The sequence below is a fragment of the Bufo bufo genome, chromosome 1, assembly GCF_905171765.1.
Source record: "Bufo bufo chromosome 1, aBufBuf1.1, whole genome shotgun sequence".
NCBI lineage: Eukaryota > Metazoa > Chordata > Amphibia > Anura > Bufonidae > Bufo > Bufo bufo.
The window spans coordinates 603,919,989-604,064,167 of record NC_053389.1 but is presented as its reverse complement, the minus strand read 5'-3'; the positions used below and the strand labels follow the sequence as shown (position 1 = coordinate 604,064,167).

General features: G+C 42.4%; 1 protein-coding gene across 1 annotated transcript; it reads left to right on the top strand.

Annotated features, from left to right (window-relative positions):
* The first annotated feature begins 27,425 nt into the window (after window positions 1-27,425).
* Window positions 27,426-115,216, top strand: MAPK8IP2 (mitogen-activated protein kinase 8 interacting protein 2). The gene is made up of 13 exons (XM_040415756.1): window positions 27,426-27,680; window positions 60,781-60,886; window positions 76,210-76,458; window positions 77,664-77,673; window positions 78,484-78,567; window positions 78,874-80,721; window positions 80,932-81,007; window positions 91,890-92,059; window positions 94,447-94,556; window positions 101,920-102,030; window positions 106,571-106,641; window positions 112,442-112,540; window positions 115,091-115,216. Exons 1-13 carry the CDS (start codon window positions 27,616-27,618, stop codon window positions 115,161-115,163), a joined length of 3,072 nt encoding a protein of 1,023 aa, XP_040271690.1. The 5' UTR covers window positions 27,426-27,615; the 3' UTR covers window positions 115,164-115,216.
* Window positions 115,217-144,179: the final 28,963 nt, after the last annotated feature.

Genomic DNA, 144,179 nt, shown 5'->3' with positions numbered 1-144,179 from the left:
CGCAGCTTGCTGCGGTATTTGTTCCGGCCAAAATCCTGCAACACTACCGCACTTGCCAGATGCAACATTAATTTCCATAGAGATGTATTAATGCCGGATCCGGTACCAAGTGTTCCGGAAATTGCCGCGTTGCCAGATCTGGTTTTACGGTCTGCGCATGCGCTGGGACATAGGAGGAGCTATTTTTACTTTTGATCTTTGAAAAAAATTAAATACCGGATCCGGTATATCACTGGATCGGTCTAACGGATCCCGACAAAACATATTTCCGTTTGCATACGGTTTGCCGGGACATGCCTGATGGATCCGAAAAAGGCTAGTGTGAAAGTACCGTAACTTGTATATTTACTTTACATAGGATGCTAATGGGAGGTTACCTAACACAGTACTTTCACACCTGCGTTAGGTGCGGATCCGTCTTGTTTCTGCACAGACGGATCCGCACCGATAATGCAAACGCTTGTATCTGTTCAGAACGGATCCGTTTGCATTACCATGAACAAAAAATTTTTTGTTCATGATAATGCAAATGGATCCGTTTTGACTTACACTGAAAGTCAATGGGAGGCAGATCCTTTTTCAATTGCACCATATTGTGTCAGTGAAAACGGATCCGTCCCCATTGACTTACATTGTAAGTCAGGACGGATCCGTTTGGCTCCACATCGTCAGGCGGACACCAAAACACTTTCTGCAGTTTTCCAGCCTCTACCATGCATTTCTGCATCTGGGAAAGCTAGGGAAATCTGTGTTATTTGACAGTTTCAATTTTTTCCTTCTTCCACTACGTTTCTTCTCTGGCCCAGAAGTTTAAAGCCAGGTCAGGACGGAGAGAGGCAACCAGAGGAAAACCCTGACTACAGCTTTTAGGTTGTTGTGGCCTGCACAGCTGTGGAAGGTGAGCATCCATTGCGCCTACCATTGTCTCTTTGTTCATGTGGTCCTGTGTATAATACACTCTCCCCTCTTTTCTGTTCATGTCTGATGCCATACAATGCCAGCTATTGGCTACCCTCCCTCAGCAGCTGGCTCCTGGCTTATAGCAGCGGGTTATTGTTAATCTATGCCCAGCAAAAAATCCCAGAGTAGGCGATTAAGTGTTTTCCGAGGATTTCAGCTACAAAGTGACGTCAATAAGTCTCAGCCCATGTGCCAGCTATTCCCTGTGCCAGGTTATGTGGCACACACAGTCATTGCTGCTTCTCAGTGCAGAAGATGAGCCCTGTCCTGCCCTGGATGTAGGCACTGTGCAGGTTCAGCACTTCAGGGTGGACAGCTCCTCTCTATCACTGGACCACTGATGGTACCTACTGTCCTCCTCCATCCCTGCATCCTGTGCTTCCATACAAACCCCCGCCCTCCTCCCCTCCCCCAGTCTGTGCATTGGTTACCAGCTTGTGCAGTCTCTCCTGGATGTGACTGCATCAAACCGCAGCAAAGCCATCACAATCTGTGAGAAGCAAGGAGACATCCTCAGGCGGGGAAGAGACTGTGAGGAGAGAGCGCAGGAGAGGAGCTCTGCTCCCCCATGTAGAATGTGGGTGTCTGTGCTGTGACTGTGCTGCAGAGCTGTCACTGGGTGCTGCCCCTCCTCGCCTCCTGCCGTCTTTGTATAGGAGCTGCTGTCATCATCAGGCCTCGGCTGTCCTCTGGACTGTTCTGCTCTTCTTGTCCCCAGGGTGTGTCTGTGTATGATCTCCTTCCAGTCCATCTCCTCTCTGGCTGAAGATGGCGGATCGAGCTGAGATGTTTTCCCTCTCCACCTTCCACTCCCTCTCCCCCCCAGGCTGCAGGTGAGGGCCACGTTCTGTTATATGAAGGTGCATGCCATTACCAATGACCAGATAGTGGAGAGATCTATGCCAGCCATGTGCTGGGGGGCTCAGTATATATGGGGGTGCACTCACATCATATGTCATATGTCCTCTATGTTATTGAATGAATGTACTGGGACCAGTGCCAGACATCTTAAGACACTGGAAACTAAACAACCACATAAACCTTCTATAGATAGCAGAGCTGAAGGCATTATCAGCACTTGTGGGTGATCTGTACTCTGTATGTACTGCTGTCCAGTAGTAATAATCACTATAGTGTGCCATCCATCTATAATACATATAATATAACATTATGTGGGTGATCTGTACTCTGTATGTACTGCTGTCCAGTAGTAATAATCACTATAGTGTGCCATCCATCTATAATACATATAATATAACAATATGTGGGTGATCTGTACTCTGTATGTACTGCTGTCCAGTAGTAATAATCACTATAGTGTGCCATCCATCTATAATACATATAATATAACATTATGTGGGTGATCTGTACTCTGTATGTACTGCTGTCCAGTAGTAATAATCACTATAGTGTGCCATTCATCTATAATACATATAATATAACATTATGTGGGTGATCTGTACTCTGTATGTACTGCTGTCCAGTAGTAATAATCACTATAGTGTGCCATTCATCTATAATACATATAATATAACAATATGTGGGTGATCTGTACTCTGTATGTACTGCTGTCCAGTAGTAATAATTACTATAGTGTGCCATCCATCTATAATACATATAATATAACATTATGTGGGTGATCTGTACTCTGTATGTACTGCTGTCCAGTAGTAATAATCACTATAGTGTGCCATTCATCTATAATACATATAATATAACAATATGTGGGTGATCTGTACTCTGTATGTACTGCTGTCCAGTAGTAATAATTACTATAGTATGCCATCCATCTATAATATATATAATATAACATTATGTGGGGGATCTGTACTCTGTATGTACTGCTGTCCAGTAGTAATAATCACTATAGTGTGCCATCCATCTATAATACATATAATATAACAATATGTGGGTGATCTGTACTCTGTATGTACTGCTGTCCAGTAGTAATAATCACTATAGTGTGCCATCCATCTATAATACATATAATATAACAATATGTGGGTGATCTGTACTCTGTATGTACTGCTGTCCAGTAGTAATAATCACTATAGTGTGCCATCCAACTATAATACATATAATATAACAATATGTGGGTGATCTGTACTCTGTATGTACTGCTGTCCAGTAGTAATAATTACTATAGTGTGCCATTCATCTATAATACATATAATATAACATTATGTGGGTGATCTGTACTATGTATGTACTGCTGTCCAGTAGTAATAATTACTATAGTGTGCCATTCATCTATAATACATATAATATAACATTATGTGGGTGATCTGTACTCTGTATGTACTGCTGTCCAGTAGTAATAATCACTATAGTGTGCCATTCATCTATAATACATATAATATAACAATATGTGGGTGATCTGTACTCTGTATGTACTGCTGTCCAGTAGTAATAATCACTATAGTGTGCCATTCATCTATAATACATATAATATAACATTATGTGGGTGATCTGTACTCTGTATGTACTGCTGTCCAGTAGTAATAATCACTATAGTGTGCCATCCATCTATAATACATATAATATAACAATATGTGGGTGATCTGTACTCTGTATGTACTGCTGTCCAGTAGTAATAATCACTATAGTGTGCCATTCATCTATAATACATATAATATAACATTATGTGGGTGATCTGTACTATGTATGTACTGCTGTCCAGTAGTAATAATTACTATAGTGTGCCATCCATCTATAATACATATAATATAACAATATGTGGGTGATCTGTACTCTGTATGTACTGCTGTCCAGTAGTAATAATCACTATAGTGTGCCATCCATCTATAATACATATAATATAACAATATGTGGGTGATCTGTACTCTGTATGTACTGCTGTCCAGTAGTAATAATCACTATAGTGTGCCATTTATCTATAATACATATAATATAACATTATGTGGGTGATCTGTACTATGTATGTACTGCTGTCCAGTAGTAATAATTACTATAGTGTGCCATTCATCTATAATACATATAATATAACATTATGTGGGTGATCTGTACTCTGTATGTACTGCTGTCCAGTAGTAATAATCACTATAGTGTGCCATCCATCTATAATACATATAATATAACAATATGTGGGTGATCTGTACTCTGTATGTACTGCTGTCCACTAATAATAATCACTATAGTGTGCCATTCATCTATAATACATATAATATAACATTATGTGGGTGATCTGTACTCTGTATGTACTGCTGTCCAGTAGTAATAATCACTATAGTGTGCCATCCATCTATAATACATATAATATAACAATATGTGGGTGATCTGTACTCTGTATGTACTGCTGTCCAGTAGTAATAATCACTATAGTGTGCCATTCATCTATAATACATATAATATAACATTATGTGGGTGATCTGTACTATGTATGTACTGCTGTCCAGTAGTAATAATTACTATAGTGTGCCATTCATCTATAATACATATAATATAACATTATGTGGGTGATCTGTACTCTGTATGTACTGCTGTCCAGTAGTAATAATCACTATAGTGTGCCATTCATCTATAATACATATAATATAACAATATGTGGGTGATCTGTACTCTGTATGTACTGCTGTCCAGTAGTAATAATCACTATAGTGTGCCATTCATCTATAATACATATAATATAACATTATGTGGGTGATCTGTACTCTGTATGTACTGCTGTCCAGTAGTAATAATCACTATAGTGTGCCATCCATCTATAATACATATAATATAACAATATGTGGGTGATCTGTACTCTGTATGTACTGCTGTCCAGTAGTAATAATCACTATAGTGTGCCATTCATCTATAATACATATAATATAACATTATGTGGGTGATCTGTACTATGTATGTACTGCTGTCCAGTAGTAATAATTACTATAGTGTGCCATTCATCTATAATACATATAATATAACATTATGTGGGTGATCTGTACTCTGTATGTACTGCTGTCCAGTAGTAATAATCACTATAGTGTGCCATCCATCTATAATACATATAATATAACAATATGTGGGTGATCTGTACTGTGTATGTACTGCTGTCCAGTAGTAATAATCACTATAGTGTGCCATCCATCTATAATACATATAATATAACAATATGTGGGTGATCTGTACTCTGTATGTACTGCTGTCCAGTAATAATAATCACTATAGTGTGCCATCCATCTATAATACATATAATATAACAATATGTGGGTGATCTGTACTCTGTATGTACTGCTGTCCAGTAGTAATAATCACTATAGTGTGCCATTCATCTATAATACATATAATATAACAATATGTGGGTGATCTGTACTCTGTATGTACTGCTGTCCAGTAGTAATAATCACTATAGTGTGCCATCCATCTATAATACATATAATATAACAATATGTGGGTGATCTGTACTCTGTATGTACTGCTGTCCAGTAGTAATAATCACTATAGTGTGCCATTCATCTATAATACATATAATATAACATTATGTGGGTGATCTGTACTATGTATGTACTGCTGTCCAGTAGTAATAATTACTATAGTGTGCCATTCATCTATAATACATATAATATAACATTATGTGGGTGATCTGTACTCTGTATGTACTGCTGTCCAGTAGTAATAATCACTATAGTGTGCCATCCATCTATAATACATATAATATAACAATATGTGGGTGATCTGTACTCTGTATGTACTGCTGTCCAGTAATAATAATCACTATAGTGTGCCATTCATCTATAATACATATAATATAACATTATGTGGGTGATCTGTACTCTGTATGTACTGCTGTCCAGTAGTAATAATCACTATAGTGTGCCATCCATCTATAATACATATAATATAACAATATGTGGGTGATCTGTACTCTGTATGTACTGCTGTCCAGTAGTAATAATCACTATAGTGTGCCATTCATCTATAATACATATAATATAACATTATGTGGGTGATCTGTACTCTGTATGTACTGCTGTCCAGTAGTAATAATCACTATAGTGTGCCATCCATCTATAATACATATAATATAACAATATGTGGGTGATCTGTACTCTGTATGTACTGCTGTCCAGTAATAATAATCACTATAGTGTGCCATCCATCTATAATACATATAATATAACAATATGTGGGTGATCTGTACTCTGTATGTACTGCTGTCCAGTAGTAATAATCACTATAGTGTGCCATTCATCTATAATACATATAATATAACAATATGTGGGTGATCTGTACTCTGTATGTACTGCTGTCCAGTAGTAATAATCACTATAGTGTGCCATCCATCTATAATACATATAATATAACAATATGTGGGTGATCTGTACTCTGTATGTACTGCTGTCCAGTAGTAATAATCACTATAGTGTGCCATTCATCTATAATACATATAATATAACATTATGTGGGTGATCTGTACTATGTATGTACTGCTGTCCAGTAGTAATAATTACTATAGTGTGCCATTCATCTATAATACATATAATATAACATTATGTGGGTGATCTGTACTCTGTATGTACTGCTGTCCAGTAGTAATAATCACTATAGTGTGCCATCCATCTATAATACATATAATATAACAATATGTGGGTGATCTGTACTCTGTATGTACTGCTGTCCAGTAATAATAATCACTATAGTGTGCCATTCATCTATAATACATATAATATAACATTATGTGGGTGATCTGGACTCTGTATTTACTGCTGTTCAGTAGTAATAATCACTATAGTGTGCCATTCATCTATAATACATATAATATAACAATATGTGGGTGATCTGTACTCTGTATGTACTGCTGTCCAGTAGTAATAATCACTATAGTGTGCCATCCATCTATAATACATATAATATAACATTATGTGGGTGATCTGTACTCTGTATGTACTGCTGTCCAGTAGTAATAATCACTATAGTGTGCCATCCATCTATAATACATATAATATAACATTATGTAGGTGATCTGTACTCTGTATGTACTGCTGTCCAGTAGTAATAATCACTATAGTGTGCCATCCATCTATAATACATATAATATAACATTATGTGGGTGATCTGTACTGTGTATGTACTGCTGTCCAGTAGTAATTACTATAGTGTGCCATCCATCTATAATACATATAATATAACATTATGTGGGTGATCTGTACTCTGTATATACTGCTGTCCAGTAGTAATAATTAGTGATGATCGAGCATGCTCGGCCGAACACCAGTTCGGCTCGAGCATCTCGATGCTCCGCACATGGCGGTATTCGCCCCAATACCGCATGTGCACGAGCGCAATGCTTGAGTCTACGCCCCACACACTATATAGCACCCGATGACGCATGTTCAGCTCATTCTTAGGCCTCATTCATACGTCCGCAATTTCGTTCCGCATTTTCCGGAACGGAATTGCGGACCCATTCATTTCTATTTCTTGTCCACAATAGAGGAAAAGAATAGGCATATTCTATTAGTGCCGGCGATGTGCGGTCCGCAAAATGCAGAACGCACATTGCCGGTTTTCGTGTTTTGCGGATCCACGGATCCGCAAAACACACATGGATGTGTGAATGGACCCTTAGTCAGGAAAAGCTGTGCTGAGGAAGGGACAGACAGTGTAGGGAGTGATTTAAGAATATTTTTACCACCAAAACTTTTCAGAGACCCAAAAGTCCTTTTAAGGACTATTGTGTGTGGCAGCAGCAATATCTTTTTTTAGCGCAAACTGCACTAAATAACTAAAACTTTACAGCCCCAAAAGTCTAAGGACTATTGTGTGTGGCAGCAATATCTATTTTTAGTGTATCCTGCACTAAATAGCGTACAATAGTTAGGCCGCTGCAGACAGTGACATTAGCTGCACCAGATCTCCAGTGTGAAGTGTGCGCATCCAAAAATGTATCTGTGACATCCAGTGTACTTTTTAAATAGACAGTGTCCGCTGCGGACAGTGACATTAGCTGCGCCACATCTCAAGTGTAAAGTGTGCGCATCCAAAAGATATCTGACATCCATTGTACTTTTTCAATAGACGGTGTCCGGTGCGGACAGTGACATTAGCTGCGCCACATCTCCAGTGTAAAGTGTGCGCATCCAAAAAATATCTGTGACATCCAGTGTACTTTGCCAATAGACGGTGTCCGCTTATGACAGTGACATTACCAGTGCTACATCTCCAGTGTAACGTGTGCGCTTAAAATTTTTATCTGTGACATACAGTGTACTTTTTACGTAGACGCTTTGGACAGTGACATTACTGGTACCTGTATAACGTTTCCTCATCCCAAATACCTGTGACATTCCCTGTAATTTTTTATTAGGTGAAAGCATTGACATTATCTGCAGGATATCTCCTGTGTGACATTTCCACATCCCAAATACCTTTTTAAATTTTTTTGCGCATACACTTCCAAATCCTACGCTACTGTACGTGTAACATACCTTCAAGCATTTATAACATTTAATATGAAGAAGGCGAGCAGTAAGGGACAGGGAAGTGGCTGTGATGCTGATGGTGCACGCATAGGCCGTGGCCCTGGGCGCGTTAAAACTGTGCCTGCTGCCAGAGCACAAGAAAAACAATCATCCACGATACCTAGCTTCATGTCCCAGTTTCAAGGGTGGCGCAGGACACCACTCTTGAAGAGTCTGGGGAAAACAAGTGATCCTACACTCGGATATTCCGAGGAGCTATTTTCTGCTCCATTCCTTGATTTGGCCCTCTCGCCAAGCACACTTGAAGAGGGACAGATCTTGTGCCCTGATTCCCAAACTCTTGAGCATCCCCAGTCACAAGAAGATGATGTTGGGGAGCGGCAATTACTGTTTAATGAGGTGGATGATGATGAGACACAGTTGCCGATAAGTCAACGGCAATTACTGTCTCAAGAGGTTGATGAAGAGGATGAGACACAGTTGTCAATCACTGAGGTTATGGTTAGGTCAACAAGTCAGGAGGATGAGCGGAGAGTGAGGAAGTGGAAGAGGAGGTGGTGGACGATGAAGTCACTGACCTAACCTGGGAAGGTGGAAAGTCGAGCGAGGACAGCAGTGCAGAGGGGGAGGGATCTGCTGCAGCGCAACAGGCTGGAAGAGGCAGTGGGGTGGCAAAAGGGAGAAGGCAGGCCACACCAAACAGGCCCGCAACTGTTTCACGGAGCACCCTCTTGCGGAAATCTCCCTTGCCAAGGGGTAAGTGCTCCGCAGTATGGCACTTTTTTGAGAAAAGTGCGGACAACAAAAGAATAGAAGCTTGCAACCTGTGCCGTACCAAAATGAGCCGGGGCGTAAACACTAGCAACCTCACCACCACCAGCATGATCCACCACATGACATCCAAGCACTGTAATAAGTGGGCCGAACGCCTGGGTCCACAGTCTGTGTCTGCGGATCACACCAGTGCCACCTCTTCCCCTGTGTTACGGGCTGGCCAATCCTCTGTCGAAGGCGCAGGCCCGGATGCCTCCCACTCTACCCCTGGGCCTTCGCAAGCACCATCAGCGACCACATCCACTTCCATGTCCCAGCACAGCGTACAAATGTCCTTACCCCAGGTATTTGAACGCAAGCGCAAATACCCAGCCACCCACCCACAGGCCATAGCACTAAATGCACAACTTTCCAAATTACTGGCCCTGGATATTTTGTCATTTAGGCTTGTGGACACTGAGGCCTTCCGCAGCGTGATGTCGGCGGCTGTCCCGCGTTACGCAGTCCCCAGCTGCCACTATTTTTCAAGGTGTGCCATGCCTGCCTTACACCAACATGTCTCCCGTAACATCACACGTGCTCTGACCAATGCAGTTACTGGGAAGGTCCACTTAACCATGGACACATGGACAAGTGCATTTAGCCAGGGACGCTACATTTCCCTGACCGCACACTGGATGAATGTTGTGGAGGCTGGGAGCGAGTCGTACCCTGGGATGGCACAGGTACTACCTACGCCAAGTATTGTGGGCCCTACGTCGATCAGGGTTTCTGCCAGCACCTACGTTAGTGACTCCATCCCCCACTTCTCCTCCTTCACTTCCTCCTCCACTTCCACCTCCAAATTATCCGCGTGCAGCACCAGTCAGTCATCAGTCAGTAGCTGGAAGCAGTGTAACACTGCAGTGGGGAAGCGGCAGCAGGCCGTGCTGAAGCTAATATGCTTAGGAGTAAACAGCACACAGCAAAAGAGCTGTGGCAGGGGATAAGAGACCAGACTGAGCTGTGGCTCTCGCCACTCAACCTAGAACCAGGCATGGTTGTGTCTGATAATGGCCGTAACTTGGTGGCGGCTTTGGAGCTCGGCAAGCTCGCACACATGCCTAGCTCACGTCTTAAACTTAGTGGTTCAGCGGTTTCTCAAAACCTACCCAAATTTGCCTGAGCTACTGTGAAGGTGTGCCGCATATGTGCACATTTCCGCAAGTCATCAACAGCTTCAGTCTGTCAATGCTGCAGCAGCACTGGAAATTGCCAGCTCACCGGCTGTTGTACTATGTGAGCACGCGCTGTAACTCGACGTTCCACATGTTGGTCAGGCTTTGTGAGCAGCAGAGGGCAGTAGTGGAATACCAGTTGCAACATGGTCGTCGCCTTTCCAGTCAGCTTCCGCTCTTCACAAGCGAGGAGTGAGCATGGATGTCTGACCTCTGTGAGGTTTTAAGAAACTTTGAGGAATCAACACAGATGGTGAGCAGCGATAATGCTATTATCAGTGTAACCATCCCACTTCTGTGTCTGCTAAAACGCTTGCTGCTCACAATTAAGGATAATGCTTTGCATGTGGAAGAGGTGGAAACCGGGGAAGACATTACACAGGGTTATAGCCACCCTCAGTTCGTCTTCTCAGTGCGAGTTGGACGATGAAGAGGAGGAGGAGCAGAAGACGGTTGCCTCCACTACAGAGGGTAGTACCCATGCAAATTTAATTCCATCTGTTCTGTGTGGGTGGGCAGAAGAGGAGGAAGAGGATGAGGAGATTGAGAGCCAGCCTCCTGATAACGACAGAGAAGTCTTGCCTGTTGGTACTCTGGCACACATGGCTGACTTCATGTTAGGCTGCCTTTCCAGCAACCTGCGCATTATACGCATTTTAGACAACACGGATTACTGGTTGTTCACCCTTCTCGACCCCCGCTACAAAGAGAACTTCTCATCTCTCATTCCTCTGGTGGAGAAGATGAGCAAAATGGTGCAATACCAGAAGGTCCTTGTTGAAAAATTGCTCCAAAAATTTCCATCTGACAACGCTGGTGGCAGAGTCCGTAGTTCCTTGGGCAACCGAGGACGGGAGACAAGGGGAACACACGGCAGTTCCAACAGAGGCAGGGCAACATTCTCCAAAGCCTGGGACAGTTTCATGACACCCCACTAGCACCCTCACCCTGATGCGCGGCCTACTGTGACAAGGAGGGAAAAATTTTGGAAGATGGTGAAGGAGTACATAGCAGACCGTGTCAGCATCCTCAATTATCCCTCAGTGCCTTACAACTACTGGGTGTCCAAGCTGGACACGTGGCACGAACTGGAGCTCTACGCCTTGGAGGTATTGGCCTGCCCTGCCGCCAGTGTTTTGTCTGAGTGGGTATTTAGTGCTGGTGGCATTATAACAGATAAACGTACCCGCCTGTCAACTGAAAATGCTGACAGGTTGACCCCTTTAAAAATGAACAAGGCCTGGATTGATCATGACTTCTCGACTCCACCAGAGGTAAGCGGCTTACAATAAAGGCACTTTAAATGTGTTGTTTATAATGTACTGAATACACTGTATTCCCATGCACCCCTTCCACCACAAACATGGGTATATGTTGAATCTTCCTTTTCTCATCCTCCTCCTCCTCTTCCATCATATCAACATGCTTCTTCGTTGCATATAATGCCCTCGCATATATGCCCTTCGCACATAATGTTTTACAGGGTCAGCTCACCTGCAGGCCCTCGCATATAATTTTTTTAGAGGGTCAGCTCACCAGCAGGCTCTCACCTACAATCTTTTACAGGGTCAGCTCACCTGCAGGCCCTCGGATATAATGTTTTACAGGGTCAGCTCACCAGCAGGCCCGCACCTAAAATCTTTTACAGGGTCAGCTCACCTGCAGGCCCTCACCTAAAATCTTTTACAGGGTCAGCTCACCTGCAAGCCCTCACATATAATTTTTTTGAGGGTCAGCTCAGCTACAGGGCCTCGCATATAATTTTTTAGAGGGTCAGCTCACCAGCAGGTCTTCACCTACAATCTTTTACAGGGTCAGCTCAGCTGCAGGCCCTCACATATAATTTTTTAGAGGGTTATCTCACCAGCAGGCCCTCACCTACAATCTTTTACAGGGTCAGCTCACCTGCAGGCCCTCGCATATAATGTTTTACAGGGTCAGCTCACCAACAGGCCGGCACCTAAAATCTTTTACAGGGTCAGCTCACCTGCAGGCCCTTGCATATAATTTTTTAGAGGGTCAGCTCACCAGCAGTCCTTCACCTACAATCTTTTACAGGGTCAGCTCACCTGCAGGCCCGCCTCTTTCTTGTAATTTTTGGCAGCACTTGCACTTTATATACAAGTAAATATATCAGTCCGGATGCTATACATTCACTACACGCATCACATCTGGACGGAAAACTTAAGAGCCCTTAATAATAATCTTATAGATCTGTGAAAGTGAAGATTTCCCACTACCTACTCAATAATCTATACTTTCGTGATCATAATTATAAAATACTGATTTATGCTTAGTCTGCGTATATGCGTGGTATACTTGATAATAACAAAAAACTCACTAGGATCAATATCATATTTGTCCCGCAACAAAGTAAAAGACAAAATGATACCCTCAGTAAATATCTGTGAAATACAGTACAGACCAAAAGTTTGGACACACCTTCTCATTCAAAGAGTTTTCTTTATTTCCATGACTATGAAAATTGTAGATTCACACTGAAGGCATCAAAACTATGAATTAACACATGTGGAATTATATACATAACAAACAAGTGTGAAACAACTGAAAATATGTCATATTCTAGGTTCTTCAAAGTAGCCACCTTTTGCTTTGATTACTGCTTTGCACGCTTTTGGCATTCTCTTGATGAGCTTCAAGAGGTAGTCCCCTGAAATGGTTTTCACTTCACAGGTGTGCCCTGTCAGGTTTAATAAGTGGGATTTCTTGCCTTATAAATGGGGTTGGGACCATCAGTGGCGTTGAGGAGAAGTCAGGTGGATACACAGCTGATAGTCCTACTGAATAGACTGTTAGAATTTGTATTATGGCAAGAAAAAAGCAGCTAAGTAAAGAAAAAAAACGAGTGGCCATCATTACTTTAAGAAATGAAGGTCAGTCAGTCAGCTGAAAAATTGGGAAAACTTTGAAAGTAAGGGCTATTTGACCATGAAGGAGAGTGATGGGGTGCTGCGCCAGATGATCTGGCCTCCACAGTCACCGGACCTGAACCCAATCGAGATGGTTTGGGGTGAGCTGGACCACAGAGTGAAGGCAAAAGGGCCAACAAGTGCTAAGCATCTCTGGAAACTCCTTCAAGACTGTTGGAAGACCATTTCAGGGGACTACCTCTTGAAGCTCATCAAGAGAATGCCAAGAGTGTGCAAAGCAGTAATCAAAGCAAAAGGTGGCTACTTTGAAGAACCTAGAATATGACATATTTTCAGTTGTTTCACACTTGTTTGTTATGTATATAATTCCACATGTGTTAATTCATAGTTTTGATGCCTTCATAGTCATGAAAATAAAGAAAACTCTTTGAATGAGAAGGTGTGTCCAAACTTTTGGTCTGTACTGTATATTTAATACCCTTCTTCAACCAATACAATGAGTCATGGGCCACATTTATCATTTGAAAGTATTTGCAACTTTTTCAATGGCTCAAGTGCAAAAATGTTTGGGCAAGTGCCCATTACTCCCCCTGAAAGAGGACATGGTAATTGCGAACTTGCGGCCCTTACACATTTAACATCTTCTACACCATTTTTGTCTTGTAGAAGAACACTGAAATCTATGCCAGCCAGACGCACAGACTTCCGAATGCTGTGCCTAATTTATGATGAGGCGCAATAGTATAGCAGTGGCACGGCAGATGCAGTTGTAGGACACAACAATGGTAGAAACCCTTTGACCCCAGTGCTACATTTAAATTAATAATACATTACAATTTACCCTTTGGCAGTTGCCCTATTCTGGTAAGTTCCCCATAACTTTTATGATCATCTTTATCTATAGGAAGTAGGCCAGATTATCCCCAAATTATCTCCAGGCCAGTGATTGGTCCAAAATAATTGATGACCTCAATCGCCCTAGATAGTGAATTATCCCTGTCATTGAAGCACAATAAAATGTCATCTAAATACAGACAGATTTTGTTCCTCTCCCCACTGCTACCAAATCCGCTTATGTTCCTGTCACTCCAAATCTCAGTGGCCAAGGACTCCAAGAAAATGGCAAGTAACAGTGGGGAGAGAGGACATACCTGCTGTGTTCCCCTGAAAAGCCAGAAAATTTCACTTTAATTTACATTAACATTAACCCTTATTTTTGGAGAAAAATAGAACGGTCTCACTCATTTTATACAGTTGTCACCCAGACCTATTTTCCATATAACCCTCCATAGTTAAGTCCCACTCCACCCTGTCAAATGCCTTACCTACATCAAGTGACAAGATGGAGCAGATTTTTCTTTTCACCCCAACTGTATTTTAGAAATAACTCTTCCTATATTTGCCTCAACATTCCATTTGGCTATAAAACTATTCTGGTCTGGGTGAATCAAAACATCAATAACCTTCCTAATTCTTATTGCTAGAACTTTTGAACTTTTGCGAGTATCTTAATATCTCTATTTAATAATGAGATAGGTCTACAGTGCCTTAAAAAAGTATTCCTACCCCTTGAACTTTTCCAAATTTTTTCACTTTACATCCACAACTTAAATGTATTTCATTGGGATTTCATGTGATAGACCAACACAAAGTAGCAATGATGTGTGAAGTGAAAAGAGACATGGTTTTTAAAGTTTTGCATTAACTAAAAATCTAAAAAGTGTGGCGTGGATTTGTATTCAGTCCCCTGTACTCTGATACTCCATAAACAAAATCCAGTGTGACCAATCGCCTTCAGAAGTTACCTAATTAGTAAATAGAGTCCACCTATGTGTAATTTATTCTGAGTATAACTACAGTTTTTCTGTGAAGGAATCAGAGGACATTAGAGATCAAACAGAATCATGAAAACCAAGGAACACACCGGACAGTTCAGGGGTAAATGTGAGGAGAAGTGTAAAGTAGAATTAGGTTATAAAAATATCCCAAGCTCTGAACATTTCACGGAGCACTTTTCAATCCATCATCCGAAAATGGAAGGAGTATGGCACAACTGAAAACTTACCAAGACATGTCCGTCCACCTAAACTGACAGCCGAGGCAAGGAGAGCACTAATTAGAGAAGCAGTGATGAGGCCCATGGTCACTCTGGAGGAGCTGCAGAGATCCACAGCTCAGGTGGGAGAATCTGTCTACAGGACTATTAGTCATGTACTCCACAAATCTGGCCTTTATGGAAGATTTACAAGAAGAAAGCCATTTTTGAAAGCAAGCCATAAGCATCCTGTTTACAGTTTGCCACAAGCCATGTAGGGGACACAGCAAAAATGTGGAAAAAGATGCTCTGGTCAGATGAGACCAAGTTTTTGGCCTAAATGCAAAACGCTATGTGTGGCAGAAAATTAACACTGCACATCATCCTAAGCATACCATCCCCACCGTGAAACGTGGTGGCGGCATCATGCTGTAGGAATGCTTTTCTTCAGTAAGCACAAGGAAGCTGGTCAGAATTGATAGGAAGATGGATAGAGCTAAATACAGTGCAATCCTAGAGGAAAACCTGTTAGAGGCTGCAAAAGACTTCAGACTGGTTCAACTTCCAGCAGGACAATGACCCTAAACATACAGCTAGAGCTACAAGGGCATGGTTTAGCTCAAAGCATATTCATGTGTTAGAATGGCCTAGTCAAAGTCCAGATCTTAATCCTATTGATTGCTGTTCACAGACGCTCTCCATCCAATCTGACTGAGCTTGAGCTATTGTGCAAAGAAGAATAGGCAAAAATTTCAGCCTCTAGATGTGTAAAGCTGGTAGAGATATACCCCAAAAGAATTGCAGCTGTAATTGCAAGAAAAGGTGGTCCTACAAAGTATTGACTCAGGGGGGCTGAATACAAATACATGCCACAATGTTCAAAAACATATATGACATCCTTTTCGCTTCACAAATACTTGTTACTTTGTGTTTGTCTATCATATAAAATCCCAATAAAGTACATTTATATTTGTGGTTGTAATGTGAAAACGGTCAAGGTTATGAATACTTTTTCAAATCACCGTATATGATTCCATTACCAGTGGGTCCTTTCCCTTCTTAAGGATTAAAAAAATTAGTAGCCTGTTCATGATTGTGGTAAGAATCCTGTTTCCCTGGACTCCTGATGTGTCATTTTAAATTATGGGTAGAGATGAGCGAATCGAGGTTGACAAAGTGAAATTCGATCCGAATTTCAGGAAAAATTCGATTCGCGCCGAATCCGAATTTCCTCACGCTTCGTGGTAACGAATTGTATTTTTTCCTAAAATGGCTGCAGCACTTGTGAGGACATGGAGCAAGGAACTCTGGGAATGCGGGATCACCCATAATGCCAGCCCTGTGATGTCACATCTCTATAAATAACCTCAGCCATCTTGGATTCTGCAATTTTCCAGTGTACTTAGTGCAGGTGCTAGGGACAGTGCTATAAAAAACTTAATTGTGCTAGAAAAAAATATTTACAAGTTCAGGGAAAGATTATTCAAGGTGTAGGGAAAGGATAGGGAGGAATCATTCCACAGCATGTCTGTTGAACAGGGTTCAATAGGGGAGATTACAGCCTGGGTAATGGGAACAATCCTATTATACCTTGCAGAACTGACTGGGGAACCAAATTGCCATTATACAGCTCTGTAATTCCAGCAAACCGTTATTGTTATTGGGGTGCAAGTGCTGTTTCATACAGCCATTAACAGGGTTTATTACAAGGAAATATTTCTATGTCTTATTTGCCCTTGTGTGGTGCAGTTATATGTTCTAAATAATTTTTTGGCTTGTATTAGTGGGGCAAAAAGGGCTTATTAGCCATTGCGTGGTGAAGTGCGGAAATGACAGCCCTTTTTGCCGTGTATTAGTGGCAAAATAAAAATATATTTGCCATTCAGTGGTGCAGTTATATGTTCTAAAGCCCTTTTTGTCGTGTATTAGTGGCAAAAGTAAAATATATTTGCCGTTCAGTGGTGCAGTTATATGTTCTAAAGCCATTTGTGGCATGTGTAAGTGGAAAAAAATAAGGGCCTATTTGCCATTCAGCGGTGCAGTTATATGTTCTAAAGCCCTTTTTGTCATGTAATAGTGGCAAAATAAAAATATATTTGCCATTCAGCTGTGCAGTTATATGTTCTAAAACCCTTTTTGTCGTGTATTAGTGGCAAAAGTAAAATATATTTGCCGTTCAGCAGTGCAGTTATATGTTCTGAACCCCTTTTTGTCGTGTATTAGTGGCAAAAGTAAAATATATTTGCCGTTCAGCAGTGCAGTTATATGTTCTAAAGCCCTTTTTGTCGTGTAATAGTGGCAAAATAAAAATATATTTGCCGTTCAGCGGTGCAGTTATATGTTCTAAAGCCCTTTTTGGTGTGTATTAGTGGCAAAAAAACATATATATTTGCCGTTCAGCAGATATGTTCTAAAGGGCAAAATAATCAGTGACGTCAACACAAGCTTACTGCTGACAACCTCTCCACTCTGTCGGGGGGCTCTACTTGTATAAGCGTTTAATAGAACAGGTTCTGTAGACATCTATGTGGAATCAGCTGACGACGGTGTAAAAGGTGTGCGCTTCTTGGCGCTAACATCGACCTGTAAGGCTGAGTTCATACTTGAGTTATTTGGTCAGATTTGGCCCTGTGACTGCCCAAATAAGTGAAGTGTGCAGTGATTTTTAAGAGTGACGCCTGTCATCTGCATGTCATATGGACTCACAGTATTATTTCACTACCACAGCAGACTCCCTATGCGTGTTACTGTAAGTCACAGTGTTCTACACCACTATAAAGGCTCTCTGCAGCTAGGAAATAGCAATTTTTTTAACGCAATTCTGATAATTTCTGATCGTACCGAATTTTTTTAAAAATTTCGGCGAACCGGCCGAATCAAATTGTTTAAAAATTCGCTCATCTCTAATTATGGGAATAATATACAGTGCATTCAGAAAGTCTTCAGACCCTTTCATTTTTGTCTTGTGCTAAAAATTTATTTTTCCCTTCATTCTGCACTCAATAACCTGTAATGAGAGAGTGACAAGATGCTCAAAATCTTTGACAATTTATTGAAAAGCAAAAAACTAATATATTGTATTGACATAAGTATTCAAACCATATACTCAGTACTTAGTTGAAGCAACTTTGGTAGTGACTACAGCCTCCAATCTTCTTGGGTATGATTCCACAAGGTTTGCACACCTGAATTATGGGTTTTCTGCCATTCTTCTTCCTTCTTCATTCTTCTCTGTCGGGTTGGATGGGGACTGTCAGTGGATAGCCATTTTCAGATTTCTCCAGAGATATTTGATTGGTTTCAAGTCAGGGCTTTGGCTGAGCCACTCAAGGACATTCACAGGGTTGTCCTTAAGCCGCTTGTCATGCCCTGCTCTGACTATGTGCGGAGGTCGGCCAGAATAGCAGCACGTGTTTAGTTTTTTGTTTTGTTTTGGAGTCGTGCTGGATCCGCCTCCCTTCAGGTGCACTGGGTGGGGTCATTGGTTTAAATCTCACTCAATCCCAGTGTTCTGTGTGGGTTATAGATATCAGTCTGGCCTTGGAAGCAAGCAAGGAAGGAAGGATTGTCTGTTCCAGCTCAGATCAGATAAGTTTGGTTTCTGTTTTTGTTGTTTGATGTCTAGGTTGTTTGTGTGTCTTCTGTCCCCTCCAGGTTCTGAGGGAGCAGGCTGCTCCTATTCCCCTTTTCACCATCTCAGGGATCCTAGGGTATTTTAGCCCAGGCACGAGGACACATTATTCCTACCATCAAGGTCTGAATGTGGGCTTAGCAGGGTAGGGAGAGAAGTCAGGGATTTGCTAGGAGGTGACCCTTCACCTGCTTCTCGCCTAGAATCTGGTTTGTTGGTTTATCTGTGTATCTGAGATCCCATCCGCCGTGACACCGCTCCTGTGGCTGTGTGATTAGGGTCATTTTCTTGTTGGAAGGTGAACATTTGGCTCAGTCAGGTCTAGAGCACTCTGGATCAGGTTTTGATTAAGAATATCTCTGTGCTTTGCTCCATGCAGCTTTCCCTCAACTCTGACCAATCTCCCTGTCCCAGATGCTGTAAAACACCCCAAATCATGATGTAGCCACCAACATACTTTACTGTAGGGATGGTATTGAGCAGTGACAGGTTTCTCCAAACATGATGCTCAGAATTGAGGCCAAAAAGTTCAATCTTGGTTTCATAAGGACCAGAGAATCTTGTTTCTCACAGTTTGAAGGTCCTTTAGGTCCTTTTTTTTGCAAACATTCATGTGTCTTTTACTTATGAGAGGCTTCTTTCAGGCCGCTCTGCCATAAAGCCCAGATTAGTGGAATGCTGCAGTGATGGTTGACCTTCTGGAAGTTTCTCGTATGTGCACACAGCATCTTTGGAGCTCAGCCAGAGTCATCATTGGGTTCTTGGTCAGCTCTCTTACCAAGGCCCTTTTACCCTGATTACTTAGTTTGAAGGGGCGGCTAGCTCTAGAAAGAGTTTGTTCTAAACTTCTTCCATTTAAGAATTATGGAGGTCACTGTGCTCTTGGGAACCTTTAGTGCATAAATTTTTTTATACCCTTCTCCAAATCTGTACCTCTACAAAATCCTGTCTCTGAGCTCTACAAACAGTTCTTTCCTCCTCTTGGTTTGATTTTTATTCTAATATGCATTGTCAGTTGTGAGACCTTATATAGACAGCAGTGTGTCTTTCCAAATCATGCCCAATCAACCGAGTTTACCACCGTTTGACTCTAGTAAAGGTGTAGAAAGATCTCAAAGATGATCAAGAGAGATAGGAGGCTCCCAGAGCTAAATTTTAAGTGTCATAGCAAGGAGTCTGAATACTTATGTCCATTCGAAACGTTTAGTTTTTCCTTTTTAATATTTTTACAAATATTTTTAAAATTCTCTTTTTATTTTCTCATTATGGAGTAATTAGTGCAGATTGATTTTAGCACATGACATAACAAAATGTTAAAAAAAAAGTTTCTGGATGCTACACTATAATCCATTTCCCTCTCTGATTTTTGAGTCACAAATCCGGCCTCAATATGTCATTGCCCATCAAAGATGAACCTTTACCAATCCTAATGGACAGAATATTATGTCTCTCCTGCTGATTCCTAATCATTTTTGCCAGTAACTTCCCCCATTGTCCTGACTATTTATTGTTGTGCTTTTATGACCAAAAAGTCAATATATTCTCCCTGTGCCTTTCTTAACTTCTGTCTATTGTCCTTCACAGGACTGATGGCCAGTTCTTTCTCACAATGGTGTATGTTGGCACTTTAAAGATAGCGTCTGCTCTTGAGCGGAGTGGGCACCATAGCTGCCGTGTTTCTGCTGTTTTACACAGCATACACCCAGGGTTAATGTCTGCAATCTGCTGCACTCCCAGGGCCCGAACGGTTTCCTCACACTGAGATCAGGAAAGCTATTTATTGGTGGTAATAGGCAGGAGGCTGCTGAAGGCTACAAGTCCAATCAAAGGTATATTCTTATGGACACCTGCAGATGGCAGTGCTGCATAGGAATATACTGAATTTACCATACACTACTATATTAAGTCACAGTAGTGTACGGGAGATTGCCTGGTCCGATACACTAGGTGAGCTTAAAAAAGGTAAAAAGGTTAGTATTTAAAATATACAGTACAGACCAAAAGTTTGGACACACCTTCTCATTTAAAGAGTTTTCTTTATTTTCATGACTATGAAAATTGTAGATTTACACTGAAGGCATCAAAACTATGAATGAACACATGTGGAATTATATACATAACATACAAGTGTGAAACAACTGAAAATATGTCATATTCTAGGTTCTTCAAAGTAGCCACCTTTTGCTTTGATTACTGCTTTGCACACTCTTGGCATTCTCTTGATGAGCTTCAGGAGGTAGTCCCCTGAAATGGTTTTCACTTCACAGGTGTGCCCTGTCAGGTTTAATAAGTGGGATTTCTTGCCTTATAAATGGGGTTGGGACCATCAGTTGCGTTGAGGAGAAGTCAGGTGGATACACAGTTGATAGTCCTACTGAATAGACTGTTAGAATTTGTATTATGGCAAGAAAAAAGAAGCTAAGTAAAGAAAAACGAGTGGCCATCATTACTTTAAGAAATGAAGGTCAGTCAGTCAGCCTAAAAATTGGGAAAACTTTGAAAGTAAGGGCTATTTGACCATGAAGGAGAGTGATGGGGTGCTGCGCCAGATGACCTGGCCTCCACAGTCACCGGACCTGAACCCAATCGAGATGTTTTGGGGTGAGCTGGACCGCAGAGTGAAGGCAAAAGGGCCAACAAGTGCTAAGCATCTCTGGGAACTCCTTCAAGACTGTTGGAAGACCATTTCAGGGGACTACCTCTTGAAGCTCATCAAAAGAATGCCAAGAGTGTGCAAAGCAGTAATCAAAGCAAAAGGTGGCTACTTTGAAGAACCTAGAATATGACATATTTTCAGTTGTTTCACACTTGTTTGTTATGTATATAATTCCACATGTGTTAATTCATATTTTTGATGCCTTCATAGTCATGAAAATAAAGAAAACTCTTTGAATGAGAAGGTGTGTCCAAACTTTTGGTCTGTACTATATATATATATATATATATATATATATAAAAATTCCGATCACCAGTTCCACCCCATTGAAATTTTTTTTCAGCTTCCCGCTACATTGTATGCAATAGTAAACAGTGCCATTAGAAAGCAAAACTTGTCCTGCAAGACCTCACACGGCTATATGAACCGAAAAATAAAAAAAGTTATAAGGCAGGGAATGAAAAACGAAAACACAAAAATAGAAAATCGCTGGGTCATGAAGTGGTAAATCAAGGTCAGCCAATGAGAATTTGACTGAAAAAAAAACATTCTCCTGCTACTTCTTACATTCTTATTTGATATATAAATGCTCCGGAACGCTCTGTGGTTCATATACCATTTTTCTAGTCAGTTTAAAAAAAGAATCATTTGCTATGTCTATTCTAGACATTGAATTATATGAGCGGCTATAGCAGAAGAATGCTTTCTTCCCTGGATTTTTGACCTTCTATACATCCATTAATTCCAGCTCTTGGCATGATTTATACAATGGGGTTTTACTACCTGAAAAAGACACACTACTGTCCAATATCCGGAAGCTGTCAAATTCTCCATCCATCACACAGTTGAAATCCCCAATTACTAGAGGACATTCCTCCACCGCTTCTGTAATTTATATAATTGATTCAAAAATAGAAATATAACCAACAGAAATTATACAAATTTATCCACTCCACATACCACATACAAAAAAAAATCTTCTCTCAGTGTCTGCCACTTATGCTTCAGTTTAAAATCCACCTCTTTATTGATAAGCGCACCCCCCACCCCCCACCCGGAATATAATGAATAACAAGAGTGGAATTGCTGACTTCTTTTTCAAGCACTGTATGCTATCCTGAGTATGGTGGGTTTGAATAAGACATACAATAGAAGGAAGGTGTCTGCTTATTACGTCAAAAACCACAATCTCTTCACTCTATCTCCCGGACCCTCACATTGCAACAAAACATCTTATCATACATTACCATTATAAAAACAAACACAACCCTCCTGGCTGGACCCCACACCAACTCAACTCACCCCCCTTTGAGCTGCGAGACAAAAACAACATGTTCCGTAAATCTCCTAACCCCCCTCACCCCCACCTTCGCCATATGTATAATTATATTATCAAAAAACATGGCTGAGTAAAAGGCAGTCCAAAACACTATTGCAATAAGCCTTCCATATCAGGGGCTTACTATAGGGGAAGTGGCTGCTTTGGGGCCCTGACCCAGAAGGGGCCCATCCAGGAAGAGGAGGACTAAAAGATTTTGTCAGGGCCCCCTCAACAGTATTACACAATGAAATTATATACAGTGACAATATAGACAGTGTAGAAAACGGATGGAACAGCTGCCGGGCCTGGTCTGAGAGAGCGATCTTTACTAGCCACAGGAATAGGGGCGGCATGAAAGGAAGGGGTTGCAAAAAAATTACTGGGGGAGGGGGGCCCTATTCAAAAATTTGCTGTGGGGCCCAGTCATTTCTAGCTGCGCCACTGTTCCATATGTATCCAATCGTCCACCTGCCCTGGACTATCAAAGAACTTTGTGTGTCCTTTATTAATAAGTCACATATTTTGCAAGATAAATCAGAGAATAAGTAATCTTCACTTGCAAAACCCTCTTCTTAACTTCCTTAAAGAGGACCTGTCACCACTCCTGACATGCCTGTTTTAATAGCTTCATTAATTCCCCACGTACTAACAATTCTGGAACATCTATTCTTATGGCTCTATGTTGTGCCATTCCTTTATTATTTATTCTAAAAGTCATGAATGAATTGCTATTAGTCTGCGGTAAGGGTACAGAGGGGAGGTAACCAGTTGGGGGTGTGTAACTGCACAGACTGACTCTATCCAATCAGTGCTGCCATTTTCAGACTGTGCAGGGACACACCCCCAACTGGTTACCACCCCTCTGTACCCTTACTGAAGGCTAATAGCAATTCATTCATAACTTCTAGTAGAGATAATAAATGAATGGCACAACACAGAGCCATAAGAATAGAGGCTCCAGAATCGTTATTACATGAGGCAGTGGCGTATATGGGCAGACCACGCCGTTGCTATGGGGCATGCGAATTCAGATTTTTGCTATGGGGCTTAGTGAGTTCTATGTACGCCCCTGACATGAGGAATGCATGTCAGGAGTGGTGACAGGTCCTCTTTAAATTCTCGTTGTTTATTTTGAGTCTCTTTAGAGAAATCAGGAAAGAATGCGATATTTTGCCCATTAAATCCTATTTTGTCAATCTCTCTCCTTTACACCAGGATTACATCTGTTGGACACATAGGTTGAGCTTCGGGTGGGGTTTTTATTTGCCTTGAATTCTGTTAGCCCCATCCACACCAAACGATTGGGGCAGGTCTTCTTGTCCCACAGTCTTTACCAGCCAGTTAAAATGAATAAAACCTACCGCATGTCCCTCCTCCACTTCTTCTTCCTAGATTACAGCGGCGTGACCTGTCTTCCAGGTCAATACATTTATTTTTTTAATATTTATTCTACATATCCTCTTACGTAGATCGACCCTCCTTTTTTCACTCCTCCACACCAAGCTCTGACTGATTCAACCTTTCTCATATCTTATTCATATTATCTCGGAGGAGTAAAATGTCGCTCTGCGTTGCTCCCATTTGTGTGGAGACCCCCAGAAAGAGCCATATTGGACTTTTTGTTGGCAGTTAATATCTCCACCAGTCTATCATCACCAGTCTTTATCCCTCCAGGGTTTGTGTCCTCCTCTGAATGCTCAGTCTCTGAGACAGCGTGTCTGGATCCTGTGACAGTAATTTCAGCAATGCCTCCTACACACAGTTTTATTTTTTCACTGATTGGGTTCTCCCTGTAGGTGATTTCCAACATTTATCCATTTTATTAACCATTTCTGCTTTACTACTCAAGAAACCTTTAGGAGAGGTCATTCCTCCTGACTTCCAATGTTGTAGTTTAAAAGAATATATCCAGCTTGGGGGGCACTCTGTTATGTAGTGCTGTATGGACTATTTCTAGTCAACTTGATATAAAGCTGTAGATTTATTAGACAATACACAAATATAAGACATATAACATATGTGGATGTGTAACACCCACGATGTGCATAGAGACAATAATCCATATCCTAAAACCGGTTGATCAACCTCTTAATTATTAAATAAAAAGGAATAAAATATAGAAACAGATTGGTATACTAGATGTAAAAAATAATAAATAGTAAATAAAAATAAGGATTGTACGGTCCCTTATAATGTTCAATGCGCTGTTCTGAATATATAATGCTGGAATATGTTAGGATTATGATCCAAGTGGTGACAGTCTTGAGAGCATATGACTATTGTTAGTATCTGTACGTATTATCTAAGCTGGTATTTCTTCAGTTATGTCTCAGTCACTATATGCCATTGTTGTAAAAAAACAGTCACTTGAATATACTATTAATTCCAAATACTCAGCAGGTAAGTATCGTTATGTTTCAGGCTGGTAGCCGTTACGTAACCCGTCCTTGTAGCGCGATGTTACATTCAGATTGTGGATAGTGTTGCTAGATGTGCGCTGTTTCTTCTGCTGCGCTCACCGCCCGACGTGATCGGGAGCTGCAGTCCTGATGATTCTCAGGTATGGTATATGGATGGCAAGTGTTCAGATGCTTTTTGGCGTATTTTGTCCAGCTGAAGGGATGTAAGACCAAGCGCTCGACTTTGATGGATTTAGCCACTGAGAAAGGAGCGCTAAGCTCCGAAACGCGTATGGTAACCTAGCAGTGAAAGGAGTAATGAACACGTACGAATATCTCTTCTAAATCCATCAAAACATTATAAGGGACCGTACAATCCTAATTTTTATTTACTATTTATTATTTTTTACATCTAGTATACCAATCTGTTTCTATATTTTATTCCTTTTTATTTAATAATTAAGAGGTTGATCAACCGGTTTCAGGATATGCAGTATTGATTCTATGCACATCGTGGGTGTTACACATCCACATATATGTCTTATATGTGTGTATTGTCTAATAAATCTACAGCTTTATATCAAGTTGACTATAAATAGTCCATACAGGACTAGATAACAGAGTGCCCCCCAAGCTGAATATATTCTTTTACTCTCTATACGACGTTGGGGTGAGTCGTGGAGTGTGCGCCGACCCACAGTTCCCCAGGTTGGTTGAGCCACTGATTTACTCTTAATGTTGTAGTTTAAGTGCCATTGGGGTTAGTAAATACAAGCAATATCACTTCTTCTCTGCTATTCTTCATCTCTCAGCTCCTCTTTCTTCCTCCATTTAACTCTAGGGCTCCAATGCTGCTCAAAAAACAATACTCCGCATCCAAGGGGATTCCTCTTCAAATAATAACTTATTACATAGGCGCACAAAACTGGAAGTGTGTTAAATGGGTTGGTATTAATGAATGAGTAATATCAAAATATTCCAGAAATCATCCATGTATTTAGTACATTTATTAGTTTGCCATTATTATCACGCAGCAAATCTGAGTGATTAGATGATGTAGTCTCTAAATCCCCGTCTCTCAGTCCTTCATGTACACAACTCAATGTTTAACAAACTGTGACCCAGAAGTGCTGCCACCCCCCTGGGACGCATCTTTCCCAATGGGCTGCAGAGAAGAAGTTAATTCATGCAGAGGGTAGGAGAGCGGAGGAATACACAGGAGTGCGGAAGACACACTCCATACGCATCGCCGCAGAGAAGGAGTTAATTCATGAAAGGGAGGGGGAGAGCCCAGAACACTTGGCACATACACCATGGTAATCCCCGCTTCTCCAGTAGGCAGTAAACAAACTGCACAGAAGGAGTTAATCCATGCAAAGGGGAGGAGAGCAGAGGGACTGGTTGGAGTACGAAGGCCATGTTGTTCTCAGCTTCTCCGGTGGAGCAATAGACAGGCTACCGAGGGAGTAAATTGATGCAGAGGAGGTGGGGAGTGGAGCGGTTTGCAAGAGCATGGAGAGTGCAGAGGCTAGGGCAACAGGCTCCTTACAGTGCCAACCTCACAAGCCTGCTGCCTCTCGCTGGCATTGGGCCAGCACTAGAATCCTTTCACAGGAACACAACCTCACTACCCAGTTCTCCAGACAGTCGCCAGATCACGAACCCCCTCCCAGTCCGGTTATAAAAAATCCCAGAGTAGGCAAGGATTTCAGCTACAAGGTGACGTCAGTAAGTCTCAGCCCATGTGCCAGCTATTCCCTGTGCCAGGTTATGTGCTGCTTCTCATGGCAGAAGATGAGCCCTGTCCTGCCCTGGATGTAGGCACTGTGCAGGTTCAGCACTTCAGGGTGGACAGCTCCTCTCTATCACTGGACCACTGATGGTACCTACTGTCCTCCTCCATCCCTGCATCCTGTGCTTCCATATAAACCCCCGCCCTCCTCCCCTCCCCCAGTCTGTGCATTGGTTACCAGCTTGTGCAGTCTCTCCTGGATGTGACTGCATCAAACCGCAGCAAAGCCATCACAATCTGTGAGAAGCAAGGAGACATCCTCAGGCGGGGAAGAGACTGTGAGGAGAGAGCGCAGGAGAGGGGCTCTGCTCCCCCATGTAGAATGTGGGTGTCTGTGCTGTGACTGTGCTGCAGAGCTGTCACTGGGTGCTGCCCCTCCTCGCCTCCTGCCGTCTTTGTATAGGAGCTGCTGTCATCATCAGGCCTCGGCTGTCCTCTGGACTGTTCTGCTCTTCTTGTCCCCAGGGTGTGTCTGTGTATGATCCGCTTCCAGTCCATCTCCTCTCTGGCTGAAGATGGCGGATCGAGCTGAGATGTTTTCCCTCTCCACCTTCCACTCCCTCTCCCCCCCAGGCTGCAGGTGAGGGCCACGTTCTGTTATATGAAGGTGCATGCCATTACCAATGACCAGGTAGTGGAGAGATCTATGCCAGCCATGTGCTGGGGGGCTCAGTATATATGGGGGTGCACTCACATCATATGTCATATGTCCTCTATGTTATTGAATGAATGTACTGGGACCAGTGCCAGACATCTTAAGACACTGGAAACTAAACAACCACATAAACCTTCTATAGATAGCAGAGCTGAAGGCATTATCAGCACTTGTGGGTGATCTGTACTCTGTATGTACTGCTGTCCAGTAGTAATAATCACTATAGTGTGCCATCCATCTATAATACATATAATATAACATTATGTGGGTGATCTGTACTCTGTATGTACTGCTGTCCAGTAGTAATAATCACTATAGTGTGCCATTCATCTATAATACATATAATATAACATTATGTGGGTGATCTGTACTGTGTATGTACTGCTGTCCAGTAGTAATTACTATAGTGTGCCATCCATCTATAATACATATAATATAACATTATGTGGGTGATCTGTACTCTGTATGTACTGCTGTCCAGTAGTAATAATCACTATAATGTGCCATTCATCTATAATTCATATAATATAACATTATGTAGGTGATCTGTACTCTGTATGTACTGCTGTCCAGTAGTAATAATCACTATAGTGTGCCATTCATCTATAATACATATAATATAACATTATGTAGGTGATCTGTACTCTGTATGTACTGCTGTCCAGTAGTAATAATCACTATAGTGTGCATTCCATCTATAATACATATAATATAACATTATGTGGGTGATCTGTACTCTGTATGTACTGCTGTCCAGTAGTAATAATCACTATAGTGTGCCATTCATCTATAATACATATAATATAACAATATGTGGGTGATCTGTACTCTGTATATACTGCTGTCCAGTAGTAATAATTACTATAGTATGCCATCCATCTATAATACATATAATATAACATTATGTGGGTGATCTGTACTCTGTATGTACTGCTGTCCAGTAGTAATAATCACTATAGTGTGCCATTCATCTATAATACATATAATATAACATTATGTGGGTGATCTGTACTCTGTATGTACTGCTGTCCAGTAGTAATAATCACTATAGTGTGCCATTCATCTATAATACATATAATATAACATTATGTGGGTGATCTGTACTCTGTATGTACTGCTGTCCAGTAGTAATAATCACTATAGTGTGCCATTCATCTATAATACATATAATATAACATTATGTGGGTGATCTGTACTCTGTATGTACTGCTGTCCAGTGGTAATTACTATAGTGTGCCATCCATCTATAATACATATAATATAACATTATGTGGGTGATCTGTACTCTGTATGTACTGCTGTCCAGTAGTAATAATCACTATAGTGTGCCATTCATCTATAATTCATATAATATAACATTATGTAGGTACTCTGTATGTACTGCTGTCCAGTAGTAATAATCACTATAGTGTGCCATCCATCTATAATACATATAATATAACATTATGTGGGTGATCTGTACTCTGTATGTACTGCTGTCCAGTGGTAATTACTATAGTGTGCCATCCATCTATAATACATATAATATAACATTATGTAGGTGATCTGTACTCTGTATGTACTGCTGTCCAGTAGTAATAATCACTATAGTGTGCCATCCATCTATAATACATATAATATAACATTATGTAGGTGATCTGTACTCTGTATATACTGCTGTCCAGTAGTAATAATCACTATAGTGTGCCATTCATCTATAATTCATATAATATAACATTATGTGGGTGATCTGTACTCTGTATGTACTGCTGTCCAGTAGTAATTACTATAGTGTGCCATCCATCTATAATACATATAATATAACATTATCTGGGTGATCTGTACTCTGTATATACTGCTTTCCAGTAGTAATAATCACTATAGTGTGCCATTAATCTATAATACATATAATATAACAATATGTGGGTGATCTGTACTCTGTATGTACTGCTGTCCAGTAGTAATAATCACTTTAGTGTGCCATTCATCTATAATGCATATAATATAACATTATGTAGGTGATCTGTACTCTGTATATACTGCTGTCCAGTAGTAATAATCACTATAGTGTGCCATTCATCTATAATTCATATAATATAACATTATGTAGGTGATCTGTACTCTGTATGTACTGCTGTCCAGTAGTAATAATCACTATAGTGTGCCATCCATCTATAATACATATAATATAACATTATGTGGGTGATCTGTACTCTGTATGTACTGCTGTCCAGTAGTAATAATCACTATAGTGTGCCATTCATCTATAATTCATATAATATAACATTATGTAGGTGATCTGTACTCTGTATGTACTGCTGTCCAGTAGTAATAATCACTATAGTGTGCCATCCATCTATAATACATATAATATAACATTATGTGGGTGATCTGTACTCTGTATGTACTGCTGTCCAGTAGTAATTACTATAGTGTGCCATCCATCTATAATACATATAATATAACATTATCTGGGTGATCTGTACTCTGTATATACTGCTTTCCAGTAGTAATAATCACTATAGTGTGCCATTAATCTATAATACATATAATATAACAATATGTGGGTGATCTGTACTCTGTATGTACTGCTGTCCAGTAGTAATAATCACTTTAGTGTGCCATTCATCTATAATACATATAATATAACAATATGTGGGTGATCTGTACTCTGTATGTACTGCTGTCCAGTAGTAATAATCACTATAGTGTGCCATCCATCTATAATACATATAATATAACAATATGTGGGTGATCTGTACTCTGTATGTACTGCTGTCCAGTAGTAATAATCACTATAGTGTGCCATCCATCTATAATACATATAATATAACATTATGTGGGTGATCTGTACTCTGTATATACTGCTTTCCAGTAGTAATAATCACTATAGTGTGCCATTCATCTATAATACATATAATATAACATTATGTGGGTGATCTGTACTCTGTATGTACTGCTTTCCAGTAGTAATAATCACTATAGTATGCCATTCATCTATAATACATATAATATAACAATATGTGGGTGATCTGTACTCTGTATATACTGCTGTCCAGTAGTAATAATCACTATAGTGTGCCATTCATCTATAATACATATAATATAACAATATGTGGGTGATCTGTACTCTGTATGTACTGCTGTCCAGTAGTAATAATCACTATAGTGTGCCATCCATCTATAATACATATAATATAACATTATGTAGGTGATCTGTACTCTGTATGTACTGCTGTCCAGTAGTAATAATCACTATAGTGTTGTCACGAGGGTGTCAAGAACCACGTCTGACTCCGTTATACCCGGAGCGTTCGATGTACAAAGACAGTGCTGTTTCGTAATGGTAGCTTTCTGGGTTTGCCTTGCAATCCTTTTTGGCTCACTCAGGGATCCGTAGCTTCTCCTCCTCAGCTGTTTCTTGTCCAGCAATCCCAACCTCCTTATATTCCCATCTCCCACTTCTCTGGTTGCCAGATATAGAGCTTCCTGCCAGGACTTCTATACTGACCCACTGGAGCTGAGTAGATGAGATCCCTGGTTGTTGTTCCAGAGTGTTACCCTCCGGATCCCTGTTGGGCCTTGGTGGTCTGCTGTTGTCGCCCACCTGGGATTATATGTTTGTCTGTATTGTCTGTCCTCTCCTTGGTGTTTTCCTCTTAGTGTCAGTGGTGCGGACTAGTGATCCCACCGCCCTGTTCACTACACATGGCTCATGTTAGGGAAAGCCAGGGTTTAGGCACGTGATCGGCGTACGGGTGAGGAACCCGTCTAGGGACGTCAGGGCAGTCCGGTGCCAGCCGCAAGATGAGTCAGGGGTCACCACCTTTCCCTCTCCCTTGGACAGGGCCTTCCCATTTCCCTCCCTTTGCGTGACGCCGGTCATTACATTATATCTGGCCCTTATTTTGTGTAGGTAAAAAATTTTTTTTCTTTCTACCTACTTAGAATCCAGTATGGATCTAATTGCTGCTTTGTCAAAGCAACTTCAAGGCCTGTCTTTGGAGGTGGCAGGATTGAAGGCGTCGGTCCTCCAGCAACAGCAGCAATTGCTACAGACCGCAAGCCCAGCGGTTGCTACAGGTAACCAGGTTGTTGCCGAACCCAAGGTTGTTCTTCCTGACAGATTGTCTGGGGGAAGGGACAAATTTGTGACATTCCGTGAGGCCTGTAAATTATATTTTAAACTGCGCCCTTACTCCTCTGGTAATGAAGAAAAGCGGGTGGGGGTTGTTATTTCCCTGCTGCAGGGGGACCCGCAATCCTGGGCGTTCTCTTTACCCACTGATTCCCAGGCTCTCCGGTCAGTGAATTTTTTGGGGCCTTGGGTCTCATATATGACGACCCTGACCGAGTCGCACTGGCTGAATCAAAATTACGGAGACTCCTACAAGGAGAGCGGCCAGTAGAGGAGTATTGCGCAGAGTTCCGTAGGTGGGCTACGGATACCCAGTGGAACGACCCGGCTCTCAGGAGTCAGTTCTGCTCTGGGTTATCCGAAAGGATTAAGGATGCGCTTGCGCTGTATGAGACTCCCTTTTCCCTTGATGCGGTGATGTCCCTTTCTATCAGGATAGATAGACGTCTTAGGGACAGATTGAAAAATCCGGAGCAATTGGTAACCCCTCTCAAGCAGCAGTTAGTCTGTACAGACTTAGACGAGCCTATGCAGCTAGGAGGAACTACTCGTCAGGTCCATCCTCCTGAGGCTCGCCATAGGCGTGGGGTTTGTTTTTTCTGTGGGGAGAGGGGTCATTTTATTAATGTCTGTCCTTCCTTCCTCAAAAACAAAAGACCGTCGGAAAACTACTAACCCCAGGCTGTGTGGAGGATGTCAGCCGGGAGGTATACGTTTCCTCCATACGAACATCGCAATTTGTGTTGCCAGCGGTTGTTGTTTTTGGCGTTAAGACGGAGACTGTTTCTTTTTTTCTAGACAGTGGAGCAGGATTAAATTTGATAGATGCCCATTTTGCCCACACTATGGGTTTGTCTCTCTGTACGCTACAGAGACCTATTCCCATATTCGCTATTGATTCTGCTCCTCTGTCTCAGAGAAACCTCACTCACATTGTCCATAACTTACACCTTCGGGTAGGGGACCACCATAACGAGTTGCTTTCATGTTATGTTCTGGAGGGGCTTCCCACTCCGGTGGTGTTGGGTCTTCCCTGGTTGGTAGCGCACAATCCAGTGGTGGATTGGCAGGCCAGGGAGATATTGGAGTGGAGTGAGCAGTGCAGAGAAAATTGCTTAAATAGCAATTGCTTAGTCACCTCCATAGCTACCCTACCCACATTTGTTTTGGACTTTGAGGACGTTTTTTTCTGAAAAGGGTTGTCAGAAGTTACCACCTCACCGTCCTTATGATTGCCCGGTTAACCTGATTCCCGGTGCAAAATTACCCAAGACCAGGTTATATAATTTTTCGGGTCCAGAGAGACAAGCCATGAAAGATTATATCTCCGAGAGCTTGGCTAAGGGACACATCAGACCATCTTTTTCACCCGTGGCTGCAGGGTTTTTCTTCGTTAAAAAGAAAGATTGGGGCCTGCGTCCTTGCCCAGATTTTCGCGAATTAAACCAGATAACCATCCGAGACCCATACCCTCTTCCTCTCATTCCTGACCTGTTTAATCAGATTGCGGGTGCTATTTGGTTCTCAAAACTTGATCTTAAGGGGGCCTACAATCTGATTCGTATCAAGGAAGGGGATGAGTGGAAGACAGCCTTTAACACCCCTGAGGGGCATTATGAAAATCTAGTCATGCCTTTTGGTCTGACCAATGCTCCTGCTGTCTTCCAACATTTCGTTAATGACATTTTTTGTCATCTTATCGGCAGGTTTGTGGTGATATACCTAGATGATATTTTAATTTATTCGTCGGATCTGAAAACACATGAGGTGCATGTCAGACAGGTACTGCAGGTCCTACGGACGAATAAATTATATGCTAAAATTGAAAGTGTGTTTTCGCCGTTCAGGAAATACAGTTCCTAGGGTATTTATTATCTGCTTCAGGTTTCCGTATGGATCCTAGGAAGGTCCGGGCAATTTTAGATTGGGATCTTCCTGAGAACCTCAAAGCACTGCAACGGTTCTTGGGCTTCGCAAATTTCTATAGAAAATTCATTAAAAATTATTCGGTGATTGTAAAACCCCTTACTGACATGACTAGGAAGGGGACTGATTTTTCTAAATGGTCTGACGCCGCTAAAATTTCTTTTTCCTCTCTAAAAGAGAGGTTTACCTCGGCACCTGTACTAATCCAACCTGATGTCTCCCAGCCTTTTATTGTTGAAGTAGATGCGTCAGAGGTGGGAGTGGGGGCTGTGCTGTCTCAGGGTCCGTCTCCTGGCAAATGGCGTCCTTGTGCTTTCTTTTCTAAAAAACTATCTGCAGCAGAGAAGAACTATGATATTGGCAATAGGGAACTATTAGCTATTAAACTAGTGTTTGAAGAATGGCGTCACTTTTTAGAGGGGGCAATCCACCCCGTCACTGTGATTACGGACCACAAAAACCTTCTGTTCCTCGAATCAGCTAAGCGTCTCACCCCTAGACAAGCTAGGTGGTCGCTATTTTTTACCAGGTTTAACTTTGTTATTACCTATCGTCCTGGGGCAAAAAATACCAAGGCAGATGCATTATCGCGCTGTTTCCCTGGAGGGGGTAATGTGAGTGATCTGGTACCCATTCTACAAAGAGGAGTGGTGGTCTCTCCGGTACACTCTGTTCTGGAGGGGAAGGTGTTAGAGGCCCAGGGGGACGCCCCGGTCTCTTGCCCCTCAGAGAAATTGTTTGTACCGTTGAACCTGCGTCTCGAATTATTAAAGGAACATCATAATTTGGCACTTGCTGGGCACCCGGGTAGTAAAGCAACCTTGGAGCTATTGTCTCGTAGTTTTTGGTGGCCAAGGTTGCGTCAGGATGTAATGGATTTTGTGTCTTCTTGTTCTACTTGTGCGCGCGCGAAGGTCTCTCATACACGTCCTGCAGGGTCTTTATTGCCACTTGTCATTCCCAATAGGCCATGGACACATCTGTCAATGGATTTTATCACTGACTTACCTTTGTCTGCGGGTAAAACAGTTATCTTGGTAGTAGTGGACAGGTTTAGCAAAATGGTACACTTCATTGCGTTACCCGCACTACCTAATGCTAAGACTCTTGCTCAGGTATTCATCAGTGAAATCGTGAAGCTTCACGGGGTCCCTTCCGATGTTGTTTCGGATCGGGGAACCCAGTTTATTTCTAAGTTTTGGAAAGCTTTTTGTTCCCGTTTGGGGGTACACTTGTCCTTTTCCTCAGCTTTCCATCCTCAGTCGAATGGACAGACTGAGCGTACCAACCAAAACCTTGAGACATATCTAAGATGTTTTGTGTCTGAAAACCAAGAGGTGTGGTCATCATATTTACCGTTAGCCGAGTTTGCCATAAATAATCGCCGTCAGGAATCTACTGGCAAGTCACCATTTCTTGGTGCATATGGTTTTCATCCCCAATTCTGTACTTTCAAAGAGTCTTCTGGGGTTCCCGAAGAGGAACGGTTTTCGTCATCTCTTTCATCTGTATGGCAGAAAGTGCAAGCTAATTTGAAAAATATGGGAGGTAAATATAAATGCATGGCTGATAAGAAATGGTCGCCAGGTCTGGACCTAGGAGTGAATGACTATGTGTGGTTATCTACTAGGATATTTATATTTTATTAAATTAAAGGTTCCCTCTTGGAAACTGGATCCTAGGTTTATTGGTCCTTACAAAATAGTAGCCATCATTAACCCCGTGGCTTTTCGCCTGGAGCTACCTCAGACTTTTAAAATTCATAACGTCTTCCATAAATCGTTACTCAAAAAGTATGTTCCACCTCTAGAACCATCACCGCTGCCACACCCTCCTGTTATTGTGGATGGTAATCTAGAGTTTCAAATATCCAAAATTGTTGATTCTCGTCGGGTCCACCGTTCTCTTCAATATCTGGTGCATTGGAGGGGTTACGGTCCCGAGGAAAGAATGCGGGTTCCAGCGTCTGAGGTAAACGCCGACAGGTTAGTTTTTCATGCCTCTCATCCTGAGAGACCTAGTCCTGAGTGTCCGGAGGCCCCTCGTGGAAGGGGGGTACTGTCACGAGGGTGTCAAGAGCCACGTCTGACTCCGTTATACCCGGGGTCAGGAAGTCGCAGCGGGTGGCTGCGCGTTCAATGTATAACGACAGTGCTGTTTCGTAATGGTAGCTTTCTGGGTTTGCCTTGCAATCCTTTTTGGCTCACTCAGGGATCCGTAGCTTCTCCTCCTCAGCTGTTTCTTGTCCAGCAATCCCAACCTCCTTATATTCCCATCTCCCACTTCTCTGGTTGCCAGATATAGAGCTTCCTGCCTGGACTTCTATACTGACCCACTGGAGCTGAGTAGCTGAGATCCCTGGTTGTTGTTCCAGAGTGTTACCCTCCAGATCCCTGTTGGGCCTTGGTGGTCTGCTGTTGTCGCCCACCTGGGATTATATGTTTGTCTGTATTGTCTGTCCTCTCCTTGGTGTTTTCCTCTTAGTGTCAGTGGTGCGGACTAGTGATCCCACCGCCCTGTTCACTACACAGGGCTCATCTTAGGGAAAGCCATGGTTTAGGCACGTGATCGGCGTACGGGTGAGGAACCCGTCTAGGGACGTCAGGGCAGTCCGGTGCCAGCCGCAAGGTGAGTCAGGGGTCACCACCTTTCCCTCTCCCTTGGACAGGGCCTTCCCATTTCCCTCCCTTTGTGTGACACCGGTCATTACAAGTGTGCCATTCATCTATAATACATATAATATAACAATATGTGGGTGATCTGTACTCTGTATGTACTGCTGCCCAGTAGTAATAATCACTATAGTATGCCATTCATCTATAATACATATAATATAACATTATTTGGGTGATCTGTACTCTGTATGTACTGCTGTCCAGTAGTAATAATCACTATAGTGTGCCATTCAACTATAATACATATAATATAACAATATGTGGGTGATCTGTACTCTGTATGTACTGCTGTCCAGTAGTAATAATCACTATAGTGTGCCATTCATCTATAATACATATAATATAACATTATGTGGGTGATCTGTACTCTGTATGCACTGCTGTCCAGTAGTAATAATCACTATAGTGTGCCATCCATCTATAATACATATAATATAACATTATGTGGGTGATCTGTACTCTGTATATACTGCTGTCCAGTAGTAGTAATCACTATAGTGTGCCATTCATCTATAATACATATAATATAACAATATGTGGGTGATCTGTACTCTGTATGTAATGCTGTCCAGTAGTAATAATCACTATATTGTGCCATCCATCTATAATACATATAATATTACAATATGTGGGTGATCTGTACTCTGTATGTAATGCTGTCCAGTAGTAATAATCACTATAGTGTTCTAATACTCTCTGCCAGGGGTTCCATAGAGTGAAGATCAGAGGAGACATAGGGCATCCTTGGCGAGTACCATTGGTGATGTCAAATGGTTCTGATAAGAAACATGAAGTATAGACTGTCGAGTTTGGTCTGGAGTATAGGGCGAGGAGTGCAGTAATAAAACTACCTTGGAAACCAAATTTTAGTAATGTGGCCTTCAAAAAGTCCCAGTTAACCCTGTCAAACGCCTTCTCTGCGTCCAAGAATAGGAGCAGAGATATCCAGAAGATCATTGAATCTTCTTGTACCGTCTGATGTCTGTTTTTAACAAATCCTACTTGGTCATTATTCACCAAGCCGGGAAGGATATCTATTTGTCGATTCGATAATAGTTTGGCAAAGATCTTTAGGTCCGAGTTGAGAAGGAATATGGGGCGAAAACTGGCCGGGGTGTAAGGAGTTTTAGCAGCTTTAGGTAATGTCACTATCATGGCCAATAGCATCTCTTTGGGTATGGGATGTCCTGCAAAGAATTGTTGAAAACACTCTCTCATATGTTGTAATAAAACTGGTGAATATGCTTTATAATATTCATTAGTTAATCCGTCAGGACCCGGGAATTTATGAAGTTTAAGGGAGGCTATAACTTTCAGTATTTCTTTAGTCTTTAAATCTTGATTTAGGGTTAGAAGTTGAGTGTTTGTTAGTTTGGGAAGAGAAATCTTGCTTAGGAAAGCATTCATTGTTTCGGAAGTGGGTTGTAAGGTCATATGATCTTTATTCATATTGTATAATTTAGAGTAGTAGGTTGCGAATTCCTTCGCGATATCTTGTGGGTTTATAATTCTTTTGTTGGCTTGCATTGTATAGATAAGGGATTCTGGATTTGGCCGACTTAGTTTCAATTCTATTAGCTAGGGATTTATTAGCTTTGTTTCCATTGACTTAGATTTACGGAGATAAAATTCAAATCTGGATTGCATTAGGACATATAGTTCGTGTCTAAGTTCCTTCAGTCGAAGGGTGAGAGTTGCCTTGGGGCACCCTTTGTCTTCATTGTCTAAGTGTAGGATTTTATTAGTGAGTAGTTCTGCTTTTTGTGGGCGTTTTTTTCTTTTCAAGGGCTGAGTATTTTTAGATAAAGGCCTCTCATCACTGCTTTATGTGCACACCATAATGTTGTCATGGAGACATCTTGTGTTTAGTTTACTTCAAAATATTCCTGTAGGGCTTTATGAAATGCGTTGAAGTATTATTCAAGATGGAGTTGTTTAATCTCCAAGGTGTGAAGTGTGATTTGGAGAATTGTGTTTTGATAATTATAGATGTTGGAGCGTGGTCAGACCAGGATATGAGTTCTATGTTTGCAGAGATAACATTTTGGAGTAGTACTTTATCTACCAGTATCATGTCTATGCGGGAATATGAGCTATGGGGAATGGAAAAAAAACGTAAAGTCTTTTTCAGATGCGTGTAGAATACGCCAGGGATCAAATAATACTTCTTTGTGAAGAAGGTCTCTAAAAGAGAAGTCCTTGTCTCAAGTGTCTGGTCCATTGCGCGGTCTATGATTTTATTGTAATCACCACATAACACTAAGGAGCCCCGTTTCAGAGGCACTAAGGTAGTGAGGAACTTGTTAAGAAACCGGATTTGGGATTTATTGGGGGTGTATATAGAAGCAATAGTGTAGATTTGGTTATTAATTGTGCAGATTATGATTATATAGCGGCCATGGGTGTCAGCATGGGATGAGATAAGGTTAAATGAGATCGTGCCTTTATCCGCTATCATAACACCAGCTTTCTTTTGAGTGGGGTGTGAGTGAAAAATGTGGGGAAATCTTTCATTGTGGATTCTGAAATTGGGTTTGGCTAGTAGGTGAGTTTCTTGAATACAGACAATGTCACATTGCAGTTTCAGTGCCTCATTCCATAGACTGGAGCTTTTGAAGGGGGAGTTTAATCCCTTGACATTTAGGGAAGATATTTTTAATGCCATATTAGAAGTATGGTTGTGTGCTTATGTAATCTAGGTGAATATGTGGTATAAACCAAAATGGTGATAACCGCTTGGGTGCCAGAAATTCATACTGTGTCATGTCTCCAACGATTACAGTAGACTTAATGCCCTCATAACAAATAAAACCAATAACATATAAACTAAAAATTGTAGGGTATCTAAGGATTCCCAAATAATCGCCAAACCCCTTCATACCTGCCATGTGGTAGGGCTGGGGAGGTTGTGCAGGGAGGGTCAATCAGTAGTGAGCAAAGGTTAAGTAACTGTAGTAACAAAACAATACTAAGGTATTTTGCAGAAAACGCGACTAAACAGGTTCGGTTAGCTCCGGCTAACCAACAGCCATATAATCAGAACAGAGAGTTTCAGTGTCTTGATGAAGATTATAAACCAGATATGGAGGAAGAAGAGTATGGATGAAAAACCAGAAACCTGGAACAAGAAAAAGGATGTGTATCCCTGAGTGGAAGAAGAGGAGGAAGTACCTCATGAAGCTGTCAATTCCATCTTTATCTCTTCACTACAGTCCATTCCTGCATCACAGTTGGAGGTTTCAGCTTTCCTGGAGATCTTTCTCCCCCTGGTGGCAGATGAGGGAACCATTTCTTCAGCAGTTCTGTGGCTTGTGAGGGAGATAATAGCACATGGTTAGAGTCATTCCTGCTGACTATTAATTTGACTGGGAATCCCCATCTGTTCGAGATATTATTTTCTCTTACTGTGGCGGTATATTTTGCGAATTCTCTCCTTCTCGTTAAGGTTGCAGGGGACAGATCAGCATAAAGTGAGATTTGCTTGAACCTCTCTGGCATATCTTTTTTGCGACCAGCTTCTCTCAGCAGGGTGTTTTTTAAGTTAAAAAAGTGCAGTCTCACAAGTACATCTCTCGGCGTGCCTGGAGGCATTGACCTGGCTTTAGGAACCTGGTGTGCTCTGTCAACGAGAAGGTCCCTTTCAGGGGTATCTGGAAGAATTGATGTGAAGAAATCTTGAAGTAACTAATTCGTGAAAGTTTTAGGGATGTTCCTGAGCCTGATATTGTTCCTTCTGGAACGATCTTCCAAATCTGCCAGTTTTTTGATAGCTACATCATCTTGCGTTTCGTTATATGAGTCAACCATGGAGTTGTGAGCTTCTTTAAACTCTTCCATCTTTTCCTCTAAATGGGCAGTGGGATCTCCGATCGCTGTAATATCAGCTCTGATAGTGTTTAGGGCTGATTGTATATCTAAATGTATAGAGCTTTTAAGGTCAGCCATTAGCTCTTGCATAACAGATAAAGCAATACTGTCCTCCCTTTCAGGTCTTATACTGTTGCCTGATTGGTTCCAGGAGAGGAATTTATAGGTGACCCCCCACATGGTGTGCTTGATTTACTTGCCGGGGGTGAATGATCTGAGGCTCCTGCAGCTATGTGATGTCTGGTGGCGCGCCTGTCCTGGGAGCTCAGAGCGTCTGCAGCTTCCTCCTGTGTGGAGCGGGCGCCATCTTGACTCTGCGCCGAGGAGAAGGAGGTATGCTTTGCTGGGGGACCCAGTATTTTCTTGGTCCTCATCATTGATGGGTCTCCTGGGGAGGTGAGAAGGCTGGTGTGAGCGTTTGGGCTGCTTGTGGAGGAAGGAGATTGCGGTATGCCAGACCTAACAGGGGAATTATGTGTGAGATCACGGTGTGAGTAATAGGTGGGCCGAGGTAAATACTGTTCTGGTTACTCACGGTTATGTCGTCCCTGGGCAGGCTTGCATAAGTGAAAAGGAGAACAGCACAAGGATTCTCTGGGGCACACTCTGGTGTAAGGGACACAGGCCAGATGGTGGTTTGAGGTGCCCTTGATGGTCTGGTTTAATGTGCTAGTGGCAAGGTCCCTTGTAGTCGTGACGCTTGCTAATCCTTTGTCTTGCATAAACGTGATAATTCCTTAAATACTCGGCTGCATGCAGTTAAGACATTGGTCACCCTGGAAGAGCGATCTATAGGAGTGGATTGCTCACCTCTAGGTAGAATGATTGCAGGCTTTAACCCTGGACTGTGAAGCCGACAGGGACACAGCAGAGAGGCTAGGAAGATGCCTCCCTCCAGGTATTCAGCTACATTGCTGTTGCTTTCTGACTAAGCTCATGAGAGAACTGCTTTGAACTGAACTCTCAACTGGATTGACCTGAGCTGATTTGCCTAACTTAGGTCTGAGCTAAGCTATATATATATATATATATATATATATACACTGACACTGCTCCATCTTGTGGAGAAACAAGTGTAGTGCACCCTGACTAGGCCTGTGTAGGATATTTGCATATAGAATCACAGTGTGACATGGGAGAATATGGCAGGAGATAAAATACAAAATGCAGGCATATTACATGACATTAATACATAATTGAAACAAAGTGATATTGGGTTGCTCAACCAGGGGTAATGATGGATAGGTGCACTGCTAAAAGACTCACCCAATCTAGTAGTAAATAGTTAATAAATAAAAGCAGGAAACACTTACAAGTGGAGTACATATTTATTTACTAAAATCAGGACAATACCTAAAATGATCACCAGCAATAATACATAATTAAAACACGATGAGAGGTAGAGAGAGACGCGGCACTCACCAATTTTCCTTTGCTAGTTGCTGTTTATTGCAGGTAAGATAGCAGGCTGCGCAGGCAGGGGGGCGGGATGGCCACAGTGTGCGTCGGCGGCGACGGCCGTTTCGCGCAAAGATAGTGCTTCTTCTGGCCGGCTATCCGGCCAGAAGAAGCGCTATCTTTGCGCGAAACGGCCGTCGCCGCCGACGCACACTGTGGCCATCCCGCCCCCCTGCCTGCGCAGCCTGCTATCTTACCTGCAATAAACAGCAACTAGCAAAGGAAAATTGGTGAGTGCCGCGTCTCTCTCTACCTCTCATCGTCATACCACTGTACTACGCTGAGCACCACCTTCTGCATGATCCTTACAGACGGCTGCCTTCCCTGGGTTTGATACGGACATATTCACACAGAGGTATACTTACGTAGTGCCGCTGAATTTTTTCCTTTCCCTTCTCCCTGTGTTTACATAATTAAAACAGGTTTGCGGTGCCCACGGTCACGTAGTGGGACAGTGCAAGATCGCTGTACAGAGCGGTGGTTAGCTGTGGTTGCCAGAGCTCGAGCAGGACACGTCTTCTTAGTTCTGCATCAGGCCACCCATACAATGAGTAACACAAAGGAACCCCCTAGGAGGCCTATAAAAATCAGAAGGAGTTATAGGCTTCTGTGGATGAGATGGGAGACATTTCAGTTGTAGGTTAGTAAAAGCCATGTGGGAGACTCTAATGTCAAGTGGGAAAATGTTGTACGGTCTGATTGGGCTACAGGTTAGATTTAGGCAATAAATAGGCTGTGTTTGATGTAAGTCAGAAAGTAGAACCCAATAGAAACACATCATCCTAAGCATAAAGCGTAGTGACAGCAGTATGCAGCATAATAGAAACCAATACATACCACACGTGATCATCAAATATAAATACGTCTTTATTATAACATGATTAAAAAGAGAAACAGATTAAAAAAACATGTATGCAGCATAGGATATTCGGTATCTGACAAATCACTAGCCTAACTGGTCACTGTATAGGAAAATCCATCAATTCAGTCCCTATGGAAAAACGGTGCATCAGATAACACAAGTATATATCTCCATGGAAACCATTGCATCATAAATATAAGACTAAGTAACACAATGCAGCATAAAGCAAGGAGAAAACACAGACCGTAGGTGACACCCGAGCGTATGTTTCGCCCAGCTTCCTCTTGGGGGCATATCATTAAGCTAGTCCCCCCTCCCTTATAATCCCACAAAAGCCAATGAGGTCATGTTAACACAGCTGAATCCAATACCGTCATCTGGTGCAAGACATTCTTAATAGATCCCATTATGACACTGTTGCTCACATCATCAAATATAAAGAGACGTGCGACATCACACGTACCACCATGTCATGGTATCAGTCTGTGACCAATGGGTGTAGGGAGATGCGGTGCCTTGTGTGAATTCGTGAATATACGATACATATATCTATTAATGAAAAAACTGCAAATGTGCCGTTATTCTATGGTGCCAAATAGGCCCCCTACAGAATACAGTGCATAGAGCAAGCGAATATATTGATGGATATACCAATAAAACGTCAATGATGCACGCAAAAAATGGAAAATAGGCATTATCCGCCATGACCCAATATTAGATAATAGGTCAGTTACCAATCCCCTTTAGCTATCATGGTAAGCATAGAAGTAAGAATACCCGAAAAAACACAATTTCATGAAAATAACAATTATAAAAAAAAATATTCATCATACCACATTCATATTACATCATGAAAATAAAAAGAAGAATGAAGAGGAAAGAAGGAGGGTAAAATATTAATAAATGGGAACCGTAAAGCCCCTTTCACACGAGCGAGTTTTCCACGCGGGTGAAATGTGTGATGCGAACGCATTGCGCCCGCACGGAATCTGGACCCATTCATTTCAATAGGGCTGTGTACATGTGCGTTGGTTTTCACGCATCACTTGTGCGTTGTGTGAAAATCGCAGCATGCTCTATATTCTGCGATTTTCACGCAACGCTGGCTCCATAGAAGTGAATGGAGCTGCGTGAAAATCGCATCCGCAAGCAAGTGCGGATGCGATCCGTTTTTCATGGAGGGTTGCTAAGAGATGTTGTTTGTATACATTCAGTTTTTTATCACGCGCGTGCAAAACGCATTAAATCGCATTGCACCCGCGCAATAAAAACTGAACGCGCTCGCAGACAAAACTGTATGACTTTGTTTGCGAAATCGCACATTTTTCCGGACCTAATCCACACACGCTCGTCTGCAAGGGGCCTAACTCATTGTTGTACATCCAATAGATCAGGAGTCAGCAACCTCAGGCACTCCAGCTGTTGTGAAACTACAACTCCCAGCATGCTCCATTCACTTCTATGGGAGTTTTGAGAACAGTCAAGCAAGTGTGCATGCTGGGAGTCGTAGTTTCACCACACCTGGAGTGCCGCAGGTTGCTGATCCCTGCAGTAGATCCTTATCTGAAGATGGATGCCAGCTTCACATATCCATTATCAGATGAGAGTCTCAACATAAAGGGTTCTATAAGACATAAGGAGACCATTAGTTATATCACTACAATATATAATTATAAAACACGCACGCAGCAGGCCACAGAAGGTCTGTGAAGATAAAGGGTAAAATGACTGCAGGGAAACCCCAGGGGAAGCTAAGAGAACTACGTCCTGGGAGCTGCCTCCAAGGGGAAAACTGCTGGGTCCACAGTCAATGAACCCTATATAACATGACGTATATTATCCACTGTAAAGCCTCTTTCACACGGGCGAGTTTTCCGTGCGGGTGCAATGCATGAGGTGAACGCATTGCACCCGCACTGAATCCGGACCCATTCATTTCTATGGGGCTGTGCACATGAGCGGTGATTTTCACGCATCACTTAAGCGTTGCGTGAAAATTGCAGCATGCTCTATATTGTACGTTTTTCACGCAACGCAGGCCCCAAAGAAGTGAATGGGGCTGCGTGAAAATCGCAAGCATCCACAAGCAAGTGCGGATGCGGTGCGATTTTCACGCACAGTTGCTAGGAGACGATCGGGATGGAGACCTGATGATTATTATTTTCCCTTATAACATGGTTATAAGGGAAAATAATAGCATTCTGAATACAGAATGCATAGTACAATAGGGCTTAAGGGGTTAAAAAAAATTAAAAAATAATTTAACTCACCTTAATCCACTTGTTCGCGCAGCCCGGCTTCTCTTCTGTCTTCATCTTTGCTGTGCACAGGAATAGGACCTGTGGTGACGTCACTACGCTCATCACATGGTCCATCACATGATCGATCACCATGGTAAAAGATCATGTGATGGACCATGTGATGAGCGCAGTGCCGTCATCAAAGGTCGTATTCCTCAAAGAAGAAGACAGAAGAGAAGCCGGGCTGCGCGAACAAGTGGATTAAGGTGAGTTAAATTTATTTTTTAACCCCTCCGGCCCTATTGTACTATGCATTCTGTATTAAGAATGCTATTATTTTCCCTTATAACCATGTTATAAGGGAAAATAATACAATCTACACAACACCTAACCCAAACCCGAACTTCTGTGAAGAAGTTTGGGTTTGGGTACCAAACATGCGTGATTTTTCTCACAGGCGTGCAAAACTCATTACAATGTTTTGCACTCACGCGGAAAAATCACGCATGTTTCCACAACGCACCCGCATCTTTTCCCGCAACGCCCGTGTGAAACCAGCCTAAAAATGAATGGTACAAGTTATATCATTGAATAACCTTTCCCACATATGGACGTACCATTATGTCCTAATTTCCATGTTTTTACCCCAATTGGACATAATAGTACGTGCAGTGGATGGCAATGTCACAGGAGCTGTGTCTGTGGTTTCAGCATCAGGTTCCAGCTGTAATATACAAATGACAGCTGATCAGCGGGGTGTGGGGTGTCAGACCCCTGCCAATCGTATTTTTGCTCCATATCCGATATGTATTTTTGGCGGATCGGATGCAGAACCGTTCATTTCAATGGGGCCACAAAACATGCGAATAGCACACCGCGTGCTGTCCGCATCCATATGTCTGTTTCGCAGCCCCGCAAATAAGATAGAACATGTCCTATTTTTGTCTGTTTCGCAGACAAGAATACGCATTGTTACAATGGGTTGGGAAAAAACAGATGCAACACAGATGTCATCCATGTTTTTGGGGAACCGCATGGGAATGCACGATCTGTGTTGCATCCAGATTTTTTTTGCAGACCTATTCTAATAATGCCTATTCTTGCCCGCAAAACCAACAAGAATAGGTCATCTTTTTTTGCCGGAACAGTGGAATGGACATACAGATGTGGATAGTACACAATGTGCTGTCTGCATTTTTTCTTGCCCCATTGAAATGAATGGGTCCGCATCCAATCAGCAATAAATGCAGATCTGATGCGGACCAAAAATACAGTCATGTGAATAGTCATAGTAGCAATTCCATTTCAGATACCATCACAAAGAATTGAAATAGCAGCACCAGTTCTATTCTTCATGATTCCACATTTTATTGTTATGCTCTAATAGGAGAGAGGTTATATATTGTTCCTTAGGAACACATTCATATACTAAAAATAACAAATGTGAGCAGCTCATAATGTATTACATTTACAATGGCAGAAAAGGTCCAGTGGCTGATTTCACTGGAACGGTAATGTTACATCTTCAGTATTCTGCTAGTAGCTGCATATTTTCAATAGAAGATAGATATGGATTAAATTAGAAATCCATTATCCAAAAAGAGACAAACACATACTTATACGGCTGCTGTTGCACTTATTTCCATGCACATAGGTGCGGCCAGATCCAGAGTGGGCAGAGACAAGCTGCTATGATGTCTCCCATGCACAGCACACATAAAACAAGTACAGGTTTTGTGCCCCTGATTGTCCTTCATGTTCAGCATGGAGGACATTATACAGCTGTAACGAGCAGTGTTGCTGTGGGTCCAGCACTGGAGTCAGATTACACACTAGAAGCAGCTGCATCTGCTCCTTTCCCCATCTGCTCCTTTCTGTGGGCAGCAGCTATAACCTAATCCTTCAGCGAGCTGATAACTCATCTTGCTCATTGCCTCACTGAAAATTAATTTCTAATAAATTCTAAGTGAGTAACCACTACAATAGCGAGGAAAAAGGGAGTCTGATAAGTGGAGAAACAGCCTATTTTTCTCTTTAGTTATATCACAAGATTGTTTCAGCACATTCCACTTTCATTTATTGCAGTAACAAACATTACTTTTTTTCTATATTTTCTGCTACTGCTACGAAGCTTCATAGGAGAAATGGTTTTGTGCAATTATCCTACTAAATTGTCCTGGGATACATTTCCTTTTGTTGAGGACCTTCAGAATAGTGAAGTGCCTGGAAAGTGCTTATGTAGGAGAATTTAGGGATTGTGACTGTGCTCCCACACGATCATATCCGCAATTTACGGATCCGCAAAACACAGATCCTGGCCATACGCATGCTTTCATTTTCACTTCAAAAGAAATATTCTATCTTTGTCTGACGTGCGGATGCAGACAGCACATGGTGAAATGAATGGGTCCACATCTGATCTGCATTTTTTTGCAGGTCAAACATATGGTTGTGTGCATGAGCCCTTTAGGCTTTATCATGCCTGTGATGTGTTTTTAGAAGAGGGAATTGGTGGGATGAGAGCAAACCATGTCTCTATAGAGACTTTTCCTGGGTTCTCAATGTCACCCTTCAGACATAAACATGTATATCATAGAATATCTACCATGAAGTTTTATATAAAATGGGTTACATGCTGCACTCATAAATATTCCAGATTGTAAAGGTGTTAGTAATATTTGATGAGCAAGACAATTATGAGGGATCTTTCCAAGGTCCTCTAGAGTAAGACCGTGGACGGGCAATGGGGGCTCTTTTAGCATCCTTTAGCAGGAAATGACTCAGAACATGATATCAATATGAACACATTGCAACCTGATTTATTTCCCACCATCACTGGTAATGACAAGAGGAAAAAAAATAGAATGAAAGAAAATGAATAAAAATAAAGCTGCTTTCATAGAGACCTTCAGGTATGCTACTGTGATGCTTATTAGCCACTTTTTTTTCTTCATAAAAACCAAGTTCTATTGGAGCTTTTATGGTTCTTTATAGAGTGATCACTGCTTCTTGTTAGGAAAGACAGGATTCTTATGTAAATATGGTCTAAGGATTTAATGGATTTAACATTACAGAATTTTTTCATTGCTTAGTTGGCGAAAAGACTGAAAGCTATTTACTGATAAACCTCCATTACATGCCTCACACTCTGGATGGTTAGAGATGGTCATTCTTTGCATAGCATGTTTTCAATATAGAAATAGATTTTGGGGAGAGGAAACTTGAATGAACCGTACATTTTTGTGAATCTGGCCTGGAGCTTCATTGATTTACAGAAAAAAGTAGCGAATACTGTATATTAAAATTCTTAAAGGGCCAGGCAGCTAAGCAGACTAAAAGTATACAGTTGTGACCAAAAGTTTTGAGACTGACCCAAGTTCGGTTTTTGCAAAGTTTGCTGCTTCAGTCTTTATGGTGGCAATTTGCATTTACTCTAGATTGTTATAAAGAGTGATCAGATAAATTGTAATTAATTGCAAAGTCATTCCTTGCCATGAAATTAACTTAATTACAAAAACCCAATTTCCACCGCATTTCAGCCCTTCCACAAAATGCTAACACAATTTCAGTGATCTTCTCATTAGCTCTGGAGAAAGTGTTAATGAGGACAAGGCAGCTGAGATGACTATATCATGCTGGCTGAATTAGATGAGCAGACTAGTTGCTTAAAAAGGAGTTGGTTCTTGAAATCATTGTCTTCATCTGTTAACCATGGTTACCTCCAAGAAAACAAAGTGATCCATTTATCAGATCGTGTGCATAAGTCGGCACTCCGGTAAATATATTGAATGTGGTGTTCACGTCAAGGCACTCCGCATACATGTGAAGGAAAGACTGGGACTCACTTGTCGATGATAAATTGTGTTATTTATTGCCATATTATCTTAGTTATGTGACTTGTTTTGGCTCGATGAGCCTTACTTTAGACATATGTCTGAGGAAGGCTCAGAAATGATGATTGATGTGCCTGCGCGTGTGACAGGATCACCCGATGATCGAGCGTTTCGCTCAGTCATCGGGTGATTGGCAGCACATTGACATGGACAGATTGTCGGGAATGAGCGTTCCCGGTAATTGGCTTGTGTAAATCCACCTTTACAGTGTGTAGGTACGCAAACTATTGACAAGGGAAATGATGACACTAAAATGTCAATTTATTCACAAAAAAAAAAAATACTCCAGAATTGTTATTTTTCAGAAATGTAAGTATTTACTAAAATCCACTTTATAGGAGAGCCTCAGGTCCTGTTTAATACTGAAAATCTGTTCATCATTTCTAAATAAGCACATTCCAGGAATGAGGAATTTGGGTCAAAAGTACTGGACCCTCAAAAGAAGTGTAATTAGGGTAATTAGCAAGCACACAATGAATTGTCAAACATCTGTTAATTTCTGGTCACTTCCTATCTGTTATCTAATATAATCCCAGGGACTTTCTTTTTTCCTTACCACAGGATTCTAGATAATTTCGGGTTTTGTTGGCTTCATGTTTCTGTGTAAATGCATGTGGGATTAAGTCTGAATCGTTTAACTTGAGACCATATGCCTTGAAAACCAGTAATCTAAAAAACCTAGAATTAAAGGAGTTGTTAGCCTTAGGCCTCATGCACACGGCCGTTGTTTGGGTCCGCATCCGAGCCGCCGTTTTGGCGGCTCGGATGCGGACCCATTCACTTTAATGGGGCCGCAAAAGATGCGGACAGCGCTCCGTGTGTTGTCCGCATCCGTGGCTCCGTTCCGCGGCCCCGTTAAAAAAATATTACATGTCCTATTCTTGTCCGCTCTTTGCGGACAAGAATAGGCATTTACATTGCTGGCGCCCGTTCCGTTCCGCAAATTGGGGAAGGCAACACGGGCGGCTTCTGTTTTTTGCGCATCCGCGGTTTGCGGACCGCAAAAAACGGCACGGCCGTGTGCATGAGGCCTTATTTTTATGCTGTGCTTAAAGATGCGAGTAGATGCTTCTGTAGTTTTGTTATGTATGTTGTCCCTGGGAGCAGTCTAGCTATACATTTCCCCAGCAGCAGCAGATAATGTAGGAGAAATGTGGCATTACATACAGGTCATTTCGATGAATGCTCCTCCAGAGTGACCCTCCATTCTGGCATAGAGGGGGAGCTCCTCTGAAATCTTTGTGTCCTAGTAAAACAGTAGCAGTAGCTAATCTGGGAGATGCTCTCTGATATATTTACTACAAATCAAGAAAACATTATCTGCACTCAATAAAAGGTTAAGATCAACTTTAAGAAAATTATAAAAATACAGCAATTCACCATAAACAACAAAGCAATCACGCAGTATTCTAGCTACAGATCATTGAAAGTATATGTAGACCATTGCTAGTTGTATTGTCACAGCAACCTAACTGACAAACCCACTTGTGATGTCATAGAAGTTAAATGATATAAAAACCTATTTGTGATGTCACATCTGCTTAATTGACTGAAACCCACTTGAGATGTCACAGTTGATGACCCAGTTGTGATATCACAGCAAGATATCTGAATGAAACCCACTTGTGATGTCACAGCAAGATATCTGAATGAAATCCACTTGTGATGTCACAGCAGTTGAGCTGAGAGAAGGTGAGAAATATTTTTCTAACTGAAACCCACTTGTGATGTCACAGCTACTTGCTACCTCACTTAAATCTGCTGGTGCTGTTCCAGTAGCTTTCCTGGCTAAAACACACTTGGATGTTGGAGATGTTTCCTGACAGAAACACATTCATAATGTCACAACATGACTGAATACCACTTATGATGTCACAGTAACTTTCCTGGCTGAGACCGCCTTGTGATGTCAGAACAATTCCCTCTAAAGAAGACAGTTGTGACAACACAGCTGCCTCCCCGACTGAAACATTCTTATTATTCAGTGGCTTGCCCAGGGTTGGAGACCAGCAGGAGAGGGCCTTGTCCTTCAGTACTATCCAGAAATTTCCTCACTGCTGTATGTCAGGCTGTCATTTTAAGACATAGTTGGAAATAGCATGTCTGCTTTTTTTAAAGGTAGCAATGAGCCCCCTTGTCTGCAGGGACCCTGTGCAGCTGTACATATGATATGTCCACCCTGTAGTCTCACAGCTTTCTAATATACAGTATTTTGTTTCATCATTTTCAACATCTCAGTAAATGAAAATGCAACTGTTTATGTCCAGAGGATGGAAGATCTATAGGTCTCCATACACATTAGGCTATGTCGCTCAATGCAGGACCAGCCAAGCTAATGTGTATAGGGAGCTCCCAACTCTCCCCCAAGAGAGAAGGAACAGGTATGGTGAATTTTAACACCTGATCCTTTTGTTTGCTGGGAGATAAACCACAAAGGTTTCTGAAGGCGGCTTTATTCTCACTCCTCATTGAATGTACACACTTTTATTCCGGCCGCCTCTCGGCATGTTTGCCGTGCTGCCGCCGGACTTCCGGCCTGCCTAGCGTGCACTAGCGGCAGCACGGATCCGGCAGGCTGTTCACCCGCCGGAATAGCTTGCCATAGAAGGCTGCCGCTAACGTGAAAGTAGCCTAAGCTGAGTGGAGCATGTATGTGTATGGGGCAGTCGGAAGAGATAGCTGTCAGCTGTATGAGCACCTTAAACCTTGGTAGAGCTGGTTTACTGTATTTATCTAAAATGGAAAACTTCCTTTTTGTAATACATGGTGTGTATTAATTCTTATATTTTTTTATCCCTGCTTGTAATCATTAAAGGGGTTATTCAAGAACTATAATGACCCCCATATGCCCGGGCCCCTCACACAGATAGTACTTAACTTGGCACTCACGACGCTTTTGATGCCAGCACGGCCGCCGCTGCATCTTCCAGTCGCGCAGATGAACACATCCGGCGCTTGGACGGGGCACAGCCAATAGCAGGCCGCAAAGGGAATGAGCCTCCCTAGTGTCACCTGTGATGGGGAGATGCAGGGGCGGCCATGACGGCATCAGAAGCCACGCGGGTTCCGGAGAGCGAGGTAAATACTATCCGTGTGAGGGGCCCAGGCATATGGGGGGGGGGGGGGGGGGGGGCATTATAGGCCTTGGATAACCCCTTTAAATATAAACCTTCATTGTTTATTTTCAAAAAACACAGGATTCAAATATATGTGTGTATAGCATGAAACAATTACGTATTCCTGGCCTAATGAGCAAATAAAATAGTATAATGAACTTTATAGATGAAGAACCCAAGGAAATATTATAGTACATAGTAATACCATTGAAGTTTTCTAAACTTGTGTGGACCACAGCTCCGAATTTTAAAATGATTTCCCATACTATGAATAAAATTGTACACACATACAAATGTACATACATACTCACTAAATTTAACACGTCCATTACTGTAGTTACAGACCTACCTATGAACATTCAATAACATAGGGGTACACAGCCCATTTATTTTGCTCCCGGATAAGTGGTTAAAAGAGTTTTCCCATCTCAGACACTGGTGAATATCACTACGATATGCCACCAATGTCAGAATCCCAACTCTGGGACCCGCTTCTGTCTCCAGAACGGGCCCCCCAAGGTAAAGTAGAGCACACAGAGCAACCGCAGCCGCCCTTCTTTTACTGCTATGGGAGTTACGAAAATAACTCAGCTCAGGCTCGGCTATATATGGTAGTTCCATAGCGTTGAATGGAGAAGTGGCTGTCCATGTACGGTGCGCTCTCCATCCACGTCCATGAGGCTTCCGAAAGTAGCCAAGTGCGCTTGCTCAGCTATTTTCAGAACTCCCATAGCACTGAATGGGGAGCACGCCATGCATGCACAATCTGCTCTCCTTCACTTTAGGGGGCCTGTTCTGGAGATAGGAGAGGATCCCAGAGGTGGAACCTGCTCCTATACCGACATTGATGGCATATCCTAGCGATATGCCACCTATGTGTGAGATGGTATAATCCTTTAAATTGTGTGTGGCTATTCTCCCACTTTTTGCCACGCTATGCAGTGTCACAGTATTACAGAGTTAACAAGATCTCCCTAAACTACAAGCTGACTTGGTCACTGAGTATCCGGGCATCCACTTGGCAAATAAGGCTCATTGTGGATGAATGTAAAGTTATGCATCTGGGAACTAATAATCTACATGCATCATACTGTATGTCCTAGGGGAAGTAACACTGGGGAGTCACTTGTAGAGAAGGATTTGGGTGTCCTTGTAGATCATAGACTAAATAACAGAATGCAATGTCAATCAGCTGCTTCTAAGGCTACTTTCGCACTAGCGTTTTTGCTGGATCCGGCAGGGTTCAGCAAAAACGCTTCCGCTACTGATAATACACCCATCCGGTTGTATTATCTTTAACATACCCAAGATGGATCCATCATGAACTCCATTGAAAGTCAGTGGAGGACGGATCCGTTTTCTATTGTGTCAGTTTGTGTCAGAGAAAACGGAAGTTGCATTGTGGGTCATGACGGAATGAATTTTTGAGCATTCCGTTCTGTTCTGTTCAGTTACGTTTTGTCTCCTTTGACAATGAATGGGGAAGCGTTTGTTTCCGGTATTGAGACCCTATGAGGGATCTCAATACCGGAAAATAGAAACGCTAGTGTGAAAGTAGCCTAAGGCTAGCTACTGTCAGGTATTAAAAGAGGCATGAACTCATGGGACAGGGATGTAATATTAGCACTTTACAAAGCATTGGTGCGACCTCATGTGGAATATGCAGTTTAGTTCTGGGCATCAGTTCTTAGAAAATATGTGTCACGGTCCCTCCTGTGAGAGAGGTGAGAAGATCGGATAGACTTGCTGCATGTGAGGCTATCTGACAGGTCTCTCTGTTTTCCTATATGTATGTTGGCAGGATCTCACCTCTCCTCAGGTGCTGCTCGTTATCAGTGATGAGGCTCTATTTAGATCCGCCTCACACTGCTGACCATGCGGTTGATAGTTTCTGCTTGGAGTTGCTAGTGCTGGTTTGTCTTGGATCTCCTGCTTCTCCATACATCTCTAAGCTAAGTACTTGTTGCCTTTGCTGTTTCTTATTATCTGGTGTGTGTTGTTTTCTAGGCCTCAGGGAGACGCAGGATCCTTCATTCTGGAAGGAACCAGCAGTCTCATCCCCTGCTACCTATCCTAGGGCTCGTCAGTTTTAGCAGGGATTTAGGTATCCGGCGTATGAGTATTTCCACCATCAGGATCTGCTCATACTGGCAGGAGTTAGGTAAAGGCCTAGGAAATACTAGGAGGTCACATCCCTCTTCCATAGCTTTTGAGGCCTAGATTGTTGTCTACTCGTTGTGGTGTGTATTTGGTGTTTTCCCTTCCCCTTAACCTGTGACATTATGCCCTGGAGTTGGAAAATGTATGAAAAAGGTGTCGATGGGGGAACATGATTAGCCCATATAAATGGTCCTTACAACAACATATTTGAAAAGCTGTTCTATGTAAAATCCCATCAAAAGACAAAGGAGCACTGCCTCCATCTGGAGAAGAAAATGTTTCAGTCTCCAGTGGCTGTGTAGCTGTGGAATAGTCACTTCAAGATTTGGTAATGGCAGGAACAGTTGATGATTTAAAAAAAGGCTTAGATAAATTCTTAGAACAGAATAATATTAAAGGAGTCTTCCAGGACTTATATTGAGAAGTTAGTGGCACTTGCAGCTTTCTCTGGGCCATATGACGTCATATTAATTGGTCAAATGGCTTAGGCACAGCTCAGCCCCATTTAAGGGAATGGGGCTTAACTGCAATACCAAGCACAGCCGCTATCAAATGGACAGCGCTGAGCAGAGAAGGCGGTGGCGTTACTGCGGCACTGGTGCAGGACTTCCACCAATCAGATACTGAACCCTTTTAATGCTTATGTAACTGGGTAGAATATGTGTTACTCACTTGGTACCAGAACAAAACATAGTGCATAGATACAGCAATAGAACTAAGGTGAATGCAGAGATACAGTATCAGAACCAAGCTCAGCACATAAATATATGTCACAACCAAGTTCAGTAGATACAGTCCCATAATCAAGCATAGTACATAAATAGAGTACTAAAAGCAAGCATAGTAGATAGATACAGTATCAGAATCATGCACAGTAATAAGAGATGTACTGTAGCTAAGTTTAGCACATAGATGAAGCCTAGTTTAGCACATATGGTACCAGGGCTACACTTAGTACTGGCTGGACTGGGGAATCCAATACCAAGTCAAAGCAGTCGGAGACAGAATAAACTGTTATATCTAGTAATTCACAGGCTAAATCTCTCTTTGGAGCCATTTTTTTAATATTTTCTTCTTTCTCCAGTCCAGACTTCCATGACTACTTCTCCTGGGCCTTGGCAGAGTCTATCCCCCACAGTTTTTGTATCTACCTGTGTGTGTTTTGGCTGGGGGGTCAGCAGGCGAGGGAGGTAGGCAACAGGAAAAATAAAGCACCTGGGACGAGGGTAGCAGGGATATGTTAGGAAACTAATGGGATGGGGCAGCAAGAACATTAAGACACATGATGGGAGGGGGTCAGCAGGGACAGTGAGGCACCTGGTTAGAGGAGTCAGAAGGGACTTTAAGGCAGTTGGTGGAAAAGGACAGCAAGAACATTAAGGCACTTAGCAGAAGTGTTGGAGACTCCCCTTTGTATAAACTCCAGCTGTGAATGCCCTCCATAGCAAGTAATGTTCTCAAAAGCACTTCCTCCTCATCAACTCTGCTTTACATTAGTCCCCTTTTCCGACTCCCTGCCGTCCGGCTGACAGTTAATGACCACATCAGTTGAGTCTTTTTTGATCTTCTAGCTTTATTACCTTATTGTTATCAATAAGCCTGTGAGGAGTAGAGATGAAGACCTATGGTGTATGGTGAGTGCAGTGTAGTGGAAGTAATTCAGACAGTATGTCCGTGATTCCAGGAAGCCCATTATAGATATTAGATGATATTCTGTCTGGTTCTCTGTGACTAGTACATGTTAAAAAGCACAATTCATATATCTAGTATGTTACACTCCTTTCTGCAGGTTTACAGAAACATTTCTGAGACATTCTAAAGGGTTTTATAAGAGTAAATGAAGCTTTAGGGATAGTTGCTTTATTCCAACCAGGAACAAATGTACCCCCATATACTGTATTACTAGTGATTTAATATAGCATATTTGTGGTATAAAATGTGTTTAGATGTGTCTCTGGAGAGGTTCAGGCTATGCTATGTTGTTGACAGGTTATGTATTAAGGCTACTTTCACACTAGCGGCACAGACCCCTGGCAGGCTGTTCCGTCAGGTGAACAGCCTGTCAGATCCGTCCTGCCGCTAGTGAACGTGTACCCCCGGACTGCTGCTCCGTCCCCATTGACTATAATGGGGGTGGGGCGGAGTTCCGGCGGAGGCACGACCATGGAATAGTGGTTTTACAGAAAGTGGTGTTTCAGAGAAAATATAGCTGTAAAAAGTGTTGAGAAATGTCACTGGGTGGCGGCCCAATGCCTTTTCTCCACCCAGCTAAGCTTCATTGACTGGTCTCCACCTAAGGCCTAGTTCACACGAACGTGTGTGATCCGTGGCCGTATTGCGGCCCGCAAATTACGGGCCGCAATACACGGCCACAGTTCCGTGTGCATTCCGCATCACAGATGCGGACCCATTCACTTCAATGGGTCCGCAAACCCGGAATTGCGGAACGGCCGCACGGAACGGGACCCCTCGGAAGCACTATGGAGTGCTTCCATGGGGGTTGCGTCCCGTACTTCCGTTCCGCAAAAAGATAGGATATGTTCTATCTTTTTGCGGAACGGGCGGATCGCGGACCCATTAAAGTGAATGGGTCCGCGATCCGATGCGGCTGACCTATGGCCGGCGATTGTGCATTGCGGCCCGCAGCACAGGCACGGGTCACACACGTTCGTATGAACTTGGCCTAAGACGTAGGTCTCTGTAATAAGCTAACCTGTCACTATTTCATAGAGCCCATTGTTATGGACACATGGTCCTGCGGAGAGGTTGCCTTTAAAAAGGGATGTCTGTCTGTCTGTCACATCCCTGGTGGACAAATAAACATTTCCTCATTATTAGCAGGTTCTGTTTCTCACAGTAGAGGCATACATGAAATAAAGCATGACGGTACACACGAGGACAGGGAGGAGGGGTGCTCCATGGCGACTAGGTGACAAAAACGGCCCCATGAATAGTGGTAATTTGGTTGTCGGAAAATAGCTCGCAGACATCTACTCCCGGTCTCGGACTGAGTGGGTTAAGATGCCAGATACGTAAAAGGGCTATGTTAGATTTACAGCTGTGGGAAGATTGCATTGTACCCTTGCAGTTGTTTCTGACTACGGTGCTGTAGTCACAACATTATACAGACTGGCTTGCTAATAACTGTAATTAGTCCCCATGTTTGAAGAAACACATCTTTTGTGGTAAAACAAGGAGCCCTGTGTGTAAATCTACGGGTGCTATTACAGCCTCCATAACTGCATGGGCCGCACCTGTACTTGACAAATAGTCAGAATTCACATATAGCTACCACAAACGTGTCATGGCGCACTAATGATCCGTCAGTGCATGTCTGATACTCACCGCCATGGAAATCTGGAAAATCCACCTGCCGAAGGAGACAGTGTTCAGGATCCCATGTGCTTCAAATTCCCTCTCAGTATTTTAAGGGAATATGTCACCTGTATTGTATTCTGCTAGTTAAAACCAGATCATGACACATATCCTTGTATTTATGATTGTACAGTTTTTATTCTATATCCTGGACATGATTATGAGAGCGGCCATCTTGCCTGAGCTGTTCTTAAAGGGCATCTGTCAGCAGATTTGTAGCTATGACACTGTCTGACCTGTTACATGTGCACTTGGCAGCTGAAGACGTCTGTGTTGGTCCCATGTTCATATGTGTCTGCATTGCTGAGAAAAATGATATTCTAATATATGCAAATGAGCCTCTAGGAGCAATGGGGGAGTTGCCATTGCAGAGACAGCTGAGCCCATTGCTCCTAGAGACTCATTTACATATATTAGAATATCATTTTTCTCAGCAATGAGGTCACATATGAACATGGGACCAACACAGACTCCTTCAGCTGCCAAGCGAACATGTAACAGGTCAGCCAGTGTCATAGCTACAAATCTGCTGACAGATGTCCTTTAACAGAATTTACAAAGCATTAAGAAAATTGCTTTCCGTCAGCCCCATTGGCCATAGACACAATGGTCTGGACAAGATCTCATTGATTTCTATGGGAGAGGCATGCTCTGTGCAGAGGTCAGGAGGGAGCTGATAAGCTGTGATATCACCTATTGTGAATGGTGACCAGTACAGGACAGAACAAGAAGTGGAGCCTATTATTATGCTTAGTGGCCATAAGAAACCTGCAGAAATTTATGATTTGTTTTATATATATATATATAGGTAGAGACATGGAAAATGTAATATAACATCACTAAAATTCTCTATAAACGTGAATGTAAACAGTAGGGCATTTTCTGTTGACACAATCCCTTTAAGATATTTCGTCAATACGTTTTTGGAAATACATGTGCATTTATGTCGAATGTTTAAGGTTAATGTTCCAACAATGCATAGATTACCGTAACATCTTGTCAGGGCTAAATTTTGCCTCTCTGACAACCAGAAAACACGTTTTCAGGTATGTGTTAAATCTCAGTGTGGACTGTTAAAGAGCTTGTTCAGGATTAGGACAGCGCTGTCCACAGGTTGTGTGCGGTATTACATTCCTGTTGCCATTGACTTTAATGAAGCTGAGCTGCATATCAGACATGACGCTTACAGTATGGACTGGTGTGATTCTGAAAGAAAGCCCCCTTCTTTTTTTTTTTAATCCTGCACATCCACATTTTTTCCCCTTGGAAGCACATGCTCAGTAACTCTATCCAGCCGTCTGCATCCTCTTGTACACAGGTGGTGGAGCGATTCTTGCTATGGTGCAGACCCGCCAATAGGAATGGTTGCAGTGGAAAAGGCTTCTTCTCATCAGCACTGGACATGTTAGGTCAACTGAGAGGAAATCAGATAAAAGCCATAAGCCATAACTGGTGTGTAGCAATACAGATAGCCAAGGAGTTCTGATATTCATGGGGACCTGGTTCTCCCTGCTGATGTACATAATTTTTCTATAGCAATCATATTATTGTATTTAAACATTAAATTGGTGCTAATATATTCAGTACCTTCTTTACATTATGCATAATTTGTTGTCCTGGGACCAGGGCCGGCGTCAGCACCCGGAATACCCAGGCGAATGCCAGGGCCCACTGTTTCTTAGGGGGCCCACTCCAGCAGTCATGGTCCCTTTATATATCACCCTGTCCCTGCCTAGTATCGAGGAACACGGAGCGTGCTGCTCTCAGCGCGCTCCATGTTCCCTCAGCAGCGCAGGGGAGAGGCTGTGGCCATTGAGCCACCAATGATAATTAACCTTTAATACAGATACAGGAGGCGGGTGCGCAGAATCACATAGCCGGCACCCGACCTCTGCCGCACCTGAGGGGTTAACTGACGCTGATCGCAGCTCCCTGTCAGAGGTCGGGTGCCATCTGTGTGATTCTGCTGCACCCGCCTCCTGTATCTGTATTAAAGGTTCATCATCATTGGTGGCGCAGTGCACCCTCCCCCCCACCCCAGTATTAAAAACATCCGGTTTATATAAGGATAAAGATATGTATGAGTTATATTCAAAGTCCAAAAATGTTCAATAAAACCTGTTGTCTCGGTCAAGCACAAGAACTGTTTAGTCCAAGATTTTAGCAAAATTTTTTGGTTGGTTCCAGTAAAAGTGGATGTGGTGACTAGAAGCGTTCCTTCCCGACAGTCTGCTTATTTAGTGGGGGTGAAGTGCTGCATTTACATGCAACGATCTCCTCCACAGTATGGGGAGGAGTGATCGCTAATTTCATTGTTCGTCCTCAGCGGCATTGTTTCTGGGCAGAAGATCACTGTTTAGACAGCACAGTCTGCTGCCCAGAAATGATCATTTACTTGCAAGCACTAACGATCATTTCACCTGATGAACAAGCGCTTTTCTTATTCATTGGTTGACCCTCTGCATCTTTAGATGGGCAGATTGCTGGGAACGTCCTGAATATCGCCCTGGATAAATCCACCTTAAGTGACCTAGAGCTTTGCTAAAGGGATCTGTCACTAGTTTATGCTGCCCTCAGTTAGGGCAGCAAAAAACTGCTGACGGATTCCATTCAATGGTTTGACCACACTTTTTCATCTCCTGCTTTCTACACTAGCGCGGAAAGCCATAAATGATTACCCTGAAGGCAAGCACTAGACACATCCATTAGTGAAGGACCAGCCATTCACATTCACATTTGCATTGACAGGCTTTTATAGGAAGGAATGCAGAGCGAGCACATCAGAATGAAATGGATTGTGTTTCTAAATGTAGAAAAATCTGGTAATGCTGAAGGAAAACCTGTAAATATATTATGTGTAATGCGCTTAAAGGGTTGTCAGGTCCCCTTTTCTGCCCTCTCTGATGGCAACATAATTAACATGTAAATTCTGAAAAACTACGTATGTGGATTTATATAGTGTTTTTTTGGAACTTACATGTTATACTTAGTAGCGTGTGGCCAGCAAGGCCTCCAATGAGCTGCAGGCTCCTCCTGTCCTCCAGCTGATTGACAGGTTTCTCTATAACATCAGTAAAGTAGAGAAACCTGTCAATCAGCGGAGGAGAGGGACTGCATCTTCCCAGAACCCAGCAGAGTATAACCTGGACCTTCTTAACAACTACTCCAAAAATCCACATCTGACGTCTGTCTCTGCACTTAGAGAGGGCAGCATAACGGACCTGACAGGTTCCCTTTAATGCGGCACAGCCCTCCCGTGGCCAGCATTTTATTCTAATAAAACATCATTGTCTGTTGCCCTTCTTAGTAAGTTGCCATCTCTCTTCTTGTAACTAGGCCATCACAAGACATCAGTTTGGAGGAATTTGATGATGAAGATTTATCAGAAATTACAGATGACTGTGGTATTGGACTAAACTATGACTCAGACCATTGTGACAAGGTAATGTACAATATGGTAATATAGTATAGGAAATGAGAGCAATATTGTCACTCACGTGGCCTGTTAGGACATTTGGGTATCATATGGGGGCCGCTCTAGGGCAGAGAGCTGATAACAAACAGAAGCTGTCCCCTTGGTTGACCCTGACTACCCATGTTATCACTACAGCTGCCAGGCGCAAGTCTAAGCGGGCCAGCTTTTATCCAGTTTTTGAAGCCAAAACCAGGAGTGGATTAAAGTAAAAGTGAGGAAGTATCTGTCCTTAGGATCTCCATCTGATTTAAGCTTCGAAAACTGAATGTGTTAGGCAGCCGCAAAGTTCTAGCCATAATATAGGATGCTGCACTATGATTGCCCTAATTATGTAACTGACTTTTCTTTCAGTATACACTGCCTCACACAGACCCTGTTAAAAATGCTCAAAACAAAATGAAGGTAGCATATGTGACTTTTATAAAAAAAAGTATTGCTTCCAATGACTTTGATGGAAGCATTTTCTGTTTCCACATCAAGATGAAAATTTAATCTTCAAGTATCACATGACTTCAAAATCATCTCATTTAAATGTCCTAAAATTAGGTGCAAAATCTTTCTATTCTTGGTTTCATTTGCTGCCAGACCACTCAGTCAGCTCAGGTGAGATGATTATATAAATGTGTAGGATCATGTGATGTTCATAAAGGTGTAGTAGGATCACCTGATGTTCAGGTATTAGGCTAGGTCTACACGACGACATGTGTTGCGCGACAATAAGTCGCGCGACAGATAGGGCACAACTACACTGCAACATTTATCGCGCAACATTTTGTTGCACCAATGTCGCGCAACAATTTTTATAATGGTATTCTATGGTGCCGCAATGCGACATGAGACATGCTGCGACGCGACAGTCGCAGAAAAATCCATCTCGAATGGATTTTTTGCGAATGTCGCGTCGCAGTCACAGCATGTCGCATGTATCAGTGCGACACCATAGACTATCATTATACAAATTGTCGCACGACATTGGTGCGGCAAAATGTCGCGCGACAAATGTCGTTGTGTAGACCTAGCCTCACCGGTTCAGACAGGCCCATCAAACGTATGCATAAAGTGAAGTCAACTATTAGGGCAAAGGTGTACTGATGTATACAAATTGTATGCTAAAAATACACTCCCCTAGCATAGGTCCAGCTAATAAAATCTATGGGTGCATAAAAGTAGTCATAGACACTAGGCTAAAGTTGACCAACATGGTTGATTTCAACCAAAACAAATTTAGCTAACCATCATCCTCTCTGGAAAGAAGTTAGCCTTGTTTAAAATTTTCCTGTGTTGGTCCATCCACAATATTTCAATGAAAGAACATTCCAAGAAAGATCTTTTGTCCTTTGCCCAATGTCTTTGAAAATGTATGGCCCATGTAACAATCGGTATGGCCAGTATTGACTAAAATGTGTATGGCTGTGTCATGTAACAATTATTTTTGCAACAGTTATTCAATCATCACTTTACCTCTATCCAATACAGTATGTACAGTGCCTTCCAAAGTATTCACCCCCCTTGACTTTTTTTGTATTTGGTTACATTACAGCCTTAAGTTCAATGTTTTGTTAATCTGAATTTTATGTGATGGATCAGAACACAATAGTCTAAGTTGGTGAAGTGAAATGAGAAAAATATATAAATAAAACTATTGTTTAGAAATAGAAAACAGAAAATTGTCATGTGCGTATGTATTCACCCCCTATGTTACAAAGCCCATAAAAAGCTCTGGTGTAACCAATTACCTTCAGAAGTCACATAATTAGTGAAATGATGTCCACCTGTGTGCAATCTAAGTGTCACATGATCTGTCATTACATATACACACCTTTTTTGAAAGGCCCCAGAGGCTGCAACACCTAAGCAAGAGGCATCACTAACCAAACACTGCCATGAAGACCAAGGAACTCTCCAAAAAAGTAAGGGACAATGTTGTTGAGAAGTACAAGTCAGGGTTAGGTCATAAAAAAATATCCAAATCTTTGATGATCCCCAGGAGCACTATCAAATCTAGCAAACCTGCCAAGAGACGGCCGCCCACCAAAACTCACGGACCAGGCAAGGAGGGCATTAATCAGAGAGGCAGCACAGAGACCTAAAGTAACCCTGGAGGAGCTGCAGAGTTCCACAGCAGAGACTGGAGTATCTGTACATAGAACAACAATAAGCCGTACGCTCCATAGAGTTGGGCTTTATGGCAGAGTGGCCAGAAGAAAGCCATTACTTTCAGCTAAAAACAAAAAGGCACGTTGTGAGTTTGCGAAAAGGCATGTGGGAGACTCCCAAAATGTATGGAGGAAGGTGCTCTGGTCTGATGAGACTAAAATTGAACTCTTCGGCCATCAAAGAAAACGCTATGTCTGGCGCAAACCCAACACATCAGATCACCGAAAGAACACTATCCCCACAGTGAAACATGGTGTTGGCAGCATCATGCTGTGGGGATGGGACTGTGAAACTGGTCAGAGTTGAGGGAAAGATGGATGGTGCTAAATACAGGGATATTCTTGAGCAAAACCTTTACCACTCTGTGCGTGATTTGAGGCTAGGACGGAGGTTCACCTTCCAGCAGGACAATGACCCCAAACACACTGCTAAAGCAACACTTGACTGGTTTATGAGGAAACATGTAAATGTGTTGGAATGGCCTAGTTAAAGCCCAGATCTCAATCCAATAGAAAATCTATGGTCAGACTTAAAGATTGATTTCACAAGCGCAAACCATCCAACGTGAAGGAGCTAGAGCAGTTTTGCAAGGAGGAATGGACAAAAATCCCAGTGGTAAGATGTGGCAAGCTCATAGAGAGTTATCCATAGCAACTTGGAGCTGTGATTGCCGCAAAAGGTGGCTCTACAAAGTATTGACTTTAGGAGGGTGAATAGTTATGCACATTGACTTTTTCTGTTATTTTGTCCTATTTGTTGTTTGCTTTACAATAAATAAAAAAATAACATCTTCAAAGTTGTGGGTATGTTCTGTAAATTAAATGATGCAAACCCTCAAACAATCCATGTTAATTCCAGGTTGTGAGGCACCAAAACATGAAAAAAGTCAGGGGGTGGGGTGGGGGGTGGTGGTGAATACTTTTGCAAGGCACTGTATGGCCAAGTGTACACAGCATATTCAATAAGTGAAGATCTCCAATGTAGTGTGAATCTAGCATAAGTGAGTTTCACCTAAGAATTCAGCTCAAAGAGGTTCTCTGGGAATAAAGAAAATGAAAATACTTAAATATTACTTTATTATAAATAGCGTTGAGCAAATTGAAGTAAAACTAATTGACCTCAGAATTTCAGGAAAAACTTGATTCACCATGAAGCTGAATTTCCTGGTGCTTCGTGGTAACAAATAAATTTTTCCTGAAATGGCGGTAAAAAAGTAAAAAAATACATACTGTACTTACCTCATCCATTTGTTTGCGGAGAGGCTTTTGTCACCATCTTGATTGAAGAAAACTCACTAAATCTTTCACGCTTCCATGTGATGTCATCATGCTGCCCAGGCGCTGTGATGTCATCAGTAATAAAGTCACTGCATCTGCCCAGGGTAATGACTTGGTAACTACATCTCACCAGTGTGCAAGAGATTTTGCACGTTTTCTTCAATCAAGATGGCCATGACGGCAAATGATTGAGGTATGTATTTTTATTTTTTTTAAACCCTGATTAACCCCTGAAAAGCCTTAATGTGACTGTCAGATGCTGCGATCAGGGTTGAATGCAGCATCTGAGGGGTTCAATGAAGGCGGCGGCACAATTGCTGTTCCCTGTCATTGGGTCTGCTACATACAATGGAATGTTAACAATGGAATGTTATTCATGACTTAGTAATTTGTCACAAATCAAATTTCTTTATGAACTTTGGTAAAGTAGCTGAATTGAATTTTTGCAAACTTCGCTCATCTCTAATTATTCCCAAATACCTTTCATTAGGTAAAATGGCTTGTTTGTCTAGGGAGAAATCATTATGAGAAATAAAATGGCCGCCGTCCTATTAGTACACACAGAATTTGTCTTAATCACACAGGAGGACAAGTTACTTCAGGACTGAGGTAAAAAGCTGCCTCGTCCTCCCCTCTGGTCTACTTGTCAGGAATTATGATCCTGAATACAGCTAATCTGTAGTTGCATCTCTGTGGGAATGGAGTTCATGAGGAGACATGAAGTACAAAGAGGACGGACCGGACAGACTGTAGTAATGTGGGGCTGTGGTAATGGAGACTGCATACAAGAGCTGCTGCTCATCAGCCACATGCCCACCTCTTCGCTGTACTTCATGTCTTCTCATGTCAACTCCATTCCTACAGAGATTCAGCTGAAGATCTTACCAGCTGTATTCAGGATTATAATCCCTGACAAGTAGAGAGGAGGGTGAGGCAGCTCTTAACCTCAGCGTTGTGAAGTAACTTGTCCTCCTGTGTGATTAGGACAGATTTTATGTGTACTAATAGGACGGCAGCCATTTTATTTCTCCTAATGATTGCTCCCCAGACAAAACAAGACATTATAACTAATGAAAAGTATTTGGGAATATATTTATAATAAAGTAATATTTAAGTATTTTTAGTCATTTTATTTTCTTAATTCCTGGAACCCCTTTAACGGGTTATACTAGTTTCAGACATTGGTGCCATATCACTAGGATATGCCACCAATGACCTCTGGGGCCTGCTTCTCTTTCCAGAATGGGTCCCCAAAATGAAGGAGCACGCACCATGCATTCACCACCATGGGAGCTCCGAAAACGCTTGCTCGGCTATTTCCAGCAGTCCCACAACAGTGAATGGAAACGTGGCCGTGCATGCGCGATGCGCTCTTTATTCACCACTATGGGACTTCCGAAAATAGCTGATCTCATTTGCTTGGCTATTTTTGGAATTTCCAAAGCAGTTAATAGAAAACATACTGTGCATGTGCAGTGTGCTCTCCTTAACGTTGATCTAGCGGTCTGCCACCAATGTCTGAGATGGGAATACCTCTCGAAATTCCTCATGATCATACCTGTTGTGTGTATTTTGTTGGCAATGCCTGCATTGCAGTTTGATTTAAGACTATATACAACTGCCCACCAACAGACTGGGAACTTAAAGTGGCCCTGGAAAGAATAAAATAAAAGTGGCTCTATGTTGTAGGAGTATCCAAATTGACAAAAGGCTGAGCAACACAAATAGTACCATAGCGCAAAATACTGTCCCATCAGAAACATATACCACAGAGCAGCACAATATACTGCCCCAAAAACTGTCCTTCAGTTGTGGCCACCATTAGATGCCATTTTCTGTCCTCCTCCAGTTGTGTCTGATTAAGATATGGAGTATGGGGCTAGGAGCTGAGATGTGAGCCACAGCAGGTGAATTCAGGAGGACATGTGCGATCTCTGACTGGGTACATGAGTTTCTGATTCTCAAAGGATTAATTACCCCTGAGAGCTCATTTTGTACCTGGCCAGCAGCAAAGAGGAGGGCTCAGGTGGCCCCCTGGGCATCGGCCCACCGGGAAATTTCCCTGTAAGATCTATGGCCAATCCGCCCCTGCAACTGCCATTTGTCAAGGTCACCTAAATGTAACTTTCTTGAATCTAGTGTTAATTGCTGCACTCTATCAGGCCAGATAGCTTTTTTTTAATTAATTACACAGCCTAAGATTCCATTTTTATGTGAGTAGATTATCATAATCAGCTTATTGCAAGACGCGATTAAAGAACTTGAGAGTATTATGGCTGAAAATTCAGTGTCATCATTTTAATCTGATTTTCTCAGTGTAGTATAGTAGTACTTCTAGTTAGTCGTCATCTAGAGACTTTTTTCATGTATTTGTACAAATCATGTCTGAATGATAAAATACATTTTGCACTGCTTTCTTTCGGTAATTTATACTGTAATCCTCCTGAAATTCCTTTGTATTCCTTAATTGAAATAGTCACTAATGAATATTCATTAGATGCTCCACCCTTGTCCACACCTCTTAGAATATAGAATTAAACAGCTTCCTCTACATTATGATAGCTGCTTGTCAGTTGGCCTCAGATTCACTAAACAAAAATGAACTTGAGACAATCCCTTTGAGAGTCAGACATGCCCCTCAGACTCTTTTGACTCTTTTTGTGGGGAATAACAATATAGCTATTATACATACCATATCTTTAATTATAGCTATTTATGCTGCTGTTTTAATTTTCTTACGCTAGGTGGTGAGGGCCCCATTTTATTTTGCTACAGGGCATTATTAATTATAGCTACGCTCCTGTCTTAAGGCTTTGTACTCTATCTTTGCAACCATAATTTTTTGTCCCAATCCATCCATGTTTAAAAAACAGTTACCTGATTAAAAATGTAATGTTTCTATAGCTCCTAATGGACCTTACTGTCTCCATGGACACAGACAACAAACAAACAAACCCTGTGTAGTCAGATCCTTTAGTAATACTCTTTTCAATATGTCCCCTACTTCTAGTTATCTTAGGGCTCATGCACACGACAGTATGGCTTTTTCAGTGTTTTGCAGTCCATTTTTTATGGATCCGTTGTTCCGTTTTTTGTTTCCGTTGTGTTTCCGTTTCCTTTCCGTTTTTCCGTATGCCATATACAGTATACAGTAATTACATAGAAAAAATTTGGCTGGGCCTAACATTTCAATAGATGGTTCCACAAAAAAGGACCGGTACGGAAGACATATGGATGCATTTCCGTATGTGTTCCGTTTTTTTTTGCGGACCCATTGACTTGAATGGAGCCAAGCACCGTGATTTGCGGACAAGAATAGGACATGTTCTATCTTTTCACGGTACGGAAATACGGAAATACTGAAATGGAATGCACACGGAAACACTTCAGTTTATTTTGCTGAACCATTGAAATGAATGGTTCAGTATACTGTATGTACCACATACTGAACTCAAAAAACGGCCACTATACTGAATGCAAAATACTGTCGTGTGCATGAGCCCTTAGCAAATGTATCCTAGCTAGTAGGTGTAGATGAAAGACAGGAGCATCACACAGCACAATTTTTTGATGTCTGTTACCTTTGAGACATATATAAGGTCTGCCTAGCGGAAGGAACCTAACAGTTTAGGACCCTTTACACTGTCAGAGAATCAGCCAGATAAACGCTAACAAGCGTGTGTAAGAAAGCTCATTAGTGATCTGCCAGTGTAAGGCTACATGCACACGACCTCCCCGTGTTTTATGGTCCGCAAAACACAGATGCCGGCCGTGTGTGTTCCGCAATTTGCAGAATAGAACAGGCCACCCATTATAGAAATGCCTGTTCTTGTCCACAAAATGGACAAGAATAGGACATGTTAAATTTTTTTGCGGGGCCACGGAACAGGGCAATGGATGCAAACAGCACAGGGAGTACTGTCTGCATCTTTTGCGGCCCCATTAAAGTGAATGGGTCCAAATCCAAGCTGCATAAAATGCATCTCGGATGCGGACCAAAACAACGGTCATGTGCATAAAGCCTGAAGGTGTTGCAGATTTCCCAATGAACGAGCAAAACAGTTGTTCAAGCCTCATGCAGACGTCCGTGAGACACGGTCTGTGAGATACCGGACTGGCATTGCAGGAGCGCACGGCGTCATAGCAACCAATGACGCCATGTGCTCCTGCAATGCCAGTCCGGTATCTCACGGACCGTGTTCCATGGACCTCTGCATGAGGCTCCATGGAGTAATATAATAGCATGTGCGGTCAACTTCTAAACTCTGCTGCTGGCAAACAATGATTATGTATGGGTACAGACAATAGTAATAGCAATCACTCCTCCACAGTATGTAAATGCAGCTCTCTCCTCCACTGACGAGCAGACGATTGTCAGGAATCTACTAAATCTAGAAGTGTAAAGGGGCCTTATGACGTTTTTAATAAAGACAATTTTCATTTTTAATTTGAGATGCATTTAAGAGATTTTTCCATATTTCTATTATATGCCATCACTTTATGATTGGTGGTTGTATGACAAATTGAAATTTCATGACCATGTGGGGTGTGACCTCTGGGCTTACACCCATCCTGAGAATGAAGGGGGTGCAGCACGGTGACCCCTTTACTGTTTTTCTCCTGTACCGCAGTTTTCCGGCCACCTGCTATGCGGGGATCTGCAGAACGACCCCATTCAAGTTAATGCAGCAGAGGCGGTCTTAGTAAATGTCCCCCATAGTGTATTTCTCATACACTCCATTGCTAATGCATTAGAGTGTATGAGAGAAGCAATCTAATGATTGCTTGCTATACAAAGTGTGAACAAAATGTTTTGAAAAATAAAAAACAAAAAATATGCAAACAATAAAAAAAATACACATCATGAACATCGCCAAAATAGAAAAATATTTTTCCCATACGACAAACTGCAAAATGGGAAAAAATTGTCAAAATGGGCGATTTGCCATTTTTGGGTTGCTTCACTTTTCACAAAAAAAATAAACAAAAAGTGATCAAAAAGTCGTACACACCCCAAAATGGTATCATTGAGAAGTACAGATCTGAACACATAACTACAAAAAAGTTATAGGGGACAGAATATGGCACAGCTCACACAGCTCTGAACACACAACTACAAAAAAGTTATAGGGGACATAATATGTCAATGAAAGGGAATTTTTATTTATTTCATTTTTTTTTTTCATTATTAAAACGCAAAAAGAACTATACATATGTCGTTCTGACCTGGAGAATAAAAGTAACAGGACGGTTTTACTGCATAGGAAATGTAAAACAAAACCCATAAAACTGTGGCGGAATGGTATTTTTTAAAATAATTCCACCCCTTTTGGAATTTTTCCCCGCTTTCCACCACATTTTCTGTAATTGTAAATGTTGGCATCTTCTCCCGAAAAAAGCAAGCCCTCATACAACTATGTGAACGATGATGCCACTATGCACATTACGTGCAGATTTCCTGCTCAGATTTTTGTATGGAAATATGCAGCGTAATATATCACTAGCTAAGTAGATGACATTTTCAAAATCTCATCTACACGATGTGGTGTGCAGTGTGTCAATGGTTTGCGCATATTTTCAGTGCTGATTTCACCGTATGCAAATTTTGGTGCACCAAGAAATCTGCACAAATATCTGCATGGAAATTCTACAGATACTATGTTGCCATGTGCATATACAGTGGATATAAAAAGTCAACACACCCCTGTTAAAATGTCAGGTTTCTGTGCTGTAAAAAAATTTGACAAAGTTAAATCATTTCAGAACTTTTTCCACCTTTAATGTGACCTATAAACTGTACCACTCAATAGGAAAACAAACTGAAATCTTTTAGGTGGAGGGAAGAAAACAAAAAAAAACTAAAGTAATGTGGTTGCATAAGTGTGCACACCCTCTTATAACTGGGGATGTAGCTGTGTTCAGAAATAAGCAATCACATTCAAAATCATGTTAAATAGGAGTCAGCATACACCTGCCATCATTTAAAATGCCTCCGATTAACCCCAAATAAAGTTCAGCTGCTCTAGTTGGTCTTTTCTGAAATTTTCTTAGTCTCATCCCACAGCAAAAGCCATGGTCCACAGAGAGCTTCCAAAGCATTAGAGGGATCTAATTGTTAAAAGGTATCATTTAGGAGAAGGGTACAAAAGAATTTCCAAGGCATTAGATATACCATGGAACACAGTGAAGACAGTCATCATCAAGTGGAGAAAATATGGCACAACAGTGACATTACCAAGAACTGGACGTACCTCCAAAATGGATAAAAAGACGAGAAGAAAACTGGTCTGGGAGGCTACCAAGAGGCCTACAGCAACATTAATGGAGCTGCAGGAATATCTGGCAAGTACTGGCTGTGTGGTACATGTGACAACAATCTCCCGTATTCTTCATATGTCTGGGCTATGGGGTAGAGTGGCAAGACGAAAGCCTTTTCTTACGAAGAAAAACATCCAAGCCAGGCTACATTTTGCAAAAACACATCTGAAGTCTCCCCAAAGCATGTGGGAAAAGGTGTTATGGTCTGATGAAACCAAGGTTGAACTTTTTGGCATAATTCCAAAAGATATGTTTGGCCCAAAAACAACACTGCGCATCACCAAAAGAACACCATACCCACAGTGAAGCATGGTGGTGGCAGCATCATACCAAGGGGCTGTTTTTCTTCAGCTGGAACTGGGGCCTTAGTTAAAGAGGACCTTTCACTAGAATATAAAATCTAAACTAAGTATACAGACATGTAGAGCGGCGCCCAGGGATCCCCCTGCACTTACTATTATCCCTGGGCGCCGCTCCGTTCTCCCGGTATAGCCTCTGGTATCTTCACATGTTAGGCTCCACCCAGGGGAACCTGCCGGCGTCTCTTTCTCCAATGCTGTAGCGCTGGCCAATCACAGCGCTCAGCTCATAGCCTGAGAGGTTTTTTTTTCTCTCAGGCTATGACCTGAGCGCTGCGATTGGCCAGCGCTACAGCATGGGAGAAGGAGACGTCGGCAGGTTCCACTGGGTGGAGCCTAACATGTGAAGATACCGGAGCCTATACCGGGAGAACGGAGCGGTGCCCAGGTATAATAGTAAGTGCAGGGAGATCCCTGGGCGCCGCTCTACATGTCTGTATAGTTAGTTTAGATTTTTTAATCTAGTGAAAGGTCCTCTTTAAGCTAGAGGGAATTATGAACAGTTCCAAATACCAGTCAATATTGGCACAAAACCTTCAGGCTTCTGCTAGAAAGCTGAACATGAAGAGGAACTTCATCTTTCAGCATGACAACGACCCAAAGCATACATCCAAATCAACAAAATAATGGCTTCACCAGAAGAAGATTTAAGTTTTGGAATGGCCCAGCAAGAGCCCAGACCTGAATCTGTGGGGTGATCTGAAGAGGATTGCGCACACGAGATGCCCTCGCAATCTGAGTACTGTAATAAAATCAAAAGGTGCTTCAACAAAGTATTAGTTTGCACACTTATGCAACCATATTATTTTATTTTTATATTTTTTCTCTCTACCTAAAAGATTTCAGTTCGTTTTTCAATTGAGTCGTACAGTTTATAGGTCACATTAAAGGTGGAAAAAGTTCTGAAATTATTTATCTTTGTCTAATTTTTTTACATCACAGAAACCTGACATTTTAACAGGGGTGAGTTTTTTCCTAATAGTTTTGCCAAAATGCCTAATAAAACACTTATATAGACTGTGCCATATTGCTTTTAAAGCGGTTGGCCACTGGCTAATTAGCATATTATACAAGTTTGTTTTTCTCAATAACGGCGGTACGCAGTGAAATGGCACTAATATACAAACCGGATTCCAAAAAAGTTGGGACACTATACAAATCGTGAATAAAAACTGAATGCAATGATGTGCAGGTGCCAACTTCTAATATTTTATTCAGAATAGAACATAAATCACGGAACAAAAGTTTAAACCGAGAAAATGTACCATTTTAAGGGAAAAATATGTTGAATCAGAATTTCATGGTGTCAACAAATCCCCAAAAAGTTGGGACAAGGCCATTTTCACGACTGTGTGGCATCTCCCCTTCTTCTTACAACACTCAACAGACGTCTGGGGACTGAGGAGACCAGTTTCTCAAGTTTAGAAATAGGAATGCTCTCCCATTCTTGTCTAATACAGGCCTCTAACTGTTCAATCGTCTTGGGCCTTCTTTGTTGCACCTTCCTCTTTATGATGCGCCAAATGTTCTCTATAGGTGAAAGATCTGGACTGCAGACTGGCCATTTCAGTACCCGGATCCTTCTCCTACGCAGCCATGATGTTGTGATTGATGCAGAATGTGGTCTGGCATTATCTTGTTGAAAAATGCAGGGTCTTCCCTGAAAGAGATGACGTCTGGATGGGAGCATATGTTGTTCTATAACCTGAATATATTTTTCTGCATTGATGGTGCCTTTCCAGACATGCAAGCTGCCCATGCCACATGCACTCATGCAACCCCATACCATCAGAGATGCAGGCTTTTGAACTGAGCGTTGATAACAACTTGGGTTGTCCTTGTCCTCTTTGTTCCGGATGACATGGCGTCCCAGATTTCCAAAAAGAACTTCGAATCGTGACTCGTCTGACCACAGAACAGTCTTCCATTTTGCCACACTCCATTTTAAATGATCCCTGGCCCAGTGAAAACGCCTGAGTTTGTGGATCTTGCTTAGAAATGGCTTCTTCTTTGCACTGTAGAGTTTCAGCTGGCAACGGCGGATGGCACGGTGGATTGTGTTCACTGACAATGGTTTCTGGAAGTATTCCTGAGCCCATTCTGTGATTTCCTTTACAGTAGCATTCCTTTTTGTGGTGCAGTGTCATTTAAGGGCCCGGAGATCACGGGCATCCAGTATGGTTTTACGGCCTTGACCCTTACGCACAGAGATTGTTCCAGATTCTCTGATCTTTTGATGATGTTATGCACAGTGGATGATGATAGATGCAAAGTCTTTGCAATTTTTCGCTGGGTAACACCTTTCTGATATTGCTCCACTATCTTTCTGCGCAACATTGTGGGAATTGGTGATCCTCTACCCATCTTGGCTTCTGAGAGACACTGCCACTCTGAAAAGCTCTTTTTATACCCAATCATGTTGCCAATTGACCTAATTAGTGTTAATTAGTCTTCCAGCTCTTTGTTATGCTCAAATTTACTTTTTCCAGCCTCTTATTGCTACTTGTCCCAACTTTTTGGGGATTTGTTGACACTGTGAAATTTTGAATCAACGTATTTTTCCTTTAAAATGATACATTTACTCGGATTAAACGTTTGATCTGTCATCTACGTTCTATTACAAATAAAATATTGACATTTTCCATCTCCACATCATTGCATTCAGTTTTTATTCACACTTTGTTTAGTGTCCCAACTTTTTTGGAATCCGGTTTGTAGTTACGTTCAGCTGACATTAGCACATCACTAATGTCAGCCAGCTTAATACACATTTTTCAGGTGACAGAAACCCTTTAAATTCCTCATCATTCAATACTGCGTATATGAATCTCCTCCATTTTGTGTTCCCTATTAAAACCTCCTTGGAGTGTTCTGCTCACAACAATTCCATCCTCAGGCCGTGTTTCATTTGTTGTATGAATATAGAAGGGGTTGAGGTTGTGGGTTTTAACCACCATTGTAGCAAACACCTTTTAGTTGCAAGAAATGTATTATTTGGGAGGTAGACTGCCCCTCAGGTTGCCAATAAAATAAAACCAATTCCGGGGACAATGGAATGTCTATATTCATCAGATTGGCGGCTAAGGCTTTTACTCCTTCCCAGTATGTGTTTGAGTTTGGGCATAAGCATGGACCATGTAATAAGTCAGAGTTTGGGTGATGACATTTGGGACAGCTAGTAATTCTGTCTGCCTTCTTTAGAAGGCGGAAGTCATAAAAACCATAGATTGCCCTATGCATTATTTTAAATTGGGTTTCTCACCATATTTTGTTGAGTATTGCCTTCCTTAACCCTTCCCCAACCCTGTAGAATTTTATCCTGCAGCTCTGGGATCTGCATTTGTTTGCTTCAGGGTTTAAACAGAGAAACCGTGGAGTAACTTGGGCATGCTTGTGTCAAATTGGACAGTGAAAGGGAAGTTGAAGTGTTTCCCTGAATAAGTAAGTCATATTGCATAGGGTCAAATTTCTTTTAAATGTCTAGGAGCCTTGATTTTAGGAATCCCATTATTTGGAGGAATGCCAGAAACTGTGATGGAGCCAACACAAATTTGCTACACACTTCCGAGAAGGTGAGGTACCTTTTCTCCGAGCCATGCCACAAATCCTGTACTTTGTATATGCCTCTGTCCCTCCACTTCTGGAACTGCTTATTATGCAGGCCCTCCTGGAATTCTGGATGACCCCAAAAGTTTAAATTTTTGGATAGTAAAAATGGTAGATTATACATCTTTCTGGTGGCCTTCTACGTGGCTATAGTATCCTTAATTAAGAGACTCTTTTCTACATTAGGAGATAAACATGAGTATCTAGTATGTAATAATGCCTATAATGACCAAGGTTCTACTAAGCTGGCCTCTACTTAGTAGTTGGAATAGTGACTGGACTGCGACACCCAGTCTAAACAGTGTATTAAGTTGCTTGCTAAGTTATATCTTCTAATGTCAGGGAAATTTCTCCCACCTTCTTCTTTCCCATTCAAGGAGTTTTGAAGCAAACAGGAGTAGTGATATAGGGCAATAGTTGGACAAAGAGGACTGAGCAAGGGAATGCTTTTTAAACATAGGTGTGATGGTTGCATGTTTAAAGTAGGAATGGAAGATTCCAGTGATTAGAGATAAGCTGGGATAAACACTCACTGGGGATGAGGTGGGATTGGATTGGGTCAAGTGCACAAGTGGTACAGAAGCATACAGATGCAATCTGTAATGGTGGAGAAGCAGGTTTGGGGGGAAGAGGACTGTGGTTGTGTAGAGGGGCTGCTAGCAACAAAAATGTTTCATGAACAAAAGAAATCTTGGCAGGATTTTAAAGGGGTTGTCCCATGATGAATATTGCTTTTATTTACACCAAGCACCAAAATATGAATATAGTTTATAATTACAATTATAAAAAAATGCTCATTTCACTATATAGTCAACAACTAAGATTTTTCTATTGAACACAATTTACTACATCTACCTTAGCAAAAGTGACACACCTTCACCATTATGATACTCCTTTTCAGCTGGGTTACACTGGTATTGTGGAGAGATCCTCCTGAATAGTCTGCCTCTGAAGCTGCATCGTCTTCTCTGCTTGTCAGGGGAGCTGCTGAGTAAGCAACATGGAAGTCTTCTCCTCTAACAAGCAGAGAAGAAACTGCACCAACACTATCAAGGCAATGGGATTGATGTGGCACACCTTAAGAAGGCAACAAAAGGACTATTTTTAACAGCTTCGGGTGGGATACAAATATTTGTACATATGGCTTTTCTCTGCTGATAAAGTCAGCATCATGTGGGGCAGAGATGCTTCCCACCCACACTCTAGCAACAGAGCCTACAAGCTGCCTGAATCATAAGTTATGACAAGGATAAGAAATACATTGATTTAAAGCTTTCTTTATTGACTACTCACAGTAAAATGACTCTGTGTATGTATGTATGTATGTATGTATGTATATACTGTATGTCTCTTGCAGGCAAATACACTTTGTGGGATAACCCATTTAAGCCTCATGTGAACTGTGTTAAAAAAGCTTATTATTATTTTTTTTTTCGTTAACAGCATTTACTAAAGGAACAAAACTATCATCTTTAAGGAGCAGTCACCTATTCCTGTAGGGCTGCCCATAGCCATGAGCTTCTTGTGCCTGCAACTGATGTTAGAATTACTGTATGTTCATTTCCTTTTTCAGGAGGGTCTTGGCTTTGGAAGATGTGATCCTTCCCGTGCACTCTGCACTTTCCAGGAGGATTTCCAAGAATTTGAAATGATTGATGAGGAAGAAGATGAGGATGAAGAAGAGGAGGAAGATGAGCTCCCACCTCAAGAAAACAGAAAACAAGTAGAAGCACCTCCATCACCAAATCCTTCTCCTCTACCACCTGAGGATACCCTGAAAAACAGGCCATGCACATTAAGACTTAGTGCCCCTCGAACCCAGGTGAGAAACACAAGGGCTTACATCTTAAAAATTTTTACTATTGTAATATCGGTTGGAGCTTTGAATTGCCTACTCAATCTACTAAGGATAGAGGGAGCAAACTGAAGACAAATTTGAGTTCAATACAATCAATAACAATCTGTATTTAGTAACACATGAATCGCCTTTTTTTACAATGTCCAACTGGAGCTTCTTCCATTACAGCAATCTCATTAAGTTATTCAGAAGTAAGGTCACAGAACAGCCCCATCTATGTTTTGGTATCTAATGGAATCAGAGCTGTGCTGACACCTCAGAAATGATGAGCTGAGCTCTTGTAATGCACTGATTTCTCATGCACTGCTAACAGGGAGAGTTCATTTTATTTTTTTCATCTTACTGTACTTAGACTGCAAATTAGCAGAACATGTGTAGACACTGAACAAAAAGAGATTGTCAGGAATTATTAACTCAAGTACCAAGTAGAATTCTGGTTCCCATATGTGAAAAGATTAGAAGACAAGGGTAAAGCCAGTTATTCACAGTCGCTCAACCTCATATATAGACCATATCTAAGAGTAAATATTAGACCAGCGAGCCTGCTTTTTAAGTAGTGGTTTCTCTGTTATTTGAGAAAAACGAATAAATAGATTTGATCACCAGCGCCTGCATTAGGAAGGGTCAATAGAACTGATAATATAAACTTACCACTGTAAAACTTAAGACAAGTAAAGTAACGCATCCTGGAAGACATTTACAAACCACAAAAGATTGGGCCCACAATTTATCTGTATACACATGAGCGCTTACATTAGCACATGCCATATTCCAAATGTCTTATCCCAGAAAAGTAAACTACACCTATTTTTGTTGGTTTGGGTAACAGAAAATACTCACTGGGACAAGTGATAAATAACGAAGGTGTTCAAGAATTATGCCACAATAAATTGTAAGGTTAAATACTAAACTGCTAGAAATATTAGTGTGAATTACATTGTGATAACACAGTAAAGTCTGATTCCCTTATTTTCTTTGGCCTTTCTGATTGTCTTTTTTGTGTACTTTCTCCCATCCAGTTAGTTTTCTTTTTCTTAATTTCTGTTTGTAACATAGAAACTAAAGCTTTGAACATTTTCCTTTTCCCCTCTTATAATTGTTTCTCTATTATATTATCCCATATTGCCTCTGTGTGTCTAATTTCTTTTTCTGTTGTTTGCTGGCTTTAGTATACAGTACATGATCTATTTTTCTTTGTCGTTACTGGTTTGCTTTATCTTAAGTGTTCAGAAAGAAAAATAAAGAGAAGTTTTAAAGAATTGATGTTACTAAATGATGTACAGAAATGCATATGGAGTTGAATGCAATGTATCAATAAATGCTGAAGTAATAGCTATTAGATTTTTTTTAAAGTCCATTAGACCAAAAGTTCATCACTTACAATTCTGTTGTACAAAATACCAGAAGACTTGACATATTATTAGGCATACTGGCCAGTGTGAAAAACGTGAAGAATTTTTTAAAGCTATATACTATATATAGTGACACAGAGAATCATTTAAAAATCATCAAAAATTCAAAAACAATTTTTTTGGCATACAGTGTAAATACTTGAATTAAACAATATGTCATTTTTTGATGACACATTCCCTTTAACCTGGGGTTACACTTTTTGTAATAACACTTTTCCCCACAGAGTGATCGGAACATGAAAAAGCAATTATATTACTCAATGTAGCCCTAGCTTTAAAGGGGTGTTCCAGGATTTTTATATGAATGGCCTACCCTAAGGATTGGCCATTCGTATCTGATTGGCAGGGGCCTGATGCCTTCACTGCCTGCCAGCTGTTCCTGAGTCAGTCCGATATCGGAAATAGGCTCCAGAACTACACAACCCCATCCATTGTTCAGTGGACAGAGCTGCTTACTGTGGTGCTGCTCCGATTGAAGTGAATAGGAGCATAGCCGCAATGAAAATGTTTTTATGGTTAATTTGTCATATGGTGGGTGCCATTAATTACATTGGATTATTTTGAGATGTTCTATTCTCTGAATCTCAGGACACACTTAACAACAACGGTGGATTCATTTCTCAGAGTGACACCTGGGCAGATCCTGAGAGAAATGAGACTGGTGAGAGAGTTAGACTCATTCTTTGCATGGCTGTCTATAACTACTTTCCTGGAATTTCTCATTTGTGTTAGTTTTATATTTTCCTCATGGTTTGGAATGTTTTTGTTCATACTGAAATCATTTGTCTTAGCACGAATTCATTTATTTATCCTCTTTACCTCCTGTTTTGATCTCACTGTCTTTTTCTGAAGGTGCAATATGGTTGTTGCATACCTCTGTGTTTGAATTCCCTATTTTTACTGCAAATTATAAGTATATAATGATTTTCTGTGTAATAAACTAATAATAAAAATTTTCAATCTACAGAAATGGTATCCCATACCCAGGTTACCCATGTTGAAATGGAAACTCAAAAAGAAGATGATGATACTGAAGAGACAGAATTAGACAGTGGAGATATCACTGATGTCTCAAGGATTGTTCCAGACAGGAATCGTGTCTCCAGTCCAGGAGAGCGATGGGCATCAGATTCACAGTTGAGGGTAACTACACCACTTCAAGAGAATCTGGCAGATTTGAGTCCTGAGCAGAGAGGGAGCACCAGAGGACATCCATCTAATTCTTCCAATGAAACAACATCTCCATCTTCAGATCCTGGTATTGAGGCTGATTTGACCAGTCGCGGTCGGTTCCTGCCAACAGGACATTGTAGTCAGGATCTGAGCTCCCCTGGCTCTGATTCTGACATAGAAGGAGAAATAGAAGCAGCATTTGCTTGTGAGGGTGGGAGACTTGTTGGTAACATGATTTCCTCAATATCAGAAACAGAATTAGACTTAACCAGTGAGTCAAGCAGTGGAAGGTCTTCTCATCTCACCAACTCTATTGAAGAGGCAAGCTCTCCAACCTCTGATCCAGAACCAGATCATGTGGGAGAATTAAGGCTTCAAGGAATCAAAGACTCCATCCTGCTAGACAAGGAGAAAGAGAGTGGGCCTTTAATGACAGAACCAGAGGATAAATATAGTACATGGAATGAAGAGGAAAACCTTTCACAAGAAAAAGGAGATCAGAATAAAGAACGAAGTCTGGAAAGTATACGACGCTCATTTTACTTACCTGTAGGACCCAAGCTCATGCCAGAAACAGATGCAAATAGTGAATATGACTCAGACTCTGAATCAGAAGCTGACCTAAGTGAGGATTCAGATTCGCCTTGGCTGCTCAGCAACCTGGTAAATAAGATGATTTCTGAAGGATCCTATCCCATTTCATGCCCAGATGAGTGTTTTCAAAGGCAAACAAGTCCATCATGTGATACTCTTTCTCCTGCCTCTGAGCTGGATCCTGAGTCAGTTAGTCCAGACATTGAGGTTGATCTTACAAGTTCCAAAGAATCCTCACAAGAGCTAGATACAGCACAACAGAGTATAGAGCTGGTGGATATGGAGACACTACAGCATTCTCTTAGTCATCATGATAGAGAGGAAAATGTTCCTGGATTATATGTTCTGCATGACTCACGTGACACTGTAGCTCCAATTTTTGAGGGCCTTCCCCTTCAATTGGAGGGATTATCTCATACAGCTAAATGTCGTCCCCTTTCTCCAGGGCATAAAGTTGAACAGAAACCTTGGCCTGGCACAGAACAAATTCTTCAGGAACGAAGAGATGGCTGGGATATTGATCGTGACTTAGATTCTGGTATTCTAGAGGATAATGATCTTTGTGATGATCTTTGTCAAGAGCTAGACCAAAATCAACCCACAATGGACATTTCAACAGCAAGAACAAATCATGGCTTTAACCTAGAATATACTGGGGAGGAAGACGAAGATATTCCTTATTACAGAAGCCTAAAAAGTTCTTCTTACCATAATTGTGTTGGAGAAGAATCTTTTATGGAGCGGTCTACAGCTGAATCTCGAATCCTAGATGACTCTTTGGCCTATGATTCAATGAAATACACTTTGGTAGTGGATGAGCACACTCAACTTGAGCTGGTTAGTCTTCAGAGATGTACATCTATACTAAGTGATGGCAGTGACCTTCTTAGAGCTTGCGATGCTTGTGACTTGGAAGAGGATGAATTTGGAGATGATGTTGAAGCCCATGAAAATGAATCTTCATCTGAAGACTCATCACCAGAGCCCAACATGCCTTTCTCCAAGAAGTTCCTCAATGTTTTTGTCAACAGCACATCACGGTCCTCCAGTAAGTGCAAGGTTTATTAGAAGTATGTGTGTAGTGAGCTATTTTCTAATTTTTCTAAATATGTTGTATTGTGTGATCCCTACGCCCCTATCTTTGTGAAACCTGCAGCAAGTTCACATTGTCTGCACAATTGTTATATTGTGTCATGTTTTTCAGCCAAATTTCTCACTTTTGTTGAATAATAATACTGTTATCTGATGTTTTCCCCAGGCACTGAGTCTTTTGGGCTATTTTCTTGTGTACTCAATGGAGAAGAGCGTGAACAGACACACAGAGCTGTTTTCAGGTATGAGAATTCTGCTCTGTAATAACTCACAATTGAACCTTTTGCTAACTTTGTTCTGAATATACCTTATTTGACTGCCTGCATTATAAACTCTGCTTTTCACAATACACCAGTCATCCAATGAAAACAACTCTGTTTTCCTTGAATTGTAGCTGGTGTAAATTCTGACTTTAAAATAGATTTTGATTAAAATGGTTATCCCATCAAAGCAATCCACAGGATAAGTAACAAATAGCAATAAACATTGATCATGGTGGTGGTGGAGCGTCTGACAGATGGGATCCCTCACACTCCCGAGATTGAGGGATCCTGAGTTCACTCTCTGAATGGAGCAGTAGTGCCAGTAATGTTGGTCCACCATTCCATTCACTTCTATAAGACTGCCGAAGTACTGTCTACACCATCCCCATAGAAGTGAATGGAATGGTGGACGGACGTTTGCACTACAGCTCCATTCAGAGAGGAGACCTATCCCGTGGACAGGTGATAAATAATTTTCATGGCATAACTCCTTTAATTAGATATAAGAAGACCTTGAACTCAGATTCTAAAAACAAAGTTTAAATTCACCAACAATATACAGTACTAGTAGAATTACTCAGCTTCGAATGGGTCTATTTCATTTGTTGTTTTTGTGTGTGGTTAAAAGACATCCACAGTGCCTTCATAACAGTGACATTCACAGTGCTCACATAACAGTGACATCCACAGTGCCCCCATAACAGTGATATTTATAGTGCCCTGATAACAGTTCCCACAGTTCCCCATACTTTAACAGTGACATCCACAGAGACCCATAACAGTGACATCTACAGCACCCCACGATAACAGTGAGATCCCTAGTGCTCGCATACAAGTGACATCCACAGTTCCCCCATACTTTATCAGTGACATCCACAGAGACCCCATAACAGTGACATTCACAGTGCCCGATAACAGTGAGATCCTTAGTGCTTGCATAATAGTGATATCCACAGTGCCCCCATATCAGTGACATCCACAGTGCCCCATAACAGTAGCATCTACAGCACAGCCATCACTCGTCCTGTTCTGTGAAAAGTCAGTACTGGTTATAAAGGCCTAGAGTCTTTTAAAATTCCTAATGGTCCAGGGTTCAGTCATGTTGCCATCACAGGTCCCTTAGCTATCTCCACTCATGACAGGGACTCTGGACTGGAGCTAGACTGGAGCCTGTATTGAATGTAATTAGGGGGTGGGGCCTTGCGTCCACTGCAATCTCCCTTCTTCACGGGCCCCATAGCAGCTGCGTGGTCTGCCCCTGGCTCTACAGTATGTCATAACCTCTAGTTATAAATATTTATGGCATCTAGAAGCCACCACTTATGTTGGAGTGACCACAGCACACAATATGCATCAACAATATATAAAGCAACATAAGTTCTGTAATCTGGCTATGATGGTAAGATCCCAATTTTTTTTACCAATGGGAGTCAACAAAATCCTATAGACCTCATAGAATTCCCTTCCCAGAAAGGACTAGGGGGGTGATTTATTAAACAGAAATACGCCTAAATTAGGTGCATTTCTGGCACAGATTGCGGAGCAAAAGTCCTTTGCACCTCAATCTGTGACTTTTAGCCGCTCACGCCAGGTCTAAAAAAGTGGGTGTGGTGTGAGCAGGGAAGGGGAGGTAGACCCCTTCATTTACCATTTTCTACGCCTGTTTTAGGCGTAGAATAGGTCTAAATGTAAGACAGCAAAGGACATCTTACATTTAGATGTGGCGCTGGATGTGCTGAAGTTATGAAGAGGCCTGTGCCTCCACCACCAGGTATAGGGCTTATAAAGACTGTATTCTAAAACGCCGGTCTTAATAAATGTGCCCTTAAGTAGTGATGGACGAACATCTGCCGGGGCGGTTCGCGAACGCGATCAAATGTTCGCAAACCGCAAGTTTGCGGCAGGTCCCATTCATTTTAATGGCAGGCGAACCTGAATTACCTTTAGCTCGTATTTGCAGTCAAGAAATAATTACTAGAAGTGCACAAATAGTCCCACAACATGGACAGTGACATACCAGATGCATTATTCGAATTTGCGATCTCCATTCATTTTTGTTTTCAATGCGAAATATCGGCAATATAAATTTCGCGTATGCGCATGCACAAATGCACTATACAGTACCCAAATGCACTGTAAAGAAAGTATATTGGTATATAACACCCCGCTTCAATCAGTTTTTTTGGGGGACGACTGGTATATCACACCAGTAGAAATTATTTGTTCCAATAACGCTTGACCCTCTATATACCTGCAGTATCGCAGCAGAACCGCACACAACTGCCGCACAATACAAATGCACTATTGTAACGGACCGTTTCAGCAGACAAGGGGTTAAAATCCGTTTAGGCGATATGCCCCTTTCTGAGAGACAGGCACAGCTACTGCAGAACACCAAACTCCCGAACTGGATACAAAATAGCACTCCAAACTGGAACCTCACGAATAGCTGCTAGCAGACGAACAGGAATCAGCTTACATTCCTGGCAATCAGTCTCTAACAGCATACAGTGGATCCCCCCAATAACGAGACAAGGCTCCGTGTTGAGGGTCAAGCAGTGGTCTGAGGTGCTGGCACACCCAGCCTGGTTTTTATTACAGTTGTTGCAAATACAGGTCCGCCAACAGGGAGGTATAAAACAACCAAGCCCATCTGGTGTACACGCCCCTAGGGGACCAGAAGGAAGACTGTGACACAGGACAGACATGCAGCACTGCGGGACACACAGAGACAATACACCCCCACAATGCATCATGGTTTCCTCCTCTCTGCCCTGGAGACACCCGAGGAGCAATCCAATTATCTCTCAAGACAAAGGGAAATCACCAATACACATGTGGGGACAACAGAACAGAAATCACAATTTAAACATACAATGTCACAACCCTTTTCAATACACAGACATTTAACATCCCAAAATGGCACGAATTAGACCAGGAGTTCAAGTTAGTTCAAGTCCTTTGTGAACAAATGAGGCCTGGCTGATGAGAGGGCCCATAATCCTGGGGCAAGAGGCCAGCAGCCAGGCTCCTCCAAAACCCAGTGGCGAGGTTGGTTTTGCCACACATCTCCCCCTCCCAGGGAAGACTAACCAGGTACATGACCTCACAGTCAGTACCTGAGTTAGTCTGGCAGTCCACCCACAACCCAATACTGGACCTGTTGAATTTGGTAGCCTGTCTCTGTCCAGTGAGTCCACCAAGGTTATGTTGGTAGCTGGTACTCCCGGTCTCTGTGTTGCTCCCTGGCTTGGAGTGGAGGTTGCTTTGTGGGCAGGTATCAGCGGTACTCTGCCCTGGTGCCAGCGTTACCATGGAAGAAGCCTGGTTGGAGCCTGGTTGTTGGAGGGGGAGACCGACTGTCTCTACCCCCTGTGCTGTAAGTGCAGAGACCACGGTCCCATCTGCACTGTTGTGGGGCTTACTGTCTCCCCCTGGTGCGTTAAGCTGCCGCTGGGGAGAGGGGGTAACGAGCTCCTCTCCCATACATACTTCCAGCCGCTGGGGAGGGCGACCGACCGTCTCCGCTCCCAATACAGTGTCCTGCTGCTGGGGAAAAGAGACTGGGCTCTCTATTCCCTGCTGGACACTCTGCTGCTGGGGGACAGGACCGACTGTCTCTGCCTCCTGTAACTCCGCCTGCCGCTGGGGAATGGAGACTGGGCTCCCAATTCCCAATAAATCACACAGCCGCTGGGGAATGGAGACTGGTCTCCCAATTCTCAATAAATCACACGGCCGCTGGGGAATGGAGACTGGGCTCCCAATTCCCTGTACATCACTCGGCCGCTGGGGAATGGAGACTGGGCTCCCAATTCCCAATAAATCACACGGCCGCTGGGGAATGGAGACTGGGCTCCCAATTCCCTGTACATCACACGGCCGCTGGGGAATGGAGACTGGGCTCCCAATTCCCGGCACATCACTCGGCCGCTGGGGAATGGAGACTGGGCTCCCAATTCCCAAAAAATCATGCTGCTGCTGGGGGGCAGGAACAACTACCTCTGCTCCCTGTAACTCAGCCTGCCGCTGGGGAGGGAGGACGCTGCTCTCCTCCCTGCACTTCACACTGCCGCTGGGGAATGGAGACTGGGCTCCCAATTCCCTGCAGGACCGGTGGAGAGGCCTCGGTCCCATCTCTACCGGCCACCTGGGGTCCTTCCCAGTAACACTCTACAATATCTGCCCAGCTGAATGGGTCTGGATCTGGGTCTGTCACCTTACTGTCCTGCTGAGCTTTCCCAATGGAGTGGAAGAGATCTCGGTAGTCCTGCTCCAGTTCCCACTCCAGGGTTGCTAGGTGAGCCAGGTCTTGCTCTACCTCATGGGGGTCATCCCACTCATGCCTAGCCTCCCTCTCATAGAAAATGTCCTGAAGTCTGGACTGTGCAGGGCTCCCGAAGTCAGGCTCTGCAAAGGACTCCCATAACAAGCCAGGACCATCAAACTCCTCTCCCTCTGGCTTGTCATGTTCGGCTGTCCAGGGTATATACTGTGCCATATACCACCAAAGCGCCTGGTAGGCATCCTCCAGCCATAGCTCCTGCCATACCCGGTGCTCTAGTTCCTTCACCCATTCCTCCAGGGGCTGCTCTCCCAGGAAGGGCATCCGCAGGGCCACTTGCTTCTGCAACCGCTGCTCTTCACTGGGGAGACTCTCACCCCGCTGGTATTGTACATTATCCAGGGCCTGGTACCATATGCCTTTCCTTAATGCATCCCGGCCATCCAGGTCCTCCTCCTCGTATAACACTGCTGGTTCCATCCTGTTGCTTTTAGGGTCGCTGTACTGGGACATGCGTTGCCCTTAAAAATTGTAGAATCCACAGAAATGGTGTCTCCTGTAGCTGTCCTTCTGGCTGTAGGAACGATCCCGCCGCTTGCCACCAATGTAACGGACCGCTTCAGCAGACAAGGGGTTAAAATCCGTTTATATGGCGATATGCCCCTTTCTGAGAGACAGGCACAGCTACTGCAGAACACCAAACTCCCGAACTGGATACAAAATAGCACTCCAAACTGGAACCTCAGGAATAGCTGCTAGCAGACGAACAGGAATCAGCTTACACTCCTGGCAATCAGTCTCTAACAGCATACAGTGGATCCCCCCAATAACGAGACAAGGCTCCATGTTGAGGGTCAAGCAGTGGTCTGAGGTGCTGGCACACCCAGCCTGGTTTTTATTACAGTTGTTGCAAATACAGGTCCGCCCACAGGGAGGTATAAAACAACCAAGCCCATCTGGTGTACACGCCCCTAGGGGACCAGAAGGAAGACTGTGACACAGGACAGACATGCAGCACTGCGGGACACACAGAGACAATACATCCCCACAATGCATCATGGTTTCCTCCTCTCTGCCCTGGAGACACCCAAGGAGCAATCCAATTATCTCTCAAGACAAAGGGAAATCACCAATACACATGTGGGGACAACAGAACAGAAATCACCATTTAAACATACAATGTCACAACCCTTTTCAATACACAGACATTTAACATCCCAAAATGGCACGAATTAGACCAGGAGTTCAAGTTAGTTCAAGTCCTTTGTGAACAAATGAGGCCTGGCTGATGAGAGGGCCCATAATCCTGGGGCAAGAGGCCAGCAGCCAGGCCCCTCCAAAACCCAGTGGCGAGGTTGGTTTAGCCACAACTATAATATACTTTCTAACATAGAAAGTATATTATAACATTGTACAAGGAAGGCAATCCATTAGAATATACATAAAGATAAAACGTAACCTTTAATAATTTTATTATGAGGGTCTATTCACACGTCCGTAAGTGTTTTGCAGAACCGGCAATGTGCATTCCGCAATTTGTGGACCGCACATCGCCGGCACTATAATAGAAAATGCCTAATCTTGTCTGCAATTGCGGACAAGAATAGGACATGTTGTATTTTTTTGCGGAAACGGAAGCACAAATGCGGAAGATGCGGATGCGGACAGCACATTCCGGCCCCATTGAAAATGAATGGGCTTTTGCGGAACGGATGCGGACCCATTTTGTGGACGTGTGAATAGAAAAGATATCCCTCAAAATGAAAATAAATGAAATTATTAAAGTTAACCAAAAAGCATACCGTAGATGTGGTCGGCAATAACAAGTGCTCGGCGGCACTAAATCAGGTGCTCGGCGGCACCAAATCAGAAACCATATGTCCTACCACAATCCGGGGGGGTTCCAGTGCACATCGATGAATCCAGGAGGGAAAACAAAAAAACATCCATCCCTGGGCTAGATGATGATGTGGTATTGAAGGACAGGGTGGGAAAAGAACTGTCCCTGATATTGCCCTACAGGGGGTGCTATTCTGGCCCTGATAGCCTAACCACAGACCACCCGCCCTGATAAGAGCGACCCCGTCCGGAACCTTATCCTATATAAAAATGGCCCTAGTAAGCCCCTAGCCCCTAGGCCCCTGAATTCCAGGTGATCACTATATAGATCTATGTGTTTTTGACTCATTATAAAAGTATATTATAAGTATATCGCACCCCTCTGTGTATCACACATATCGATAGCACACCTATACTAGTGCTTAAAATTACTTTTGTGGCCCTATTAGCTAGCGTTTGGTGTCCCCAATAGCCTGTCCCTGCTCCACACAGCAACCTATCCCTACACTGGCAAAACACTGAATGTAAAATGGCGGCCAGATCAGGTTTATTTATAAGGTAGGGGGTATGTCCATGTGCTGAAATGTCTCAATTGGCTGTTCTGTACCACCTGATGGATGTGTCATGGGTCAAAGTTCTTCACAATGTAAAAGAATATGGCGGGCGCGAATTTCTCCATATGTTCGCATGTTCGGCGAATCGCAAACACGCAAAGTTCGCCGCGAAGCGACCTCCGGGCGAACCGCAAGGCCATTTCTACCCTTAAGTTTCATAAATTATAACTTGATGTTATATAACAAATATATGAAGGTTACACAGCCAACCCATTCAAAACACTGAACACTTGTTAAGCAGTTTGTCCAGCCGTTAATATTGATGACCTATCGCCAATCAGTTGGTTGACTTTATCATCATTACACTATATCTCGTCTCCTGTGGAGCAGTGGCGTACTGCAATTACAAGTATTCGCTCCATTCACTTGAATGGAGTGAGTACTTGTATTACACTGCACTTCCGAGATGAAGTGCAGCGTGATGAACAGAAAGCGGCACTAGCAGGGAGCACTCTCCAAACTCTTAAAACAGCTGATCAGTGGGATTGCCGGGTGTCGGACCCCTGCTGATCAGATATTTATGACCTATCCTGACGATAGATCATCAATGTTAACAGCTGGACAACCCCTTTAAATATGTGTAGTTTTATTTCATTCTCTTTTTCTCATCCTTTAAACAGAAATGTAGGATTCATGTTCAGGCTTGGCTGAGCATGTGTCGGGTAAATTAGCTGTTGGCCTTAGCTATCTCATGTGGACATCCAACTTTAGGGTGGAGCAATATTTAGCTATTGACAAAACTTTGGCTCCATCAAGTGGACAAATCTTATATGGTAAAATGCTTCTTCGCTATCTGTACAATGTTAGTATCACAGTGTCAAACCTTTTCATCCTTCTGGGGCTTTTATGCATTTTTGGAAGAAAATGGTTCAGCAATAACGTTTGCATTGAAGTGTGTGTCATTTAGACACAAGAGACCCATCTTTGAAATGTGATTAGGTCTACACAGTGTTAGTACTGTTCCTGTACTGAGCTACTCAGCTTTAGCATATTGAAAATAACAGCAGTATATTTGCAGTAGGCATCAAAATACTGCTTTCAAAAAAAGGTAACAATGAATACCAGGTTGCAGTAAGTAATTGATTATAGGGGTTGCCCAAGCTAAAACAAACATGTTTAAATGGCAGGGAGGGGGTTACATAAATAACACGTTATACCTACCAGTTTGACCCCACTATGTTCCTCCTGGCTGGGCTTTGTATATGTGGCTGCAGCAGTGATGTGTCTATATACAGTCATGACTGCAAGTGTTGGCACCCCTGACATTTTTCCAGAAAATGTACTTTTCTTTCTGAAAATTATTGTAATTACACGTTTTGTTATACACATGTTTATTTCCTTTGTGTGTATTGAAGAAAAAAAAAAGCAAATTGGACATAATTTCATATAAAACTCCAAAAATGGGCCAGACAAAATTGTTGGCACCTTTTCAAAATTGTGGGTAACAACTTTGTTTCAACCATGTGATGCTTGATCAAACTAACCTGTGGCAACTAACAGGTGTGGGCAATATAAAAATCACACCTGAAACCAGATAAAAAGGAGAGAAGTTGACTTAATCTTTGCATCGTGTGTCTGTGTGTGCCACATGGAGAACAGAAAGAAGAGAACTGACTGAGGACTTGAGAACCAAAAATGTGGAAAAATAATAATAACCTCAAGGTTACAAGTCCATCTCTAGAGATCTTCATGTTCCATTGTCCATGGTGTGCAACATAATCAAGAAGTTTACAACGCATAGCACTGTAGCTAATCTTCCTGGACGTGGACGGAAGAGAAAAATTGATGAAAGGTTGCAACGCAGGATGGGTGTCATGGATGTAGTAGGGGAGAACACCAAAAGACAATCAAGAAGGAAGGGGAAAGACACTAGACCTCACCGCTAGGGAAGGAAAAGGGTCACCACCTATAAAACCCTGCTCCTGGCCCTAACTCCTATCCATATGGGCACCTCTCGATGGTAGAGATACCCATACACGGGAACCTAGAAAACCATGGTGACCATCAGATGCCCTAAAGATAATGACAGGGCAGAGACCACCCGTTCCTTCCCTGGTGAAGGAACTAGCGTCTCACTGAGGCCTAGTAAACAACCAGGGAAGGGGGGGGGGGAATACAAAACACGACAAGTGGAACACTTAACTTCAGAGGATGAAGGATGAACAGGACTTAAACACGAACCCCACTCCAGCTCTTCCAAGACCAAATGAAGCTAACCCAAGCAAGGAGTGATGGGAAAAGTCAGACTAAATAGGGAGAGGTAAAGGTCACATGATCCACACCTGAACAGGAGTTGTGGACATACCAGCAACACACAGACAAAGTGAAACCAAAAGAGGCTGTGAGATCACTAATGCGTAGATAATCTTTCAGACCTTCTGAGACCTGTCACAGATGTGACAATAGGTCCAGATGGTGGATAAGCAGGCCCAATCAAGTTCTAAAGCTGTCCTGCAGGCTCCGGTTGCATGAGTGTTAGCGCAAACTGTCCTTTGACATTTGAATGAAATGACACACTATGACAGGAGATCCAGGAGGACCCCACTGCTGACACAGAGACATAAAAAAACTAGACTGCAGTTTGCCAAAATGTATGTGAGTAAGCCAAAATCCTTCTGAGAAAACGTCTTGTGGTCAGATGAGACCAAGATAGACCTTTTTAGTAAAGCACATCATTCTACTGTTTACCGAAAACAGAATAAGGTCTACAAAAAAGAACACAGTACCTACAGTCAAATATAGTGGAGGTTCAAATATGTTTTGGGGTTGTTTTGCTGCCTCTGGCACTGGGTGCCTTGAATGTGTGCAAGGCATCATGAAATCTGAAGATTACCAAAGGATTTTGGGTCGCAATGTAGGGCACAGTGTCAGAAGCTGGGTTTGCATCCTAGGCCATGGGTCTTCCAGTCTTCCAGCAGGACAATGACCCCAAACATACTCCAAGAAGCACCCAGAAATGGATTTGAACAAAGCGCTGGAGAGTTCTGAAGTGGCCAGCAAGGAGTCTAGATCTAAATCCCATTGAACACCTGTGGAGAGATCTTAAAATTACTGTTGGGAGAAGGCATCCTTCAAATATGAGTTTGTAAAATCCCAGTTGAGAGGTGTAAGAAGCTTTATGGTTATAGGAAGCAATTGATTTCAATTATTTCTTCCAAAGGGTGTGCAACCAAATATTATGTAAATTTGTCTGGCTCCTTTTTTGGAGTTTTGTGTGAAATTATATTATTATATTATTGTTCCAATACACACAAAGGAAATAAACATGTATAACAAAACATGTATTTGCAATAATTTTCTGGGAGAAATACTTCATTTACTGGAAAAATTTCAGGGGTTTCAACACTTACAGCCATGACTGTACCATGTGTGAACACTGCAGCCAATCATGGCCTCAGCATTATCGTGTCTTATACAGCTGAGACCAGTGATATTGGCTGCAGCAGTCACATGCTATATTCCTGCACATCCCCACTGCAGTGTGTAAACAAGCAGGAGGATCAGATCGGTGATGCAGGGGATGGCACTGGAGTATAACATAATTTTTTATTCTTTCCAATTGGGAGGCTTCTCCAAGATTTTTAATTATCGCGGGCAACCCGTTTCTGGCTCACTTACCTTAGTGTATGTGTGGCAGCTACCTGATAATCATCTATTTCTCACTGATGGTTTAGTAATCTGTACTTTATAATCATTCTGCCCTTGCTGTAATAACAATCAGTTCTCCATACACTGACTTCCTGATGAGCCTGTAAAACCGTGCACAAGGCATAGCTCAGCAGGCAGAGACTTGTGTTTATACACAGCTGCAAATCTAAGGAGTGAGAACTGTAGGGGGAGGGAGAGAGCTGCAGCCTGAACCAATGATAAGACAGGAGGTGTGTCTCGGACTACATCAGACTTCCTGTATATACAGCAGATAAACTGTAGCCACAGATCACAGCTCTAAAATAAAGAAGCTGACCCAAAATAGAAATAACCAGCAGCAGGGGTATAGCTAAAGGCTCATGGGCCCTGGTGCTTGGGCCCCCCTTACCCCAGTTCTTTAAACAGTGTATTTAGTTATGCTGTGAAAGACAATCATTATTTTTACTTGGATACTGTCTGTGACTCTCTTATTCAGGTTTATTCCTCGTCATGAAGATGAGCTTGAGCTAGATGTTGATGACCCATTACTGGTGGAGTGTGAGGATGGTTCATGGTGTCGTGGTTATAACATGAGGACGGGAGAACGAGGGATTTTCCCTTCATTTTATGCTCATGAGGTTGTGTGTCCAGTGAAGGAGAATGTTGGTAAGGTTCTGCAGGAGTCAAATGTTTTGTAAAACTACAATTTTTATTTTTCAGATATTATTCCTCCAGTCTTGAATAGACATACATAAATTATGTTTTAAAGTGTTATTTCCATCTTACGGCATATTCAACAAATGTGTGATAGATGCAGTTACCACCTCTGGACCTGTATTTTTGTCAAGAAGAAGAAGGGGTGGACTGGCCATAGACCCTACAGAGAATTTGCCCAGTGGGCCACCAGAGCCCTCCTCATGACTGCCAGCTGGATACCTAACAATCTGATGCTCTCAGTAGTAATTAATGATAGGGGCATCAGATACTTTTGCCCCTGGCCGGTGGCTGCAGGTAACCTCCTGAATTGAACTATATCGCCGTCCTCAGGACGGTGATAAAGTTGAATACTGCAGAGGGACCCGGGGGGGTCTTAACTATGGTTTTTGGTTGTGTTAGGGTGACATTTTGTGCAGCACTACAGTGTTACTGGCCCCGACTACTTCTGTTGTCCCTGCCTATTTGTGTTGTGCCTGCCTAGTTGTGTTTCAACCGAGTGACAGCCGTTTTCAGAACCAATAGAAGTCTATGGGGCAATTCACATGGTGTTTTTTTAACCTCCAGTAAATAGGACATGTCCTATTTTTGGATATTTTCACAGTAATATCGAAACCCCTTTAAAATCAATAGGCCCATATTTATCAGCCATTTAGACGGGAATGCACCCATCTAACGGTCATCAAAAATGGGTAAAAGTGCCTTTCAAGGGTTTAAAAAAAAAAAAAAAAAACCTCATCCACTTGAACGCGAGGGAACACTCACTCTGCACTAGAGGAAGCAGGACCTGACACTCTCAGCATCAGGTCCTGCTCCCTCTAGTGCAGAGCAAGCATTCCCTCATATTCAAATGAAATAAAAATACTTTTCGTACCAAGCAGAATGGAGGGCACTATTGAGGGCAATATTTATACTGAAGGGCACTGTTGGAGGCAGTATTTATACTGGAGGGTACTATTGGGACCCTTTTATATACAGGAGTCACTGTGGGGGGTCTTATATATACTGGGGTCACTATGGGAAAACATTATAGACACTGGGGACACTACAGGGGGCCATTATAGATACTGGGGGCAATATGGTGGCTATTATATATTCTGGGAGCACTATGGGAATGCATAATATATATTCTGAAGGCACTGCCAGGGTTGGCATTTTCTAAAAAACAAACAAAAAAAACCAGACATTCATCTGTTTTCATAGCAGTTTTTAATGACGATGAAAAGAAGCAATTAAAATGGACAAATAGAAAGAAAATGGATGCAGAATGGCCATGAAAAACTGACAGTGAAGCCGTAATATATTTTATCTGCTACAACTAGACTCATTAAGCTACATTTAAAAGGACAATTTTTGAGGTCACTCATCACATTTATGCATGACCATTTTTCACCATTGCATTTTATGGGGAAAGTTGCACCTTTAAAACAGTATGTAAAATTAAAATTTGTTGATTTCTTTGATGTTGTAGCACAAAAGATGTTTCAAGAAAAGCATTTATGTCCTAGAAATGGTAGACTTCTTGTATCATCCTTTAGGCCAGCACAATACTCATATGCTTCTATTATAGAATGTCATTAAAGGGAACCTGTCATCAACTTTATGCTGGCCTTATTGAGGGCAGGATAAAATAGTGACAGAAATGCTGATGTCAGCGGTGTGTCACTCATAAGCTAATAGTAGGTGGTTGCTGAGAACCAGCATCATAATCATTACAGCTCAGGCCTTGAAAAGAGTCAAATCTACCCAAGAAGAGAGTCATGGTTATTCATAATCTCCTGCTCTCTCACCCATCTGCTGATGATTGGCAGTTCTCTTCTAGAGAGAAAGGGAGAAAACTAGGTGGAAGACTGTCAGTCATCAGCAGGTGGGCAAGGAGAGCAGGAATTCATGGATAACCATGACTCTTCTCAGGTGGCCGTGACTCTTTTCCAGGCCTAGTCTGCGATGATTTCAAAATGACAGACCGCTGAAATCAACTCACTTGTCTCTACTTTATTCTTCCATTAGTATGGGCAGCATAAAGTTGATGACAGGTTCCCTTTAATGTACATATTTTGCAAATGTCATCTGTACCTCCTCGCACTATGCTATCTATATAGCATTCCATTCTAATTCTCATGCAATTCGGATGGCTTTGCATATAATGTGGTATGCTGTGATGCAATGCTTAAATAGACTAACATGCCATCCATTCACATGGAGAATGCACCATCTGTACATAATTCACCAGGTTGGAAACAGCATAAATGCTTATGTATCTTAGAATTGCCGCCCATCTTTTGGCTATAGTATATGTCTATTACAGTACTATATATTTTTTTTTACTTTCTGTACAGTAATCAAAGGAAATTCTCCTTGGGTCCAGATGTTTGATGTGCAGTTTCTGGGTTCTGTTGAAGTTCCACATCATCAGGGCAATGGTATTCTGTGTGCAGCCATGCAGAAGGTAAGTAACTGGTGACAGCAACATAGGATAAAAGGCTGTGGTGAAAGGATACCAGAATCCTCTTTTTCTGAAAACATTTACCATGTAAAAGAAAAGCAGTCTGGTATAAAGGGAACTTGTCACCTCTGTTTTGGCAACAAAACTAGGTACTCAAATTGGCATGTAGAGCAAAGCAATGATGGTTGTTCCTTATCATTTCTCCTAAACAATGTGCAAAACCTTTGTAAATTGGCTTCAAAGCGTTCCTGCCCTGAGCCAATGAAGAGGAATGAGGGCTTTAGCTGCTGCCAGATATGGGTGGTTAGATTATTCTTAGAAGGGAAGTAAGAAGAGCTTACCCTTGCTAGGGCGATTTGGTCAAATGAGAGGGAGAGAGAGGTCGAGCAAACTTTCCGAATAGTCCCCTCGACCTGATTCCAGTTGCTAGAAATAAGTGGGCATTCATACCAGAAATGGGAGAGGGAGCCGGCATGTGTTTCACATCTCCAGCAGTTCCTTGATGGTGATAGCTTGTGTGCATAGAGAAATTCTGGGGTTTTGTACCACCGGGTTAACAATTTATAATGGTTCTCCTGTAGTCTCACTCAAGAGGAAAAGCCATGAGATGTGTGTAGAATTGTTCAAATCTCTTGATCTTTTAGAGTTATGTTCAGCTCTCTCTCCCAGGAGGAAATGAGGGCGAGTTTAGAGGGAGTCCTAGGGGTGATAAGTAGTGAATAAAGTTTTCTGTCTTTCCGTGGCATTAGTAGGCCAGAGTCTAACATAGTTTCAAATGGACTGAGTTGTCTGCCAAGGGAGTAAGCTTGTAGAAATCTTTCCACTACTCTCCTAAAATGTGCTAAATGGAGTGGGGTAATAGGCGTATATTGCATGAGATCTTGTAGCTTTTCTGCTAATGGCAACTTGTTTGCATGGAAGAGGTCTGAGATAGGGATATTTTTGAGTTTTTCCCAGAAGTCTGAATATGGTGAGTCAATATTGGTGATAGCTATGGGAAGTGTACTTGAAGGAAGTAATGGAGAGGGGAAGGGTGTCAGGGCATCCTTTATTGAGAGCCAGACTTTGCAAGTACCTTTCAGTAGCGGGTCCATGTCAGATCGACTAAGAGTGCCTATCTTCGGCAACCAAAGAGTTTTCTGAAGTGCAGACTTAAGTGATAGTTGTGCCAGAACCTCTAGATCAGGGCTGGCCAACCTGCGGCTCTCCAGCTGTTGTAAAACCACAACTCCCACAATTCCCTGCTGTAGGCTGATAGCTGTAGGCTGTCTGGGCATGCTGGGAGTTGTAGTTTTGCAACAGCTGGAGAGCCGCAGGTTGGCCATCCCTGCTCTAGATCTAGTTGTTTACTAGGCTTAATCAATTCTAACCATCTGTTAAGGTGAATGGCTTTATAGTAAGTGGCTATGTCAGGGATACCCAGACCTCCATTATCCCGCTTTTTTGTGTATGGTAACCTGGGTCTACGTCCTTTCCAGACAAATTTGGGGAATAGGGATTTGATAGAGCTAAAGAAGCTGGCTGGTAGGTGTATTGGTATAATCAGAAGTGTATATAGTATTTTGGGCACAATATATGTCTTGAGAAGATTTCCGCGACCCATCCATGAGATAAAGGGGAAATCATAATCCTGTAAGAGGTATTTAATCTCAGTTAAAAGGGGAGAAAGTTTAGTTTGTACAACCCTTCAAGCTGACTCGGTATATGGATACCTAGATACTTCAGGAAGGTTGTGACCCATGGGTACTGAGAGGAATTCTTCACCTGAGATACTTCTCTAACAGGAATGGTGATAATAAGTATTTCCGATTTTAGCATGTTCACCTTAAAATTGGATATCAGACCAAAGTCTTCCAATATTTTTGTGAGGAGTGGTAGATCTGTTGCTGGGTTTGAGAGAAGGAAGAGCAAGTCATCCGCAAAGGCTACACATTTGAGTTGTGAGTGACCTATTTTGAGGCCTTTAATAGAAGGGTTCTACCTGATGCTCTGGAGAAGAGTTTCAACTACTAATATAAAAAAGGAAGGGTGAAAGGGGGCAACCCTGTCTTGTTCCGTTGGCTATTTGAAAAGAAGGTGACAATGTGCCATTTATTTTGAGGCGCACTGAGGGTTGTTTATAAAGCGTAAAGAAGGCCGCAATCAATTCTGGGGGAAAGTTAAACTTATTTAGAGTGGCTTCCATGAAAGCCCAATTGACTCTGTCAAATGCTTTTTCGACATCTATTCCTAAAAGAGCTAAAGGTAATTTTTGTTTGTGTGCTAAATGAATGACGTGTAGCATTTTACAGGTATTATCCCTTCCCTCCCTCCCCTTAACAAAGCCCGCCTGTACCTTCCCTATCAGTCTCGGGAGCAAGGGGCTAATACGCATAGCTATCAGTTTGGCCCATATCTTGAGGTCAAGATTTAGTAACGAGATAGGACGGTAGATCCCGCATAGTTGAGGGTCTTTTCCCGTTTTATGGATTAGTGTGATGTGGGCTTCTTGTGATTGCAGGAATACAGTGCCACCCTGTAGTAGATGATTGCACAGTGATACTAAGTGGGGTAATAAAACGTCTTCGAATTTCTTGTAATAGATAAGTGGAAGGCCGTCTGGACCTGGGCTTTTCCCTGGTGGAAAACTATGTAGAATAGCTCTAAGTTTGTCTGTAGTGACCTGTGTTAACAAGTTAGAGGCCTCATCAGGCGAGATAGTGGGAAGATTTAGTGAACTTAAAAAATTTCGGAGGTGAGTTGTGAAAGATGGCACTGGAGCAGTTGGGAGGTTATACATAGTGTTGATCACGAATATTCGAATTGCGAATTTTTATCGCAAATATCGGCACTTAGTGAATTTGCGAATATTTAGAATATAGCTATATATATTCGTAATTTCGAATATTCGAGATTTTTTTAAATCAGTACACATGATCCCTCCCTGCTTCTAGCTTGTGGGCCAATGAGAAGGCTGCAATATCTTTGACTTTAGAAGTAGTGTTGATTGCGAATTTTCGTAATGCAAATTTTTATTGTGAATTTTTCAATTGCCAATTTCCGCAATCAAGAAAATAATGACTGTAGATAACGAATTCGTGAATTCGTGAATATATGGCGAATATTCGCCCAAATATTTGTGAAATATCACAAATTCGAATATTGCCCCTGCAGCTCATCACTAGTTATACAGTCCTGTATAATCAGAGTGAAAAGCTAGTGCTATGTCAGCTGTCTGGGTATGTTGTATTAATCCCTTATTCTCTCTAATTTTGTGGCTGTAAGTTTTTTCTCTTGTTTTCTTGATTAGAGAGGACATCAGCTTTCCTCTTTTATCTCCATGAGCGTATAACTTATGTTTAAAGTATAGGTGCTGTTTCGCATGTCGCAAATCCAGGATATGCCTGAGTTGTTGCCTGAGTGTTGTCAGCTCTGTCTGCTTCGTTTGCGAATAGGAAGATTTATTAATCCTTTCGGCTCAGGCTATTTGCTCTAGCAGCGAATCAATTTCTTTTTGTCTCTCTCTTTTGGTTCTAGAGCCTACCTTAACTAGAACTCACCTTATATAAGCCTTATGGGATTCTCACAGCAATGAGGGCGAGACTTGGGGCGATAAATTGTTCTCAAAGAACGAGTTTATATGTTGTCTAATATGTTTCTGGTTGGGGTCAGAACAAAGTAGCGATTCGTGAAGTCGCCACATCCATTCTCAACGGGGGAGTTGAGATAAATGACATATCGCAGAGCATGCTGCGTGGTCTGAGATCGTGATTGAACCTATTTGAGCTACGGAAAAGTGAGATAGGGCACTCTCAGAGGCAAATAGGTAGTCCAGGCATTGAAAGGAATTATGGAGAATAGAATGAAAAGTATAATCTTTCATGGATGGGTTGCAGAGCCTCCATACATCAGCCAACTTCAAATCATGCAGTTTGTCTATGAGTTTGCTGAGGACCCTTGCAGAAATGTGAGATTTGGACGTAGAAGAGTCAAGGTGTGGGTCTAGGACAGTATTTAAGTCTGTTCCCAGAATGACCGTGCCCTCTGCAAACAACTGTAGGACATCTAATGCTTTGATTAGCCATGCAACTTGACCGGGGTTGGGAACATAGAAGTTTGCCAGCGTGTACATCTGTGATCCTATTTCACCCTTCACAAGTAATAGTCTCCCTTCTGCGTCATTGTGTTTCAATTTCGAAGGGATGGAATTGTGAATAGCATTTGCCACCCCTCTGGATGCAGAAGAGGTACTAGTACTATGAAACCAGTGCATGAAAGGTGATCTAGGAAGTTTCGGGATGCGGTTAGTTTTGAAATGGGTTTCTTGTAGAAAGATGATGTGAGATTTCAGTTTACGAAGTAATACTAGAATGTGGCTTCTTTTATTGGGAGAATTCAAGCCTTTTACGTTAAGAGTGGTTATTTTGCAGTCCATCTAGGGAAAGACGGTGGGATGTATGAAGAGAGGGTGGCCAGGGGGAGGGAAGGTTGACGATGCAAAAAGCACTAAGGGGGTATGTAAGTAGGGTTTGGGGGGAGTGTGCGGGAGCCAAGAAAGTGAGTCTGATAAGCAAATATATATTATCTGCTCTTAGTGTGTGAGTGTATGTGCTCGAGTTTTCTCGAGATGGGGTGGGGTGGAAGTGAGAGCAAAGACAGTAAATGTCCCAACCAGCAGTTAGCAAAACAGCCTACTAATCAGCAAAACGTCATACCATACCATATTGCATTACAGAGGAAAACCAAATACATATAATAAGAACCTGGGAGCTAGAAGAGTTCTGTCAGGCGATTTCGCCCATATGCCTCCCTTCACCCAAAAAGAAGTGATACATAAAACAAAACCTGGTGGTGTCTTAAAAAAGTTAGTAGGCAAGGTTTGGAGTCAACCTACTAGTCTAGACTCTGAATAAGAGGAGGTTGACTGGTCGTCAGGTAATAAACACTAATTCTATGTGGACATGCCGGATGTGCCTCACCAAGGTGAGGCATAATTTATATCTTCAAAAAAGGGCGAGTACAAAGGACAAGGAAGAGGGAAAAAATAAAGAACAAAAGAGAGGAACATAGGATAAAACAACATGAGTAGGCAAGTGTGAGAAAACCTGCATGAGCCCTGTGAAAAAAAGGCCAACCTTCTGAACTTGTAAGTTTAACTGCGGTACATCCAGTAACCTGTGCGGGCCACATCTTGGTAAAACGCCAACTCCACGTCAGCGTAGATTATTGGGGCTTGTTCTCTCGCAGCCGCCAGGATCCTAGCCTGTCAACATACGAGAGGAGGCCACAGATCATGTCCCTCGGAGGTTCATTAGGTGGTGGTTTAGGTTTCAGGGAGCGATTAATTAGTTCAATAGTTACTCCTTGAGCTTCAGCTTCCCCTAGCAGACCTCCAAAGATCTCAAGGCCAATTATTATTTTTTTAACGCGTCAGTCGACCATGATTCAGGCAGACCCTTTATGCGTATATTACGCCTTTTGCTTCTATTTTCTTGATCCTCTATTAGGGTCAGTGCTTTGTTAATATAAGCTAGATGGTCTGAGGAGTGTGATTCCATGGCTGCTGAATGAGTGATAATGGCCGCGTACGTGTTTTCTAGCCCTTCCACTCTAGCCCCCACCTGTTTGATTTATGTTTTGATCTTGGATAAATCTGAGAGGACTGGGCGAAGGGCTTGAATGATAGTTGTCTTAAAGAAGGTTTTAGACGTGGTGGCTATATCCGACTCACTACACTCGCTTATACAGTTGCCGGGTTTGTCTGAGTCCTCTCCACTTTCAGCTACAGCTGAGTCATCAGGTGCCATCTTGGGTGGCTGCACTTGAGAGCTAGTGGTTTTCTGCTGCAGGAATCTGTGGATGTCTGAGGCATTTTTATGTGCCGGTGACGAACCTATAGCTTCCCCCCTCCGGTCCTTCCCATATTTGACCATGTTTCCGCTAGAGAAAACGTTTTTTAGGCTATTTGCAGGGACTGCTGTGGAGGAGCTTGTCTCTCACACTTCTTTCTCCATGTGCGGTCAGGATCCGCCCCCCTTTCTGGATAAAATATAAGACTCAGCAATGGCCTACATGATACAAATGGGAAAAACACTTAAGGCCAAAGCAGAATCCTCAGGATTGGGAACAGAGGAGACATGCATGAAGAGAGTTGACCCACAGAGAGTAATTTGAGAGGCGCTTTAAGGGTAGTAGAAATGGTAGGATGCAACTTACAATTGACAGGCAGATACTTCAACCAGGATATACCTGTACGAGGAATGGAGGGAACGGAAGATTCCAATTAAGTCCATATTTTTATGTCATCATGTCTATGCCAATCAACTAACCTGTGAGAGGTATTATATAAGAGGGTTAATAGGGTTATACAGTATATTTTGTGACCTACTGTAATCCCACCTGCGGACTTGGGTCTAAGAAGAATAGACTTTCGTGGTTGGTTTATGGGCCCAGATGAATTTGGTGAGAAGCAACTAAATCTTTTTGAAGACTACCTGGGGAATATGAATAGATAAGGCTTCTCTGGAGAACATTCATTTTACATATGCCACACCTAAACCATGTGAAATCCAACTATCAGGGTGTGCTTTAATGGAATGGAGAAGAGGAGAACAATTTGACTGATAGAGTATATTAACTTGGGGTGTTAAATAGACTCCTAAGTGTTCCAATGTGAAAGAAGACAAGAAAATAGAACAGAAGGGTACTAGTCGATCTTATAACTAGACAATGTGGTATATTATGAGAGTTCAGAAAGTAACTAGGAGAGAGTTCAGAAAGTAACTAGGGGGCTTGGACAGGAAGATTAGCAGGTTACATGCTTAGCGAGTGCCCAATTAGGATATTGGGATTATAGAATAATGTGCAAAGGAAAGGCTGTATACTGAGAATAAAAATGATAGGGGACAATTTTGGTAGGTGCCCCTTTTAATGGGAAAGAACTCAGAAATGAAACCATTGACATTGACCACTGCTAAGGGCTGGGAATATAGGGAGCTGATCCTGCTGAGCATATTGGGACCAAGACCAACATGATGGAGAGTCCAGGACAAAAAGTCCAGGTCGACCTGGTCAAAGACCCTTTCAGCGTCGGTTGAAAGGAACATAGCCAGGGTGGAAGTGGTAGATGTGATGGAGAATATTGATCCTCTTTGTTGTATTATCCCTAGCCTCTCTGATGAGCATAAAACTAATTTGATGTGCTGAAAAAACAAATAATGTTTGCAAACAATTTAAGATCCACATTCAGAAGTAAAATGGGCGTATAATCAGAGCATAACATCAATCATATAGGTTAGCTACTGCTGTACAGTAGTAGTTTTACAGTTAGATACTTATTGCATGATAAACTCCTGGGTCTTACTATATCATCTTATACCACAACCAGATTGCAACAGCGAGGAAGCTGACAGTGCACCTGAGGCCGCCTGCTAGCTGTGAACTGGAAATTTCTTTGCGTGGCATCAAGCTAATTTTGAGAGGAAACGACCGACCAGAGGTAAGACAGAAGAAAGAGACCACATGTGCTGTTTGGTAAGAAACAGATAGCATCAAGTGAATAGTAACATTTACTGTAATGTGTTTCGATTTTGTACAGATGATCTTTATCTCAGGTACTCTCCTGCGGCAGACTGTAAATATGTATCTAGCTCTGTGTATTAGTTAATGGTGTATTCACCTTGCATATGTGCCAAGAATGCTCCTGGCGCATATGTCAAAAACTAGAGGTGAGCAAATCGATTCTTTTGAATCTAATTTGTTCCTCACTCAGCCTGCTTGAGTAGTGAGGGGCTGTCCCTGCTGATCAAGAGACTCCCCCCGTCCTGTTGATTGAACGTGCCAGCCATTTTGCCCCTGCACTGCTGCTCCATGTAGTGGAGCAAGGACAGAGGCTCTTCTGCTTGAGCATTGCAGATGCAGACCATGCATTCGCTGTTGCACTGTTGTTGTTTTTTTAACATGAGAGTCAATGAGTGATGTATGACAGTACTATGTCATACACCAGGAATTCCTTCGACTTCCTGGACACAGCTGTGTCTGTATTTTGGTTCACAAACAACAGATATGCAAAATACAGATACCTTCTATGTGCATTACGTAGTTTTCTCACTCCCATCAATAGAAAGGGCTATTCTCATCCACAATATGGACCAGAATAGGGCATGTTCTATAATTTGTGGAACAGCACACGGATCTGCAAACATACGGATACGTGCATGGTGCCATACAAATGAATGGGTCAGTGTGCTGTCTGCAAAATATGTGGATATGTGCAAAAAATATGGTTATGTGCAAGAGGCCTTAAACTGCAAATGCATTATGAATGTTTCCTAAGAAGGGCTTGCTTTCTACTGGTTTCATTTATTTTAACTTGTATTCATTTTTTGATGGGTGGAGGATACACAAAAACCCACAAGCTGTTTAGTATTAATGATATGTTAGCTTTATTTTGCGGGACATTACAATTTGGGAAATATCAAATTTATACAGTTTTTTTTACTACTCTATAAAAATCATTAAAAAAATTATTTATGTGGTATAGCTTTTTTTTTCTATCATTGACAAAGCTTGGTGATGGTTGATTTTTCATGGGACAATTTGTAGTTTTCATTGGTACTATAAATAATTGTACAAAAGAAGACCAGAATTTACTAAGAAATCAATTGCTGCAATCATATTTGCAATATCTCTTGTGGTTCAAAAGTTTTCAACAACAACCAGGAGCATTCTCTGTGATACACAGCTATTTAATGTTAAATGTGCTGTCCCTGGTGCTGAACACAGAACTTTGAAATTTTTAACTTTCTGTGTTGATAACTTTTGAACATGACCTTCCACATGATCCCCTTCCCAATGGAAAAATTTGCCCTTGATCCAATATGGTGGCTTTCAAGATGGCTGCCATGTTCCAGATGTAGCCCTTTAATAGGCCCCCCCACCCATTACTTGCTGGGGTATTCAGATATTTCATTTTCCCTTTTGTTTCTGAAATAGAAGGGTGCCCTACGACCAGTGTCAGATTGGGGTGCCTTGGGCCCACTAGTAAAATTTGTTCTGGAGGGCCCATTAAAAAGCTACATGCAAATATTATTTGCTCACACATTGGTAGGCAGCAGCAATATGCTACAAGATAATTGATTTTTATATGAACATAAAGAAGAACATAGGCTAGTTCTGATGCTGTACGTTGCCTATCTGTATTTAGTGCTGTGCCATTTGTGCAAGGGGTGAGGGGCTAGGGACCAACCTTGCTCAAGGGCCCACCGGGGGATTCACCTGTTCCCCTGTGGGCAAGTCCGAGCCTGCCTACGACGTTTGACCCACCCTGCAAATGCTTATAACAAATCACAGTGTTTTAACTTCTGAGGAACAGCTCTGTCCTGCATTTTTCTTCTAGCATATAACAGCACATGCTGAAAGTGACTTTTTATCAGGGCGATCATATGCAGTTATGTTAGGCTACTTTCACACTCGCGTTTTGGCTTTCCGTTTGTGAGATCCGTCATGGGCGGTCCAAAACGGATCAGTTTTGCCCTAATGCATTCTGAATGGAAAAGGATCCGCTCAGAATGCATCAGTTTGCCTGCAGCGTTTTGCTGTCTGCTTGACGAAACTGAGCCAAACGGGGAAGGATCCGTTTTCTCTGACACAATCTGGCACAATAGAAAACTGATCCGTCTCCCATTGACTTTCAATGGAGTTCATGACGGATCCGTCTTGACTATGTCACAGATAATACAAACGGATCCGTTCATGACGGATGCATGCTTTTGTATTATTGTAACGGATCAGTTTTTGCAGATCCATGACGGATCTGCCCAAAACGCGAGTGGGAAAGAAGCCTTACCTTAAGGTGGTAATGTGTTTTTTATTTGTTGTCTCAGACACTGTAACATTGATGTTACAGTACCCTCTTTTAGACATTGATGATGTACTGTCATACAGTGACATGAAGTGGATACTTGGAAATTACAAAAGCTGTTTTTAAACAATGTAGTTCCATAGCATGGGCTTATCCGCCATCTGCGATCAGTAGGCAGAAAAATAAAATCCATTCCATTATTAAACCTCTTCAAGGTCCTTTTGATTTAGCAGCTAAATTAGAGCAGCTGTCTCAGTGACAGTAGTATATACACTTAGGGGGATATTTATTAGGATTTATCTTGATATCCCCTGTGCTGCCAGAGGATGTGCCTAATTTATGATGAGGCGTGGGCCTTGTCACAAATTAGGATCATCTTTCAACAGTCCGTGTGCCTAAACAGAAATATACGGCAGCTTCATTTGCTCCAAAAAAACTGGTCTAAATAAAGATAAATTTGTCTCGGAAGTTGGTCATGCCCCTTTCCCGCCCTTGCCAAGACTCTTTTATAAAAGTGGTGAGGGCTACATAAAAAGAGGCTGTTTCAACTTTTTTCCCCCCAAAAACGTTGCATTTAAAAAGTCACAAAAACACAGCTTACGACTTTTTAAAGCCACTTGTCTGGTGAGGGGGAGATAATAAATCTCTACCTTAGTGGCTACTTTCTTATGAGCAGCTGCTTAAAAAGCACCTGTCAGCACGATCAACCCTGCCTGGCAGGATTGTACATGCTCATGAAAAAACATACCCCGATGATCACTATACATTGCCCGGTTGCTGATATAACTTTGACCTTCCTGGAATTCTGTCTTTAATTCTTTGTCAGGCCACCTTGTACTTAATTTCCAGCATTGTACTCGATTTTAAAGGCTGATATCTGACTTCACCACTGATATCTGACTTCATCGAACATAGCAGGGGCTATATTCGAATTCACGATATTTCATGAATATTTGGGCGAATATTCGTCATATATTCGCTAATTCGAGATCATTTTCTTAATTGCGAAAAAACGGCAATGTAATATTTGCATAATGCGTGCGAAATACAGGCGTGGGTCACTTTTGCTACATTTTCCAAGCTGCTAGAAGTTTCCTGAGACTGGAGAAAATGGTTGGCATGGCAGAACATAAAAAATGGCTTTATATGCAGTTACAGTGCTCCAATATATTCACGATTGCGCAAATCGGCACTAACGATGCGAATATTTTGGCGCAATACGTGAAACTTCACATTTTAGCAGGTCTGCATATATGTATAGACAGTAGAACCTATCACACTACCTAACAACCTGCTCTGCAACAGCTACACTATATCAGGATGTAACCTACACTGACTATCTCCCACTAACTATCTGTATTATATATATAAGCTTTCTAACTATCTATCTACTGTAGTGTGGAAAGCACAGAGCACAGCAATGTCTCTCTCAGAACTTTAAAAAACTACAGAAAATAGCTGCTGGGGAGGTTCTTATATAGTAAGGGGTAGGCAGCTTTCCTATTGGTTGCTAGGGATACAGGGTTACTGATGAAAATAAAAATCTAGAATATTTGAAATTACGAATATATATCACTATATACTAAATATTCAAAAATTCTCGAAGTGCCGGTATTTGTGAATAATATTCGCGACTTGAATATTTGTGATCAACACTATTCTTCACCACAGGCATTGGGGAAGATTTACTATTCAAAATGTGCCAGACTTCTGGCACAGTCCTCACCAAAAACTGGTGTATATATCTTGCACTATATTTATTAAGTCTTTTAGACAATTGACACTTTTCACGCCTATTCATGACTTCATGGAAAGGAGGTGTGGCTTTAGGGAGAAAGGGTGTGGCTTAAAAACATTCCATTCTGTGCCAAAAAAGGCACCAATATGTTGGCACATTTTTGGGCGTACACTAAGCCAACAAATTTGTGGTGTAAAGTTAGACTAGACAGTCTAAATACACTCCAGATTTATCCTCCAGCATCAGCCACTCTATTTGTACACTGTCAAGTCTAAGTTTACACTGTCTTAGACAGTAATAGAAAATCTGCGCCAATGTCTTCAGATATTAACTTTAACTGCTAGTGAACCTGTGACAATATTTTTGTTGTTCATCCACAAAGATAAAACCTATTCACACTGTAGTTCTCATTGGTGCTTTGTCTTCATTGTTTTGCAGGATGAGCGTTGCAGTCACTTTTTCCAAATGAAAAATATTTCTTTCTGTGGTTGTCATCCACGTAACAGCTGGTAAGAAGTGATCTAATATCTGTACCATTACAACATCCTATACATACATCTAAAATTGCATCCAAATCTCCATTTTACCTGCTAATTTTAAAATTTTGGACACAGAAATTTGACTTTCTAAAGTTTGGACACAGACATTTTACTTTCTAAAGTTTGGAAACAGACATTTTATTTTCTAAATTTTAGACACAGAAATTTGACTTTCTAAAGTTTGGACACAGAAATTTGACTTTCTAAAGTTTGGACACAGACATTTTAATTTCAAAATTTTGGACACAGACAGTCCTGGGAGTTTCTTCTTCGCTAAACTGAAAAGTCAACCTATAATTAGAACCCTGAATAGGAATATTGATGACCTATCCAGTGAGCACTGCGGCCTCCTCACAGCTCACCAAGCACAGAGCTGTACATTGTATAGCGGCTGTTCTTGGTATTGCAGCTCAGCCCCATGAACGTGACGTCACATGACCCATGAGGAGGCCTAAGCACTTACGTAGTGCAGCTGATTTACAGGGGTGTCGGGGGTTGGATAGGTCATCAATATGTAAATCCCAGAGAACCCCTTTAATTGTGTTCACAAAATGGTCTGCACCTACAGTATTTAACCACCTCAGCCCCCAGTGCTTAAACACCCTGAAAGACCAGGCCACTTTTTACACTTCTGACCTACACTACTTTCACCGTTTATTGCTCGGTCATGCAACTTACCACCCAAATGAATTTTACCTCCTTTTCTTCTCACTAATAGAGCTTTCATTTGGTGGTATTTCATTGCTGCTGACATTTTTACTTTTTTTGTTATTAATCGAAATTTAACGATTTTTTTGCAAAAAAATGACATTTTTCACTTTCAGTTGTAAAGTTTTGCAAAAAAAACGACATCCATATAGAAATTTTGCTCTAAATTTATAGTTCTACATGTCTTTGATAAAAAAAAAATGTTTGGGTAAAAAAAAAATGGTTTGGGTAAAAGTTATAGCGTTTACAAACTATGGTACAAAAATGTGAATTTCCGCTTTTTGAAGCAGCTCTGACTTTCTGAGCACCTGTCATGTTTCCTGAGGTTCTACAATGGCCAGACAGTACAAACACCCCACAAATGACCCCATTTCTGAAAGTACACACCCTAAGGTATTCGCTGATGGGCATAGTGAGTTCATAGAACTTTTTATTTTTTGTCACAAGTTAGCGGAAAATGATGATTTTTTTTTTTGATTTTTTTTTCTTACAAAGTCTCATATTCCACTAACTTGTGACAAAAAATAAAAAGTTCTATGAACTCACTATGCCCATCAGCGAATACCTTGGGGTCTCTTCTTTCCAAAATGGGGTCACTTGTGGGGTAGTTATACTGCCCTGGCATTCTAGGGGCCCAAATGTGTGGTAAGGAGTTTGAAATCAAATTCTGTAAAAAATGACCTGTGAAATCCGAAAGGTGCTCTTTGGAATATGGGCCCCTTTGCCCACCTAGGCTGCAAAAAAGTGTCACACATCTGGTATCTCCGTACTCAGGAGAAGGTGGGGAATGTGTTTTGGGGTGTCATTTTATATATACCCATGCTGGGTGAGAGAAATATCTTGGCAAAAGACAACTTTTCCCATTTTTTTATACAAAGTTGTCATTTGACCAAGATATTTATCTCACCCAGCATGGGTATATGTAAAAAGACACCCCAAAACACATTCCTCAACTTCTCCTGAGTACGGGGATACCAGATGTGTGACACTTTTTTGCAGCCTAGGTGGGCAAAGGGGCCCATATTCCAAAGAGCAACTTTCGGATTTCACTCCTCATTTTTTCCTGAATTTGATTTCAAACTCCTTACCACACATTTGGGCCCCTAGAATACCAGGGCAGTATAACTACCCCACAAGTGACCCCATTTTGGAAAGAAGACACCCCAAGGTATTCCGTGAGGGGCATGGCGAGTTCCTAGAATTTTTTATTTTTTGTCACAAGTTAGTGGAAAATGATGATTTTTTTTTTTTTTTTTTTTTTTTCATACAAAGTCTCATATTCCACAAACTTGTGACAAAAAATAAAAACTTCCATGAACTCACTATGCCCATCAGCGAATACCTTGGGGTCTCTTCTTTCCAAAATGGGGTCACTTGTGGGGTAGTTATACTGCCCTGGCATTCTAGGGGCCCAAATGTGTGGTAAGTAGGTAAATGACCTGTGAAATCCGAAAGGTGCTCTTTGGAATGTGGGCCCCTTTGCCCACCTAGGCTGCAAAAAAGTGTCACACATCTGGTATCTCTGTATTCAGGAGAAGTTGAGGAATGTGTTTTGGGGTGTCTTTTTACATATACCCATGCTGGGTGAGATAAATATCTTGGTCAAATGCCAACTTTGTATAAAAAAATGGGAAAAGTTGTCTTTTGCCAAGATATTTCTCTCACCCAGCATGGGTATATGTAAAATGACACCCCAAAACACATTCCCCAACTTCTCCCGATTACGGAGATACCAGATGTGTGACACTTTTTTGCAGCCGAGGTGGGCAAAGGGGCCCATATTCAAAAGAGCACCTTTCGGATTTCACAGGTCATTTTTTACAGAATTTGATTTCAAACTCCTTACCACACATTTGGGCCCCTAGAATGCCAGGGCAGTATAACTACCCCACAAGTGACCCCATTTTGGAAAGAAGAGACCCCAAGGTATTCGCTGATGGGCATAGTGAGTTCATGGAAGTTTTTATTTTTTGTCACAAGTTAGTGGAATATGAGACTTTGTATGAAAAAAAAAATAAAAAAAAAATAAGCATTTTCCACTAACTTGTGACAAAAAATAAAAAATTCTAGGAACTCGCCATGCCCCTCACGGAATACCTTGGGGTGTCTTCTTTCCAAAATGGGGTCACTTGTGGGGTAGTTATACTGCCCTGGCATTTTCCAGGGGCCCTAATGTGTGGTAAGTAGGTAAATGACCTGTGAAATCCGAAAGGTGCTCTTTGGAATATGGGCCCCTTTGCCCACCTAGGCTGCAAAAAAGTGTCACACATGTGGTATCGCCGTATTCAGGAGAAGTTGGGGAATGTGTTTTGGGGTGTCATTTTACATATACCCATGCTGGGTGAGAGAAATATCTTGGCAAAAGACAACTTTTCCCATTTTTTTTATACAAAGTTGGCATTTGACCAAGATATTTCTCTCACCCAGCATGGGTATATGTAAAATGACACCCCAAAACACATTCCCCAACTTCTCCTGAGTACGGCGATACCAGATGTGTGACACTTTTTTGCAGCCTAGATGCGCAAAGGTGCCCAAATTCCTTTTAGGAGGGCATTTTTAGACATTTGGATACCAGACTTCTTCTCACGCTTTGGGGCCCCTAGAATGCCAGGGCAGTATAAATACCCCACATGTGACCCCATTTTGGAAAGAAGACACCCCAAGGTATTAAATGAGGGGCATGGCGAGTTCATAGAAATTTTTTTTTTTTGGCACAAGTTAGCGGAAATTGATATTTTTAATTTTTTTCTCACAAAGTCTCCCGTTCCGCTAACTTGGGACAAAAATTTCAATCTTTCATGGACTCAATATGCCCCTCACGGAATACCTGGGGGTGTCTTCTTTCCGAAATGGGGTCACATGTGGGGTATTTATACTGCCCTGGCATTCTAGGGGCCCTAAAGCGTGAGAAGAAGTCTGGAATATAAATGTCTAAAAAATTTTACGCATTTGGATTCCGTGAGGGGTATGGTGAGTTCATGTGAGATTTTATTTTTTGACACAAGTTAGTGGAATATGAGACTTTGTAAGAAAAAAAAAAAAAAATTCCGCTAACTTGGGCCAAAAAAATATCTGAATGGAGCCTTACAGAGGGGTGATCAATGACAGGGGGGTTATCAATGACAGGGGGGTTGATCAATGACAGGGGGGTTGATCAATGACAGGGGGGTGATCAATGACAGGGGGGTGATCAATGACAGGGGGGTGATCAATGACAGGGGGGTGATCAATGACAGGGGGGTGATCAGGGAGTCTATATGGGGTGATAACCACAGTCATTGATCACGCCCGTGTAAGGCTTCATTCAGACGTCCGGATGCGTTTTGCGGATCCGATCCATCTATCAGTGCATCCGTAAAAATCATGCGGACATCTGAATGGAGCTTTACAGGGGGGTAATCAATGACAGGGGGGTAATCAGGGAGTCTATATGGGGTGATCACCACAGTCATTGATCACGCCCCTGTAAGGCTTCATTCAGACGTCCGGATGCGTTTTGCGGATCCGATCCATCTATCAGTGCATCCGTAAAAATCATGCGGACATCTGAATGGAGCTTTACAGGGGGGTAATCAATGACAGGGGTGTAATCAATGACAGGGGGGTGATCAGGGAGTCTATATGGGGTGATCACCACAGTCATTGATCACGCCCCTGTAAGGCTTCATTCAGACGTCCGTATGCGTTTTGCGGATCCGATCCATCTATCAGTGCATCCGTAAAAATCATGCGGACATCTGAATGGAGCTTTACAGGGGGTTGATCAATGACAGGGGTGTAATCAATGACAGGGGGGTGATCAGGGAGTCTATATGGGGTGATCACCACAGTCATTGATCATGCCCCTGTAAGGCTTCATTCAGACGTCCGGATGCGTTTTGCGGATCCGATCCATCTATCAGTGCATCCGTAAAAATCATGCGGACATCTGAATGGAGCTTTACAGGGGGGTGATCAGGGAGTCTATATGGGGTGATCACCACAGTCATTGATCATGCCCCTGTAAGGCTTCATTCAGACGTCCGGATGCGTTTTGCGGATCCGATCCATCTATCAGTGGATCCGTAAAAATCATGCGGACGTCTGAATGGAGCTTTACAGGGGGGTGATCAATGACAGGAGGGTGATCAATGACAGGGGGGTAATCAATGACAGGGGGGTGATCAGGGAGTCTATATGGGGTGATCAGGGGCTAATAAGGGGTTAATAAGTGACGGGGGGGGCGGTGTAGTGTAGTGTAGTGCTTGGTGGGACTTTACTGAGCTACCTGTGTCCTCTGGTGGTCGATCCAAACAAAGGGGACCACCAGAGGACCAGGTAGCAGGTATATTAGACGCTGTTATCAAAACAGCGTCTAATATACCTGTTAGGGGTTAAAAAAAACACATCTCCAGCCTGCCAGCGAACGATCGCCGCTGGCAGGCTGGAGATCAACTCTCTTACCTTCCGTTCCTGTGAGCGCGCGCGCCTGTGTGCGCGCGTTCACAGGAAATCTCGCGTCTCGCGAGAGGACGCGCCGGCGCGTCCAGGAGGAATGAATCAACCACCTCCAGGACGCGTCTGTGCGTACAGCGGTCCGGAGGTGGTTAAAGGCCAAATATTGGCTGGGCCGTGGTGCCTACTCAAAGGACCTTTAGGTAATGAGCAGCAACAAAAGGACAGATATTGTCCTAATGAATTACTTACTGATCCATGGGTTGAACTCAGCTTTGACGTTTTAGGCCATGACAACCTCTAGACTAAGCCTTTTGGCCACTGTTGTCAATATGACTGTAGTATGTAATTTTTTTTTCTAAAAGATCGCAGTCGGTTCAGTCCAAACTATTTTTCACCAACCATACATACATATTGTACTAAAAGATATGTAAGCTTTCATCTACAATCTGGTCTATCTTACTACTGGATATCACACATTTATTACATTTATGTTTCCATCACACTAATATGTCTTCCCTGTTTTTCTCCTTTTGACAATGAATTGATTCACTTTAGTACATGTGATCCCCTTTCTCTTCATATATGAGCTTCTTACCTTTGTATATTTCACTTCTTCTCATAGTTATTTTGGCTTCATTACGAAACACCCTGTTCTGAATCGATTTGCTTGCCATGTCTTTGTTTCCCAAGACTCCATGCGGCGAGTGGCTGAGTGTGTGGGGTGAGTTTGATTCTATAGATATTTATACCATACATGCACAATTTAAAAATACATTTTTGAGGAAACTATTGATTATGTAGGGGATAGTCCTACATAATACCTAGGGCACAGCGCTCAGCACATTAAACCCCAGACAGGAGGTGTCATAATAATAGTTGATGCTCTGGGCTCATAGACAGTATAATTTTTGGCGCCAAAGTACATATTCCACATTACATAAATATCCAGTCCCACCCTTATACATCAGATTTTTTTCCAACTTTATTTCAGGATTATTCCCTTTTTTACTGCAAGATAAGGAAACCATGGTTCTATAGAAGTTCAATATGGCTTTGGAAGTCCTAATTCTTATTTTGCTGTATATATGCTATACACAAGTGGATACACCAGGGGTCCTACATTGTTCGCCACTAGGGCAACAAGTAATTTCCATGTCTCCAGCCGCTATCCAAGAAGAAGAATTAGACCGAGGCTACACTGTGATCTTGGCTGCAACACCCATTGCACAATCACAGATTGCATTTTCTCTATGTTACATTGCAGCATAGTAAAAGTGAATGAAGTCACAACTAGTGCGCTGCTACTATTGCAACACTATAGTCACAAGAAATCCAACCTTGCTGGATTTCATGCAACTGCACTTTCACAGTCGTGGTAACCCGCAAGAAGCCACCCAACTCCATTCACTTTCATTATGCTGCGAGTTGCCATAGTGAAAGTGCAATCTGCAATCACACAGTGGGTGTTGCAGCTAAGATCGATGTTTAGCCACAGCCTTAAAAGGGTTATCCAATGTCAGGCAATGCTAGGGAGGCTCGTCCCCGTCCCCGCCATTGGCTGCCCCCCCCACCACCCCGACACCAAATCTTTTTATCCGTGCACGGGGAGAAGCAGCAGTGGTGGTGCGGGGACCAGGAGCAGTGCGGGGAGCGGGATAATTATTGGGGGGGATTTTTATAGGATTGGATAACCCCTTTAATGGAGTTAGCCAGAATGTTTTTTTTTTTTATTCCTTACCCCCCTAGTAGTACCTGTGAAGAGATGTATACCTAACCTGCTCCCTGCTGCTCCATTCCAGCCCTTGGCTGCTGGGTTGTCTTCATCGCCCTTCTGGTCTCTGCCTGCCATCTTCTACACAGATGGAGTCCGATGCACCGCTGCACCCAATGACTGACCTCAGTGGTGAAGTATCCCTAAGTGGCATGTCACTGCTGGGTCATGTGCCACTTGGGGACACATCACCACGAGGCCAGTCAATGGCTACAGTGGTACACATGACCCTGTGGGAGCGGAAGATGAAAGGCAGGGACTGGAAGTGCCATGAACACAGCACGGGAGCCACAATGCTGAAATGGAGCAGCAGGTAAGTATACATCTCTTCACAGGTACTGCTAGAGGAAGAATAAAAAAATAATAAATAAAAAAATCCTGGAAAAACCCTTTCACCAAAAATGACCATTATACACCACAAAAATGGTGATATCCATTACATTCCCCATATTATAATCTTACCTTTTATATTGCTGTCCATCGCCTATTTTCTCTTTTATTCCATATACCAGGGCTGGCCAACCTGCGGCTCTCCAGCTGTTGCAAAACTACAACTCCCAGCATGCCTAGACTGCTTACAGCTATCAGCCTACAGCAGGGCATGGTGGGAATTGTAGTTTTACAATAGCTGGAGAGCCGCAGGTTGGCCAGCCCTGCCATATACTAACTAGCTTCTGAAGGTGCCCGGGGGCGGCGTTTATACAGCCGGTGCCCATGCCCCACGGCGCTGTTCAAATCAAACCCCTCCCCTTTCACCCCTCTGGCCCACCCTAGGTTCTTCAGAATCCATCCTCCCGTCATTGACAAATCCGGCGCCTGCGCTGTTCAACATAATCCTCGCGCCAGCGCACTCCATTACCCACTATGGGCAGAGGCAGCAGATCATTTAATGCGCATGTGCCGGCCCATACCTCCCGATCTTGCGGCAGTTTACTTTCGCCGGCTAGATCGGGAGGTACAGGCCGGCGCATTCGGATTAAACGCTCTGCTGCCTCTGCCCATAGTGGGTAATGGAGTGCGCAGGCGCGAGGATTATGTTGAACGGCGCAGGCACCGGATTTGTCAATGACGGGAGTATGGATTCTGAAGAACCTAGGGCGGGCCAGCAGGGTTAAAGGGGAGGGGTTTGATTTGAACAGCGCCGTGGGGCATGAGCACCGGCTGTATAAACGCCGCCCCCGGGCAACTTCAGAAGCTAATCAGCATATGGAATAAAAGCGTTTTTAAGAGAAAATAGGCGATGGACAGCAATATGAAAGGTAAGATTATAATATGGGGATTGTAATGGATATCATCATGTTTGTGGTGTATAATGGTCATTTTTGGTGAAAAACTCCCTTTAATTTCATATGGGGATATATTGTGATGAATGTGATGGGGATAACTTTTTCCCAAGGTTTTTGGAGAAACTACAAACCACAGTTAAGACATTTAATCTCTTTACATCCTTATGTTTGGCTTCTGAGGACATTTATCTCACTGTCTTCTTTTTTTTTTTAGACGGGCTTTCCAGGAATTCTATCAGGAACATGTGGAATTCAGTTGTCCCACAGAAGATATTTACTTGGAGTAATCTGGGGCTTGTAGATATTAAAATGGGCATTGGGGAGGGGGTTTCTGGGAATATAAATATATTTGCAAATTTAATGTCACCGTCATTCAGCCAGGACACAAGAAGCAGTGAGTCTGCATGAACCCTGACATCCTCCACCACAAATCTTTAGTAGGAATTATATAATTTCCATTATACAGATTATACATAACCCCTTTCCTACAAGCCAACGGCAGTTACTTGCCTCTAAGCCTCCTCTCGTTAATCCCTCCCCCTCCCCCAACAGACTGTAGAGCACCATGACTTAGTCCCTGCTCTGGTTTGTAGAGCATCTCGGAGTAACCCCTTCCTGGCTTCTGACTGCAGAGCATGTTGGGTTAACTGTTATCCTGCTTTATACTGCAGACTGCAGTCCCCGTGTGAACCCCTTTCACACACAAAACATGCAAACGATTCCAGTTAACCATGTTTCCTGCTGCACCTTTTATCTTACAGATCTGCTGATTTTCTGCTTAGTGTCTGCCTAGCACATCACCGTAGATGATCTTTTCATTACCAGTGGCCCTGTCAGTCTCTGGCTATGAGCAGGCATGTCCCTTTGCCTCATGTATTACATCTGACAAGCCTACCGCTCATGTGTCAAACACACTTACGGCATTTCGGTCATGTACAGTTCTTTGCTACAGTTTCTTTACTACTTCTGTTGACCTGTAGTTCATCATTCAGTTACGTTTTCTCACAAACGAGACCTGGATACCACCATTGTCCATTATATAGTACCAAGCGGTCACTTTTTAACGTGGCGGGTTCAGACTGCTTACTCCAGCAACAGGCAATGGGAGGCAGCAAACTATGGGGCCTTCATTCAAAATGTTAAATGTGTTGCTGAGATTTGTCAGCACTTTCTATGTTGCTGGTAGATGTAATAAAGTTTTTTCTGTTACAGTATACACTAAAATAATACAACTGTATATAATATTTTGTGTAAATGCTGGGACGGGTGATATGCTAGTTGCCACATCTGCAAGCCCCCTAAAAATATACCTTTCACAATCTGCAGCTCATTGAAGATGACCTCTCCTTGTGAGGAGATGAGCAGCTCATTACTCCATTACTTGTACTGCAATCTGCAGACCCTTTTCCCTTGTCCTGATATCATGCTTTTCATGCCAGACCTGCAGTAAAAGGGATGAATGGCACAAAGACACAAACTGTATAGCATGAAGTCTGTGTAGACATCAGGTGCAGACACTGGTCCCTCACTTTGTATCAAGAAGTCTTCTTGGAGAGTGTGAGAAGAGCATAGCTACCGTAGGTCGTATATATATATATCATTATTAAAATTGGCTATAAAGTTAGCGTATTGTCATGGAAGTGCTTTCATGTGAAGCATTCATATACATATTGTGAGGCATAGAGAGGCATCTCATCAGAACAGCTACGGATCCATACCATGGTGGGCTAAGACAATCCCAATGTCCAAATGCAGTGCAGGTTTGGCCTATCCGTTTAAGAGAACTTAGTAAATTGCTACTATCTAGCCGTGGCCATGTCATGTTAAGAAATACATCTTGTGCTATTACTAGTCCTCTGGTTGTGGGGTAGAAATCTTGAAAACCTGCTGTGTTCTACGATTCCAGAACAATGGACTACAAAAAGGACACTTGATGGGATAATGGTATTTATCTTTTTCATGTCATAATATGCTCATATTTTTTCCTTTCAGCATTAAATAAAAAATGGAGTTGCGCCAGTGCTGTTTCCTTTGTGTTACTTATATTGTGAAGTGTGTGGTGGTGCAGTAAAACTTGCCTGGAACAACACGGATATAGATGAGAGAAGCTATCAAAACTTTGATTTGGCTGCTTCACCGAATTTCACAAAGAAATTCCATTTGTTACAAATAACTTTGTCACAAATTTCATTCCATTGTATATAGCAGGAACAATGGCGAATGCACTGTCCCTTGTCATTGAACCCCTCAGATGCCACGTTCATCGCTGATCGCGGCATCTGACAGTAACATTGAGGCCTTTCAGGGGTTAATCAGGGGTAAAAAATAAATAAAAACCTCATCCATTTGCTCGCGGATATGCCATCTTGGCCAACTTGATTTCAAGAAACCACGCAAAATGTCACACGTGGTGACATGATGATGTCACCATGTCATAACGCTGGGCAGATGCAGTGATGTCATCACTAGTGTTTAGCGAATTGAAGTTAACGAAGTGTAATTCAATCCGAATTTCAGGAAAATTTCGATTTGCCCTGAATCCGAATTGCCTCGTTCTTCGTGGTAACGAATCGGATTTTTTCTAAAATGACTGCTGCACAAAGTGGAAGTAAGAAGCCAGGGAATGGGGGACCATCCATAATGCCGTGCATCCAGCCAATCAACAGATAGCCAACCTATGTGATGTCACAGCCCTATAAAAAGCATCATCCTGCATAGGAACAGTTGTGACAAGTGCTAGAGAAAGTGTTTTACAAAGCTTTTAACAGTATAATCTGGGATAGGGACAGTGCTGGGAGATCGTATGGAGAGTTTTCAGTCATTGTAGGGAGGGCATAGGAAGACTGCAGTACAGTGCAGACTCTGTAAGCTGAAGGAATCCATAGGAGTGCAGTTTGCATCAATCACCTGTGTAGAGCACAGAGCTATCTAACTGAACGGTGCACAACTTGTTTAATAGATAAGCAATTCTATTACGACTTTATTCTCAAATTGGAGTGAATAAGCTGTGTAATATAACTGTTATTTGGGTGCCCACCTTGTTTAATGGATAAGCAATCCTATTATGCCTTGATTCTCAAATTGGGGGGAAAAACCTGTGTAATATAACTGTTGTAGTGGTGTCCACCTGATTTTATACATAAGCAATCCCAATAGGCCTTGATTCTCAAATTGGGATGAATAAACAGTGTAATATAACCATTATAGTGGTGTTCACCAGATTTCATACATAAGCAATTCCATTAGGCCTTAATTCTCATATTGGGGTGAATAAACAGTGTAATATAACAGTTAGTGTGGTGTCCATCTCATTTTATAGATAATCAATTCCATTAGGCCTTAATTCTCATATTGCCTGGGCGAACTGAGTCCCACCGGGGAAAAACTGCTCAGCGTCATCAACCAAGAAATCAAACCCTGGATGTGTTCTCGCCAACTGAAGATTAGAAGCATGGTCACCGATAATGGGAAGAACATTGTCACGGTGTGGTTCACCGTGACGTGGGTTGCTGTGCAGGCTGGCTGCACGCCTTTTGCGTACTGGCTGTGGTGTCCCATGTAGGCTGGTTGCTTTTGTCTGCGTGCTGGCTGCAGTATCTTGTGTGTCCTGCCCGTGTGTGTGCGTGTACCCTCCCTTTGGCTGTATTGTCTCCTTGTGGGTGTTCAGGTTGGTTGTGCTCTGACGTACTGGCTGCGGTGTTCCGTGGATGCTGGTTGCCAGGGGAGTCAGTCTCTCCTGTTTCGTTCTAGGTGTAGCTCCTTGCTGCTGACCCAAGGGGTCTTACCATCTGCCCGTTTGTATGGTTCCGCCTGGTTTTACATTGTTGTATTCTGTATCTTGTTTATTCTTGCCTGATCTGTATCTGACCTGTATTATGCTCTGTTCCTGCTCTGTATCATGTTTATCTATGTCCTGTCCATGATCTATGTCCTGTCCATGTTCGCCTAGCAGTGCGTAACTGCATCTGAGAGCCTAGCAGAGCTTATCTGCGTCTGGATAGCCTAGCAGAGCTGATCTGCATCTGTTCATGTTTGTTCTTGCCTGTTCCTGTTATTGTCTGTCTGGCAGTCCTTACTGCTTCTAGTGTTCTGTTCTTGTCAGTCCTATCTCCTGCCTTCGGAAGAGGGTTCCTGTGTTCCCCGGAGGGGAAATGCCCATTCTCTGTCTCTGTGCAGCTCTTCCTGGGGCCGCCTTGCTTCTATTGCTGGTGGCTCAGGTACCTGATTCTGCCTTTGCTATGCCTTTCCTGTGTGAGGATTCTGTATCTGTATCAGTATCGCTGTCTGACTCTCCTGGTACCTTTGTTGGTATCTTCCGGTCTGCTGGACCAGCTGCCACTGACTCAGTTTACGCTCTGGAGTAGCCCCTGGCAATTACCTTCAGCCCAAGCCTATCCTCACTATCTGAGGCTGGTGAATACCAGGTGTTGCTTAGTCACGCCCCTCCAGAGTATTGCCAGTCAGTGTCCATGGTCTGTTGTTTCCAGCTCACTTATATCCCAGCACCTCGTGTGCACGGAACAAACAGGTAAGACCTCATTGCATAATTTGATAAAAAGAGATGTTCCAGCACTCACTTTTAAGATGTGTTGTTTTTTTGTTCTTTATTGTTACTTCAATACATCAGACAAGGACAATCCATCCACCATACGACCATTGTTTATGCGTTTCGAACAACCGTTCTTAATCATAACAAAAAGCCAGTCAGTGGCACAGTGGGTTCACACCCGCTGGTTCGTTACAAACATTGTGTCGGCACTACGTCAAGGAGGGCTGACCCATGTACCCTGCATGGCGCACGTCTTTAATCTGCTTGTAAACCAGTTCCTCAAGTCTTCCACCCAAATACAAAACGTCTTGAAAATAGCCAGAAAACTGTGCTATATGAGCTTAGGAAGGCCTTGAACGATTTCTTGATGATGCAGGCGGACAGGAGTACTTCCCTGTGTAACTTTGACGTTAGCCAGTGGCAGCTCCTGCGTGACACCTGCTGTTTGCTCAGGCTCTTTGAGGAGGCCACTTTGTCAGTCGCCAGGACTACAGGATGCATGATGTAATTCCACTCCTTCACATCTTTGAGTAGATGCTGATAAATCTGGCTGGCCAAAGGACAGGAGACATGGCGCCTACATTTCACGACCACCTGATTCCTGGGGGGTCTGAACTGGCAGAGGAGGACATTAAAGCCCAGGAATTGTATACATAAATAAGTGGCTTATCTGTCCAGGTGACAGGAGAGGAACAGGAGGAGCTGGAGGTGATGAGGAAGACTGGACAGATGACCCAGACAGACTGTTGCAGTATGCAGTGGAGATGTAGGCAGGGACTCGCTCCGATTCACTTGTGCAGAGATAAATACTGGCTCTCCACAATGTTAGACCCTCACTACCAGTCCAAAATAAGGGCCTTTTTTACATCTGTTAAGATGAATGAAAAAATCAACTATGGAGACATCCTATGTAGTGAGTTAGTTGTTGTCTATGTGTGCCATCACTCATCCTCACAAAGGTCTGATCGGGAGGACCCCTGCACTCACACTCCACTGCCATGACTGCTAGGGGGGTGGGGCAGAAGCAGCACCAGCTCCATCAGCACCAACTTAAGTCTCTAATAAGCACTTTTCTTCACCTGCCTACTGAAGAAACCACCCAGCAGCATCAGCAGGACATGGAGCAGAACCTGAACCAGCAGGTGGTGGCATACTTGGACTGTACCATCCCAGATCCAAGATCCCCTGGGTAGCCAAACTTGATTTGTGGCCGCAACTGGCCGATTTTGCCCTGGACAAACTTTCCTGTCCAGCCAGTAGTGTGATATCAGGTGTTTAATGCGGTGTGAGGTATAGTTACACAAAGAGAACTCACCTTTCAAGAGGAAATGTTGAGAGACTAACCTTTCTAAAGATGAATCAGAGGTGGATCAGCCAAGATTTCCACACATCGGTGCCTGATGCATCAGACTAGAACATTCTGGCAGTAATGTTCTGACTGCAGTGTGCTGCCACACCAGAGCATTGTGACAAATAACCCTGTTCTGTCTTCATACATGTTCACACAGTGTGCAATCTGACATTCAGCATAAACCATTCCTGTCTTCCAAATAAGAGGACTGTTCTTTGTAGTCTAACTTGGTTATTGGTAAAACAGGATTGTTGACTGGTAAAACTATAAGAATACAAATAGCAAATATAAGTATAAAGTATAGATAGCATGTACTATACCATTTGCATTAACACTGAAAGCACATTGTAAAATGGCATATAGTAGTCACAACAGCTATGATGGCTTCGCTGGTTTTTGATCCTCACCAGCATAAGGTAATGCTGTGCTGTTGCCCAGGATAAACGAGTATCAGGATGATTTTGTAGATAATGTAAAAAAAAGAGTGGAACCCACTGGTCGGCGCTGCCAGCAATATGGATGGAGAAGCAGTGTTCTTTAAAAGTTATTTGTTTAAAAAAAATATATAATAAACGGACAACGTGTTTCTGGGACGGAGCGTCCCCTTCATCAGGACAATAACAGAGTGACATACACAAGGATATTTAAAAACACTTTTGTCGGGGGGCAGGAAGGGGAGGGGAGAACAGAGGCGTGATCTGCATAATTAACTAAGTCCATAATACATTGTATATAGTCCATTGTATAAGGTTCCTTTGTAGTAATAAGCATTTATACATTTCATCTATACATCGTGCTTGTTTTATTAGTATACAGTCTTACAAGGAGTGCTTTCAGGGAACAGCTGTAGCGATCGCGTCCAGAGCTTGCTCTACAGAAGTCTCCACCATCCCGTACCAGCTCTGCGCTCTGTGTTTGTTACAATGTTAATGGTCATTGTATCTAAAAGATATATATATATATATATACACAGTGAAAGTGATGGAATATCCTTCATTCCTCAGTGTGGGTAGTCAGACGGTTCACTATGTAGCAGGGTGGAGCGGCTATCAGGCGGTGCCGAGTCCTGATCCCACTAAAAGTGAAAACGGCCCTTTGGATGGCTATTCGCAGCATTTTTTAAGGCAGAGAGTAACGAAGACAAATAGCCAAAAGGAAAATGTAAAAAATATATAATAAATATAGGTAAAACCAGATAAAAAAAGAAATACAGTAACTCAAAAAAAAATGAATAAATAATAAAGACATATATACACTGCTCAAAAAAATAAAGGGAACACTTAAACAACACAATGTAACTCCAAGTCAATCACACTTCTGTGAAATCAAACTGTCCACTTAGGAAGCAACACTGAGTGACAATCCATTTCACATGCTGTTGTGCAAATGGGATAGACAACAGGTGGAAATTATAGGCAATTAGCAAGACACCCCCCAATAAAGGAGTGGTTCTGCAGGTGGTGACTACAGACCACTTCTCAGTTCCTATGCTTCCTGGCTGATGTTTTGGTCACTTTTGAATGCTGGCGGTGCTTTCACTCTAGTGGTAGCATGAGACGGAGTCTACAACCCACACAAGTGGCTCAGGTAGTGCAGCTTATCCAGGATGGCACATCAATGCGAGCTGTGGCAAGAAGGTTTGCTGTGTCTGTCAGCGTAGTGTCCAGAGCATGAAGGCGCTACCAGGAGACAGGCCAGTACATCAGGAGGCAGCAGGACCGCTACCTCCGCCTTTGTGCAACGAGGAACAGGAGGAGCACTGCAAAATGGTCGGAGACAGACTCCATGAGGGTGATATGAGGGCCCGACGTCCACAGGTGGGGGTTGTGCTTACAGCCCAACACCGTGCAGGACGTTTGGCATTTACCAGAGAACACCAAGATTGGCAAATTCGCCACTGGCGCCCTGTGCTCTTCACAGATGAAAGCAGGTTCACACTGAGCACATGTGACAGACGTGACAGAGTCTTGAGACGCCGTGGAGAATGTTCTGCTGCCTGCAACATCCTCCAGCATGATCGGTTTGGCATTGGGTCAGAAACAGACTCCATGAGGGTGATATGAGGGCCCGACGTCCACAGGTGGGGGTTGTGCTTACAGCCCAACACCGTGCAGGACGTTTGGCATTTACCAGAGAACACCAAGATTGGCAAATTCGCCACTGGCGCCCTGTGCTCTTCACAGATGAAAGCAGGTTCACACTGAGCACATGTGACAGACGTGACAGAGTCTTGAGACGCCGTGGAGAATGTTCTGCTGCCTGCAACATCCTCCAGCATGATCGGTTTGGCATTGGGTCAGTAATGGTGTGGGGTGGCATTTCTTTGGAGGGCTGCACAGCCCTCCATGTGCTCGCCAGAGGTAGCCTGACTGCCATTAGGTACCGAGATGAGATCCTCAGACCCCTTGTGAGACCATATGCTGGTGCGGTTGGCCCTGGGTTCCTCCTAATGCAAGACAATGCTAGACCTCATGTGGCTGGAGTGTGTCAGCAGTTCCTGCAAGACGAAGGCATTTATGCTATAAACTGGCCCGCCTGTTCCCCAGACCTGAATCCAATTGAGCACATCTGGGACATCATGTCTCGCTCTATCCACCAATGTCACGTTGCACCACAGACTGTCCAGGAGTTGGCAGATGCTTTAGTCCAGGTCTGGGAGGAGATCCCTCAGGAGACCGTCCGCCACCTCATCAGGAGCATGCACAGGCGTTGTAGGGAGGTCATACAGGCACGTGGAGGCCACACACACTACTGAGCCTCATTTTGACTTGTTTTAAGGACATTACATCAAAGTTGGATCAGCCTGTAGTGTGTTTTTCCACTTTAATTTTGAGTGTGACTCCAAATCCAGACCTCCATGGGTTGAAAAATTTGATTTCCATTTTTTTTATTTTTGTGTGATTTTGTTGTCAGCACATTCAACTATGTAAAGAACAAAGTATTTCAGAAGAATATTTAATTAATTCAGATCTATGATTATTGGTTATTTTTGTGTTCCCTTTATTTTTTTGAGCAGTGTATATATATATATATATATATATATATATCAAACGAATGATGAGGCAGCACTTCCAGTATAAGGTGAACGGGTGAGGACTGCAAACTTTATTCAAGCGACGTTTCGGCCTGCTCAATGAGGCCTTTCTCAAGGAGTTTGCACCCGGTACATCTCATCTGACTGTGCTGCTGCACTATTTGTATTTTTATATATATATATATATATATATATATATATACAGTACAGACCAAAAGTTTGGACACACCTTCTCATTCAAAGAGTTTTCTTTATTTTCATGACTATGAAAATTGTAGATTCACACTGAAGGCATCAAAACTATGAATTAACACATGTGGAATTATATACATAACAAAAAAGTGTGAAACAACTGAAAATATGTCATATTCTAGGTTCTTCAAAGTAGCCACCTTTTGCTTTGATTACTGCTTTGCACACTCTTGGCATTCTCTTGATGAGCTTCAAGAGGTAGTCCCCTGAAATGGTTTTCACTTCACAGGTGTGCCCTGTCAGGTTTAATAAGTGGGATTTCTTGCCTTATAAATGGGGTTGGGACCATCAGTGGCATTGAGGAGAAGTCAGGTGGATACACAGCTGATAGTCCTACTGAATAGACTGTTAGAATTTGTATTATGGCAAGAAAAAAGCAGCTAAGTAAAGAAAAACGAGTGGCCATCATTACTTTAAGAAATTAAGGTCAGTCAGTCAGCCGAAAAATTGGGAAAACTTTGAAAGTAAGGGCTATTTGACCATGAAGGAGAGTGATGGGGTGCTGTGCCAGATGACCTGGCCTCCACAGTCACCGGACTTGAACCCAATAGAGATGGTTTGGGGTGAGCTGGACCGCAGAGTGAAGGCAAAAGGGCCAACAAGTGCTAAGCATCTCTGGGAACTCCTTCAAGACTGTTGGAAGACCATTTCAGGGGAATACCTCTTGAAGCTCATCAAGAGAATGCCAAGAGTGTGCAAAGCAGTAATCAAAGCAAAAGTTGGCTACTTTGAAGAACCTAGAATATGACATATTTTCAGTTGTTTCACACTTGTTTGTTATGTATATAATTCCACATGTGTTGATTCAATAAAGAATACTCTTTGAATGAGAAGGTGTGTCCAAACTTTTGGTCTGTATACATATATACTGTATATATACACTCACCTAAAGAAATATTAGGAACACCTGTTCTATTTCTCATTAATGCAATTATCTAGTCAACCAATCACATGGCAGTTGCTTCAATGCATTTAGGGGGGTGGTCCTGGTCAAGACAATCTCCTGAACTCCAAACTGAATGTCAGAATGGGAAAGAAAGGTGATTTAAGCAATTTTGAGCGTGGCATGGTTGTTGGTACCAGACGGGCCAGTCTGAGTATTTCACAATCTGCTCAGTTACTGGGATTTTCACGCACAACCATTTCTAGGGTTTACAAAGAATGGTGTGAAAAGGGAAAAACATCCAGTATGCGGCAGTCCTGTGGGCAAAATTGCCTTGTGGATGCTATAGGTCAGAGGAGAATGGGCCGACTGATTCAAGCTGATAGAAGAGCAACGTTGACTGAAATAACCACTCGTTACAACCGAGGTATGCAGCAAAGCATTTGTGAAGCCACAACACGCACAACCTTGAGGCGGATGGGCTACAACAGCAGAAGACCCCACCGGGTACCACTCATCTCCACTACAAATAGGAAAAAGAGGCTACAATTTGCACGAGCTCACCAAAATTGGACTGTTGAAGACTGGAAAAGTGTTGCCTGGTCTGATGAGTCTCGATTTCTGTTGAGACATTCAAATGGTCCGAATTTGGTGAAAACAGAATGAGAACATGTATCCATCCTCTGATGGCTACTTCCAGCAGGATAATGCACCATGTCACAAAGCTCGAATCATTTCAAATTGGTTTCTTGAACATGACAATGAGTTCACTGTACTAAAATGGCCCCCACAGTCACCAGATCTCAACCCAATAGAGCATCTTTGGGATGTGGTGGAAAGGGAGCTTCGTGCCCTGGATGTGCATCCCTCAAATCTCCATCAACTGCAAGATGCTATCCTATCAATATGGGCCAACATTTATAAAGAATGCTATCAGCACCTTGTTGAATCAATGCCACGTAGAATTAAGGCAGTTCTGAAGGCAAAAGGGGGTCCAACACCGTATTAGTATGGTGTTGCTAATAATTCTTTAGGTGAGTGTATATATATATATATATATATATATAATCCAACAAAGAAGAAATACTGAGCTGAGAGTATATGGGGAAAAAAAAGTTTTAAAAGCCTATAGAAGGGGGGGGGGGGGGTAGTTTGTCCTCATTTATTTGTTTATAAGGCACATATTAAGATAAAAACACAATAATAGATTAATTATGAGAAAATATTCGTTATTGTTAATCTTATTTGTTTTCTAGTAGGAATAATAGAGTAATGGTCACAAGGGTATAAAGTATGACAGGAATAGCTGCAGATTATAAAATAGTTTCCCTGATTTCATTAAGACCATTATGAGTAAAGATTCGGCTTTATTAGGGGATTAGTGTAATCTTACTTATGTTCTAATAGGAATAATAGAGGAACAGTCACAAGGATACAAAGTAAGACAAGAATAGCTGGAGATTATAAAATGGTTTTACTGATTTCATTAAGACCATAAGGATTGAGGGTGTCTAGTTGATAAATCCAATAGACTTCACTTTTCTGCGGTTGAACGGCTTGTCAGGTATAAAATCAATTGGGGTAAGTTTCCACAGATGTTCCGCTTTATCCAGTGTGGAGGCACAGTGTCTAGATCAGGGATCAGCAACCTTCGGCACTCCAGCTGTTGTGAAACTACAATTCCCAGCATGCCCCACTCATTTCTATGAGAGTTCTGAGAAGAGCAGAGCAAGTATGCATGCTGGGAGTTGTAGTTTCACAACACCTGGAGTGCCGGAGGTTGCCTACCCCCGGTCTAGATAGACTGTTTCAAATATTGTTTCTGAATGTTGTGCCTATGTTGGTTGACACGGCAATGTAATCCTTGCGTAGTACGTCCAACATAATGTAAGCCACATCCACACTCTATCAAATATATGACGTACAAGAAGTGACATGTAAGATGATGTTTAATTGGCAGCGCTGACTAGTGGGTTCCTCTCTTTTTTTTTCATATTATCTGCCACCCGCTTGATGCCACACACCTGCTGCCACCCATCATCTTGTGCTGTTACTGCCACTGCTATTGCCCCACCCACCTCCCCACTCTGTAACGGGGCCACTATGTTGACTCTTCCTGCGGTTGTCTCCCTCACCACTTTGTGACTGGGCCACTGTGTTGACTCCTCATGCGGTTGCCTCCCTCACCACTTTGTGACTGGGCCACTATGTTGACTCCTCATGCTGTTGCCACCCTCGCCACTCTGTGACTGGACCACTGTGTTAAATCCTCATGCTGTTGCCACCCACACCACTCTGTGACTAGGCCACTGTGTTACTCCTCATGCTGTTGCCACCTTCCTCACTCTGTGACTATGCCACTATGCTGACTCCTCATGTTGTTGCCACCCTTCTTCTGATCTGTCAACACGGTCGGTGTCTTTGCATCAGGATTTGGAAGCTAAAAGCAGGAATGGGTCCAAAACACAGAAGACATGCAAATATTCCCATCACGTGTCATCTCTGTTTCGGACCCACTCCAGTTTCTTTTGGCCTTAGCATTACTGATGGATTACTGACCAAATACTGATCATGTGAAGGTGAAAAATAAACAGTGACGTCAACACAAACTTACTACTGACACCCTCTCCAGTCAGGGGGACACTACATGTATCAGCGTGTAACAGAACAGGTTCTTCAGCACTCTATGTGGAATCAGCAGACGGTGTAAAAGGGGTGCGCTCTTTCACTCTATAGTAGAATATAGGGCCACTGCACGGTTTAGTACATTATACTTGACACTAACATTGATCTGTAAGGCTGAGTTCACACTTCATTTATTTAGTCAGTTACGGATCAAAAACTTACCAAATAACTGAAGTGTGAACTGTGTCTAAGGCCCTTTACACACGGGCGAGAATTCCGTGCGGGTGCAATGAGTGAGGTGAACGCATTGCACCCGCACTGAATCTGGACCCATTCACTTCAATGGGGCTGTTCATATGATTTTCATGCATCACTTGTGCATGCCTGACTGCAATTGCGTGCCTACTCGCACGATTTTCCCTGATCGCAGACGTAACACATCCGGACCTAATCCGGACACGCTCGTCTGAAAGGGGCCTAAGAGTGACGCCTGTCACCTGCCTGTCATACTGATGCACAGTAACTGTTTCACTACCACAACAGACTAGCTACGCATGTTTCTTCGATGTACAGTGATGTACACTGAGATACACTCTACCTGCAGGCCAGGAAATACCTGATTTATAACTTGCTTTGTGACAAATTAAGTTGGATCAAATCGAGTGTTTTTGGAAAAATTCTGTGAATTCAAATCAAATTTTTGAAAAGTTCGCTCATCTCTAGTCATCACACGTCACTGCGTGCAAGATTTTGCCCGGTTTCTTCAATCAAGTTGGCCACGACTGCCTCTCCACAAGAAAATGGGTGAGGTGAGTATGTATTATTTTTTTTCATACCACTATTTCAAATAAATTCGGCTTTGTGGCGAATAAAATTTTACCTGAAATTCGATCAATTGGTTTTATCTCGATTCACTCAACACTAAACACGGTTACATTGCTTTTGATCAACCAATTTCCAAGCAAATTTTTTCAACGTACACGCTAATCGGCCATTTAATTTACCAGTTTGAATTAACTGTATTAGAAGTTTTTTCCATACATGTACAGGGCTGCTTTAATAAGAGGGAAAATGGTAGACCCAGAGGCATATCTAGAGCTTCATCAAACCCAAGGCCTGAGTGGGTCTCCAACCCAGGTAAGGCTAGTTTCACACTACCATTATTAGTTCCGGCAGGTTGTTTCAACAGAGAACAGCTTGTCGGAGCTCTCTGGCATTGCCGGACGTTACCGGAATGCCCGCCAGCTCCATTTACCATAATGGGGTTGCTCAGATATCTGGCCGCTACCTGGAAAATATGCCAGGATTCAGCCAGACAAAAAACGCTGTGTGCCACAACATGACCACTTCCAGTACCACTAAATGGCGACTGAATAATATTACCACACTGCTACAGAGCAAAACACAACATACAAAGACCAATATTAGCGAAAACACTATACTGCCACCACAGTGACTGAACATTACCACCATACAAATAAATACCACTATACAAAAGACCAATATTACCTCCATATAGTGGGAGATATTCATGTTAAACAGGTGCTGTGCAGATTGTGTAAGTGAATGCACTACTGTAAAATCCAATGACGTACAGCTGACACACGTTCTTTAATCAGATTCATTCATTTTTCCTACCTTTTCCATCCAGCACAGACCACCTTGATGACTTATTCCATCCATGACTTGTGTCTGCACTGTTTGTAACAAAGACATCTTTGGCCCCCCACTTTTTCAGAATCTTCAGTACCTTTTCCTGACCTACACAAACTTTCCATCCTGCTGATACACCCTAAAAATAAAAATGCCCTAGGTATACCCTCTATGATGCTCCAGTTTGCACCCTAGAAAGTAATAGCTCCCCCGTTTTGCCTTGTGAACAGTAATGCCCCCCAAAATTATCCCTCTGAGTGCTCCCCTACTAAGTAATGTTCCTGAGTGCGCCTAAAAATAAAAATGTGCTCCCTAAAAAGTAATAATGGCCCCTGAGTATCCCTAAAAAGTTATAACGTAATAATGCCCCATGGTTGTTCCATTTAAAAGTGATAATGCCTCTTGTGGCAACCTGAAAAGTAATGACGGCCCTTTAGCAATTAGCAAAGCGAGCCGTAGTCAGGGTCCCGGTGCATTTTGTGCTATGTAATGACATCATCCTGCCACCTGCTCCAGGCCACTTACCTCCTGTGCGTGGTCCCGAATTTAACATGAAACAATAACGCTTTGCTAACTTCTGAGCAATGCTGTACGCCAGTGGTGGTGAACCTATGCCACGTGTACCTCAGGGCACTCAGAGCCCTCTCTGTGGGCACACACGCCCTGGAAAAAAATGTAAGGTTTACCAATGCCATCATCAGTACAGAAAGGAGCTTTGGTATTGGTCACTTTGAGCGGGCACAGCTTTCAAGATGTGTAGGAGGAGGCTCCGGCAGTGGCGCGTGATCCTTAACCAGAGGCGCTCGGCAGGCTATGCGGCCTTCCTGGGCAGTGGGGTCCCTGATTTTGCAGTTGTGGGCTTTAGCAGGGGTCTCAGCTCTGAGAGCCCCACTGATCTCTATAGGGAGCAGTCTGAAACGCGGTGCTTCTCCTCACTGCCGAGAACTGTAGTGAAGACAGTCTCAATATAAAGTCTATGGGATTTCTTCACCATCCTGCTCAGCAGTGAGGAGAATCTGCTGAGCGCTTCAGACTGCTCGTTATAGAGATCAGCAGGGGTCCCAGAGCTGGGATCCCCGCTATCAACACTTTTGATATGCCTATCAACAGTGTCAAAAAGTGTAGTAAATGTATAATGTTGGACATAGGGCCTGCCTGGAGGTTCTGCACCCCTGGGCGCGGGGGGGGGGGTAGAACCATAAATAAGTGGGTTTTGGGTTACAGTTTGGGCACTCAGTCTGTAAAAGGTTCGCCATCACTGCTGTAGGCAAAGATTTGCAAGGTTCATAAAACTTTAGATAGTTCTGCCACCTAGTGGCATATAAGAACAATAACTATTCAAAAAAGAAGAGAATCGATACAGCAGTTACTTTTAACAACGGTCTTGGAATAATTAAGAGTTTTTTTCTCTTTGAAAATCCTAAATAAATGTATAAATACTGAAAACCAGTTAATAAGAGAAGGAAAGCAAATATGCAGAAATTTGGTGATGTTTTTAAAATGATATGAAATGTTTAGTGCGACCTGATGGATTGTTACATAACAAGTCAATGTCTGGTCCTTTAAACAGAACAATCATTTGGGAAACAAACCAAAATGAGCATGTTTCTGATTGGTATGAAGAAACAGTTTACTTCCTATGTACTAAGATAAAACACGTATGTAAGGGCTCGTTCCCACGTGTGAAGCCCGTGCCCATTTTGCGGACCGCATTTGCGGATCCGCAATACACGGGTCCCGTTCCGTGGCCAATCCGCATCCCGGATACGGACCCATTCATTTCAATGGGTCCACAAATCCAGAGATGCGGAACGGAACCACGGAACACTGCGGAAGCACTATGGAAGGGTTTCTGAGGTTCCGTTCCGTGCTTCCGCTGTCTATCTTTTTGCGGAACGGAGGGATCGCGGACCCATTCAAGTGAATGGGGCCGCGATCCCTATGCGGCTGGCACACGGCAGGTGCCTGTGCTTAGCGGACCGCAATTTGCGGTCCACAGCACGGGCTTCACACGGTCATGTGAACAAGCCCTAAGGGATATAGATTCCAAGCCTGTCCCTATTAGCATAGATGAGATCCCATAATGCACTGCATGGGATAAAAAGGCAGAAAAATGTAACATGAATGCAGATGTGAAGTCACTCCTTGTCCCTTTCTGATATTCAGCAGGGCCACTTTCTTATGGACAGTATTTTTCATCAGTATTTGTAAGCCAAAGCCAGAAACGATACCTACGGAGAAAAAGTACAATGGAAAGATTAGCACCGCCTTCATTTTTTCACGTCTTTTGGTTTACAAATGCTGATGTAAAATACTGACCAGAACACTATGTGAAGGAGGCTTATTATATATAGGGACACTTCAATTGCAGAGGTATTTTTATATTCATAGAAAACAGTTTTTATAGATTTTGTAGCTGTTTTTATTTTCATATCGGCTGTACTATGCCATTAACAATTAAATACACAATTTTGCAATATTGTGTCACATGTGGTCTATCCTATATGTCGGTGATGGGTAACCTCCGGCACTCCAACTGTGGTAAAAACGACTCCCAGCATGCTCCATTCATTTCTATGGAGTTCTGAAAACAGCTAAGCGAATGTGCATCTTGGGTGTTGTAGTTTTACCACAGCTGGAGTGCCGGAGGTTAGACATCACAGCCATATGTCAATGTGTGGCCGCCTAGTGTTTGTGTTGTGAATTACAGCCTCTCAAGAGTTTTGGTAGTATGTCACAATATTGAATTGGGTTAATAAGGAACTGTCCTCCTTAACCAAATTAGGACTAAGGTAAAGGTGGACACATCTCTATTTGTGGCTTTCTCTCATAAATCAGCCCTCTTCAGTGAAGTACTAATAGTTTTCAATAGATGACTCACAGAGCAAAGGCCTTGTCTTGTGTGATGTAAGTGCAGTTCCTTTAGTACAGGATAAGTACTCATGGCACCTGTGTCTACAGCATTATTATTCACTTAGTGACAGCATATAATTGGAAATAGAAACAGAAAAGGGCTTTAAATTCATAAATTACATTCAACCTCAAGAGTTCCTAAGAAGGCTGACTACTCTGCCTACCCTTGCCCTGGTCCCATAAGGAAGAATGTTGAAGATGATTGTATTAGTAATTCTCTAAAATGTTCTTTGTCTTGAGAGGAGAAATGGTTGAACTCCCATTCGACTAGTTTCAGTGATAGCATTCTCAGTGTAAATGTGTATACACAGATGTATATAGCTGTCAGTCACTGATAACTCACCTTCCTTGTATAATTGAACTTAGAAAGAACAGATATTTAAATGTGAAAATTTTAAGTTTTGATGGCTACTTTCCCACACAACTACAATGCATTCAGAAAGTCTCACTTTTTTCACATTTCGTTATGTTGTGGTCTTGTGCTAAAATAAAAAATCTAGTTTTCCCCCATTATTTTGCACTCAATACCTCATAATCAGTGAAAACAGAATATTCAAAATTTATTGAAAAGGAAAAACTAAAATCCTGCATTGACATAAGTATTCAGACCTTTTACTCAGTACTTACTTGAAGCACATTTGCCTGTGATTACAGCCTCCATTCTTCTTGGGTATGAAGTCACAAGGTTTTCACACCTGGAGTTTGGCATTTTCTGCAATTCTCTGCAGATATATACAAGCTCTGTCAGGTTGGATGGAGACCATCGGTGGTCAACCATTTTCAGATTTCTCCAGAGATGTTTGGGTCAAGTTAGGGCTCTGGTTGGGCCACTCAAGGACATTCACAGAGTTGTCATCCTTTGTTGGCTATATGCCTAGGGTCATTGTCTTGTTGGAAGGTAAACCTTTGGCCCAGTCCAAGGTCCAGAACACTCTGGATCAAGTTTTCATTAAGATTTTCTTGGTACTTTGCTCCATTCAGCTTTCCCTCTGTCCTGACCAGTCTCTAGGCCCGGCCGCTGAAAAACACCCCCACAGCATGATGCTGCCATCAAAATGCATCACTGTAGGGATGTATTAGGCAGGTGATGAGCAATGCCAGACCATTTTAACATTGCCATGTATGGAGAGTCAAAGAGGAAAACATTACAAACATGATCCTTCTACTGAAAACAAGATCACATACGATTCATTGATGAATAAAAACTTCACACAACATTCTCTATATTATTTTTTATGAATATCATACAGTTTTGATATTAGAGCCTTTGAGCTAAAATGAATTGGCTGAGACTAAGCTAAAATGTGGATTCTGCACACAGACACTTCGCATGAATATTGTCATCTGTAGTAATGCAAGTCGGAAAACAAATTAGAGAACACCTTCAAAATTCTACATGATCAACTTTTTCAACAAGTCATAGCTTTAGTTTTACTATGGTTGCAGAAACAACCACATTGGTGTACACTCTCCTACTCCAAGTCTGCTTCCACTGAGATATTTCATGCTCCCAGGGTAAAACTGCCCATACAGGGAGTGCAGAATTATTAGGCAAGTTGTATTTTTGAGGATTAATTTTATTATTGAACAACAACCATGTTCTCAATGAACCCAAAAAACTCATTAATATCAAAGCTGAATATTTTTGGAAGTAGTTTTTAGTTTGTTTTTAGTTTTAGCTATTTTAGGGGGATATCTGTGTGTGCAGGTGACTATTACTGTGCATAATTATTAGGCAACTTAACAAAAAACAAATATATGCCCATTTCAATTATTTATTTTTACCAGTGAAACCAATATAACATCTCAACATTCACAAATATACATTTCTGACATTCAAAAACAAAACAAAAACAAATCAGTGACCAATATAGCCACCTTTCTTTGCAAGGACACTCAAAAGCCTGCCATCCATGGATTCTGTCAGTGTTTTGATCTGTTCACCATCAACATTGCGTGCAGCAGCAACCACAGCCTCCCAGACACTGTTCAGAGAGGTGTACTGTTTTCACATTTGATGATGGACCACAGGTTCTCAATGGGGTTCAGATCAGGTGAACAAGGAGGCCATGTCATTAGATTTTCTTCTTTTATACCCTTTCTTGCCAGCCACGCTGTGGAGTACTTGGACGCGTGTGATGGAGCATTGTCCTGCATGAAAATCATGTTTTTCTTGAAGGATGCAGACTTCTTCCTGTACCACTGCTTGAAGAAGGTGTCTTCCAGAAACTGGCAGTAGGACTGGGAGTTGAGCTTGACTCCATCCTCAACCCGAAAAGGCCCCACAAGCTCATCTTTGATGATACCAGCCCAAACCAGTACTCCACCTCCACCTTGCTGGCGTCTGAGTCGGACTGGAGCTCTCTGCCCTTTACCAATCCAGCCACGGGCCCATCCATCTGGCCCATCAAGACTCACTCTCATTTCATCAGTCCATAAAATCTTAGAAAAATCAGTCTTGAGATATTTCTTGGCCCAGTCTTGACGTTTCAGCTTGTGTGTCTTGTTCAGTGGTGGTCGTCTTTCAGCCTTTCTTACCTTGGCCATGTCTCTGAGTATTGCACACCTTGTGCTTTTGGGCACTCCAGTGATGTTGCAGCTCTGAAATATGGCCAAACTGGTGGCAAGTGGCATCTTGGCAGCTGCACGCTTGACTTTTCTCAGTTCATGGGCAGTTATTTTGCGCCTTAGTTTTTCCACACGCTTCTTGCGACCCTGTTGACTATTTTGAATGAAACGCTTGATTGTTCGATGATCACGCTTCAGAAGCTTTGCAATTTTAAGAGTGCTGCATCCCTCTGCAAGATATCTCACTATTTTTGACTTTTCTGAGCCTGTCAAGTCCTTCTTTTGACCCATTTTGCCAAAGGAAAGGAAGTTGCCTAATAATTATGCACACCTAATATAGGGTGTTGATGTCATTAGACCACACCCCTTCTCATTACAGAGATGCACATCACCTAATATGCTTAATTGGTAGTAGGCTTTCGAGCCTATACAGCTTGGAGTAAGACAACATGCATAAAGAGGATGATGTGGTCAAAATACTCATTTGCCTAATAATTCTGCACTCCCTGTACACATTTGATAAAAGTCGACCAAAATGGACAATTTTTGCCTACCATCATTTAAATATTTAACACAACCGATCTTCAAGATTGCCAACTTCACTCAGATGTATGGAACTGATTTTGAGTAGCAAAAATGTTGCATGTGTGAAGGCATCCTTACCGTCTTGACTACTTAAAGGGTAACTGTCATGTTTTCATAAAAAAAAAAATCTATTTTAGCATATGTTACTATTGCAGCAGCATTATGCATAAAGCAATCTTTAGTTTCTTCACATACCACTGTTTTCCTTAAGTTTTTCCCTTAGTTACAGCTGTTTAAACATTTACAATATAAGGACCTTCTCAAGATGTCTCCTCTGCCAGTTCTCTGAGGCCAAAACTGCTTTCCCTCACTTCATATACACACTTGCTGTAGCCAGCAGCTCCCTGCCAACCAATCAGATTGGATTACTGAGAGACACGCCTCCTCACTCTGAAGCCTAATGCAGGCATGCAGTGTGGAAGACCGCCCCTCTGTCTTCTGGTTATACTAAAGGGAAGACAGACAAGGCATAGCAACGGTCTTTTAAGGGAGCAGTGAAAAGAGACAGAGTACATTAATGAAAGCTATTATTATAAGGTAATTACAGATTTTTTGACAATCTAACTCAGGTATACATGCCTAGCTTTAATAAACTAGCAAAGAAAAAAAAATATTACAGTTACCCTTTAACCTCTTAAGGAGGGCTCATTTTCACCTTAAGGACCAGGCCATTTTTTGCAAATCTGACCAGTGTCAATTTATGTGTGAATAACTTTAAAACGCTTTTACTTATCCAGGTCATTTTTTTCATCACATATTGTACTTCATGACACTGGTCAAAAAAAAATTATTTTTATTTATAAAAAAATACCAAATTTATCAAACATTTAGAAAAATTAGCAAATTTCCAAGTTTCAATTTCTCTACTTCTATAATACATAGTAATACCTCCAAAAATAGTTAGTACTTTACATTCCCCATATGTCTACTTCATGTTTGGATCATTTTGGGAATGCCATTTTATTTTTTGGGGATGTTACAAGGCTTAGAAACTTAGAAGCAAATCTTGAAATTTTCCAGAAATTTTCAAAAACCCACTTTTTAAGGACCAGTTCAGGTTTGAAGTCACTTTGTGAGGCTTACATTATAGAAACCCCCCATTCTAGAAACTACACCCCTCAAGGTATTCAAAACTGATTTTACAAACGTCATTAACCCTTTAGGTGTCCCACAAGAGTTTTGGCAAATTTTCAATTTTAATCAATTTTTTCCAGTAACAAAGCAAGGGTTAACAGCCAAACAAAACTCAATATTTATGGCCCTGATTCTGTAGTTTATATAAACATCCCATATGTGGTCGTAAACTGCTGTACGGGCACACGGCAGGGCGCAGAAGGAAAGGAATGACATACGTTTTTTGGAAGGCAGATTTTGCTGGACTGTTTTTTTTTTACACCATGTCCCATTTGAAGCCCCCCTGATGCACCCCTAGAGTAGAAACTCCAAAAAAGTGACCCCATTTTAGAAACTAAACCCCTCAAGGTATACAAAACCGATTTTACAAACTTTGTTAACCTTTTAGGTGTTCCACAAGAATTAATGGAAAATAGAGATAAAATTTCAAGATTTTGACCCCAAAAGTGACCCCATTTTGGAGACTACGGGATAGGGTGGCAGTTTTGTTGGTACTATTTTAAGGTACATATGATTTTTGGTTGCTCTATATTACACTTTTTTGTGAGGCAAGGTAACAAGAAATAGCTGTTTTGGCACAGTTTTTATTTTTTGTTATTTACAACATTCATCTGACAGGTTAGATCATGTGGTATTTTTATAGAGCAGGTTATTACGGACGCGGCGATACCTAATATGTCAACTTTTTTCATTTATGTAAGTTTTACACAATTATTTCATTTTTGAAACAAAATAATGTTTTAGTGTCTCCATACAGTAGTCAGAGAGCCATAGTTTTTTTCAGTTTTTCGGCTATTATCTTGGGTAGGGTATGATGTTTGCGGGATGAGATGACGGTTTGATTGGCACTATTTTGGGGTGCGTATGACTTTTTGATCGCTTGCTATTACACTTTTTGTGATGTAAGGTGACAAAAAATGGCCTTTTTTACACCGCTTTTATTTTTATTTTTTACGGTATTCACCTGAGGGGTTAGGTCATGTGATATTTTTATAAGGCAGTTTATTACGGACGCGGCGATATTTAATATGTGTAGTGAATTATTATTATTTTTTTTAATCAGTGATAAATGTGTTTTTTAATTTGTACTTTTTTTTCACTTTTTTTTTTTTTTGACCCAGACCCACTTGGTTCTTGAAGATCCAGTGGGTCTGATGTCTGTATAATACAGTACAGTACACTTTACAAAGTCTGATCAGACTTCTGCCTTTAGCGGAAATACACAGGGCGTACAGGTATGACCTGTGTCCTTAAGTACCAGGACATCAGGGCGTACCTGTATGCCCTGTGTCCGTAAGAGGTTAAAGGACTTGAAACAATTTATTATTAAGAAGTAGAACACCATGAAACATACAATAAAATATACAAGGGCATGTTAACATGAACATTTCACCATCTTCCCTGCTGATATCTGGGTTAAAGAAATGTCCCATCAAGACCCATATCTCAGGGTGTAAACCTGACCTCCCAATTTCCCGGATCTCAATCAAATTAAACATATGTCAGATGAGCGGAGAACACAAGTTTGAACCATGGAGAATCTAACTCACAGCTCCCAGGACTAAAGATCTGCTGCTAATGTCTTGGTGGCAGATACAACAGGACACCTCCAATTGTCTTGTGGAGTCCATGCCTCGTTGGGTCAGGGCCAGGGGCGTAGCTAAAGGCTCATGGGCCCTTGTGCAAGAGTTCAGCTTGGGCCCCACCTCTCCCCCACCTTCCCTCAGTGCTTTATGGCAAGGGGGCAGGGGTGCACCTAGCCTTTCTGCTGCCTGAGGCAAAAATGTAAACTCCCCCCCCATGCCAAATTCTCAATCTAACCCATTCCCTCCAGTCCAGCTGTTAAAGGGGTTGTCCTCTTTTTACTACTCAATATCAGACCGGCGGGCATTTCCCGCCACCCCCACGATCAGCTGTTTTAAGAGTGGGCAGCGCTCATATGAGAGCTGCTTTCTCTGCTCTGTTCACCTGCTCTGCTACAATTGCAGTGGTGAGCAGGTAAACAGAGCAGAGAAGGCCTTTAAAGACATACTTGGAAAACATTACATACAGCACTACAGAACATACAGGATAATACAGCGCCACATATGTACCTCTTACATCCAGTGATGTCTCCTCTGATGTAGATATTCTCTTTCCTCGCCTTCTCCTTTCAGACTAGACCGCCATGATGATTTCTTTTAACCTCGTCTTGTCTCTGCAGAGTTTAACAAACAGACATCTTACTTTCCTACTTTTCCATCATCCTCACCTTCTCAACACCCCATCCTGAGGCCCCCCCAATACTATACTGCAGAAACATTCCCCCTGAAAATAGTGGTACCACACAGATAGTGTGCCAGTACAGAAAATACCCCCTTACCTTTCAGATCAGACCCCCATATCAAACCCCAGATGAGACCCCCCCCCCCCGATATCTCAGACCAGACCCCCTTTAGACCTCTGTCAGACCCCATATCAGACCTCGCTCCAATATAAGACCTCAGATAAGACCCCCGTTAAACCTCCAGATAAAGACCCCTATTAGACCTCCAGACCCCCAATAAGACCCCCATTTGGACAATATTGCTTCACTATGGAACTCTCTGCCTGAGGAGGTGGGGATGGTGTGGAAAAGAATTCAAGAGGGGCTTGTATGAATTTCTGGAGTGTAATAATATTACAGGCTATAGCTACTAGAGAGGGGTTGTTGATCCTGGGAGTTATTCTGATTGCCTTATTGGAGTTGGGAAGGAATTTTTTCCCCCCTTAAGTGGGGAAAATTGGCTTGTACCTCACTGGGGTTTTTTGCCTTCCTCTGGATCAACTTGCAGGATAACAGGCTTAACTGGATGGACAAATGTCTTTTTCCGGCCTTATATACTATGTTACCCAGCTTTCCACAAGCCTAATAGTGCAGCTTTCATCTCCTCTGTTATGTCTTCTCTGCATTTGGACAATATTGCTTCACCCAGTTTTCCACAAGCCTAATAGTGCAGCTTTCTTCTCCCCTGGTATAGAACTGCATATTCATCAATGTATACTATTTTCTGCAAGTGTGATATCCTTGTGATTAGTCCTAGAGATGTTCTTCCAATTGACCTGCAATTTAAGTGACTGTTGTAATGCTTGTGATCTGTAGTGATTTTGTGGCCCATCCAGATCCTTAGCTTTGTTTGTTTACTTACATATAGCCTCTCTTCTCATGTGCCCTACTTCAGTGATTGATTAATGAGCTAAATTACCCCTAGTTCTCTGATCACACTTCCTATAAATATAGACCCAGTCTAAGGGGAAGCACTCGCAGGGGTTAGCAGGAGCCAAAAGCATCATCTCTGCCAAAGCGCCATTTTGTCTAAGCTGTTAATCATGGCAGTTGGGCAGGAGACGGAGATGCTATGTGTACTACTCAAACAAAGTTATACACAGCACAGGTATGCCAGGATATTGTCTCACTCAGGCTCTGGCTGCTCTTCTCATCACTATGGCTGTCTACTTTCAAATTCAACCACACCTTCCACCCTCTGTCCCTTCTCTCCACATCAGTCCCTCCCTCCTTCTCTCACCCTTGTTCAGTTCCCATACACTTTATACCCTCATATTACACTGACCCATCTTCCTCCACGGTGCAGCATAAAAAACACCAATACTTGCTGTCTCTTTCTGTTCTCCTGCTACAGTTGCAGTGGATAGTTCACCAAATCCTGGCCCTCCCTCTGTTGCTAACGTCTCCAATGCCACACACAGAAACTCAAAAAATCTGATTAATGTTCACTGCACATCCTCTCCAGTCTGTTTTAACTGCGCACTCTGGAACGCACGGTTAATCCGTAATAAACTACCCACAATCCACGATTTCTTCCTCTCACGCTCTCTGAACTTGCTAGCCCTTACAGAAACCTGGCTTCAACCCTCTGACACTGCTTCACCTGCTGCCCTATCCTATGGTGTACTTCTCCCATACCCCAAGATCTGATGACAGGCACGGTGGAGGAGTAGGCATACTATTTTCTCCACAGTGCACATTTGAGGTCACTCCCCCTGTACCCTGTCTCACGTTCCCCTCTTTTGAGGCTTACACCATTAGACTCTTCCATCCATTCCCCCTGAGAGTTGCAGGTGTCTATTGTCCCCCAGGCTCCCCCCACCAATTTCTGGATCACTTTGCTGCTTGGCTTCCTCACTTCCTATCTTCTGAATTACCAACTCTTATTATGGGTGATTTTAATATCCCCATTGATGATACTATCTCCCCATCAGCCACTCACTTTCTTTCTTTAACCTCCTTTCTTGGCCTATCACAACTTACTTCCTCTGCCACGCATGAACAGGGCAATATACTTGATCTAGTCTTCTTCCGTCACTGCTCAGTCTCAAACTTTAGTAACTTATCCTTCCCACTTTCTGACCACAATCTTCTTTCATTTACTATAAAGACCTCTCACTTTTCTCATGGCAATCCTACTTTTCACACTTACAGAAACCTACATACCATTGACTGCCAGCAACTTATTAACACCCTACAATTAGCTCCTACCCCAATCACTTCCCTCCCCTGTCCAGACTTGGCTGCCAATCATTACAACCAGACCCTCAAAACCACCCTAGATGAAGTTGCTCCAATATCAATCCATCCCTCTCGACACAGAACATGGCAACCCTGCTCCAGATGTGCAGAACGCTTATGGAGAAAATCGAGAATATCAGCAGACTTCCTCCATTATAAATTTATGGTCAAAACATATAATTCGGCCCTCAACATTGCCAAACAAAAGTACTTCCCCTGTCTCATCTCCTCACTCTCAAATAACCCAAAACGACTCTTTGACACTTTTCATTCCCTTCTAAGCCCTAAAATTCCAGAACCTGTCACTGACCTCTGGGCTGATGGCATGGTCACTTACTTCAGAGACAAGATTGGCAGTATCCGGCAGGAAATAATCTCCCAGTCCCCAGATCATTTCAATCCTCCTCCCCCCAATTCCTCCACATGCTCTCTCTCCTCTTTTGACCCTATAACAGAGGAAGAGGTCTCCAGGATTCTCTCTTCTTTTCGACCCACAACCTGTAGCAGTGATCCTATTCCATCACACCTCCTCCAGTTCCTCTCTTCGGCTGTCATCACTCACCTAACAATAATTTTTAACCTCTCTCTCTCTCTTCTGGTATCTTTCCCTCCTCTTTCAAACACTCTATTATCACCCCACTACTAAAGAAACCATCTCTTGACTCGACCTGTGCTGCTAACTACAGACCTGTTTCTAACCTCCCCTTCAACTCTAAACTCCTTGAACGTCTTGTCTACTCTCGCTTAATAAGCTATCTCTCTGCAAACTCTCTTCTTGACCCCTTACAATCTGCCTTTCGCCATCTTCACTGTACAGAAACTGCCCTTACTAAAGTGTCTAACGATCTCCTAAGAGCAAAAATAAATGGTGACTATTCGCTATTGATTCTGCTGGATCTCTCTGCAGCGTTCGATACCATAGACCATAAACTCCTCCTCACCATGCTCCACTCAATTGGCCTTAAGGACACTGCTCTCTCTTGGTTCTCTTCCTATCTCTTTAGTGTATCAGGATGAAAGGCATCCCAGTGACCCCGAAACGCGTTGAGCCTACTCCTACCCCTACCCTCTGCTAAACAATAAAAAAGGATATTAACCAGATGTTCCAATTGTGACTGCCGTTATTTCCGGACGATCTTACAGGCGATCCAGGCGCAGGAGGAAGCAGAGTGGGTGTTATGTGCTTTATCCCACCCTGCCCCTCCTGGGTGAAGTGAGTTTTTACAAAAAAAATTTTTTGATTTATACTCTCATTGCGATTTTAATTAACTACTATTACTATTTTAAAAGGTAATTCTGCACGTTTTTATAAACGTTGTGTTCTTAAACAATCTTATCCAAGCTACCCCTTAATTAACCCGCTACTAGTCTGTGCCAGTCACTTTACTGGTTGCCCATCCACCACAGAATACAGTTCAAACTTCTCACCCTCACCCACAAAGCTCTTCACAGTGCTGCACCTCCATACATCTCCTCCCTCATCTCCATCTACCACCCTACTCGTGCTCTCCGTTCTGTTAGCGACCTAAAATTAATAACCTCCATAATTCGTACCTCTCACTCCCGTCTTCAAGATGTTTCTTGAGCTGCACCTACTCTCTGGAATACTCTGCCCCAGAATACTAGGTCAATTCACAACTTCTCCACCTTCAAACGTGCCTTAAAAACACATCTTTTCAGGCAGGCTTATCAAGCTACCTAAACTGACTATTCCCCGACTAAACCTCCCCCCACCAACTCCTCTGGCCTAAACTCAATCCTCTAGTAGTCCCAAACCCGAAGCAGATCGTCCGGCACCACTCAATATTGGCTCAAATCCTACTTCAGTACCTTTTGTGTCACCCCCAATTCCTCATAGATTGTAAGCTCTGGCGAGCAGGGCCCTGACTCCTAGTGTGTCAGTTGCATATTAGCCAGTTCATTTTGTTTCGTACATGAACCCTATGAATTTGTAAAGCGCTGTGGAATATGGTGGTGCTATATAAATACATTTTATTATTATATTATTATTATTAGACCTCCAGACACCCAATCATACCCCTATTAGACCTCTAGACCCCCATTAAACCTCAAGACCCCCATTATACCTCTCTAGACCCCCAGTCAAACCCTTCAGACCCCCAATCAGACCCTTCAGGCCCCCAATCAGACCCTTCAGGCCCCTAATCAGGCACCCAATCAGACCCTCCAGGCCCCAAATCAGACCGTTCAGACCCTAATCAGACCCTTCAGATCCCTAATCAAACCTCAGATCAGACTATAAAATAAATAAACTTACCTCTCCTGCTCTGCCGCTCCTCTCCCAGTCAGGCTGTCTTCCCAGCTCTCATCTCTTCCCAGGGCCCGTGCTGCTGTCACCTGACCTCCTGCAGCTTCAGGTCAGAATATGCTGTGTACGTCCTGACGCTGCAGGACGTACACAGCGCGGGCCCAAGGAAGAGTGAGCAGTACTGTACAGTGCTCACAGTGCTTTTCTCCCCCTCCTCCTGCAGACTAGTGAGCACTTCCATAATGGAAGCGCTCACTAGTATTCCCTTTATAAGATGCACTGCATCTTATTAAGAGAAATATACAGCACCACTGACAAGGGTGACCCTCTGGGCCCCCCTGGCTTAGGGGCCCAGTCGCAACTGGGACCCCTATAGTTATGCCAGTGGTCAGGGCTCTTCTGGCATCTATATATTAGGCAGTTGGTTTTAATGTTAGTGCTGATCGGAGTACACAGATGACATGTAAAACTACACAGTCAATATAATTTTAAAGAATCCTTTACCTGTAACAAAGCACATTTAGAAATGTTTGGTGCAAACAGAATCATGTAACTTAGTACTTTTTCTTGTCTTATAAAAATGTATATTATTTAATTTTCACAACCATTAATATACCAGTAACTTTTGTCACTGGATAATTACTCTTGATATTCTGCTATTTGTGTTTGTATTAAAGTTTAGAGCTAAACAGCTTCTTCCCATGTACTGTAAGTAAAAATTTCAAGCAAATCTTCGTACTGTAATTTGTACAGTCTTTTACTCTTATCGCTCAAATGCAAGTCTCCAAGGTGCTCTGTACATAATAAATCCTTTACACCACAGAAAGTAACAAAATTACTGCATGTTACTGGGCATTACAGGAGACGTTACTAAGGCTACTTTCACACTGGCGTTTGGCTTTCCGTTTGAGAGATCCGTTCAGGGCTCTCACAAGCAGTCC

Coding starts and splice junctions, on each gene's coding strand:
- MAPK8IP2 (XM_040415756.1), top strand. CDS start 27,616: ATGGCGGATCGAGCTGAGATGTTTTCCCTCTCCACCTTCCACTCCCTC. Junction 60,887..76,209: donor ACTCAGACCATTGTGACAAG/GTAATGTACAAT, acceptor TTCCTTTTTCAG/GAGGGTCTTGGCTTTGGAAG. Junction 102,031..106,570: donor GAGGAAACGACCGACCAGAG/GTAAGACAGAAG, acceptor ATTGTTTTGCAG/GATGAGCGTTGCAGTCACTT.